Source organism: Podarcis bocagei, assembly GCF_964188305.1.
Source record: "Podarcis bocagei genome assembly, chromosome: 14".
In the NCBI taxonomy this organism is placed as follows: domain Eukaryota; kingdom Metazoa; phylum Chordata; class Lepidosauria; order Squamata; family Lacertidae; genus Podarcis; species Podarcis bocagei.
In genome coordinates this window covers 25,386,525-25,530,703 of record NC_138139.1, presented here as the reverse complement: position 1 = coordinate 25,530,703, position 144,179 = coordinate 25,386,525, and the positions used below count along the sequence as shown (strand labels likewise).

Below are 144,179 nucleotides of genomic sequence, written 5' to 3'. Positions count from 1 at the left end.
AAATAAGTTTCCTGCTTGTATATGTTGACAATATAATTTTGGTTACTGAGAGCAAACTAGATTGTTCAAAAATCCTTGATTTTCCAAATAACAAAGTTTTGAGAATTTACAAGGTAGATTAAAACTGATGAATTAAAATTAGGCACATTGAGAAGGGGATTGTAATAATAATAATAATAATAATTTATTATTTATACCCCGCCCATCTGGCTGGGCCTCCCCAGCCACTCTGGGCGGCTTCCATAAAAACCAAAAATACAGTAAAATGTCACACGTTAAAAACTTCCCTGAACAGGGCTGCCTTAAGATGTCTCCTGAATGTCAGATAGTTGTTTATCGCTTTGACATCTGCTGGAAGGGCGTTCCACAGGGCGGGCGCCACTACCGAGAAGGCCCTCTGCCTGGTTCCCTGTAGCTTTGCTTCTCGCAGTGAGGGAACCGCCAGAAGGCCCTCGGCGCTGGACCTCAGCGTCCGGGCAGACTGATGGGGGTGGAGACGCTCCTTCAGGTATACTGGACCGAGGCCGTTTAGGGCTTTAAAGGTCAGCACCAACACTTTGAATTGTGCTCGGAAACGTACTGGGAGCCAATGCAGGTCTTTCAAGACCGGTGTTATATGGTCTCGGCGGCCGCTCCCAGTCACCAGTCTAGCTGCCGCATTCTGGATTAGTTGTAGTTTCCGCGTCACCTTCAAAGGTAGCCCCACGTAGAGCGCATTGCAGTAGTCCAAGCGGGAGATAACCAGAGCATGCACCACTCTGGCGAGACAGTCCGCAGGCAGATAGGGTCTCAGCCTACGTACCAGATGGAGCTGGTAAACAGCTGCCCTGGACACAGATTTGACCTGTGCCTCCATGGACAGCTGTGAGTCCAAAATGACTCCCAGGCTGCGCACCTGGTCCTTCAGGGGCACAGTTACCCCATTCAGGACCAGGGAATCCTCCACACCTGCCCGCCTCCTGTCCCCCAAAAACAGTACTTCTGTCTTGTCAGGATTCAACCTCAATCTGTTAGCCGCCATCCATCCTCCAACCGCCTCCAGACACTCACACAGGACCTTCACCGCCTTCACTGGTTCTGATTTAAAAGAGAGGTAGAGCTGGGTGTCATCCGCATACTGATGAACACCCAGCCCAAACCTCCTGATGATCTCTCCCAGCGGCTTCATATAGATGTTAAAAAGCATGGGGGAGAGGACAGAACCCTGAGGCACCCCACAAGTGAGGGCCCAAGGGTCTGAACACTCATCCCCCACCACCACTTTCTGAACACGGCCCAGGAGGAAGGAGCGGAACCACTGTATAACAGTGCCCCCAGCTCCCAGCCCCTCAAGACGGTCCAGAAGGATGCTATGGTCGATGGTATCAAACGCCGCTGAGAGATCCAGCAGAACTAGGAAACAGCTCTCACCTTTGTCCCTAGCCCGCCGGAGATCATCAACCAGTGCGACCAAGGCAGTTTCAGTCCCATGATGAGGCCTGAATCCCGACTGGAAGGGATCCAAATGGTCCGCTTCTTCCAGGCGTGCCTGGAGTTGTTCAGCAACCACTCGCTCAATCACCTTGCCCAGGAATGGAAGATTTGAGACTGGGCGATAGTTGGCCATCGTGGCCGCATCTAAAGATGGTTTTTTAAGAAGCGGTTTAATAACCGCCTCTTTCAGCGGGTCTGGGAAGACTCCCTCACGGAGGGAAGCATTCACCACCCCACGAAGCCCATCGCCCAGTCCTTCCCGGCTAGCTTTTATAAGCCAGGATGGGCAAGGATCCAGGAGACAGGTGGTTGGTTTCACTCGTCCAAGCAGCCTGTCCACATCCTCGGAGGTAACAGATTGAAATTGATCCCACTCAACTTGACTAGACAGAACTCTAGCACTCTCCCGCCCCGGCCCTGCTCCCACGGTGGAGTCTACTTCTTCCCGAATCTGGGCGATTTTATCTGCAAAAAACTTTGCAAAATCATTGCAGGAGAACATGTGGCCCGTACTGGGCCCCGATGTTGCAGGTGGTTCCGCTAAATTGTGAACCACCTGAAAAAGTCTCCTGCTGCTGTTTTCTGCAGATGCAATAGAGGCGGTGAAGAAATTCTTCTTCGCCGTCGCTATCGCCACTTGGTAGGCTCGACGTTGAGCTCTAACCTGTGTCCGGTCAGATTCGGAATGAGTTATCCGCCACCGGCGCTCTAGCCGTCTCAACGATTGTTTCATTGCCCTCAGATCCGTGGAAAACCACGGGGCTGTCCGGGCTCCATGCAATCGGAGAGGGCGCTTCGGAGCCAAACAGTCAATAGCCCTGGTTAACTCCACATTCCAGCGGGCCACCAGGGAATCGGCTGAAAGGCCATCAACATGGGATAAAGCATCCCCTACCACTCTCTGGAAACCATTTGGATCCATTAAGTGGCGGGGGCGGACCATCCGAATTGGTCCCACCTCCCTGCAGAGGGGATGGGTCGCAGAGAAGTCCAGTTGCACCAGGAAGTGATCTGACCATGGCACTTCTTTCATTTCGCTTTTACTTAGTGTCAGATCACCAACATCCATAGAGGTAAACACCAGGTCCAAGGCATGTCCACGGCTATGGGTTGGGCCAGACTTATTCAGGGACAGCCCCATGGAGGCCATGCTTTCCACGAAGTCCCGAGCGGCCCCTTGTAAGGTCGTGTCGGCATGGATGTTAAAATCCCCTAGGACGACCAGGCTAGGTGTCTCCAGGAGAACATCCGCCACGACCTGAAGCAGCTCGGGCAGGGAATCCTTGGTGCAGCGGGGAGGTCGGTACACCAAAAGGAATCCTGTACTGCCCCTATTGCCCAACTTCCAGAACATGCACTCAGAAAACTGGGTCTTCCCAATAGGACGCCCGGTGCAAACTAATGACTTCCTAAAAATCACTGCAACCCCCCCTCCCCGCCCACGTGACCTGGGTTGCTGTGCGTAAGAGAAACCTGGTGGACAAGCAGCGGCAAGGACAGGCCCATCTGCTTCATCCAACCAAGTCTCTGTTACACATGCCAGGTCAAATCCTCCATCCATGATGGGGCCTAATTTGAATAGTAGAGTGCTTGGTATCTGGTGGGTTGTGTGCCCCTCCCTTCAGTGTGTGCTGAGTTAAGAATGCTAGTTAAGAGGGAACCAATGCTCTTATTTTTTTTCTTGTCTCAGGCCTGCCTCATATTGCTGTATTTAGTTTCTCTTGTTATGTCCTTTTGTTCAAGTGCAACCTGTGTTCATCTGTGGTATAAGAGGCTTGGACACAGAAACAGAATCTGTGGTATAAGAGGCTTGGACACAGGATTATAGCAGACCTGCCAAAGAAAGGTTTTCTGAGAGGAATGGAAATGAAACCTTGTAAAGTTGACCTGAATAATGTAATAGCCAGGTGGGGTTCGCTAGCTTGGGGAGTAGGTGTGTGATGCCTCAACTGGAGTAGGCTCAGGTGAGCGTGAGATGCCTCACAAAGCCTCATAAAGCCCAGAGTATATAACAGGAAACCGCGTTTCCGTGCGCTGCTCTGGTTTGCCAGAAGCGGCTTAGTCATGCTAGCCACATGACCTGGAAGTTGTCTGCAGACAAATGCTGGCTTCCTCGGCCTATAGAGCGAGATGAGCGTGCAAAACCAGAGTCGTACGCGACTGGACCTAACAGTCAGGGGTACCTTTACCTTTACCTTATATAACAGGAAGACCTGCATCCTGGCCAGGCCTGTGTCAAAACATGGGTTTTGCACCGCCAATTGTTACAGGGGAAAATTGGGAGGTGTTTGGCACAGTTTTGGAGTGAATCGGACGTCGGGTTTTTGGCGAAACAGTGACCCTGAGGGTTAGGGCACAATGGTCCACTACTCAGCAGTAGAGCACTTGTTTGGTGTCTCTCAAAGTTGGGTGCCTACCAGGGTAGACAAAACTGAGCTAGATTGCTTCAGTGTAAGCCAATTTCTTAAGTTCTCTCTGCATAGAGTAGAGGTGAAGATTTATTTATTTATTTTCAATTTGAGGGCCACATTGCTTTTTGGGTGACCACATTCTGGGGGCCACATGCCAGTGGTGAGAGGGGCCAGAGGCAAAAGTAGGTGGAGCAATGGATGAGAAGTCTACCCTTTGTCCAGTTTCTACTCACAACTGGAGGCACTAATGCTTCTGAATGCAATTTGCTGGAAACCACAGAAAGGATGAGTGCTCAGGTCCTGATTAAGGGTCTCCCACAAACATCTGGGTAGCCGCTGTGAAAAGGACTATATTGGCCATTGACCTGCTGTGACCACCCCCCAAGTGATCTTTGGAGAGAGGGTGGTATACAAATGTAAATAATGATGGTGATGATAAAATTAACCTGATCCCACAGGCTAGTCTTATGATCTTACGTTATGTAATGCATCCTTCTAACCTCCATCCATCCATCCATCCATCCATCCATCCATCCAAGCAAGCAAGCAAGCGGCCTTATCATATGTCAAGGACTCATTCCAGTCAGGCAAAATCACTCAAGGAGGGTGGGAAGCAAAAATGGTTAACCAGTAACTCCTGGAGAGGTGTGTGGCTTTGGAAGACTCCCAAGGGCCAGACAGAGAGACATGGAGGGCCACATGGTGATCCAGATCTCTGGCCCAGAAGAACTTGTAACTAGACATTCTTAACATTATGCCTACTGAAAAAAGCAACCTATGATCTGCTATTTAACTGAGCGGAGTGTTCAACTTGGCACTATGTGCTGTAGGAGATCTCAAGCCACCTTTTCTCCACAATGGCCTTTTCATAATGCTCACACCCATAGTCTCTCTGCAGAATTATATTTCTTAAGAGAAAGCAAGAGACCATCTTTTCACAAAGCAATGCTGCCATCTCCTGGGCAAACTTCAGATGACTACTTGAAACATATTCAAGGGAACTATTATAGGCCTCTTCACAGCAGATCCATTGAAATTAATGGACATTATTAATGTAGGTCTATTACTTCCAGTGGGTCTGCCCTTGAGCAGAGCTTAGTTGGTGAAATCTCTCTCTCTCTCTCTCTCTCTCTCTCTCTCTCTCTCTCTCTCTCTCTCTCTTAAAACAGAATTAGATAATAAATGTTGAGGGTGTGTTGATTTGGCACTTAAAACAGCCATGAGACTTCAATAGGGCCATCCCACCATGGTTGTATTCCCTATTTATGACTTTCCAGAGCTGCCCTCCATAACCTGTTGCTCTCCAGATGTTGGTGGACACCAGCTTCAATCAGCCCTGGCCAGCATCTGGAGGGCCAAAGGTTGGGGAAGGATGCTCTAGAGCTCAAAGACAGAGGGCACGTAGCAGCACCCGTAGAAGTGACGAATGAGGAAATAGGAGAGACAGGTGGGGTGGGGTGGGGTGGAGATTCACTTGGGACAATGCCATCATCCAAGAGGCTGAGTTCTATAGCCCCTCTCTGTAAAGTTTGAAATAAAAAAGGACGGTAAGAAACTTTTCCTTGTCTTTATACTTTCATGGGAAACTAGCCGGGAGCCGCTGACAGCATCCTGACAGGCAGGGGGATGTACAGGAATAGGAAGTTAGACTTGTTCAAATAAGACAGAGAAAGGGAAGCAAGAAAGTTTGAAGCCCTTGTGATAAGTTACAGCTTCACCTACTGTCAAAGCCAACTAATGACTCCTTCAGTAGGCAAAACATAGATCTAACTATATGCATGTTGACACCCCTCTATAATAATAATAATAATAATAATAATAATAATAATAATAATAATAATAATAATAATAATTTATACCCCGCCTATCTGGCTGAGCTTCCCCAGCCACTCTGGGCAGCTCCCAATCGAGTGTTAAAAACAATACAGCATTAAATATTAAAAAACTTCCCTGAACATGGCTGCCTTCAGATGTCTTTTAAAGATAAGATAGCTACTTATTTCCTTCACATCTGAAGGGAGGGCGTTCCACAGGGCGGGCGCCACTACTGAGAAGGCCCTCTGTCTGGTTCCCTGTAACCTCACCTCTCACAATGAGGGAACCACCAGAAGGCCCTCGGTGCTGGATCTCAGTGTCCGGGCTGAACAACCCCTAAAAATCCCTTTGTTGCACCCTCAGAAATACCACAACTCTACACTAACCCGCAGACTGGCATAGCTGTTTCCTTCTCACCCACCCCTTTTCCTACAGTTATTCATTCTGGTCCTTGTGGGTTTGCGAGAGGTGATGGATTGTGACTGAAGCAGATTTATCTCTGCATTGTTGACAACTGGGAGGATAAGGACCCTGACACCAATTTTCAGCTTTTCATTTCCCCTGCCTTCCCAGGCTTTTGCCACAGAAGAAAAATAGCATCAGCTAAGATGGATTTTTAACTTCTCCTTTGTTAAATCACTCTGCTCAGGAGGATGAGGATCTCGCTGCAGCAGACTACTTCTTGTCAAGATTAATTCTTGTATAAGTCCAAGGCTGGACTCAAAATGAAGAGTCCCTGCATCCTAATCTATACAATCATCCTTCTTTGCGGCTCAAAGCAGGAGTCTTACTCCAGTAATGTAGCTGAGAGGCTATGAAAGATGGACTTTACATTAACTGGAGATGTTTGTCAGGGTCAGTTTCAGAGGAACTTGGCGTCTGACTGGGTTATTGGTGAAGCAATATGTGGATCACTGGCAGAAGAATTTCATCCCCCTTGCCAAGTAGAAATATTAGACATATTATCTACTAGCAGGGAGTGCCTGGATCTGCCTGGGAATTCAAAGAAACAACATCAAAATAAATATTATTTTAAAGAAGATGTAATAATAATAATAATAATAATAATAATAATAATAATAATAATAATAATTTATTATTTGTACCCCGCCCATCTGGTTGGGTTTCCCCAGCCACTCTGGGCGGCTTCCACAGAAACCAAAGAACACTAAAATATCATACATTAAAAGCTTCCCTGAATAGGGCCGCCTTAAGATGTCTTCTGAATGTCAGGTAGTTGTCCATCACCTTGACATCCAATGGGAGGGCATTCCACAGGGCGGGCGCCACCACCGAAAAGGCCCTCTGCCTGGTTCCCTGTAGCTTCGCTTCTCGTAATGAGGGAACCGCCAGAAGGCCCTCGGCGCTGGACCTCAGTGTCCGGGCAGAACGATGGGGGTGGAGACGCTCCTTCAGGTATACTGGGCCGAAGCCGTTTAGGGCTTTAAAGGTCAACACCAGCACTTTGAATTGTGCTCGGAAACGTACTGGGAGCCAATGTAGGTCTTTCAAGACCGGTGTTATGTGGTCTCGGCAGCCGCCCCCAGTCACCAGTCTAGCTGCCGCATTCTGGATTAGCTGTAGTTTCCGAGTCACCTTCAAAGGTAGCCCCACGTAGAGCGCATTGCAGTAGTCCAAGCGGGAGATAACTAGAGCATGCACCACTCTGGCCAGACAGTCCGCGGGCAGGTAGGGTCTCAGCCTGCGTACCAGGTGGAGTTGGTAGACAGCTGCCCTGGATACAGAATTGACCTGCACCTCCATGGACAGCTGTGAGTCCAAAATGACTCCCAGGCTACGCACCTGGTCCTTCAGGGGCACAGTTACCCTATTCAGGACCAGGGAGTCCTCCACACCAGCCCGCCCCCTGTCCCCCAAAAACAGTACTTCTGTCTTGTCAGGATTCAACCTCAATCCATTAGCCGCCATCCATCCTCCAACCGCCTCCAGGCACTCACACAGGACCTTCACCGCCTTCACTGGTTCTGATTTGAAAGAAAGGTAGAGCTGGGTATCATCTGCATATTGATGGACACCCAGTCCAAACCCCCTGATGATCTCTCCCAGCGGCTTCATATAGATGTTAAAAAGCATGGGGGAGAGGACGGAACCCTGAGGCACCCCACAAGTGAGGGCCCAAGGGTCTGAACACTCATCCCCCACCACCACTTTCTGAACACGGCCCAGGAGGAAGGAGCGAAACCACTGTATAACAGTGCCCCCAGCTCCCAACCCCTCTAGACGGTCCAGAAGGATGTTATGGTCGATTGTATCAAAGGCCGCTGAGAGATCCAGCAGAACTAGGAAACAACTCTCACCTTTGTCCCTAGCTCGCCGGAGATCATCAACCAGTGCGACCAAGGCAGTTTCAGTCCCATGATGAGGCCTGAACCCTGGTTGGAAGGGATCCAAATGGTCCGCATCCTCCAGGCGTGCCTGGAGTTGTTCAGCAACCACACGCTCAATCACCTTGCCCAAGAATGGAAGATTTGAGACTGGGCGATAGTTGGCCATACTGGCCGGGTCTAAAGATGGTTTTTTAAGAAGCGGTTTAATGACCGCCTCTTTCAGCGGATCTGGGAATGTTCCCTCACAGAGGGAAGCATTCACCACCCCGCAGAGCACATCGCCCAGCCCTTCCCGGCTTGCTTTTATTAGCCAGGATGGGCAAGGATCAAGGAGACAGGTGGTTGGTTTCACGCGTCCAAGCATGTCTGCGCGCGCGCACACACACACACACACACACAAACAAACACTAACCCAGGACTCTGTCACAATCTGGGGAACACCTACTCTGGTCCTAGTGGGGAGAAGAGACATATTTAATTAGAGTTAATTTGTTCTACAACCTTTTTTCAAAATGGCACCTGGCATCCAAACATAGACAAAGATCTTCACCTTAGGAACCCTTGTACCAACTTTGGTGTCAATTTGGTCCCACCAAATTGGGTAACAATATCTTCAGAGCAATCCAGATGGGTACAGGTTGGGCCCATTATTCTAAAAAAATAGGCAAAATGATGGTAAAGTCACATTATGGTCTGCTATCTTGATTCAAAATGGTGCTTGGTCCAAATATTAATGAAAATTGCGACTTCCACCTTGGGAACCGCTGTGCAAAGTTTGGCAACAATACTGTGAACAGTGACCAAACCTATGCCAAAAAAGGGATGAAGTAATACCAAAGTGATGTTTCAGTCCCCCATCTTGATTCAAAATGGCTCCTGGCATCCAAAAGTCAATGAAGTCCACTTCCGCCACCTTCAGAACCCTCATGCTGAGTTTGAAATCTGGCAAAGTCATCCCAAAGTCATGGGAGATGGTATCTCAGCATCAACAAAAACTGCCATCCTCCTCAAGAATCCTTGTGCTAAGTTTGGTTATGATATCTTGAGAGGCATCCAAGCACATATAGAACCAACAGATGAAGTCCTTACTAAAATACATAACAGGGAACCTGTATTCATGGGTAAATCTGTCCATTTTCGTTGCCCTCATTTTTCTAATCTTAAGTTCACTTCTCCAAATTTCCACATCGGTCTGCCATATTGAGCATGGCATGGACACTAGCCAATCAGTGCTGTCTACAGATTGTTTTTTTTAAAAGAACACACCCAAAAGGAGAGATGTTTCTGCATTGTATACACTATACACTGTACCATTCTCATTGCATCCCACCACTGCTCCACACCTAACAACAACAACAACAACAACAACAACAACAACAATTTATTATTTCTACCCTGCCCATCTGTCTGGGTTTCCATAATTCATTCCTTTTCACAGTTACTCATTTCTATGGTTTTCCTGCAGAGAGGAGACCAGCCTTTTCATCTACATCTTGCAATAAATAGGTAGATAGATTAGATAAAGTACCCACAGAGTCAATTAGTTCACAAAGTAGGGCACTGAGTAATGCCACCCATGGCACTTCTTAACTGAATGGAATGAATTATCTTTCCTAAAAAGAAAATAAATTGGTATTTTCTGTTGGGGTGGAAAGACTGCGTTTTGTGTGTGTGTAAATCTCTTCTTTTGGGGACTTTTCATCAAACTTTGCCATGTGCCAGGTTGATATGTGATGCGCCTTCCACCTCCTTTTGATATTGCATGAATCGCAAGGGAGTGATGAACTCCAGATAAAGAACAAGACTGTGGGGCTAAAAATGACTCATGGAGGGATCCATCTTAGTCAAAACATGACAGTCCCAGCATACATCCGAACACAATGTTCTCTGCCGAGTTATTTTCTTGCTCCATGGATGCTTCCAAAGATATCCCTGGTCCCGTAAGAAGCAGATGTAGGTATACAGGATGTCCCCTTTTAATGGATGGATTTATTTATTTTTGCCAAAATTCCTTCTCAGTTGCAAAAAGTTGTCAGTGGCTCTGACTATAGTTAGCATCACAAACTGTATTTGAGAAGTGCGCTTTTTACATAGAACATCAAAGTGTAAAATGAAGAATAAAAGCATGTTGCCTTTTTAATGAAAGTTATTGATTATTAAAAGTGATGGAGGCATTTCTCTGTTTTTAAATCCACAATGATTGCCTTTTGGGTGGCTATTGCAGACATTCCTTGTTTTTAATTATTTTTACAGTTGTACCTTGGGTTAAGTACTTAATTTGTTCCGGAGGTCCGTTCTTAACTTGAAACTGTTCATTAGCTGAAGCACCACTTTAGCTAATGGGGCCTCCTGCTGCTGCTGCGCTGCTGGAGCATGATTTCTGTTCTCATCCTGAAGCAAAGTTCTTAACCTGAAGCACTATTTCTGGGTTAGCAGAGTCTGTAACCTGAAGCATATGTAACCTGAAGCGTATGTAACCTGAAGCGTATGTAACCTGAGGTACCACTGTATAGATGGAATTGGTTGGTTGGTTTGTTTGTACATATATGGAATTGTGTGTATTGTTGATGTTTTCATGGTTATTTATTCTGTGCCATTTTAGACACCACATGATTGTAAAAAGCAAACAAACCTATAAGTGGGTTTTAAAAAGGAAACAATAAAATGACCAACAACAATAATTTAAGACTTTCAAAAAATTAAAATCAGAATAGGCTAAGAACAGATTTAAACTTGCATCAATTTTCTAAAACATCTGGGTAGGCTTGCCTAAACAAAAAATGGCTTTAGAAGGTGCTGAAAAGAAGAAGAGAAGAAGAGTTTGGATTTGATATCCCGCTTTATCACTACCCTAAGGAGTCTCAAAGCGGCTAACATTCTCCTTTCCCTTCCTCCCCCACAACAAACACTCTGTGAGGTGAGTGGGGCTGAGAGACTTCAGAGAAGTGTGACTAGCTCAAGGTCACCCAGTAGCTGCATGTGGAGGAGCGGGGAAGCGAACCCAGTTCCCCAGATTACGAGACTACTGCTCTTAACCACTACACCACACTGGTTCTCCAGTGTGAAGAGTACTGTGAAGGTGCCTGCTTGATATCATGAGGCAGGGAATTCCAAAGTGTAGCTGCTACAGCAGTAAATGATCGGGTTCTTACAAATACGGAATGGGTATTATGCAGTGCCAGTTTTGCTTTGAGGTATTCAATGGGGAATGATTCAGAGATGGAATCAAATAAATACATGCTAGCATCTCACATGCTAAAACCAAATTTTAACAAGGCAAAAATGGGAGCAGTGATTTACAAGGGACCAAGAAAAGGGGACTGTCCATAATGTACAACATTTGAAACCTGAAGTGTACAGCTACAGAAACCCAGTTGAGGGGTTCAGCAAAGGTAGCAAATGCCAGCTGATTATGCCAGACCCCACCTCTGCCCGATACTAGTTCGTGACAGGTTTTGCCCTTTTTTCAACCTTCTGTGACAGGTGGGGCCTTAGTGACTTCCAGCCCTCTCAAGCTGGGGATAAAAGGTCTGAGAGCCCTTGATCTACAGCTGGAACAACCTTTCTCTGTAAGCAGGGGGTGGTGATAATTTAAAATTTGTCACGTAAAATTTATAATATATATATATATTTTAAAAAATTGATAAAGAAAAAGAAAACAATATCCATAGCAAATATCAATAGTGTTTGTGGGATCAGTTTCTAATCTGGACATGAGACAAATGAGGAAACACTAGCAATTTCCACACTTGTTTCTGTTTTCATCAGAAGTTCTCCTGCATCCCTCCTCAAGACAAATTCCCTTAAACTTATTCTGAGAAAGGAGACTCATTATTCTGTGGAAAGTCTACATAGTGGGAACCACCCCCCTCAGAAAAGAAGAGATTGGCTCACTCCTAAGGATGCGATCTAATTTGGGGCTAACATACTACTACTGGACACTGTATGGCTTCTGAGGAATTGTGTCCTGTTAGGTGCAGGCCTGATCTGAAGCTTGAATGCATCAACTGGCTTCCTGCTGTGACCACAAAAAGAATCATTTCCCACAAACTGTTGTGTTTTGCAACCGGCAGGCCACCTTGCAAAGTCCTTGCAGGCAGGACGTAAGGTCTGGGTGGCTCACTGGTTTGATCCGGTCTAGAAAACCCAGAGCCTTAAAAATAACTGTTTATGTTACTGTTTCCTTGTCAACTCGGAATTTCCTGGACTGTTTAGATTTTTTTTTTTTAAAAAAAAGATTTACATGGACGGCAGATTAGTTTGAAATTGTACTACAAAAGGCATATCAGAGAACAATGAGAATGGAGTGCGAAAAGAAAGCCTTTGATCTTCACTCAGACGTACACATGTTTGCATGAAAACTACCAAGTGACACTTGTTTTCTTCTGGAACAGACAGGCAGGCTGGAGGGAAATGACACTGGCTTGTTTATAAATGACTGGGAGATTCCTGTTACCCTCCCTGAGCTACAATTTTCAGTATTTCCTGGGAAGAGAAATTGACTGTTAAATAACTCTGATGAAAGCTTCCCCTCAGTATAAGACAGTTTCCTACAATGCCTATACAGTGGTACCTCGGGTTGCATACGCTTCAGGTTACATACGCTTCAGGTTACAGACTCCGCTAACCCAGAAATAGTGCTTCAGGTTAAGAACTTTGCTTCAGGATGAGAACAGAAATCGTGCTCCAGCGGCGCAGCGGAAGCAGGAGGCCCCATTAGCTAAAGTGGTGCTTCAGGTTAAGTACAGTTTCAGGCTAAGTACGGACCTCCGGAACGAATTAAGTACTTAACCTGAGGTACCACTGTAGGTGCATGCCTGTAACACACCTACCAAACATTCTTATGTTAGTTTTGTTTTAAGAAAGCCCTTACGAAACATCTTTCTTCAGAACAGTTCAGGACCTCGCAGAAGAAATTAATACAGTACGCAGGACGGAAAATGAGCGAGGTCCCAACAAAAAAAGAATGGCACCTTAAGTTGACAGAATATGCGCAATTTGCAGACTTAACATATAGAAGAAGAGAAGAAGAAGAACATATGTTTAAAGAAGACTGGAAAACGTTTATTGAATATATGGAAAATAATTGTGTTCGGCTGAAAACGCTGGCAGCATTAAGATAAATTCAACAGTGTAAATAAGTTTTGATGGATGCAATAATGGAAAACTTATTGGTATTGTTTTTGTAAAATATGCAGGGATTTAAGATATGTAAAATGAACCATGGAAAGAGAAGAAGGGAAGTCATTGATATCTTAAGGGTGTAAAATGAGTACAGTGGTACCTTGGGTTAAGTACTTAATTCGTTCTGGAGGTCCGTTCTTAACCTGAAACTGTTCTTAACCTGAAGCACCACTTTAGCTAATGGGGCCGTGCTGCCGGAACACGATTTCTGTTCTCATCCTGAAGCAAAGTTCTTAACCTGAAGCACTATTTCTGGGTTAGCGGAATCTGTAACCTGAAACGTATGTAACCTGAAGCGTATGTAACCCGAGGTACCACTGTATCTGAAATTGTAAAAGAGAAATTTTAATTTATTTTTTTTAAAAAAACACACACACCAAAAAAGAATATAGTGTGCAGGGGGTAGGGAGCTAGCAGCTGGTTATCTCCCGCTTGGACTACTGCAATGCGCTGTATTTGGGGCTACCTTTGAAGGTGACGCGGAAACTGCAACTAATCCAGAATGTGGCAGCTATACTGGCGACTAGGAGTGGCTGCTGGGACCATATAACACCAGTCCTAAAGGATCTACACTGGCTCCTAGTGCGCTTATTTGTTTCTGGGAAAGGCAGTAGCTGAGTCGTAGGGTATCTGTAGATGATTCCAGTTCAGTTTGCAGTATCTCTAGGCAGCTCTGGCAGAAATATTGGGAAGCTGCTGCCAGTCAGTGCAGGCGATACTGAGCTAGAGGGGGCAGTGGTTTGACTTGGAATATACCAGAAGTGTCTGGCAAAAGGCCACAGCTCAGTGGTAGATCATCTGCTTTGTATGCAGAAGGTGCCAGCTTCAATCCCCAGCATCGTCAGATAGATCTGAAACTCTAGACAGCCTCTGGCAGTCAGTGTGGGAAATACTGTACTAGATAGGCCAGTGGTTTAGTGGCAGGGCACCTGCTTGGGATGCAGAAGGAAGAGTGCTATTATGCTCAGACACTGCTTGTGGTATTCCAAAGAGGCATCTCTTCCGAGTTTTGAAATGAGAGCAGACAATGAGGAACTCCCTAACAAGGAGGTAGTTTGTGGTTGCAATGATTATTTACACTTCCTTATTAACTATCAGGATTATTTACTCCAGAACTTCCATTATTCACGTGTAAGAGAATTTAGCATAGAGGAAAATTTTGCTTAGCCGATTTTCAGAGCTCTGCTGTATTGCCATCATTTCAGTGGTGTAGGACAGCCTTTGCCAACTTGGTGCCCTTTTTTGGAATATAGCTGTCATTGGCACCAGCCAGCACTATTGAAACTGAAGTGCTGGGATTTGTTTCCTGCCCCCCCTTTCCAGTAGGGCTGTCATATATCCAGATTTCCCCTGGATTTCAAAGAAAGGTGGCACTTTGTCCTGGATCTTAGGCAAGTTAATTTTGGCTTCTTTGGTTTAAAAAATGCTCCGCAATAATGGCGTTTTTGTGGGGGGGGGGGAGCTCAAAAACCTTCGGGGTGTCCTGGTTTTTACTTTCCATCTCAGCTCTGACATTTCTAAGCCATTCTTAGAATGGGGGTGAAAATGCTTTAAAAAACAAATACTGTAAAGACTGAATGGCATGCCATGAGGACTTCCCAGCTGCCCCTGAAAAGGCCATGGCCAGGGACCAGAAAACATCAACTGCCTGTGGTCAAAACAGGACAGTTGAGATGGATGGGCTTCCTGCTGCAGAACTGCCCAGGACTGGGACTCAGTGCTAGAGCACCTGCTTTGCATGCAGAAGGTCCAAGGTTCAGCCCTCAGCATCAGGTAGGGCTGAAGATGTTCCTTGCCGGAAACCCTGGAGAACATAAGAGCCCTGCTGGCAGGGATGTCCAACCCATGAGGCAAGGTGAGGCTACTGTCTCAGGTGGCAGGATCCACAGGGCAGTAGGTCCCAATGTGGATCTTTATTTGGGGCCGGCCCACCCATGAGGCAAGGTGAGGCAACTGCCACAGGTGGTAGGATCCACAGGGGCAGCAGATGCTGATGTCAATCTTTCTCTCCCTGCCCCCTTGTATCTGATGTAGATCTTCCCTTACCCCTTCTTCACCAGTGGGGAGGGTGGTGCCATTTGGGGACCTGCTTCAGATGCCTAAATGTTTTAGGCTGGCCCTGTTTGATCTGCTGGTGGCTGATCTAGTCCAGCATTCTGTACTCATCTTGGCTGAGCAGATGCCCCAATGAGAAGCCCACAAGCCCAACATACTCCCACCCCCTGCTGTAGTTTCCACTGACTGGGATTCAGAAGCAACTGGCAGAACTGCTGGCAGACAATGTAGCCAATATTGAGCTGTATGGATCAAGGCTGCTTCTTATGAAGGAGATTTGTTGCAGGTAGTTCTCCTGAATCAGGCAGGTGATTCTCTCCCTTGGCTAATGTTTCATGTCAGAACTGCCAAACTTTGTGTTGTAATCTAATCTAGCTGGAGACTTGATCAACAGGAGTTATGAGAAGCGGTCACGTGCATCCTGCAATATCCTTTTGGAGAAGCTGCCTTTGGCAAACAGGAGAACACAAACACTTTTACGGGGCACAGAAAAGAAAGAAAAGAAAAGAAAAGGAAAGGAAAGGAAAGGAAAGAAAAGGCCTGTGGTCTCAGCTGCCTTTCTTCAGCAGGTGCAGAAATTTTCCCTATTTGTGCACTGCTGTCATCCGATTGCATTTCCAACCAGGCATAAATGGTGTCTCTTTCCTGTTTGAATTGTTCCAGAAGCACACACTGTACATTGTCAGGACTGATGAGCAGCACAAACCAGCGAGCTGTGTGCAGAAGCCATCACTTTGGGAATCAATGGTGTGCAAGTAACTGCAGCTGGTGGTGACACAAGATCAACAGAATCGGCCTGCCAGGGCAGAGACTAGATTGGCTTGGCTTGTGTCCAGCACAACCTTAACCCTGCACATGCACCATCAGGGCTGTGTGCAAGGACCAGGATGGAACGTGACTCTGTGTGCAGAAAACGAACCCCAAGGGTACTGGGTTCAGAATCAGCATCCTGGGCATCTCTGCTCCCATTTATTGTAAAATAAGTTTCTAGTCCTTATTAAGATATACTTGGAAGTGGGGAGTAAGGGGAGAATTTCAATTCAGTGCATGTTTAAAGACGAACCTATCACACTTTTGGAAATGATATGCATACTGAAAACATGGCCATCCTTCAAAAATATTTTCTCTGAATTTTGCAGTGCACTTTTCCACCCAAGTAAATGCATAGACTAAGCTAAAGGGCAGCTGGTTTGCAACCAGTGCTTTGGGTCGTTCCTGCACCTTAATCCAAATGTGTGTTGATTTTGGCTGTATTCTGAAACAACAACAACAACTATGATGATGATGATGATGATTATTATACCTCGCCTATCTGGATGGTTTCCATCAAAATATAAAAACATAATAAAATATCAAACATTAAAAACTTCCCTTTACAGTTAGGAGTCCAGGTTCCTGGCTTGATAACACATTAAGCGTACGTAATTTAAAAGAAGGATTTATTGCGAAAAACAAGCAATAATCTTGGACGGCTCTAGCAAGCCTCCGGCCCCATCACTCAGTTGACCCTTCTGAGGAGTTCTTCCTGTGTCAACAGAAGAGACTGAACCTTCAACCTTTACGTTTCTTATTTTGCTTCCTGTCTAGCAGCCTTCCTATACGCTTATGCCTCGGACTTATTTGGTCAGCTGCAGTCCCTTCCTGTTCCGAAAAGCTGTCTCTGTGGTTTTCCGCACCTGTTTGGGCTTCCCGGGAGCTTTGGCTGTGCTCCAGCCTGCTCTCCATTCTTCCCTTATCAGCCGGCTGTCCAAGGTTAGGGGGAATTGACCCTGGCAGCTGTGGGCTCTCCTGTGCCGGTGTGAAAGCCCAGCCTCCCTGTTCCTGACTGCATTCGGCAGCCGGCTGCGAGATTACACTTTGAGCTGGTGTGTTCATGACATATACAGGGCAGCCTTCAGATGTCTTCTAAAAATTGTGTAGTTCTTTATCTCCTTGACATCTGAAGGGAGGATGTTCCATAGGGAGGGTGCTACCACTAAGAAAACCCTCTGCCTGGTACTCTGTAATTTCACTTCTCTCAGTGAGCGAACAGCAAAAGACCCTTGGAGGTGGACCTCAGTGTGTGGGCTAAGCAATGGGGGTGGAGATGTTCCTTCAAGCCTAGGCCATTCAAGGCTTTAAAGGTCATCACCAACACTTTGAATTGTGCTCGGAAACACACTGGGAGCCAATGTAGGTCTTTGAGGACCAGTGTTATATGGTCTCGGCGGCCACTCCCAGTCACCAGTCTAGCTGCCACATTCTGGATTAATTGTGGTTTCCGGGCCACCTTCAAAGGTACCCCCATATAGAGTGCATTACAGTAGTCCAAGCAGGAGATAAGCAGAGCATATACCACTCTGGTGAGACAGTATGCGGGCAGGAAGAGTCTCGGTTAGCATGTCAGATGGAGCTGGTAGACAGCTGGCCTGGACACAGGGCCTTGAGAGTCAGCTCTCTGCTGTGCCTCTGTGTGCACCTGTGTCACTTAATTTGATCCTTTACAGTGTCAAGCACTCCCGTCCCAGATTGCTGTTTTAAATTTCTATGTGCTGCATGTGTAAGTTCAAAAAATAAAGAAGCAAAAAAGCAAAAAAAGAGAGCTAAAGTGTGCATAAAAATGCACATATTCATGAAAGTGATGCATAAAAATGCATTCTATCAGGGAAATATGCTTTGCAAAAATACAGAAATACAGATTTTTTTCCACAAAAACTCAAGATTGGTAAAAATGAGAAACTAAGAGAATTCTGCATGGACAGATTTATTTTCACTATTGTTATTTTTATTAGTGATAATATTTATTAGTTGCCTTACTCATAAAAATGACTCAAAGCAACTAAGAGCCATCCATCTCTACTTGTAAGTGTGTGGGAGCGGGCACAATGCTCTCTGAAATCTCCCAAGCCAGAAATTGCTGTATCAAAATTCCCAGTTGTATAAAAGGCCATTCCTATTTTGCTGCTTGTCATGGCTGATGATTAGCAAAACTTCAATTATGCAAAAGAATAGGAGGAATCCTGCCAGTCTCCGTCATTTGCATAACTTTACGAGGTTGCAGGATTCCATTTTTTCCTGGTGCAGCACTGGAGTTTTATCTTTTTAAAAAGCTACAAAACAGGGAGCCCTAGATACAGCAGGTGGAATAATAATAATAATAATAATAATAATAATAATAATAATAATAATAACAACAACAACAACAACAACAACAACAACAACAACAACAACAGGAGATTAAAATGGGATACAAGGAATTATGAGTCAACTGTGTTACTTTACACAGTTGGCATTTGTTGCCCATGAATGGGACAATGCCCAGAACAAACCCAGGGGAATGGGAAGAGGCTTGAGAGAGGCACACTGTTTCTCTTGCTCGTTTCCTGACCCCGACAAGAAACAGTCTGCAGAGCAATTTGCAGAGGAGGGTCATGCAATGGCACACATTTCCTGCAAAACTTTTATGTGTTCTTCTTTTGTAGTAGTTAAACAAAATCTCCATGTTTCAAAGCAACCCACCCTGCTTGTACTGTACTGGGAAATCAGCTAACATTGCAATCTTGCATGTTTAGACAAGAGATTAAAATCTAGGGTGGACTCTTTGAAATGGGTGTGGCCAGGATTTTTGTTAGAGGGGCAGGTCTTTTGTTAGGGGGGGGCAGAACCTCAGTCTGCTATGCATTTTTATTGATTTTGGGGGCAGGTGCCCCTCCCTGCCCCCCGGCACGCCATAATAATAATAATAATAATAATAATAATAATAATAATAATAATAAATTTATTATTTATACCCCACCTATCTGGCTGGGCTTCCCCAGCCACTCTGGGCAGCTTCCAACAAAATATTAAAATACAGTAATACATCAAACATTAAAAGCTTCCTTGATTACTTAGGTTCATTAACTTAAATGGATCTACTCTGCATAGAACTTAGTTGGATCATGCAATGTAATCAGGTCAATGGGCCTTACTCCCAGATAAGTATGGATAGGAGGCCAGCTAGAGAGCCCAAGGAAGCCTCCTTTGAAGCCCTAGGCCCAGAGTTCCCCACCCCTGGTATATGTAATTAAATCTGCCTTCTAGGCAAATATTTAATCTCATTCTTCCAATCCATACAACACTGAGCTGAGGGTTATATTACCAAGACAAAACGTGAGCCCAAAGTCCGGCAGACACAAAGTTTTATAACTTCAGCGATGTTTGCATTGGGTAGGAGGTTTATTTGGCTACCCAGAAAATAGGATGTATTATAGAAAAGCAAGCAAAGGTAGCAGGAATTTATTGTGTGCTGTTGGCAGGAGGAGGAAAAGGAAGTGACGTCTTTGTGATGTACTCATAGCTGAAAGGAAAAGTGGGGCTTCATTAACTTTGGGCTGCCATACATCTGGATTGGCCGGGATGCCAGCCTGGCTTTCCTTTTCTGTCTTGCATATTCACTGCAGCATCTGGGCTTGCTGAGGCATGCGACCCATCCTGAACCTACTCCAGCTGAGGAATCACACACCTCCTCCCCGAGCTAGCGAGCCCCACCTGGGCTGTGGGTCCTTGCTTGTCTTAGCCTCCTAGAGTGCACCTCCGGCAATCCCACAATCAGAATAATTCAACCAAAATAACCAAACCCAGTGAGGTCCATGCCGTGAAGTGAATTGATTGGGGGGGGGGATTTCAACTCTCCTTTCTAATCCACTGAGCATCTTGGGCTTGCTGGTCAGAAGGTCGGCGGTTCAAATCCCCGCAGGGGGTGAGCTCCCGTTGCTCGGTCCCTGCTCCTGCCAACCTAGCAGTTCGAAAGCCCGTCAAAGTGCAATAAATAGGTACCGCTGCTCTGTGCGCTGCTCTGGTTTCGGTGTTCCATTGCGCCAGAAGCGGCTTAGTCATGCTGGCCACATGACCCAGAAAAACTGTCTGCAGACAAACGCCAGCTCCCTCGGCCTGTAAAGCGAGATGAGCGCCGCAACGCAGAGTCGTCCATGACTGGACTTAACTGTCAGGGGTCCTTTTCCCCCCATTTCCTGTGCCAGCTGCCAGCCACATGCTGTGTTCATGCCACAAGCTAGGTTTGCCATATTTTGAAGAGCACAAAAAAGAGGAAACATTTGCCATTTTTCCAATCCTAAACTCAGCGTGCTCTTCCTCCTCCCCTCCCCACCTCATTCTGTTCTTCTTTATCCACCCAAAAAGAAGCATTTTCCTTCTCTTTTCTTCAAAACCATTGCTTATGTCATTGGCTTTCCCATAGTTTTTTGTTATGATGCAGCAACAATCCCAGAACTCTGGCTGTCACCACCTTTCCTTTCCTTTGAAAAGCTTCTCAAGTTCTTTTCCCGCTTGCTGTTGTTTTTCGGAGCGGTGGCCGATATGGCCTTGCAATAAATAAAGCAAAATATTAGCTAGAAACACTTTCTGTAATGCTGTGGCCATGGAAGAGAGGGGATTCATGGAAGAGAGGGGATTTCAGTTCTGGCGATGTCATGGGCACTGTGCAATAGGTGCTTGTTCTATTTGTACAGCCACTGTTTGTCCACACATAACTCACCACCGCATGAAAAGTTGCAGGAAATGAGCTGAAAGGCAGATTTAATTTCCCCAGTGACACAGATTAGTGTTTTGAGTAGAGGGGTGAATTATATTTCCCTACAAAAGCAGTGCTTGCTGAAGGTAGGGCATCTGGGTTTATAGCACAGTCAGCGCTCGCAAAGACTGATTGCTTCGATAAGCCCCAAAAGGCACAAGGCTACATCCTCCAGCCATTGTATACCATCTGCATGCTCATTCATTTGCCCATTCTTTAACACAGACTTCAATTTCCTGGTGGATTGTGCCATGGCCAAAGAGGGACTGCCAAATTTCAGTGGCTTTACTCTGAGTAAAACTAAGTTGAATGCCAACCTCTAATTTTGGGAGGACAATTCGGGGCACCCCTCCACCCTCCCCCACCTGCTCGCCCCCTCCCCCCACCTACCTTTGAGCAGTCTTCCTCCTCCTTGGGAGTGTTGGGAGATGCGACTGACGCTGGTGAAAAACCCTGCAAAACTTTTGCCAAAGTTTGGCACCAGTTTGGAATGAATTGGATAATGTTGGGTTTTTGGTTCCCCTTTGACTCCTGGGTTTGAGTGGCTGTTCCTCCATTTGTTGGGTGCTGAAAAATGTGGGGGTTATTGATGCAAAGTGCGGCAAAACCTTTGCCAAAATTTGGAGTGAATAGGACCACGTTGAGTTGGGGGCACCAACTATGAACCTATGTTTGCTGCATTCATTTCTTTATTTGTGGGGCACTGCAAAACATGGGGTTTTTGCTGCAAAACGCTGCAAAACTTTGGCACCAGTTTTGAGAGGATCCCAGATCTTAATGAAGCCAAAAAGTGTGTCTACTGGGTAAAGAGTTCCTGGAGCTAGCAGTGCAGAGGGACTCAGGTGGACGTGGAACCTGACCCTGCACCTGCATATGGAGATGAAATTCTCATTCAACAAGAGGGCTTCCAGACAGGAACATAATGCAGCAAGGTGTAGTGATTAGATATCGCCTTGCCCATACATGTCCACTCAAGTGCTTTGATCTGCAGAACTGGCACAACCAGCGATCTAACTGCAGCTCTTTGAGCCAGTTGAAGTTTCTCGGCATTTTTCAAAGGCAGCCCCACATACATTACATACATTACATTACAGTAAACCAAATGGGATGTAACTAAGGTGTGTATTGCATAGCCAAATCAGCCATCTCAAGGAACAGGTGCTGTTGGTGCACTAACTCTGCAATTGCACTCCTGGCCATTTCAGAGCCCTGGGCATCCAGACACAGGGATGAGTCCAGAAACACACCCAAACTGTCAACCTGTGTCTTCAAGGGGAGTGTTACCCCCATCTAGCACAGGCTGAATCCCTATTCCCTGTTCTGCCTTCTGACTGACCAAGAATACCCCTGTCTTGTCTGGATTAAGTTTCAATTTGTTCACCTGCATCCAGTCCATTACTGATGACAGACACCAGTTTAGAACCCAGACAGCTTCCTTGGATTTAGTTGGAAAGCAGAAATAGAGCTGGTTGTCATAATCATATTGCTAACAGCACCACAAAACCTGGAAACTTGCTTATATGGAATTGTATTCCCCCCCCCCTTTACAAATGGAATTGTTTTAGACTGCTTCTATTGCTCATGCTTTTAATGTGAAACTCAGTGATTCACAAAGGGGATCCAGTAAACAAATGGAAGAGCACAGTGTTGGCTGCCGCTGGCCTAGGGCCAGGCTGCAGTTGCAGCGTGGGGTGGGGGAAAAGAAGAGAGACCAGCGCTCTGCACATGCTCGCCTTCCCTTGATTTATGGTTTCTATTTACAGTACTTAAAGAAAGAAAGGGCGTGGCCAAGGAGAAGGGGCGTGGTTAAACAGGAGTAGTGGCTTGCGGTGGGTGGGTCGGGATTCCAAGCCCAATTCCAGTTGCATAAGAGTTTCTCCCCCCCCCCTTTTTTAAAAAAAGCCTTGACATTTAACTCATTCATTGCCAACTAATTTACCGGCAAGGCGCAACTTATCCAGGACGGATGCCCATCTCTCCCAGTCCAGGGAGGGAAGGAAGGCGAGAGAGAGCGCGAGTCGGGGACAGGAGGAGGCTCCCGATTGCGCCCTCTTCTTCCCTTTCCCTTGCTTGGGGTTGCGCTCCGGCGCTGGTAGAGCCGTCTTGGCCCGGCTCCTCCCCTCGGAGTGTCAGAGGTGGCGGCGAACCGCTGGAGGGAGGGTGCAGCAGCCGGAGGAGGAAGCAGCTGCGTCGGCGAAGGCGGAGGCGATTTTCCCCTCGGAGGAGCCGCGCGCTGGACTGCAGGTAAGGTTGGAGAGGCGCGCCGCGCGTCAGGAGTCTCTGTGCGTTTTCGGGGACGGAGAGGAAGGTACCGGAGGGGTTGGTGGATGGTGCAGTTCCCCTCGCTGGAAGGGAAGAACCAGCTGGGGACAAAGACTTTTGGAGAGGAGATTTTGGGGGGATTTTTTTAAAGCGGGGTGGGTGGAAGGGAGCTTGGAGTTGAAAGTCGCCGTCCGCAATTTGGGCGCTTGGGAAAGTAGAGGATAGGCGCCTCTGGAGAAGCGAAGAGGCGCATGTGGCCGTCGAGATGTTGTGGGGCACAGGCGGATGCACTCACCTTTCCTGCCCCTTTTCAACTTGCTGAGGAGGTTGACCGTGAGGAGAAAGAAAAACACTCCTTATATGATAATCGCTCACCACGCTGCCAAAATCTCCACTTCCTGGGAGGTAGATTCTTTCTCTCAGGGTTGTGGGTTCGAGCCCCAGGTCGGGCAAAGATTCCTGCATTGCAGGGGTTGGACTAAATGACCCTCGTGGTCCTTTCCAGCCGTGCAATGGTATGATTCTAAGTCAGTCACTCTACTGTTGCATCCCTACAGCGGGACTTGGTTGGGCTGCCATCCTCCTTACCCCACTCACCTGAGAGTCAGCTCTACTCTAAAACTGGTTGGGGTTTAACTTCTGAGTAGGCATGATTTCGGATTGGACTGTTAGGATTGCTGGGGAAATGGTCTCGCCTCCTCTAAGCCCGGTGCCCTCCAGATGTTGCTCCAGCCCCAACTAACATGGCCTATTTTCAGGGGTGGTGGTGGTGAAGTCCAAAGAAATCTGGAGGGGGAGGCTTTTCTAAGCAAATGAGATACATTGAGAGAGAGAGAATGAACATGCAGTCTACTTAAATACAGAGAGTTCTTTGGGATTTACATCCAGGTAAGGGGGTACAGGAAATGCCCTCCACATCAAGGTACAAAATACTTAAGGCCTGTCAAATACCACAAGTGCCTCCCTCCAGTACAAGTAACAAATAAATTAAACAACTCTCAAATTGCTGTCATTTTGTGATGCCCAAAATCAGCTGCCCAGTGGCAGAGTTGGCAGTCCCAGAACTGAGTAAACTTTTGAACCGGACTCCCCGCTCCACTCCCCGCCACCCTTTTTTAAAGCACAGCTCAATAAGCAGATAAATGCTTATCTCCATTATGTTTTGACTGTGTGTTTATTTCTGTAGATCTGTTTTAATCATGTCTGTCAAAGATTGTGCCAGGCTGTTCTGGTCCAATGGTAACTCTAACGATTTGCATAGCTGCTGACTGCCATAGTCTAATCAATGCAGGGAAGGGAATGAGACAATGAGACCCCCAAACCCCACCCTGACTCCCCAGAACCTTAGTCAAAATTGTGGATCCTTATGGAAACACACATGCATTGCCACAATAGTTAAGAGATGAAGGTGGAAGCCTATCCGTCCCCCTCTATCATTTGAGCACTGGCTTGGTGGTGGGTGGGGAGCAGCTTCTCCAAAACCTGTGGCCTGTTTCTGCTGGAGAGAACCGTACATCTCAAGGACTTCTCCCTTCTCCTTAAGTTGGTGCACCAGAGATAGGTGTGACATGGAGAAGCTGCCTCTAGCTTCCCCCTCTTTAAACAACCGGCTAGCTGGGCTGATGGATTTATTGATGCAGGAACACGTAAGCAGAAAGCTGGAGGCTAATTTCTGGGATCACAGCCTCTGCCGTTTTCTGAGAGCACACATTTATTAGATGGTCCAGCGCTGCAGATAGGCTTAGAACAGTATTTAATTTAATTTAATTAAAAAAGACTCACAAGTGGAGACTCACAAGGATAGCTCAAAATAAGTTAACAATGAAAGAACAGATCTTTAAAACAAACTGAGTCGGATAAAACAAAGATCATATCTAATTTAATCAAAGATTTGGCAAAATAGAATAAAAAAGCCTTTAATTAAAAGCCACTAATGCTGAGATGGAGAAACTCAGGCCTGCTGACCAGATTTGGCCCTCCATTCCTTTCTATCTGGCCCTGGAACTTTCTCCAGGCCATACACCTCATTGGCCTTGCTTCTCACCCTGAGAATTTCTTCCTGATTGGACAGTGCCTTTGAAATCTTAAATGCTTCTTGCTTGCCTTGATAAAGGGGGGGGGCATGTGAGTATGTGTAGAAACTAGCCTCTTGTTCAAAAACAAAATTTACATTGGTTGTTCTGCCCACTTTTATCTCTGATTATGCACATCCCCGGCATGTGGCCCTGGAAGGTTGCCCAGAAGAGAATGTGGCCCTCTGGTCAAAAACGTTTCCCTATCCCTATCAGGAAGGGAGCTGAATGAACCTCTCTGGGGAAGTAGTTTCACAGCTTGGGTGCTGCAACTGAAAAGGCCCTGTGCCACTTCCCAGACAGCCACACCTCTGATGGGAGTGAGATCGAAAGCAAGGGCTCTTTACAGTGAAAATGGTGGCTGGGCTGGTTGATGAAGGCGAAGACAGCTCTTCCAATATGTTGGTCCCAAACCGGTAGACAAATAGGGTTGCCATCATTTACCAGCTTGACTCCTGTGCTTATAATAGTAACCCAAGACATAGAAATTCAGCAGGTGGAACTTTCTCCACCAGTTATCTCTGTGCCAGAAAATGCTTCACTTTCTGAATGTTTTCTTGTTGAAGGTAAAGGGACCCCTGACCATTAGGTCCAGTCGTGACCGACTCTGGGGTTGCAGCGCTCATCTCGCTTTATTGGCCGAGGGAGCCGGCGTACAGCTTCCGGGTCATGTGGCCAGCATGACTAAGCTGCTTCTGGTGAATCAGAGCAGCGCACATAAACGCCATTTACCTTCCCGCCGGAGCGGTACTTATTTATCTACTTGCACTTTTATGTGCTTTTGAACTGCTAGGTTGGCAGGAGCAGGGACCAAGCAACGGGAGCTCACCCTGTCGCGGGGATTCGAACCACCGACTTTCTGATCGGCAAGTCCTAGGCTCTGTGGTTTAACCCACAGCGCCACCCGCGTCCCTTGTTTTCTTGTTAGGCAGCAGTTAAAGGCAGGTCTTTTTATTATCTTTTGTAGGGTTGCCAATCAACAAATTCCACCCTCCTAGCATGTTCTCAAGTTTTTTCTAAAAAAAAATAACAGCATGATCGGCAGAAACTATAAGATGAAATGATGCAAGGGCATGAAAACCTTACCACCTTAGCTGCAAGTTTAACTACTGTCTGAAGGCTGTTGAACATTTGGCAACCCCGCTGGGTAGCTGTGACACTTGGTTTCTGCTCTCCCCACGCCCCTTGCCTGCTAATATTAAACTTTCTGAAGTGTTGGTGCTAACACCTCATTCAGGCTGAAACCTCATTCAGAGGAGCATTGACTCATATTGAATTTAACGTGTGACTTAAGGTGGGGATAGATATGGTGTGGTTTCTGTGGTTCTTTCAATGATCATGGAAGATGACTTGTGCTGAAGGACAAAAGTAGTGTTTTCAACCACTCTGTTTCAGTTGTTTAATGCTCCAAGTAACTTGCAGCACCGTGGCCAGAGGTGTGTCACTGTAGCCAGAGGTTTTTGTGAGCAATTTATTCTTCTGGATAAATTAAGCCTCCTCCCCACATACACAGAATTTAAATGACATATTAATTATGTGATTTGAGTTATATGGTCAGGCTGTGCCTCTAGTGTGACCATGGAATTGTTTGAGAATCTGTATGAATGTGTGTGTTGGGGGCGTTGCTTCCTGAGTTTTTCCTCCCAAGCCTACCTATACCCAGAAAGCTTTTTGTGGAAGGGGGGTGAGGCAGGAATGGGGAACCTCTGGTCCTCCAGCTGTTGCTACACTCCAGCTCCCATCAGCCCCAGCCAGCATGGTCAATGGTCAAGGATGATGGGAGTTGAAGTCCAACAGGGATATGGAAGGCTACAGAGCCCCCACTGCTGGGTACAGCCATTGCAAGGTGATGCAGAACTTTGGAAGAAAAGTGAACTACAGTGGTACCTTGGGTTAAGTACTTAATTCGTTCCGGAGGTCTGTTCTTAACCTGAAACTGTTCTTAACCTGAAGCACCACTTTAGCTAATGGGGCCTCCCGCTGCTGCCCTGCTGCCGGAGCACGATTTCTGTTCTCATCCTGAAGCAAAGTTCTTAACCCGAAGTACTATTTCTGGGTTAGCGGAGTCTGTAACCTGAAGCGTATGTAACCTGAAGCATATGTAACCTGAGGTACCACTGTACTGTAGTACATTCAGGAAAGGAAAGTTTTTAGGATGTGCCAAATGCTTCCTTCAGTCACCCAGTGTCTTTGCCCTCATTGGGTACAAAACAGTGAAAGTTAATATACTTGCTGAAAAATAAGGCAGAAAAAGTTGAATGTGGGATGGAAAATTCCTGTGCATCTTTGACTTCCGCCAACTCAGGGTTTCAGCCAGCCAATGAACCACCGAGCCCTTTCCTTCAACATTTCATTCCACCATCACCTCGTCGTGCAATTTTGTGCTTTTCTTATTCAACTGACACTCAGTACCTCATAAAGGTAAAGGGATCCCTGACCGTTAAGTCCAGTCGTGGATGACTCTGGTGTTGCGGTGCTCATCTTGCTTTACTGTCCGAGGGAGCCGGCATTTGTCCGCAGACAGCTTCCGGGTCATGTGGCCAGCATGAATAAACTGCTTCTAGTGAACCAGAGCAGCGCACGGAAATGCCGTTTACCTTCCCAGTGGAGCGGTACCTATTTATTTACTTGCACTTTGATGTGCTTTCAAACTGCTAGGTTGGCAGGAGCTGGGACCGAGCAATGGGAGCTCATCTCATCATGGGGATTCGAACCACCAACCTTCTGACTGGCAAGCCCTAGGCTCTGTGGTTTAGACCATCGCACCACCTGCGTCCTGGCAGCAACTCATAGTTACTCAGTATTGGCCTGTGTGTTTGAGTATTGAGTATAAGATGGCTACCATCTTCTGGGAGTCTCCTTTTATCTAGACTCCTCTCAGTCTCGTTTTATCTAGGCTAAACATACCCACTCCCTCAACTGTTCCTCATAAGGCTTGGTTTTCAGATCCTTGAACATCTTGGTCGCCTTCCTTTGGACACATTCCAACTTGTCAACATCCTTCTTAGATTGTGGTGCCCAGAACTGGACACAGCGTTCAAGGTATGGTCTGACCAAGGCAGAATAGAGTGGTACTATTACTTCCCTTGATCTGGACACTATACTTCTGTTGATGCAACTTAGAAGAACATTAGCTTTTTCTTTCTTTCTTTCTTTCTTTCTTTTGCTGCTGCATCACACTGTTGACTCATGTTAAACTTGCAGTCTACTAAGACCCCAAATCCTTTTCACATGTACTACTGGCAAGCCAGGTGTCCCCCATCTTATATTTGTATAGCGGGTTATTCCTGCTTAAGTGCAGAATCTTACATTTGTTCCTATTGAAATTCATGTTGTTAGTTTAGTTTTGACTCAGTTCTCCAAACTGTTAAGGTCATTTTGAATCCTGATTCTGTCTTCTGTGGCACTATCTAACCTTCCCATCTTGGTGTCATCTGCAAATTAGATGAGCATCTCCTTAATTTCTTCATCCAAGTCATTCATAAAGATGGTGAACAATGGGACCAGGACAGGACCTTGTGGCATGCCACTTTTCATTTTTTTGCCGGATGATGAGGAACTATTGATGAGCACTCTTCGGGTTTTGTCAGTCAACCAGCTACAATTTCATTTAACAGTTAGCTTGTCCAGCCCACATTTTACAGCTTCTGCACAAAAATTTCCTGGGGGACTTACTGAAATCAAGATAAGCTATGTCCACAACATTCCCCTGATCCATCAAGCTTGTAGCTTTATCAAAAAAAAAAAGGGGGAAAAAAGAAAAGAAAAAAGAAAAGAAAAGAAAAAAGAAAGAATAAGAAAAGAAAAAAGAAACGAGATTCATCTGGCATGACTGGTTTTTGAGAAATTTGTGCTGGGTCTTAGTAATTATAGCATTCTTTTCTAAGTGCTTACAGACCAACTTTTGAATTATCTGTTATAGGACCTTTCCTGTTATTTCCTGGTATCATTGGTCGGTACTTTCCTGGGTCTTCTTTTTCCCCCTTTTGAAGATGGGGACAACATTCGCCCATCTCCAGCCTGCAGGAACCTTACCTGTTCTCCAAGATTATAGACAGAGGCTCTGATATTACACCTGCAAGTTACTTTAGTACCTTTGGGTACAGCTTATCAGGCCCTGGAGATTTGAATTCATTTAAAGCAGCTAGGTGTTTCCTTGCTGCCTCTTTCCCCATCTTGGGCTACAGCTCCCTCCTTGCATCGTTTATTCTGTTATCACCAGCTTGGGCACTGCTTTCCTTTGGGGTGAAGACAGAGCCAAAATAGGTGTTGAGCAGTTCTGCCTTCTCTCCGTCACCCGATAGCATTTCTCTGTCTTCTCCATGCAGAACTTGCTTGTTCTTTCTCTTGCTTCAAACATAGCCCAATAAATCTTTTTATTGTTTTTAACCTCTCTTGCAAGCCTGAACTCCTGAGCTTTGGTCCACCTGACCGTCTCCTTGCAAGTATGGGCTATTCATTTATACTTTTCCTTTGTGATTTCCCCTTTCTTCTGTTTCTTATACATGCCCTTCTTAAATGGCAGTTCACCTGTAAGTTCCTTATGCAGCCACATTCATTTCTTTAGATGCCTCCTACTTTTCTTTCCTGTTGGAATTGTCTGCATTTGTGCCTTTGATATTTCACCTTTACAAAACTCCCATCCATCTTCGACTCCCTTCTCTTTGGGTATTTCTGACCCAGTAGTTCCTTAAGCTTTTTGAAATTGGCCATAAAGTCCTGAGTGCATGTCTGACTGCACTCAGCTTTCTCTTGCCTTTGTATAATGAATCTGAAGAGGATATGATCACTTCCTCCCAAGGTTTCCAGTACTTTCACTTCATTGGTCAGTTCCTCCTTAATGGTGAGGACCAGGTCCAAGATAGATGATCCTCTTGTTGCTTCTTCCACCTTCTGGGAAATGAAATTGTCAATGAGGCAATTGAGAAATTTGTTGGAGCTTAACATGGCTAGCAGAGTTTGAGTTCCAGCAGATATCTGGGTAGGTGCAGTTTCACATGACTACAACATCTCTCCTTTTTGGTAATCTGCTCTAGGATGGCATCATTCAAGTCTTCAGTTTGAGACTTGGGGGTCTACAGTTTATAACTTCAGTGGTTTTTATAGAACCTACAGGATTTTTTCTGTTTGAGGAGCAGGGCTATATGGAGAGAATATCTCCTTAGCCTGTTTGACATACTAAATGTCTTAGATGTGATGGTGAGGGAGCTTAGTCAAACCATAGCAGGCTGGTGTGGAATTGTGCAGTGTTAGAACTGAGGGTTCTCCTGTTTTTCTAAACTAGCTCAGTCTATGTGCACATTACCCTTAACTCTGACTCTAGTGCTCTCCCATTGCTGGTGTTCAAAGATGTGTACACATGACTCACACCACAATCCAGAACTATCCTGTAGTTTCTTGAGAAATCCTGCTGTTTGATACCTCAAACCAGCTTCGATCCACATAGAAAACTTCAGCCACATTGACTTTGCAGTTAAGCTAAAATGTGCACATTTGAGACAGCTGTTGCCCATGCTCAAATGGTAGCACATGCTTAGAATACAGCTTCTATGATTCATAAACAGGAATTTGGGGTATGTGTGTGCAGCAGCAGGATAACCAAGTAGGCAATGTACATCAAGTGAAATCCCTACCGTGCTTCAATATGTACAGCAGATGCAACTTGAAATGACCTCTCTGTGTTTTAAACCACCATTGTGTACACCATTTGTGCATGTGTCCCCTTCCAGCTCATCCTACTGTTAGGATATTTCCGTTCCAACTTAAAGGGAGCAGGCTTTGGGGAGTCACAGAGTCTGCGCATGTCCTAATCACAGGATGTTTATGGTCTGATATTCCTTTCGGTTTTGGTCAGTCGGCTCAGAGACGCTGACAGAATGGACGTGTTTTCTTTTGTTCTGTTCATGTTCTAATAAAGTCTGTAAATTATGCTCTTCTGCTCTTCTGTGATGCAAGCTTTTGACTGTGCTTTCTGCTGAAAGAGGGTGCACCAAGCCTAGGAATGTGGCTAGGAATTTCCAAAGGCTTTGTGCCCCTAACTGTTGGATCTGCGTGACTACGGGAGGCCGATGGATGTCCAGAACTCCGGCTTGGGGGCTCAGATGGACGTTATCTCCCTGGCAGTTTCCCAACAACAAGGTTATGGGCCCAGATTCACGGCACCTACAGGAGAGTAAAGCTGCAACAGACTGCGTTTGAGGTATGAAGTGGGGAAAGCGAAAGGAAGGGACGTTTTCCTGTTTTACCTCGGCAAGGAGTCTTTGAACTCCGGCAAGGCTTAATTGGCCTGGGAGCTGAGCCAAAGACTTCGTGATTAATAGCTGCCAAGATAAGGAGTCTTTGAAGGCATAGGGCTCACGGCTCAAGTAAAAAGCTGAGATGGATCTCTTACAGACCTCAGAAACTGCTCCGTGTCCTAAGTTGGATGGGCAGAATTATGAACCCTGGGCAAAATGGTGTGAATCTTTGCTGCGTCAGTTTGGGGTCTGGCATGTTGTTTCTGAAGCCCCCCCAGTTCCTCTGACAGAGAGATGGAAATCGCATGATTCGAAAGCGATGGACATAATAGTCCTATCCGTATCTCTTGAGGAAATAAAGACGCTGGCTGGCAACACCACTGCACGTGGAATGTGGTCTGCTTTGAAAAAAGCTCATTTGCCAATAATCCCAGCCCAGAGTTTGACTGCATCGGAGGTCCTAGCTGTTTCCCAGAATGCGGGTGATTGCAGGGATGCTGAGGGCACCGGTTGCAAGCTGCAGGGGGAGCTGACCGTCACGTCATCCCAGGCAGCATTCCAGCCTCCAGGGGGAGCCAAGGAGTCGGCAGCTGAGAGCTCTGTTTCTCATGGGAACCAAGGCCATCGCCTTTGCAGAGGCCGGAAAGGCAAAGGTAAACAGAGCCACAGGCAGACACCTGCAGATGGCCAGGAGCAGAGGGAGGGTGAAGAGCCCGCGCCAAACAAAGCGATGTTTGCTGGCACTGCTTCACCAAAGGCTAAAGGCACGTCTGCTGACCAGAAGCAGGGGGGCAAGCTGCAAAAGCCCACGCCAGTGGAAAGCAAGGTTTTGCTTGCTGGCACAGCTTCACCAAAGGCTAAAGGCAAGTCTGCTGGCCAGGAGCAGCAGGGGGGCAAGCTGCAAAACAAGGGTTTGCTTGCTGTAAAGACTGCTCCAACAGCCAAAGGCAGATTTATTGTGGATTCAGGTGCCACCCGCCACGTTTCCAAGGACAGGCATCTCTTTATCTCCTTCAAGCCTCAGGAAGGTGAGATCCACCTGGCTGATGGAAGGACATTGAAAATTGCAGGAGAAGGGACTGTGAAACTTGCAAGTTTGCACACAACCATCAGCGGTGTACTGTTTGTTCCAGGAGCAGCGAGCAACTTGTTGAGTGTCCCACAGCTTACTGGACGTGGTTTTCAGATTTCCTTCAAGAGGAGTGTCTGTGTCATCAGTAAAGGCAAAGAGGACTATTTGCATGCAAAGTTTATGGATGGTTTGTTCCATATAACTTATGATGACACTGCTGTTGTGAATAATGCTGATTCTTGTTGTGTTGCACAAACTAACAAAGTTCTTCATGCAGGTTGCATTCATGATGCGCATCGAAGATTTGGTCACCTCTCTTGGAAGGCACTGGCCAAGATGCCAGAGGTGGTTGAGGGTTTGAACATCAAACCCTGTAAATTTCACATGAAATGTGTATCTTGTGCGGAGAACAAGGTGAAGGTTGCTCCAAAAGGCAAGGAGTCTAGCAGGCAGGCTTCCAAACCCTACCAGCTAGTGCATGCGGACCTGGTTGGTCCACTTGCGCCCTCTATAGGAGGAGCAAGGTACTTCATGATTCTGATTGATTCTTTTTCGAGGTACATTCATGTGTATTTGCTCGAACAGAAATCGCAAGCGTTTCCAAAGTTTAAGGAATTCTGTGCTTGGTTGGAGAATGCGCACGGTAAACGTATTTCTTGCTTGTTTACTGATCGGGGCGGGGAGTTCACTTCTCAGCAGTTTGAAGCTTTCCTGACTGAGAAGGGAATCCAGCATGACATGTCAACGCCCAGATCGCCATGGATGAATGGACTTGCGGAGAAAGCAAATCAAACATTGCTGCAAGGAATCAAAACCTTGTTGCATGATGCCAATCTCCCTGATAAGTTTTGGGGGGAGGCTCTGGGGAATTTGGTTTACACCGTTAATCGCAGATTGTCATCACCAATTGGTTGTACCCCCTATGAGAAGATGTTTGGCAAGAAACCCAACACCAAACACATGAGAATCTTTGGTTCGGACATGTGGGTACGCACACAACAAACCAACAAGCTTGGGAAGCGTGGGGCACATGGTTTGTTCATGGGGTACGAAAAAGGTGCATACAGGGTATGGATGACTGACTCTGAATCCATTAAGTTCACAAGGAGTGTTGAGTACAATCCTAAGTGGGGGGAAAATGTGGGAATTTTCCAGAGTTACCCAGAGGAGGATGAAGGTGATGTCAAGCAAGCAGCTAAAGCTGAGGAAGCTGCTGCTGATGATGAGGATGAGGATGATGATGATGAGGATGATGATGATGATGATGATCAGAGTTCGGATTCCAGTTCAGTGGGCGGCGCTGCTGCTGCTGGTGTCAGTGACAGTGATGACACAGCAGACTACAAGAGCGCACAGGCCTCAGTCAGACCATCTGATGCGTCTGACAATGAACTGGAGGAACCACTGTTCACCATTGGTCATTTTTCTCCTAAGAAAGAGGAGATGAGTCCAGAAGACTTGCGTCTAGTACGCAGATCTGAAAGGGCGACCAAGGGCAGACCTCCAAAGAGGTATGCTGATGAGTTTGCTAAGACAGCAACTGCTGTTCTTAGTAGCTCAGAGAAGGTATGGGAACCTTCAAGCTTCAAAGAGGTTCAGGAGTTGACCTCTAAAGATGCTGAGCCTTGGCTTAATGCCATGAAGGCTGAAGTTGATTCCTTGAACAGGAACCAAACTTGGGAATTGGTACCGGTAGTCCCAGGAATGAGACTGGTTGGCAGCAAATGGGTCTTCAAGGCCAAGACAGACCAGAATGGCAAGGTAGTCAGACACAAAGCCAGATTGGTTGCCAGAGGTTTTTCACAGGTACCAGGACAGGATTACCACGAGACCTACTCTCCCACAGTCAAATATGAGAGCATTCGGCTGATGCTCAAGATCGCTGCGGAGGAGAAACTGCATGTTACCCACCATGACATTAATACAGCTTTTTTGTACGGGATTTTGGGGGAGGAGCTGTTCATGCTTCCACCTGATGGGATGCAGATACAAAAGGGAATGGTCTGTAAACTGCGGAAATCCTTATATGGTCTTAAGCAGAGTGCCAGGTGTTGGAACACAAAACTCACTGAGACATTGCTTTCTCTAGGTTTTCACCAGGGCAAAGCTGATCCATGTGTGTTTGTCAAGGAGGAGGGGCAAAACAAACTGTATTGTTTATGTTTTGTTGATGATCTTCTGATGTTTTGGAAGAATCAGGCTTTTTATCAAAGCACCCTAGCTCAGCTGAAGGAGCACTTTGACATGAAGGATCTTGGTGAGGTATCCAACTATCTTTCTCTGCAGGTGGAGAAGGACCAAGCAGGTAATTTTCTGGTACACCAAACACAGAAAATTGCTGATGTGTTAACCAGGTTGAATTTGGTTGATGCAAACCCAGCAGACACACCGATGGTGACAGGTTACCAGGTAGACAGTACTGCTGAAGCGTTTTCTGACACAACGCTGTACAGATGCATTCTAGGCAAGATGAATTTCATTGCCAGATGTTCAAGACCTGACATAGCTGTAAGCTGTAATCTGCTTAGCAGACATGCCAACAATCCTACGGTTCAGGATTGGAAAGCTCTGAAGCGCATAGCCCGCTATTTGAAAGGGACTATGCACTACAGGCTGAGGTTCACCAGTCAGAAGACTGGAGGTCTTGAAATCTTTGCAGATGCAAGTTTTGGAAGTGACACCACGGATGGCACAAGCACTTCTGGAGTATGCTACATGTACAACCACTGCCTGTTTGACTGGTTGTGCAAGAAGCAAACAACAGTGAGCCTAAGTTCCTGTGAAGCAGAACTCAATGCTCTGTCATTTTCACTCATGGATTGTGAATGGTTGATGCAACTGTTTAAGGACATCAGGGTGTCTGTGAAATGTCCTATACAAGTGTATCAAGACAATAGATCTTGTTTGGCTTTGCTGAACTCCGAGAGTTGCAAGCAGAGAACCAAGTACTTGCAGATTAAGCTACATCGTGCAAGAGAGTGTATTCAGAAAGGACTTATTCGGGTGTCCTACATGGCAGGAAATGAAATTCCTGCTGATCTGTTGTCTAAGGTTGTTAACAAAGAACAACTTAAGGTTTATGTACAAAGGTTGCAATTGGGTGAACCACAGGTACAACAGGTTACACGGAAAGGGGGAGGATGTTAGGATATTTCCGTTCCACCTTAAAGGGAGCAGGCTTTGGGGAGTCACAGAGTCTGCGCATGTCCTAATCACAGGATGTTTATGGTCTGATATTCCTTTCGGTTTTGGTCAGTCGGCTCAGAGACGCTGACAGAATGGACGTGTTTTCTTTTGTTCTGTTCATGTTCTAATAAAGTCTGTAAATTATGCTCTTCTGCTCTTCTGTGATGCAAGCTTTTGACTGTGCTTTCTGCTGAAAGAGGGTGCACCAAGCCTAGGAATGTGGCTAGGAATTTCCAAAGGCTTTGTGCCCCTAACTGTTGGATCTGCGTGACTACGGGAGGCCGATGGATGTCCAGAACTCCGGCTTGGGGGCTCAGATGGACGTTATCTCCCTGGCAGTTTCCCAACACCTACAAGTGTATTATCAGGAGCATATGAAGTTGCCTTCTACTGAATCAGACCTTTGGTCCATCTAGCAGAGTATTGTCTACTCTTGAATGGCAGTAGCTCTCCATGGTTTCTGATAAGGTTCTCTCACAGCCCTACCTGGAGTTGCCAGGGATTGAACCTGGGACTTTCTGCCTGTAAGCCATGTGCTCTACCACTGAGCTGTCTCTCTTCCCTTTCAAGTGCTGGCAGAACTCATGATTTGCTTGAAGTCAGCCTGCTTGAGCAAGGTTATGCCATTATGGTGCAATCATCTTCTTCCAAGGAAATTCTCCTTAACAAGTATAGAGCGGCACCACTTCTGTCCTCAGGGCACAGTAGGCGGTTGTTTGTCGGTGAGAAAATTTGCATTGCTTCAGAAAACTAATTTGGGAGCTTAGGTTTCACTGTGCACTGGTGTTAGCAAACCCACTCTGATAGATCTGATGCCTTCCTACCCTGTAAGTTGAGTACTTTTCTGAGAAGCATGAACTTTTAAAAAAAAAGTAAGAGAAAAACATAAACATGGTGACTAGTAGGTTTAGGAAAAACACACATAGGTGATCTACCTGTGATCTATCTTTGGCATACAGGAATTTGAAATGTTTAGTCCCAAGTGTGGGAATGAGTGATTGAGAGAGAGGGAATGTCACATGGACAACACAAAACTTTGCAATGAATAAGTTCTTAGTATTAAACCTGTTTTCATCCACAAGTTGATTATTGTACTTAGATGATGTACTTAGAAGTGAGACCAACTGAATTCAGCGGGGCTTACTCCAAGTAAGTGCGGTTAGGATTGCAGCCCTTGTTATATCTCCAAGCTACCGTACATTTTCGTCTATAAGACGCCCCCATGTATAAGACGCTCCCTATTTTTGTGGATTCAAATTTAAGAAAATAGGGGGGAAATGGCTCAGAGTTGTTGAGCTTCTTTTGTGGAGGATTGCCCAGGATTGCCCAGAGTTTTACAGCTTTTTTGGGGGGGAGGGAGAATTGCCGAAAATCGCTCACCTGCAGCACCGACGATGAACGCCCACTTGACACAGTGACAGCAAATTGCCAACAGACCCTTCCCCAGCAGAAAATCTCTAACCCACCTGAGAAAAGTTGTCCACTGACAATCACAATTGCATGTGTCCCAAAACAGCAGCCACCAATCACAGCAGCGGAAGCCAATAAACAGCAGTGTTTGCTGCATAAACCAATCACCAACCTAATTAGAGTAGCAGCAGCCAATCCAAAGCAGCCCTTCTAGCAGCCAACAACTGTCACTGACAAGCTCCTGCTCATGGCTGCAGACAATCACCTGTCCACCCCATTCACTATCCATGTATAAGACGAGGCATGTTTTTTAATATTATTTTAGAGTAAAAAACCCCCTTGTCTTATACACTTAAAAATACAGTATTTGGACTAATTAATTGTCCTGTATAGCAGAAACTGGGTCTCTGTTCACATGTATGTATCAGTGTTCTTCTGCCATGGGTTCCCAGATATTTTGGGGCTACAACTCCTGTAATCCCTTATCATTGACTAAACCAGCAGGGAACTGATGGAAGTTGCAGTCCGACAACATTTGGGGGTCCAAAGTTGAAGATCATGATTGCATGACTGTTTGCTTGGACATCTGGCTCTTTAAATCAATGTATAGTCTTCTGGTCCAAGTATCAGTGGTGGTGTCTGTTTGGAAGTCTATCATCAGCAAACAGGGTTTCTTGTTGATGATTTTGGTTTCCTTCTCTTACAAAGAGCACTGCCTCCAGATAGACCCATTTAAAAAATAATAATTGTGCATTGTTTGATGACAAATACTACAATTTATTCAAGGGTATGTGTGTGCAGCAGCAGGGTAACCTAGTAGGCAATGTACATCGAGTGAAATCCCTGCCCCATCCCAATCTAGCTCAAAAATGCTATAAAGTTTTCGCAGTGATTTTTTTTTTTTAAATCACAAGTTGCCCCAGAAATGTGAAGAACTGAATTTAAGATTGGAAAAATGAGAAAGAACAGAAATGGACAAATTTATCCTTCCAGACCCACCTCCCTATCTTTTATTTCTCTTTTCAGAATGACCAGTAGCAAAGGATGACTGGCCTCCTGTATCTTCAGTGCAGATGTGAGAGAATATTGGAAGGTTCAGCTTACTCCAAAGAGGAGAGAAGCTGCACCCTCTGATATTCCCCATATGGAACAGAATCACAGATCATGTTGTCCAACCCTCTGCAATGCAGGAATATTTCACCCCATGTGGGGCTCAAACTCACAACCCTGAGATTCAGAGTCTCATGCTCTACTGACTGAGCTATGCTCAAGATGGAAGTAAAGTTGATCCGTGCTTGTGATCTGTTTCTTTCACCATCTTTGAAAATGCAAACCTTAAACAAAACTCCGATAGAAACGGGTGGGTGGTGGCGGCTGCAGGAGGAACACTTTAGCTTGGAAGTGACTCGCCCACTGAAGATCCGCGCTCCGAATGCTGCCAAATAGTTAAAGCAACTCAATATTGACGTCTCTAAATGTTAAGTGGGATGTTGTTTGCATTTCAAGGACAAGCTGGGAAGTTCCACCTTAAACAAATGGTTGTTTGTTTTGGCCAGGGAAGTTGATTTCATAGCCTACCTGATTTAAGCCTCCTCTTGATCATCTGGAGGTAATAATCAGTCTGTGGGTGTGTTTTGCTTTGCTTTGATTGCACGGCTTGGTTATAATGCTCCCTCATCCCCTAGCCACATTGAGAGGATCGACAGTGCCCTACAGACTAGTTGCATTGCTCTATTTCACAGTTCAACCTGCACATGTAGATTTCCCTACTCTGTGCTTGTTTTGGTTTGTTTTCAGAGCTAATTACAGCGCAGTGCTGCCAATGCACAGGTGTATCTGTCAGCCATGGCTTGCTTCAAACAACACTTTGCAAATGACACATTTAACTATTGTGGCTTGGAGCGAACCGAGACTGGCAAAAACGTGCAGGTGCAATGACACACCATGAATTAGTTGCAGAAACAAAAGTGAAGGGTGAACATTTGCATGAAAAGTAGGAGGGGACAGGTTAGTGTCAGCGTCCTAATGAATGCGGCCCACTTGCTGCTGCCCACTTTTAACGCAAGTTATTTATTTATTTCACAAAATTTATATACCGCTTGATTGTTAAAAACCTCAAAGCAGTTTACAAAAAGATAAAACAATAAAACGGAGAGAGAAAAAATCACAACCATATTTTAAAACATTCAGAAGTTGAAATAGTAAAGCAAATTATAATTACTTCAACTTTCTAAGCAGCTGGGTAGGCTTGCCTAACCAGGAATATTTTGGGTTCAGTTCTGGCATACATAAATAATAATTATTTTTTGTCTTTTGGTATCTCACTACCTACTATCCCTAAAAGAAAAGCTTCTTTTTTTGTTGAAAGCTATCTTAAACATTTTCTTCAATTCGTTGTGTGGCAAGGGTTTCTGGTTCAGGAATGGCTGCAGGTGTCGAACCAATTGCAATTGGTGAAAGACATTTCTAGCCCCTGAGATTAGCTGAACCTCCAGTGACAGAACTGTATCCAGAAGCACCCTCAAACTGGGAAGCTTCAGGGGGAGTGCAGCCCCATCCATCCAGGGTAGGCAACTGACCACTTTCTTGGACACAGGAGCTACTAATCCACAGTGCCTCCATCTTGGCAGGATTCAAACTCATCAGGGCAACCAAGGCTGACTCAGTTCTGTGGCCAGGCCTGAACCCAGGTTGGAATGGATCTAAATAATGAACACATTTACTTCCGGGTTTTCAGCGTTTGGGTTCTGAAACATTTGTCAATGGAGACGTTTGAGAACCGAGGTACCACTGTACTATGATTCATAAAAGCTTTTCAGAGTGGTTTACAGTAGTTATACATAAGACTGTATTTAAAAAATTAAAATCTGAAATAGGCCAGCTGTTGTCTTCTCTCCCTGTTCTTTTTCTTAACTTTATTTTTAAGTTTCTGAAAATACATATAGCAAGCCATCCGCATATACCCTCCAAGAAACATTCCATGCATATGCAGTGTAAATACTGCAGTCAAAAACTAGGTTTGTGAACAGTTTACATCAGTTAGGTGTCTTCTACTTTACCCAGTGGTCTGTTTGCAGCTGTAGCTGGACATTCTGGAGATTGAACCTAGGACCTTCTGTGTTCTACCACAGAGCCACAGTCCTTCCTCCTGCTCATAACTTGTGAATTAGACTCCCTAACTGATGAGTTAAAGTGAAGTTTAGTAGACCAAATAAGGCCATTGCCCTTTAATTGTGCCTCAATTTCTGCTCCCTTTGTCCAAGAAAGCTGACTCCCTCTGCCTTCGGGCCATGGGTTTCTCAGCTAGACCAGTCCTGGAGATCTTGGCAGGCAACGTGAGGCAGGATTGGTTGCATAAGCCTGCTTGCTCTGGAAATGCTTTGAATTGCCACAACAATTAAGAATCAGCAAGAGGAAGCAGGATTTCCCCACCCCATCTTAATCGTTGGCAAAAGGAGAAGGTTGAATTGTGCTTAAAAACACCTCTGAGCATGTGGCGGCCTGCTGTTGTCCCTTTCAGAATTGGGAGAGTTGATGGGTGCAGCCAAGGGTTGCAAGCAGAAGTAATTGAGCAACTGATTCCTTCAGACAAGGAACCAGGCTGCAAAGAGTGGGATTCCCTGGATGGGCATGCCATTGCTTTTCAGACATTTTTGGTGTAGTACTCTGCTGGCTTAGGGACATAGGAACTGAGGAACATAGGAAGCCGCCTTATCAGGACACTGACCTGTCTAGCTCAGTGTTGTGCACACTTACTGCCAGCAGCTCCTCCAGGGTTTCAGATGGGAATCTCTCTCAGCCGTACCTGAAGATGCCACATATTGAAGCTGGGACCTTCTGCATTTCAGAACAGATGCTCTACCACGGAACTGTGTCCCTTCCTTGATAATAACACTGAGCTCACTGGCAAACGCAGAAGTAGAGGGTCCTTTCATTGATAGTCACAGCCAGACCCCCTCACAGCCACAGTCCTTCTAAGGCAATACAAACTTTTGAGATGATATTATATTATAATTCCACAATCATAATAATTGGGGATGCATTGCGGCAATTGATGCAGCCCTCCATGGCCTGCCTTTCAGCTAGCTCTATTTTCTGTGCACATACATGCGATTTGGAGTGCCCCAGTGTCTTATTGTGGAGTGACTGAAGTTGTGCTTTCCTTGAAGTTCCATTGCAAGTAACAGAACTTTCACACCATTCTCTTGAAACTGAAACATCTTGGGTCGTGCCCCCCCCAGTGTATTTAAATGATTAGCTTTGGAGCATACAGATAACTCCTCAGAGTGACCCTAGGCCCTAGAAGCCAATCCTCAGTGGCTGACTCACCTTTCATTCTGACTCCAATCAGCACAAAGGGTGAGAAGACATCTTTTCTGTGGCTAAAAATCTCCCCTTCCATGTTGATCGAGTTGCTCTAGGATGCTGGAGACAGCGACCTTGCTGTGACCCTGCTTCAGAAATACCGTATTTTTCACTCTATAAGACGCACCAGACCATAAGGTGCACCTAGATTTTGGAGGAGGAAAACAAGAAAAAATATATTCTGAATCCCAGAAGCCAGAACAGCAAGAGGGATTTGGCTTCTGGGATAGCCGCACCAAGCCTCTTCAGGGCAGCGGGATGAAGGCTCCCCCTGCCTGAAGAGGCTGCACGCGGCTAAGGCAGAAGCCAGGAGAGGCACTTCGCTGAAGGGGCACTGCGTAGCTTTCCCTCTCTGTGCAGCGCCCCTTAAGTGAAGCGGGAGGAGGCACAGAAGGAGCCCCTTCTGTTTCTCCTCTGTCTTCACAGGACAGGCGCGTCGCTGAAGGGGCCCTTCACAGTTCTCCCTCTCTGCGCAGTGCCCTTCACTCCATAAGATGCACTCACATTTCCCCTTACTTTTTAGGAGGAAAAAGGTATGTCTTATGGAGCCAAAAATACGGTAGTAATGAGCCTTTAACCCCTTGCAACCTTGGACCCCTTTCCCTCTGATACGGAATCAGATCTTTGGTCCACCTAACACAGTGCTGTCTGCGCTGACTGGCAGTGAAATTCTAGCAGTTAATACCCACACAGAGATGCCAAGGATTGAACATCTGACCTTTTGGTGTGCAAAGCATCTACTCTGTGACTTAGGGATCATCCAGACTTTCTTTTGTGTTGCATTTCTGGGTACAGGTCCCAGCTTTAAAGCTCCAGTGTCTGAGCAATTATTATTTTTTGCCCCAGCACTTTCCCAGGGAAAACCCATGTTTAATGTTGAATTAGAGCAAATTGCAATGGTTTTCTTCGGATTGCTGTTTGCTCTGATTCAGCAGTAAGATGTGGGTTTTCCCAAGAGAAAGTGCAGTACCGAAAGAAAGAAAGAAAGAAAGAAAGAAAGAAAGACACTCATACAGTGTTAGAAACTCAGATATATAAAGGTAAAGGACCCCTGACAGTTAAGTCCAGTCACTTTACTGGCCAAGGGAGCCGACATTTGTCCGCAGTTTTTATGGGTCATGTGGCCAGCATGATTAAGCCACTTCTGGCAAAATCAGAGCAGCGCACGGAAACACCGTTTACCTTCCCGCCAGAGCAGTACCTATTTATCTACTTGCACTTTGATGTGCTTTTGAACTGCTAGGTTGGCAGGAGCTGGGACTGAGCAATGGGAGCTCACCCCGCCGTGGGGATTCGAACCGCCAATAAATAGATAAATAGGTACTGCTCTGGCAGGAAGGTAAATGGCGTTTCCGTGCGCTGCTCTGATTCGCCAGAAGCGGCTTAGTCATGCTGGCCATATGACCCGGAAAAACTGTCTGCAGACAAACGTCAGCTCCCTCAGCCAATAAAGTGAGATGAGCGCCGCAACCCCAGAGTCGTTTGTGACTCGACTTAACGGTCAGGGATCCTTTACCTTTACTTTTACATTTACCCCCAAACATGTCATTTCATATTTAATATTAAAATAGCACACAATTAGCCAGAAATAGTTTTTCCTTTCCTTTTCATGAAATAACACTTTTTTGTAGAGAGGAAAGTGTTAATATACTTTAATTCTTAAGCTTACAGAAGCATCTCAGGATCCCACCCCCCTGCAGGATGCGGTAAATGCCTCCGCCTTCCAGCTCATGGCTGAAGGCTAGCTAAACAGGAGGAGAGTAACTTGTTTTTCCACAGTGACTGGATCTTGAAAGGAAATGGCTTTCCTGTTTGAATTACTACTTAGAGAGCGAAAGCAAAGCCTCACAAATCATTTGTGGCCACGGTGTGAAGATCATTAGGAAGATGGAATGGAACTGTTGTGACGAACTTTGAAACATCTTCTGATAGTTGAGGGTTCCTTTCTTTCTGGGGGAAAAAAGGTAATGCATTCATATTCTCAAATGGTGAGGCTCTGTCTCTGTGGGAGAGCACACACTTTGCATGTAAAAGCTCCCATGTTCAAAATCTGGCATCTCCAGGTGTGGTCGGATGTTTCCAGACCCCTGTCTGAAAATCTAGAGGGCCACTTACTGGTCAGTGTATACAGTATTGAGCTAGAGATAGCTTGGCTTGGTATTAGATAGTTTCCTATATTGCTATTTTGCCCAGCTGAACTGGGGACAGACCATAGCTCAGTGGTTGAGCATCTGTCTTGGGTGCAAAAGGTTCCAGGTTCAAACCCCCAGGATCTCCAGGTAGGGCTGGAAATTCCTTCTGCATGATTGTTTGTAGATGGTTTGGGGTCACAGAAGCTTTCATTGAGTTAATAGATCCCATTGCATGGTTTGAGAATTTCTATCCAATTATGTGCCCCCCTCATCTGATGTATTTTATTTTATTTTATTTTAGCCTTCCCTTCCTTATAGTTTTTGCAGGTTGTTATAATGACATATATTTCTGTTGATGCTCTAGATGTCCCTTTAGCATGAGGGATTGGGCACTGTGGCCCTCCAAATGTTCCTGGGCTACAGCTCCCCACCAGCCCAGCCCTCATGGGCAGTCATCAGGGATTATGACATTTGTGTGCCAAGACCCCATGACTAGGGTTGCCATTTTTCAAAAGCTGTTGACCTTTTTTACGCAATTTTCACCCAGACACTGCTTCCGACTACAGTATTCTGTCTATGCCTGGGAATTTCTGGACATATGGCAACCCTACCCATGACCTCACAGTTCTCTAGGGGTAAATAACCAGACAGGACAACAACAGATGGTTTTCGGGGTTCAAATCAACCACACCTTTTATTGGTTACAGATGTGAGCATTTGGCATAGGCATTGGGTGAAGACAGATTTTATCAGATTATATCACTCCAGCCGGTCTGCTGGGAATTCATCTAAGTGTAAACCACCATTAGGGGGAGTCCTATGGCCTACATCAAATAGGTGTACCCCCCTGAGGGGTCCCCATTGGATGAGTGCTATGGCCCTAGGCATCAGACAGAAGCCACTCCCCCTGGATCCCTTTAACAGGATACCATTAACTAGGGCGGGGCAGGCAGAGGCTACTACCTTCCCTTCAGCCAATACATAGGCTTACCCAATGCCTAACCACCGGTCGAGCCAAAACCAACTCACCACCAAATTATTCACACCTGCAACCAACCCTTGACACACTCCATAATGTTATTTAACCAAATTTCATTGTCCAATTCAGACAGGTGTACCCCATCCTTGCGTTAGAAGTCCTCCTGGTGAAAGGTTGCCATTTAGGAGTTGCACCTTTGTGCAACTGAATGGTTGGCCTTCTTTCTTGCTCTATTGATACCTGCCAAGTGAGGGCTATCATGCCGATATCGCCTTTCCAACAGATGGGACCAAACAATGGTTATGTTTGGATGCAAGGCTAGGAGTCTTTCAAAATCCTCTTTATTGCTCCATGTGAGGTTGATGCCTTTCCTTAGACCCAGGTCACTTTCTAGAAGCTGGATGAAAGTAAGGCGATCCAATACTTCCAATACTGAGTTTGGGGACTGCACCAGTAAATGAGTCGTGGAACTTGTGGTAGTGTACATGACCTTTCACAGCTGGCCTTGCATTGAGGTTTTGACCAAATGCAGACCTGTGGAACATTTTCAGCCTATGCTCTTGGCTGTGTACTGCTGTGTATAATCACTATAAGGCTCACACCTCGGAGTTAATACTTCTTGGTGATTCATCAATAAACACCCAAAAAGAGTCTAGTTGCCTTTCCTACAGCACAATGCCTGGTAGCATCTTTTTTTATATATAGCATTTGAGAATTCCCATCATGTCAAATCTTGGAAATAATCAAAATAGCTCACCCCCTGGTTATTTTTATCCTCATGATAGATTTATGTAGGATTAAAAACTCTCTTTCCTTTATTTCCTTCCTGATTGCCTGTGAGATTATTTTGTTCCTACACTGGGAGGAATTAGTAATGCAACCTGTTTTGACTGAGAATCTGTTCAGGTCTGAGACATTCCAACCTACGATTCAAGTCTCTGTAATGCTACAGCTCACTTTATTTCTCCTTATGTTCTGTCCCTCTCCACATCACCCTTAGGAGTCAATGGAAAGGCCTTAAGACCTGGTGTGGAAAATCCAGCTTAATCATGGAACTGGATAAGTCTTCTGTCTGGGGATCATTCAAACAAAAAACAAGAAGGTTACAGAACTTCAGTATCAGAAGGACTAAGAAAAGCTCTTCTAAACTAGTGGAGACCAGGAAAAGGCATCCATTAGACCGGCGTCTTAGTTCCTCAGTACCGGACATGTTGGACGTGGAGACAGTTGTTGAAGAAGAAATGAATTGTTCACGTTCCAAGGCTCTGTCCACTTATTTCCCCAGTGGTTTTTCTGCAACGGAGATGTTCTTTCAGGAGAGCAGCAGCTCTTCCTCAAAACAGACTGGGGAGAAGTGGCAGTGGAACCAGCAGGAGACTGTACACTTGGAAATTGGAGTTGAGGAACCCATTGCTTGTGGCCCACAGTTGGACGTGAAGCGGAAATCCAGTGAAGATCTCTTTGAATTGTTGAAAAGAAGCAGTTTTAGCAGTGACCTTGCAGAAGATGTTCTTGAGGTAATGTGCCTGGGGGTTGACCAATGTCAGTGGGCTGGTTTAGACCTGATGCTAGAGGAAGGGGGGGAACCTTTTGCCCTTTGTGCCACATTCCCTCAAGGTTGTGGAGGGAAGGTCAGTTGGTGAGCCCCCAAAGGGGATCAAAACATTTATATGCTATATACACATCCGTGTTAATACTGTACAACAAGCATATCACTTAGGGGTGGGGGAGAAAGTCAGTTCGGTTTGCATTTAAAAATGAATTTATCTAATTCGCACTTTCTAAAACGGTATGCAAGCTGAAACACAGCACTCCTTTGAAATTTGTCCTTTTCCGAAATTTGCAAGGCAATTTGCCAACCAAGTAATGTGTACAAAAATGCAGATATCGGGATAATGTCTCCACAAAAATGCATGTGTTGATGAAAATAACATATAAAATGGCATTATTTTAGGGGAAATGGTATGCAAAAATGTATATGTTAAATATGCACAAAAACGCCGATGAATTTTCATGAGGACTCTCTCATCACAAACTGACACGGAAATGTGGAGAACTGATCTTAAAAATGGAAAGGTTAGAAAGCAAAACTGATATGGTCACTCATCCTTACACATTACACAGTCAACCAATCCCCATCCAATCCCCGACATTTCCCCTACAAATCCTCATATTGGTAGGGGAAATCTCGCCCTTCTTTGAACCTAGGATTTTGGGGACCCTTTAGTTGGAAAGAATGTGCCACCACAGCACTGGCCCAGATCTGACGCCAGCTGGCTGGTGATCCAGTTTGTGGGGTGGATTGTTTGGTTGCCCTTCCCCTTTACCTTGTGCACAGTGTGAAGTGTGAGCTAGTTCATAGGCCTGTATACGCAATTGCGTGGTTATCCATTCACCCTACAAACAGCAGCAACAACAATAAAACAGCAAATGCAGAAGGTCCCTGGAACCTCCAGGTAGGTCTGGGATTATCTCCTGTTTGAAACCCCCCAAAGTCGCTGCTAGTCAATGGTGGACAACAGATGAACCAATAGTCTAATAAGGCAGCCCTAATGTTCCTGTTTACTTCAACCCTTTATTCAGAATCGTGAGGACTGGAACCTTGGGAAAGTGCCGCAGCTTAGTGGTAGAGTATCTGGTTTGCACAGAGAAGGGTCTCAGGCTTAATCCTCAGTATCTCCAGGGAGGGGTTGGGAATGTCCTTCACCTGAAAACCTGCAGAGCTGCTGCTAATCAGTGTAGACCATACTGAGATATCTAGACCAAGTAATCTGGCTTGCATGATTGTGCGGTTTGGACCATAGTGTGTATGGGCTCAGAGCAGCAGGCTTGACACATTATGTATGCGAATGATGGGGGAAAGCATGTGACTTGGTCTGCTGTCCGGCGACATTCCTCACCTTGCTCAAAGATAAGCCCTTTTTTCCTTTTCGCACCTTCCTCTTTTCTTTCTTTTTTCTTTTTGCACTGAAATGGAACGTCGCCGCTGAAGGATTGAGCAACAGCAATACAATGCAAAGTCAATACAACCTCTGTTCTATTCTTTTCATAGCGTTCATATGGCGGAGGCTCCATCCTTGACTCCTCCAGCTCTTCTCAGCTGTTTGAGGAGCAGTCGGTGAGTGATACATTTTTTTAAAAAAAATGTATGCCAGGCTGTAAGCTGCAAATACCAGGTGCAGAGCCTCTGAAGCTTGTGTTAATCAAAATCACTTTTGTGGAATCTAGCAGTGGGCATAGCATAACAGCAAGGAATGTGGAAGAATTGTGGTGTGGTTAATAGTTCTCTAGGCAGGTGGAGGTGGGTTGGGTTCACCTCAACCTAATGGGAAAGGCTATGGCTCAGTGCCAGAGCATTTGACTTGCATGTAGAAGATCTGATTCAATAATGGCACCTCTAGGTAGGGCTAGAAAAGTCCCCTGTCTGAAATCTTGGAGAAGACAATATTGAGCTACATGGGCTTTGACTCAGTATGCTCCTTGGTTTCTTCCTTCCCTAAGACTGGATTCTTGTGTTACTCTCATGTTGCCTCCTGCAGAAGTAACCTTGTCTGCAGCACTAGTCCCCAATGGTGTGGTGACTAGCTCTGTAATTTCCTTTGGATGCACTGTGACCTAAGAGAAAGGTGAGGAACATTTTTCAGCCCAGGGGCTGCATGTCCTTCCAGAGGACACACATGGGCAGGTAAAAGTAGGTGGAGCAATAAACATGACTCTTACCTTAGTCGGTTATACAATCTTCCAGGTTAGGCTAAGACAGGCATCCCCAACCTTTTGCCCTCCAGATGTTTTGGACTACAATTCCCATCATCCCTGACCACTGGTCCTGTTAGCTAGGAATCATGGGAATTGTAGGCCAAAACATCTGGAGGGCCGCAGGTTGGGGATGTCTGGGCTAAGAGGTGGTGATTGGCCCAAAATCACCCTGTGAGCTTCATGGCTGAATGGAAATTGAACCTTGGTCTCCCAGGTCCTACTCTAGCTCTCTCTCATTATTATTATTATTATTATTATTATTATTTGACAAAGTAATAATCATACATAAATAAGAATAAAAATGTGCTCCACACCACTAAGACCACTTCATTGTAACTATCCAACCTCCCAAAATTTCAACACCTCTTGCAATGGTTTGACCCCTTTCCGTTTTAACAGTACAAATTCTACAAACACCCTCCATATCTCCTCAAAATCACTTCTCCTGAATATTCCCTGTCTTACCTTAATGGCACATGCTAATTTATCATTAATAGCTATGTCCCACACCTCTTTATACAATTCTTCCATTTTATATTCTGCTTGCCTCTTCCACTTCCTAGCTATCATAATTCATGCAGCTGTCAATAAATTTGTGAGCAAGTCCTTTGTGGCCTGTGAATCTTCCACCCCATCGTAAATTGATAATAATGCTGCCTCTAGACTTTTGGACAGCTTTAACCCAGTGATTTCTGTTATCTCCTTAAACACCCTTTGCCTGAAAAATAGTACATATTTACACCCCCACCACATGTGAATATCATTCCCAGTTTCCTGGCATCCCCTCAAACATAACACCGAATATTCCTTGTTTATTTGATTTAATCTGACTGGTGTTAAATACCATCTCCAAATTAATTTATATTAATTTTCTTTTATTCTTATAGACAACATTTCCAATGTACGATTCTCCCATATTTCCTCCCCAGCTTTGACTATCTATCTGCCCTGTCTATATACATATAGTTACTCTTGCTCTTTTAATGACTACACAACACTTGCTCCTCTCCCTATCCGTGTATTCATGTTACCTCTGCAAATGTAAATCCAGGGATCATTAAATCAATGGTCCAGATTAGATGTAATAGTCAAACTGGCCATTACAAAGGGCTTCACACTCATGTCTTCCAATTTACTCCTTCCCTTCTTGGGTTAAACTATGGTTTACCACAAGATCATGGGTGGCGCTGTGGTCTAAACCACTGAGCCTCTTGGGCTTGATGATCAGAAGCTTGGCGGTTCGAATCCCCGTGACTGGGTGAGCTCCTGCTGCTCGGTCCCAGCTCCTGCCAACCTAGCAGTTTGAAAGCACGTCAAAGTGCAAGTAGGTAAGGTAAACGGTGTTTCCGTGTGCTGCTCTGGTTCACCAGAAGCGGCTTAGTCATGCTGGTCACATCACCCGTAAAAACTGTCTGCGGATAAACATCAACTCCCTTGGCCTGTAAAGCGAGATGAGCACCGCAACCCCAGAGTTGTCTGCATCTGGACTTAACTGTCAGGGGTCCTTTACCTTTTACTTCCAGCTCAGAACTGAAAATCCAGTTCAAGCTATGGTTTCTGATTCTGATTTGGAGGGAAACTATGGTTTGTGTGAACCTGGAGAAGAAGTAATGAATTTGAGCACAAAGGGGGAAGCTTAGGATCTCAAAGCATCTCCCCAATGGCCAAGCCACAATTTGATTGTAGTGTCAGAATGAGACCAGTTTTACCCACTTTTAAAATGCCTAAACTACCCTTCATCCAAACAGATCCCAGAGTGGTATATACAACAACCACAAAATGAATTTAAAGTTGAGGATGGGGGGGAAATTGAGTTCAGTTTGCATTTGAAGGCAAACCTCCCAAATTCACACTTTTTGGAACAATACGCAGACGAAAAATAGCCATTCTTCAAAATCTGCACCTCCCTGAATTTTGCAGTGCTATTCTCCAGCCAAGTAATATGGATGAAAATGCGTATCCTAGAGTAAACATAACTACCATAAAGATGCATATGTTAGTAAAAGAAACCTGTAAAAATTCTTTCGATTGGGGAAAATTGCTTTGCAAGAGTGTGTGTGTGTCAGACAACATTGCATATATAAATGTCTATTTTAGGAAAAATTCACATTAAAATGCTGATGAAATTTCATGAGGATTTTTATTTATTTATTTTTGCTTTATTAGTTCCAACAAAAAACCCAAACAACCAACAAAAAAACCCCGCTTTAACACAATACATCTAAATACAATAATTTCCTAATACATGTCTTCCATAACGACTTTCCATCCCATGATACCTTATTACTTTTTAAATTGTCAGACTTATCTTTATCAATGCCAATACATCTTTATTCTCTTAAGGTTCTATATTTTCCTAATTTTCTACAGAAGGTAATCCAGGCCTGCCAATGAGTTAAAATTCTTGCAGTGCTTCCTGAGATACTTTCCTGAGATACTTTCTGTACAGGTCCCATTCCTTTATAAATGTTTATTCAGTCCGGTCTCTTAGTTTTTCCGTCATTTTAGCCAATTCTGCAAATTCTAACAGTTTTGATTACCACTCCAATTTCATCAGTATCACATCTCCATTCCAGTTTCTAGCTATTAGAATTCTTGCTGCCATGGTGGCATAAAGAAATATTTGGTATATCAGTGTCTTATGATGCCTAACAGGAAGGCTTCATTTTTTTTTTGCAAAGGTAATCTTCAATATCTTTTTGAGTTCATTGTAAACTGAATTTAAGGTTGGAAAAAAGAGAGAAACCGAGAAACCAAAATTGATAGACTTGCCCACCCCTCTTTAAGCTACAATTAAATGAAAGCATCATGAGCAATAGCGTTGTGAATAAGAAGATGATCCCAATGGAACCAGAAAAGGACAGAGTGATGGCAAATAAAATTGCCGGAGCACACAAATGATGGCAGTCAATGAAGGGCCTTGGATGATGACCTTAATGCCTAGGCAAGACACAACGTGTTGTCTCTACTTTTAGTGGTCTTTCATGTGGTCCTAGCTTTGAGATTCCTAGAATTGTGATAGGGTGGATCTGTGTTTAGTACATACTCTTTATGAGAAGTGAAACTGATGTATACATTTACTTTTGAAACTATTCCCACAGATGCTTGAGGAAGGAAGTGATGGTTTGAGCAAATTGCCGACCACATTTGCATATCTGTTAACAATACATCTGAAGGAAGGCAGAAACCTGGTCATCAGGGATCGCTGTGGTGAGTCATTCTCTTGCTATGAGTCATTCTCTTGCTAAGTACAATGCTGATTATTCTTCTTCCTCTTCTTCTTCAAAGATGTACAGATAATGGAGTGGTGCTTTAGCTGAGCTCTAGAGGGTAATAGCTCCAGGGGCCAATTTTGCAACTTCCTGTGCACCTGAGGGTTGGGTCTTATCCACATGTTATGATTTCTTGTACACATGATGGGATTTTGCATGGAAACTATTTCTTTGTATCAATTACAGTGGTGCCTCGCAAGACGAAAAGAATCCGTTCCGCGAGTCTCTTCGTCTTGCGGTTTTTTCGTCTTGTGAAGCAAGCCCATTAGCGCCTTAGCGGATTAGTGCTATTAGCGGCTTAGCGGGCTTAGCGAATCAGCTGATAAGCGGTTTAGCGGCTTAGCGGATCAGCTGATAAGCGGCTTAGCGGCTTAGCGGATCAGCTGTTAAGCAGCTTAGCGGATCAGCTGATAAGCGGCTTAGCGGCTTGGGAAAAAGGGGGGGGGAGGGAAAAAAACCCCGCAGGAACTCAAAAGACATTTTCGTCTTGCGAAGCAAGCCCATAGGAAATTCGTTTTGCGAAGCACCTCCAAAACGGAAAACCCTTTCGTCTAGCAGGTTTTCCATCTTGCGAGGCATTCGTCTTGCGGGGCACCACTGTACAGTGGTACCTCGGGTTAAGCACTTAATTCGTTCTGGAGGTCCGTTCTTAACCTGAAACTGTTCTTAACCTGAAGCACCACTTTATCTAATGGGGCCTCCTGCTGCTGCTGCACCGCCGGAGCATGATTTCTGTTCTCATCCTGAAGCAAAGTTCTTAACCTGAAGCACTATTTCTGGGTTAGTGGAGTATGTAACCTGAAGTGTATGTAACCTGAAGCGTATGTAACCCGAGTTACACTGTATTCAATCACTGGCCATGAATTACTTTTTCTGCTTTCTGACTTCATAGTTTCAAGCCTATCTTTGCGGCAACAAGAGCCACAAAATTGCTGCTTAAACAAAACAAAACAGAAGGGGAACAGTTCTCAAAATCTCGATGCTTCTTCCCAGTACTAAATTTTGCATTCATGGAGTAGTCACACGAAGTTGTCTTAGAGTGAGCTGGGATAATGGCTGAAAACTATCGAGGGAACCTGGGGTCCTCCAGCTGTGGTTGAGGCAGGATCTACTTTTGTGGGAAATACTAAGCTTTTGCTTTGCAAAATCTACTATACTTTTTATTTTACAGTATCCGCAGGACACTGGGACAAAATCTGTGTCTGCTTTGGTGGTGCCCTCTTGTGGATGTTCTTCCACGCTGCAGGAAAGACTTGTGATGCTTTAAACATTGCAAGACAGCAGTGAAAGACTGCTCACCTGCGCATCCATATGCACATATTTGCACATTTCTTGTGACAAAATTTCAGCTGTTTCATAAACTGGCAAAGTGTGCTCTGTATGCAGCAATTTCTGTCAGGAAAATGTATTTATATATTTATTTTAAAGCCTTTCTAAACCCCTTAATGTTTTTAAATTATGTACAGTATACAAACCAGTATCCAGTGTTGCCTAAAATCAACAAAACAGTATAAAGACATAAAAACAAATGAAACAGATCTAGGGAATTCATGCATATAAATCTGGGTTGAATCTTATGGTAAACAGGGAAAGCCTGGACAAAAAGGACAAGTCCTTGCAAGATGTATGACACAACTGATGGGGCAACAGCAGTAAATGTATGTTTTCTGATCACCACCCTGTGATATTCTGTAGAGTAGGGGTCAGCAACCTTTTTCAGCCATGGGCTGGTCTACTGTCCCTCAGACCATGTGGTGGGCCGGACTATGTTTTGGGAAAAAAATATATGAACGAATTCCTATGCCCCACAAATAACCCAGAGATGCATTTTAAATAAAAGGACACATTCTACTCATGTAGAAACACACTGATTCCCGGATTCCAGTAGTAGATAGGTAGCCGTGTTGGTCTGCCATAGTCAAAATAAAAAAATTCCTTCCAGTAGCACCTTAAAGACCAACTAAGTTAGTTCTTGGTATGAGCTTTCGTGTGCATGCACACTTCTTCAGATACGTATCTTCAGGTATCTGAAGAAGGGTGCATGCACACGAAAGCTCATACCAAGAACTAACTTAGTTGGTCTTTAAGGTGCTACTGGAAGGAATTTTTTTATTTTGACTGATTCCCGGAGTGTCTGTGGGCCGGATTGAGAAGGCGATTAGGTTGCCTACCCCTGATGTAGAGTGTCGCACCACAAGTAGAATTTCCCCAGATGATCTAAGTGATCTTGCAGGTCTATAGAGGGGCAGGCGGTCTTTTAGGTAACCTAGTCTCGATTTGCTCAGGGCTTTATAGTTATTATTATTATCATTATTATTATTATTATTATTACAGCTACTACTGTTTTTATATCCCACCGTTTTTCCCTAGGAGCTCAAAGTGGCACACACACTTCCTCCTCCTATTTTATCCTCAGAACAACCCTATGAGGTACTGTAGGTTAGGCTAAGACGTAGGGACACACCTAAAGTCACTCAGTGAACGTCATAGTTGCTTGGGGATTTGAACCCTGGTCTCCTAGGTCCAGCACTCTTAACCACTATACCACACTACAGCCATGGCTTTGTAGCTGATTGGCAGGCAGTGCCGTTCTCCCAGCATATCTATAATATCTGCATGTCCTGGTGCTCCACTCAACAACTTGGTTGCGGTGTTCTACACCAGCTACAGCTCCTGGACCAATCTCAAGGGAAGCCCTACACAGAGTGCATTACAGTAGTCCAATCCCTGTCCTGGAAAGGTGTGGTTGGTGTTTCAACCTAATCTAATAATAGCCCCTCCTCACCACAGAAGTCTCAGAAGCCTACAGTGACAAAAGTTGTACCTAGGAGCACCCACAACCTGTGCATCTGTTTCTTCAGAGACAGGTGAACTCCCAGATCTGGGAACCCCTTACCCAGAAAGATTCCATCTTACCATGATTTGGCCTCATTTTATTGGCCTTCAACCAGGCCCTGACCTCTTCTGATTCAGATGTAACCAGGAAAATATAGCATACAGATGCCCAAATCTCCTATGAGTGCTTCCAGTGGTTGAATGCAAAATGGCATCCAAAGGGGTAGGGGGAGGGTTAACTCCTCCTCTTCCACTGCTAATAGTCGTGACAGGATCATGGGCTCTCCTGCTAGTCATGTCTCATTGGACATCAAGATGAGTTGTTTTGCAGACACCTTTACAATTCAAGCACCCAGAAAAATAAACAGAAAGGCAGTTCCTTATTCTCAGGCTTTCAGTGATTGCCACAGTGGCAAGCAGGCAAGAATTTGCCCTGAGGACTAATTCACACATGATAGTTTTAGATGCATAGATAAGAATGAAAAAGCAAAGTCATGCACCGACAGGCTTGTCGATGAGTTTGTGCTTGCTGCTTTTGCTATGTGAAATGGCTCTTGATCCCATTGACTAGTGGTATATGCACAAACAAACCTTCGACCACTGCAGCAGTGTTAGACTTGGTTTGGGTCATCTGGTTCCCTGTGTACCTTTCTGCAGAGATCCAGACAGCCCATATCCCCAACATCATGGACACGTTTCCAAATTCGTGGAGGACAAGGCTATCCATGCTACTAGAAGAGTTTGGATTTGATATCCCGCCTTTCACTCCCTTTAAGGAGTCTCAAAGCGGCTAACATTCTCCTTTCCCTTCCTCCCCCACAACAAACACTCTGTGAGGTGAGTGGGGTTGAGAGACTTCAAAGAAGTGTGACTGGCCCAAGGTCACCCAGCAGCTGCATGTGGAGGAGCGGAGACGCGAACCCGGTTCCCCAGATTACGAGACTACCGCTCTTAACCACTACACCACACTGGCTCTCAACTAGCCACAATGGTTATTTTCTACTTGTACTGTCAGAGTCAATATGCCTCTCAGTGCCAGTTGCTGGATGGCCTAGATGCTGTGTTGCCCTTGTCCAGCTTTCAGGCTTCTCATAGATGTCTGGGCGGTCACTGTGAAATACCTCTTTTGCCCGGTATTTGAATCGATCGATCGATTGGATTTATATTCCACCCTTTTCTCCAAGGGGCTCAAGGTAGTGTATATGGTCCCCCTCTTCCTGCATTTAATCGCCACAACAATCTTGTGAGGTAGGTTAGGCTGAGAGGCAGGTCTTAATCCAGTACTCTAACCACAAATCAAACTGGCGCACGCTCTCTCTCTATATATTCCATTTTGTAATATGCAAATGTATTTTTGGAATTTTTGAAGAGGAATTAAAGAACCTTTTAATGAGGGTGAAAGAGGAGAGCGCAAAATATGGTCTGAAGCTCAACATCAAAAAAACGAAGATCATGGCCACTGGGCCCATCACCTCCTGGCAAATAGAAGGGGAAGAAATGGAGGCAGTGAGAGATTTTACTTTCTTGGGCTCCATGATCAGTGCAGATGGTGACAGCAGTCACGAAATAAAAAGACGCCTGCTCCTTGGGAGAAAGGCGATGGCAAACCTAGACAACATCTTAAAAAGCAGAGACATCACCTTGCCAACAAAGGTCCGTATAGTAAAAGCCATGGTTTTCCCAGTAGTGATGTATGGAAGTGAGAGCTGGACCATAAAGAAGGCTGATCGCCGAAGAATTGATGCTTTTGAATTATGGTGCTGGAGGAGACTCTTGAGAGTCCCATGGACTGCAAGAAGATCAAACCTCTCCATTCTGAAGGAAATCAGCCCTGAGCGCTCACTGGAAGGACAGATCGTAAAGACTGATGTTGGGAAAGATGGAGGGCACAAGGAGAAGGGGACGACAGAGAATGAGATGGTTGGATGGTGTTCTTGAAGCTACCAGCATGAGTTTGATCAAACTGCGGGAGGCAGTGGAGGACAGAAGTGCCTGGCGTGCTCTGGTCCATGGGGTCACGAAGAGTCGGACACGACTAAACGACTAAACAACAACAACAACAAAATATATTTTGAAAAAAAGGGAAGAAAACTAGTGTGTCCTGATTTCATTAACTTTTGCCTTTTTTATTTTCATTTCCCCCGTTGTGGTATTTCCACTGATTTCAGGACACACCTACACAGTGAGAAACTCTGGGAAAGTTCAGAGGCAGTTCTCCTTTTAACTGCTAGAGGGCAGTAGTAACCATTTAAAACACCATATCTGCCTCTAATATGAGAAACGTTAAATGCCAATTGGATAGTACAGGCAGTGCATTTGTGATGCTAGGAAGTTCTCACTGCAGAAGGAACTTTCCAACAATCTGCCCAAAATGCGTACAGAGAGAATGGAACAGGACTTGAGACTAGGGCTCAAAACCTTTCTCTCTTATAAGAATGGCAAAACTGTGCATGGATACAGTGGTGCCCCGCAAGACGAATGCCTCGCAAGACGAAAAACTCGCTAGACGAAAGGGTTTTGCGTTTTTTGAGCTGCTTCGCAAGACGAATTTCCCTATGGGCTTGCTTCGCAAGACGAAAACGTCTTGCAAGTTTGTTTCCTTTTTCTTAACACCGTTAATACAGTTGTGACTTGACTTCGAGGAGCAACTCATAGAATGCAGTGTGGTAGCCTTTTTTGAGGTTTTTGAAGACTTTGGTGATTTTTGAAGCTTTTCCAAAACTTTCCCGACACCATGCTTCGCAAGACGAAAAAAATCGCAAGACGACAAAACTCGCGGAACGAATTAATTTCGTCTTGCAAGGCACCACTGTATTTCAGATTAGTCTTGGGCCTAAACATGCCAATAACATATAATTTCACTGGAAACATAGGCAGAGGTCATGCTACTGGGGTATTGTTGCTACTACTATTTCTTAAATTTTTGATTTTTTGATAGCCTAGGTGACATACCAATTAGAACATTGGACTTCGACCTGACTGATAAATTAATTGTAATAATAATCATAATTTTAATATTCCTCTCACAGGACTATAATTTCCAGAGTGGCTTAACAACCAATCGTTCTCATAATTCACAATTCAGGTTTTAGAATTCATACTCTGTCCCGCCCCTTATATTAGATGCCATTCATCTGTGTTAAGTAAATTATACTGCCTAATATTTTTAGGTAATACACAAAACAAACAAATGTAGAAATTATTTACACTCAAGCTAGGAAGAAAGGCAGAGCTCCGGATAAATTTTCAATGTGCCCTATTTTTATTTTTAAATGAAACAGTAGCATTTAGTGGTAGTAACATTTGCCAGCATTTATGGGGGTTGTTTGAAGGGCAAAAAATGTATAGTTCATATTGTTTTCCTCTCAGCTTGTGCTTGCCTGCTTGAAGGGAAAACATAGCTATGCTGAAAGCATGTAGGTTAGAGAAAAAACACCCCCACAAAGTTTACAAGGGAAAAATATTTATTTATTTTATTTGTTTCCTAAAATGCACATACCTCTTGATTGTAAAACAACAAAGCCATTTCCGAGCCTCGGGAGGAGAGGGTGTTGCGGGCTGGCCCCTCCCACAAGCGCGGGGCTGGAGTTTAGCCCCGCGAGAGCCAGGGAATCCCCGGGGCGTGCCTCTCTGCCTTCCCCCTGCCCGCCAATCGGCGGGCCGGGGAGGCGTGGCCTGGGTTATTTAAGGCCAGGCACGCCCCGGGATCTCCCTCTTCACTCCTGGGCAGCGAGAAGGTTTGCAGCGAAATTTTTATTCCACCGTTTTTTTTTCCGGCACCGTTTTTCTTCGGCTGATCGCTTCAAGGATCCCAACAACAACCCCCCCCCCACTTGAAGCTGTTTGCAAAATGGAAAAAAAATGGAAATAGCAGTAAAAACAGTTAAAAACAACTATTTAAAATATTTTAAAAATAATATTTAAAATAACATTAGACTTAAAAAGAGATAGAAACACATCAGCATATCCGTACCTGGACAGGCTTGCCTAAACAAAAACGTTTTTAGCCAAAAAGGGTACAGCGAAGAGCCTGTCTGGTGGTCAGTTGGCAAGGAGTTCCAAAGGTTGATTGCTGCCAAACTAAAAGATTGATCGCTTACAATTGCGGAAATGGGTATTATGTGTTGCATGTAACAGTTCCAGGTATAGCATATACAGTCGTACCTTGGATCTCTAACACCTTGGTTGCCAAACAAATTGGCTCCTGAACAAGTGAAACCCAGAAGTGAGTGTTCCGGTTTTTGAACAATTTTCAAAATCCTGCAGCTAATCAGAAGCCGTGCTTTGGTTTCCGAACGTTTTGGAAGTCAAAGGGACTTCTGGAACAGATTCCATTTGACTTCCAAGATACGACTGTATATTTGTGGCTGGGGAAACCCAGCCAGATGGGCGGGGTATAAATAAATAATAATGATAATAATAATATTAATTAATTTATTTAAAAACAGATGTTCTTGGGCTACAAAGTATGGAGGGGAAGTGAACATATATTTGTTTAAAAAATTAAGTTCTTGGACTACTGTGTAGGATCTCGGCACAGATGGGAAACATAGCTGTGCCGGCAGCACGCAGGTTAGAGAAAATATCCGTGCAGAGTTCAGGAGGGAAGGCCAAATGGACATATTTTGAAACGGGGAGTCGCCTGGCTACCGGTTCGGATCTTGGCAGCCGGCTCTCTGCTTACGGAAATGCCTCTTAGGCCCGTTGTTTGCAAAGCTGCCGATTATTGGGGTTAAAGCCTGACTGTCGGCTGACGCGGACGGCCCATCACTTGTTCATCCTTGGCGTCGCCATCTCAAGCAACGGAGGCTCCTTCCTCCTTTCGCCCGTTGACTCCTTTCTCACCCCTCCTCTTGGCTGGCTTGCCTAGTAGAGACGTTACTTTCTTGACAGTGAGACAATTTCTTCTTCTTCTTCTTCTTCTTCTTCTTCTTCTTCTTCTTCTTCTTCTTCTTCTTCTCCTTCTCCGGGGTGGGCGTTGAGAGAGAGGCCCTCCCTCGCTTGCTGTGTTCAGTGCTTTTCTCTCGCCTCTCCTCTTTCTCCCCCCCCCCCCGGCGCCTCTCAATTATTTCCCCCCTCACAATTAACGTTCTCCTAACTTGACACTCCTACCCCCCCACCCCCCGTTTTGGTGCTGTCAAGCGCCGTCCCCCCTTTTTCTCCCTATTAATTCCAGACATTAATATTTTCTTTCACGCAAGTGCTGCCGTTCACCCGTGAAACAGTTTGAACATTATGTAGCTGTCAAGATACCTAGGGATTACCCGGCGTGCTTTGCCTCCGTAAGTGACACCGCCGAGGCCCTGCTTCTGAGATGTTTATTTTGAGAGTAAGCTGACAAGCATGAAGTCCTGATCCCAGGGAGGCAATCTCATTTAATTAAAAGGCTCTTTCATTATAGTTCGCCTCCCGCCGCCCACCCCCCTCAACCGCCCACCAACCCGTCCGTCCCCCCCGATGCACGCTTAAAAAAAAGAAAACTAACAGAAACAACAAAAACCCTTCGTTTTGCACGAACGGCATTGTTTTACAGTAAGGGAAGGCGGGGTAGCAGCCGTGGGGATGTTCCGGCAACCGTAAAACTTCCAACGTTGATGTGAAAAACGCAGAATATCCCCACAGAGAATGTTTTCCTCCCCTTCTCGAAGAGGAGAGGTTATTTGGGGATTGAATATTGCATTAGCCGAAAAAACATATTGTCTCTGTTCATTTCCTTTCTTCTTTTTAAGAACTGCTTTGTTGTGCGGTTCTTGTTCCATTTAAGAAATAGATAAGGAAATGCGTTTGGACCAACCTGCCTTCAATCTCCTTATTCATGTTTTCATTCTACCAGTTGCTTTCCTGGCCTCCTCCAGATATAGCCTTTTTAATGTAGTTAATAGTTGAGGGACTTCTTCTTTTTTTAATTATTATTAATATGCCGGCAGCCTCTGCTTATCAGGGAGATAAGGGCCGGCTCTTCTCTTGAGCCTTCTTGCCCCCCCTCCTTTATTTTATTTTTAAGAAAGGAGAGAAGGGACCGGAATATTTAAGAGAAATTAACAATAGAACGTAAGGCAAATCACCTCTGTTCATCTCATTTCTAAGCATTGAAACATCCTCTGGAAGGTTATTGGAAATGCTTAACGCTCAGCGGTATTATCTGTGGAGCTTTGCCCTTCTGTGAATGTGCAATGATAGTAGTTTCTCTTCCCCTGCATTAAATAAAGGGATATCCAGTTCTAAGTTGACTGATCCATGGAAGCTTATGGCCGCGTTCACACCACACATTTAAAGCACTATGATGCTGCTTTGGTTTCCCCTCAAAGAATTCTGGGGGCTGTAGTTTGTTAAGGGTGCTGAGTGTTGTTAGGAGGCAACTATTCCACTCACCGAGCTGCAATTCCCAGAGAGGGAACTCTGGGAATTATAGCTCTGTAAGGGGAATAGGCCATAAAGAAGGCTGATTGCCGAAGAATTGATGCTTTTGAATTATGGTGCTGGAGGAGACTCTTGAGAGTCCCATGGACTGCAAGAAGATCAAACCTCTCCATTCTTAAGGAAATCAGCCCTGAGTGCTCACTGGAAGGACAGATCGTGAAGCTGAGACTCCAATACTTTGGCCACCTCATGAAAATAGAAGAGTCCTTGGAAAAGACCCTGATGTTGGGAAAGATGGAGGGCACACGGAGAAGGGGACGACAGAGGACGAGATGGTTGGACAGTGTTCTTGAAGCTACCAGCATGAGTTTGACCAAACTGCGGGAGGCAGTGGAAGACAGGAGTGCCTGGCGTGCTCTGGTCCATGGGGTCACGAAGAGTCGGACATGACTAAACGACTAAACAACAACAAGGGGAATAGGGGTCTCCTAACAACAGTTAGCACCCTTAACTACAGCTCCCAGAATTCCTTAGGAGGAGCCATGACCGTTTAAAGTGGAATCATAGTGCTTTAAATATATGATGTGAATAGAACGTGGCATCTCTCTGTCTCTCTCTTTCTCTGGCTGAGGTGGGAATGGACGGAGCAGAGATGTTACAGGTGGCAATGTTACAGGTGGAACACAATACTCATTCCACACTTGCAAGAAATCAATCCATTTATAAACTTGGAAACCAATCACAGGTTTCCTTACAGTCAAGTGGTACTTAAATTTTGTTAAATAAACAGTGCTGAAAGCGTGGTTGTGCATTATGTATTAATTATTCCTTACTATATTCATATATCTTGACCGTAAAAGCAAAACAAACCTCAACATGTTTCGTGGTTTGAAACAACGTGTTTGAAAATGAAATTTTCAGCAAAAAAAAAAGCCCAGTTAAAACAAGAATTCAAAATCTCGAAAAATAATAAAAACCAGCAATAAGCTGAAAGCCAGATCAAAACACATTGTCAGCATTCTATATTTCTGGGTAGGCTTGCTTAAACAAAAAAGTTTATAGCAGGTGCTGAAAAGAGAACAGCGAAGGAGCTTGCCTGATTCCAATCGGCAGGGAGTTCCGAAGTGTGGGTGGTGCCAAATTAAAAGTTTTATTTCTCAGAAATGTGGAACGAGTAACAATGCCAGTTCCATGTCTAACAGCACCGATACCATCATAATCACAAATCACCACGAATGTACGATAAAAAGGACACCTGGAGAGGTCCCTTAATTAACTTAATCCTCTTCTCATTGTAGAGTGCCAAGATACACCCTTTGGGAATTACTGGTTTAACCTGATAGCCAGGATAACGCTTTTTAGATCAACTGAATTCTTTTCGTTCTTTCCTTGTTCAGGTACAAGTGACCCTTATGTGAAGTTTCAGCTGAATGGGAAAACGCTTTACAAAAGCAAAGTCATCTATAAGAACCTGAACCCTGTTTGGAATGAAACTGTCATGATTCCAATACAGGCCGTTGACCAAAGACTCTGCGTGAAGGTAAGCTGTTGATTGGAGCTGCCGCTGAATTTTGCCTAAAATGGCCTGGGGAGGGCTGGCTTTTGACCACATTAAGCTAGAACCTTAGGTATGAGAACCCCATCTGGATGCTGATAACTTTTCTTTGACGATCCATGCTCTGGCAACCCTCCTCTCTGGATTCCTGCGATGCATTGTATATGAGGTTGTCTTTGAATGTCCCCGTTATCATCAGAGAAATGTGGGAGGGTATGGGAAGGTGGTCTAGGAGCTTCACTTGGGCCCCATATTTAAAGCAGTGTGTGATGAATATGGGTTGCTCGTGCGTAAGTTACTGTCACTCCTGGCTAAGTTGGCTTGTTAAACCTTTCCTGTCTGGACAGCCCTTCACTTTGTGGCTGCCTCAGTCGCTAGCAGAATCCGTCAGTGGGCGTTTCTTAAACCTTTTCCAGCATAAAAGCTGTTTGACGCCACGTCTCCTCCTACTCTCCCTGCGTGGAAGTCTTCTGCGCAGGGAGGGTGTGGGTAGTGGAGGACCCGTGCTCTCCCCGCTGGTGTCCAGCGAAGAGTCCTGGAGCCCTCTCGCCGATTCCCCCATCTGCCCCCCTTTATCCCTGGTGTTGCGCTGATTTCCTTCCCCAGCTGAGCTGCCTCTCTGCCTGCTGGGTCCCTCTCCAGCATCACTTGAGAGCCTTCCCTCCGCCTCTGGCTCCGATGTCAGTTCCCTGACACAGTGTTATACCACTATGAACAGGCATGGCACCTCCCCCCAAAAATCCTGGGATCTGTGGTTTGTGAAGGTGCTGATGAGTTATATTTGGCGATCCCCGAATCCACTTACAGAGCTACAATTCTCAAAGTGGCTTGACATCTCAGTCCCCATCTCAGAGAAGAGTCTGGTTATAGATATGCTAGATTTTAGTGTGCATTTGAGATTCTCGTTTTAAATGGTCTTATTTATCATTTGTTCATCGCTCCGCAGACACATGTTACTGGTGGCTCGTAGATAGAATAAATACACAAATGAAACCTCTCACACCTGAGGAATTATCTTTGAGATGTGCTGTCTACAAGCAGATGGCATCTTGAAAATGCAGAACAGATGATGTTCTCGACTGACGTTGATTCGATTTGAGAATGGCCTCAGAACTTTGCAATTCCCCTCTGTGTTTCTTCTCTGGGTTAACATATTTGTAGACAGAGTGAGTTTTTACCCAGAGTGGCCATAGATAATCTATTCTAGCCCTTCACCCATAGGTAGAGTTTACTACATAGCAACCCCCAGTCCATTTCCTGCATATCTAGATAGGTTCTAATTCTCAGCGTAGTTCTTTTCCCGATGGAAAGAAGCAAGGCCAGACCAGCACTTTATCAGGAGTGCCACTCTTAATAGGAAGGAGCTAGATTTTTATAGTATTTCAAAAGCCTGCCTAACTACCAGTGGTGATAGGAGGAACCCCCCCCCCCATCTGTACATAATAGGCAAGGGTTGTATTCTTCTGTCAGCAATTTGCATGCAGAGAAGGCTTTGGGTTCATTCCATGAGTTGAATAGGATCTAAAATGCAGCAGTCTGATTGGTCCGCAAGAGCCACCCAATCCAACTCCAGGTAGAAATGAATCCGCAACCTGATTGGCCTACAGGAGAATCCCAGAAATAGCCAATCATGTGGGACCCATTGTGTAAATAATGTATATAAAGCAGACATTTCAGGGGAACTTCCATTCCTCACTACTATGAGCTGAATAAAGGGCATGAAATCCACACTCTACTCCGAATATATTTCAATAGCATTTCAACATTGGGTTAGGAAAGACATGTTTCTGAAACTCTGGAGAGCCCTTGCCAGTCTGTGAAGATAGTGCTGAGCTAAATGGATCAGAATCATAGAATTGTAGAGTTGGAAGGGACCCCAATGGTCATCTAGTCTAACCCCTGCAATGCAGAAATCTCAGCTAAAGGAACTTGACTTTGGTACAAAGGAGCTTATAGTCCTAACTTTCTGTTGAAAACTGTCTCTTATCCATAGAACAAGCCTTCGTAATAGCTGTTGTGAGCACTGCCTATAGATAAAAACACCTATTTCTGGGCATAATCTCAATGAATAGTTTTAACTATCGGTATGTTAGGAACCATCTGTCTGAGGGTGGCAAAGGCAAGCTTTATGCCTTAAAAAACACACACACAACACCAGCAACTTTGAAAGTTAACAGCTTGTCAGGTTTTCTTATTTCTTTTGAGTATTTCTTCAAAGAAAAAATGTGTTCATAGTTTTGTTTGAAACTTCCAAACTTCATTTAAAAAAATAATAATTACAAATTGGTTTTAGGGAAAATTTGAGTTGTTTTGTTGACAAAAGTGAACAAAATATATTGAGGGTTTTTTTTTTGGGGGGGGGAGAAGTGCTATGAATACACCTGAAAACTTCTCAGTGGCTTTATTTACACGTAACATGAAACCATGGTTTGCTCAACAAACATTGAGCCATCTCTCAGATGAGCAAACACAGGCTAATTTGCTTCTCCAAAGCTGGGTTTGTTTTCCAGTTATCTTGCCTATAGCCTGTTGAATATCTGAACTGTTAAGTTGTGGGTGAACATATCAGACAACACAGCGATTCTTCAAACACCTCTTGCTTATTCACAGGCCAGAACAGAACTGAACTGAAGGGTTCAGCCAGCCTGCTTATATAGAGCTCCACTAGAATGCAACAGTAACCATTTTCTGTAACTATCCAATCACTGAACATCACTTTCAATCCCTTATTTGCATATGTGGACCTGAGTGAAAACTATCTACAGTATCCCTCTGCTGGCCCAGGGTGAGAACTTCCGTACATAACATGAACTGGGATAGCCAAACAAAGCATGACTGAGCAGAATAGTTGGGCTCAAACCAATGCCAAAGTAGAGTTTAAAGCAAGCCATGGTTTGTAAACCAACAACCCTGGCTTTGCATTATTTCAAGACAACAAGCCAGGTTAGTCTGCTTGTCTTGGTTCAGGCATTCAAACAAGCCACATGCTAGCTAAACAAACCACAGCTTAGTGTTTTGAACCAGGCCAATAAACAATAATAAAAAATGCGATCAAAAATTGCTTTTCACATGAATTGCTGAGCCTGAAGTAGAACTAAATGAGAACAAATAGCTCTTTTATCTGAAATGCAGTAATTGTTTCCAGGTGTCCAGATACATATTTCTTTTTCCTCTTCTCCTGTTTCCATATGCATCAGGTGTATGATCGAGATTTAACCTCTTCAGACTTTATGGGTTCAGCGGTTGTCATGCTGAGTGAACTGGAACTGAACAGGTATGCTTAGAGCTTATTAAACATTAATTTGATTTACTTAGGGATGCTGGTTATCCATTCTGTGAGACTCGAAATGCTAAAACTTACAGAATTCTAATTTAGCTTGCTGAATCTTCTCTCTCTCTTTCTTTTAAAATTAAACCATGAAGAATGCATAAACTCTTCAAATTTACAGCTTGCATTTGAATTTCAAGGCGATATTATTTAGAAATTTGATATTACGTTTCCTCTAAGAGTCTTAAATGAAGAATTGGGAAATTTGGAAAACTAATAATAACCCCCCCAAACAAAAAACAAAAAACAAAAATAAATTAGGACATTGATAAGTGCTTAGTTACCTAAATTCATATACAGTGGAACTTTGGTTCTCAAACGTCTTGGTACGCAAACGTTTCAACTCCCGAATGCCAAAAACCTGGAAATAAGTGTTCTGGTTTCTGAACATTTTTCAGAAACCAAACATCCGATGCGGTTGTTGGCTATTGTTTCCAGGGCACCTGCGCAAATTGGAAGCCTTGGTTTTTGAACGTTTCAGAAGTCAAACGGTTCAGAAGTTTGAGAATCAAGGTACCACTGTATATTTAATATACTTATTTCAATACCTTGTATAGGTCTGTACAATTTTTTATTACTTGTGCCAATACCCTTTCTCAAGTTTATGAAAGAAATATTGCGAGCAAATTCAAATTAGAATTTTGTTAATAATGTTTGTCTCTAAATTCATATAAGCTCTATGGTACACAAAGTGTGGGTGCAACTCTAGGTCACTGTGATTCCACCCCCATCGTTCAGCCTGGGCACTGACGTCCAGCTCTGAGGGCCTTCTGGCGGTTCCCTCCCTGTGAGAAGTGAGGCTGCAGGGAACCATAACAGAGGGCCTTCTCGGTAGTGGCACCCGCCCTGTGGAACGCCCTCCCATCAGATGTCAAGGAAATAAACAACTATCTGACTTTTAGAAGACATCTGAATGCAGCCCTGTTTAGGGAAGTTTCTAATGTCTGATGTTTTATCACTTTATTATTATTATTATCATTAATTTTGTTGGGAGCCGCCCAGAGTGAGTGGGGAAACTCAGCCAAATGGGTGGGGTATAAATAAATTATTATTATTATTATTATTATTATTATTATTATTATTATTATTATTTATCATCTTGGCCTCAAAACTTTGTCCATTCTTTTTTCCATTCCCTTTGGTCTCTCATGCAGACACCTGCCTTTTTCTTCATAATGACTGTTCTAGAACAAGGCTGGCAAAACTGTTGTCCTCCAAATGTTGTTGGACTCCAATTCCCATCAGCCTCAGGCAGCATAGCCAATGGTCAGGATTGATGGGAGATGTAGTCCAGCAAGACCTGGAAGGCCAAAACTGCCCCACCTCTGCTCATTTAAATAATATGTAAATCATGCATATTAATAGTAACAGGCTATGGAGAACAGAAATAGCATCTTAGTGGCACCATATAATAGTTGGTGGCTGTCTGCTGTGATCTTAAAGGCAGTCTTTGGCTAAATAAACTCTTCTTTTCTGCTTTCAGGACTAGTGAGTTGACCCTAAAACTGGAAGATCCAAACAGCTTAGAGGATGACATGGGTGTGATATTGTTGGACGTGAGGCTTTCCGTGAAACAAGGAGATGTTAAAAGAAATGTAAGTGGTTCAAGAGATGGTTCTATTATCCTTCCCCAGGAAAAATAACTGGCACCAGGACTGGTGGGAAGATGGGCAAGGGTCCCTGGCAGGGCATGGAGGCAGGTTGGACAGGTGCACTGCATTCAGTGGGGCCTCACTCTATGCAGTGCCAGAGCGCAGTGCCAGAGCACATGATTTGCATGCAAATGATGGTTCCAGACACAATCCCTGACTGCTTATTTGGAAACGGCAACTTAACCACCTGCTTCTCCCTTTACTCCTTGCATAGCATCCCCCACCCCCTAGAACTCAACAAAGCCACCCCTCCCTCTCTTCTTGTTGTTGTATAGTCGTTTAGTCGTGTCCGACTCTTCGTGACCCCATGGACCAGAGCACGCCAGGCACTCCTGTCTTCCACTGCCTCCCACAGCTTGGTCAAACTCATGCTGGTAGCTTCGAGAACACTGTCCAACCATCTCATCCTCTGTCGTCCCCTTCTCCTTGTGCCCTCCATCTTTACCAACATCAGGGTCTTTTCCAGGGAGTCTTCTCTTCTCATGAGGTGGCCAAAGTATTGGAGCCTCAGCTTCAGGATCTGTCCTTCCAGTGAGCACTCAGGGCTGATTTTCATAAGAATGGAGAGGTTTGATCTTCTTTCAGTCCATGGGACTCTCAAGAGTCTCCTCCAGCACCATAATTCAAAAGCATCAATTCTTTGGCAATCAGCCTTCTTTATGGTCCAGCTCTCACTTTCTCCCTCTCACTTCCTTCCTCTCTTAGACTGTGCCAAAACTCCACAGCTCACCTGGGCTTCTTGCCTGAGCTGCCCACCCAACTGCCCATACCGCAATGGCTCAGCAGTACTGAGAGTCCAGTTTTCACTGCCACCTGTCTGTGGCCAAGCAGACTGCAGCATGATGGCATCATTAGATTTTCATTATATGTAATAATACAACATAGTAGCTTTAAAAATTGTATTGCTTTTAGTATGTCTATTTAGGTCTCCTTTGAGACATTTGGTTGAAAGGGAGGTTACAAACATTTAAAATGTTCTATCTATGCAGGGCCTTTCTGATAGCATTTGTAGAGCTTAAGAAACTGCAGGAGATACAATGGTACCACTGGTTACGAACTTAATTCGTTCTGGAGGTCCGTTCTTAAGCTGAAACTGTTCTTATACTGAGGCGCGCTTTTGCTAGTGGGGTCTGCCACTGTGTGTGCACGCCTCTGACGCGCGATTTCCGTTCACATCTTGGGGCAAAGTTCGCAACCAGAAGTAACTATGTACTTCTGGGTTAGTGGAGCTCGTAACCTGAAGCGTTCATAACCAAAAGCGTTCATAACCAGAGGTACCACTGTATGAGCTCTTCTCAAAGGCTAGGCTTAGTTGCTAACTATCTCCACCTTTTTGTCCCTTTCTGCTTCCGTCCTCCTCTGCCCCATGGATGCTCTGTTTGGGGACGTGACAAACAGAGATGGACGAACCGAAGAAAGTGTTCTACCCCCAAGGTAAGTTGCCTGCCAACTCCCCTCAATGTGCATCTGGAACTTGCAGTCTTGTTCTCCTGTCTTCTTCCCAAAGTTACTGATTTGGGTAACACTAGCGCACTGGGGGAATAACTGGAGAGGTGGATGAGTGGAAAGCACGTGTTCCTCTTTTCTCCATTATTAACAAAATTTGGCCATTCATTTATTCCTCAGTATCCAGATTATATTCTTCCCAAAGTGTTTCCCCATCCTTTCCCATTTTTTCTAAAAATTTATGATTTTCAGTTATATACATTTCAATAGTTTCCCAATCATTTTAACATTTCGAAACTCGACTTCCTTCCCCTTCTTCCTGCAATTCCTTAAATTTATTTTTTTATGTTTCCTGCATATTCTAAATTAACATACTCATTTATTCACGTACTTTAAATATTTACTCTTATAAAACTGCAGGTTATTGCAATAATCCTGCCGATGTTCTTATCTGTTTACAGTTAGTTTGTAAATATTCAATAAACCATTTTCATTCTTTTATAAAAAGTTTGTTATCTTGATTTCTTATTTTTCCAGTAAGTTTCACCATTTCTGAAAAGCTTCTTTTGTTTTGTTTTTTACAAATGTTATTTTAAACATCTTTTACAATTCATTATATATAATTTCCCAGTAAGCTTTAACCCTGCTACAAGACCACCACATATGATTAAAAGTACCTTCTTTCTCTTTGCATTTCCAACACTTTTTGATTTATACATTTTTGCCTATTTTCTCGGTGTTAGATACCATTGATAAAACATTTTCATATAGTTTTCTCTTAAACCATAGCATGCTGTGGATTTTATGTCCGTATTCCACAATCATTCCCATGTTTATTGCCCAATGTATCATTGAGGATTTCCCCCAACCTTTCTCAAAGGAGTTCAGGGTTGGCATCTTAACCCTATATTTGATCTCTGCAACAGCCCTATAAGGTAGTGCGCTGCTCTCTTCAACCGCCATTCAGTTTTGCTTTATTTCATTAGCCTTGGAGATCCCTCAAAAAGAATCCAGACTTCTAAGTTCTGGTCTTCACAGTCCATCTAGTTAAAAAAAAACCTCCATCTCTCTCGGGGGTTTTTGGTGGTAACTTTTCATGTGTTATTTCTAGATTTCTTTTTTTTAACAAAAAATAACTGAGACAAAACTTTTGATAGATTGCTTAGTTTGCAAGGTTCTGGGAAAAGTCTCAAGATTTCTCCCCCTCCTGCCATCGCACACAAATGAAATTTAACAGCTTCCAAAGAGGGTGAACCAAGTGAGTGTAGCAGAGGCAAAATTATTATTTTGCAAAAAGAAACAAGAGGAGAGAAAGCAGCAGAGGGGAACTCCAAACCTTTTGCCTTTTTCTGTTGCTGTCACTAGAGGGTGGAAGAATGTCAGTACTTCATACAGAAGGCAGAGTTTGGGATCTGGAGCGAGCTCTTAAGACAAAACAACAACTCCTGCGACCGTCTGAGAGGCAGTAAAGGATTTCCCAGAAAGACTACCTGGGCAACACTTGACAAAGCCATATTTCCTGGTTTATTGATTTTCTTGCCACACTAAAAAAAAAACTGGCTTTGTACATCAATAACTTTCTTTAGTTAGGAAATGCCAGCTTGTGGAAACATTACTGGCTCTTTCCCACCCCCATTTTTCTTCTTCTTTTTCATTTTTTTTTATGTGTGTGTGCACGCACATGGTGGAACATAAAGGCTACAAAAGGAAAATTGTGTGCTGGGGGAATTTGGGTATCTCAGGGAAGCACGGGAGGTTATGGAAGTATGGTCAGGAGGAGCCTGATGGGGCAGAAGAAATGAGGATGGACTGGATTAAGAGACCAGAAGGAAATAAAAACACAAACCCAAGCACTCTAATGGATCCATATACTTGACACTGGTGTATTCCCCTCCACCCCCACCCCCCACATCACCTCCACCGCTGCAACACTTCTGACATCTGACAATGTATTAGAAGGAGGAAGAACTCAGTATTATTTTCTTCATTTCTGAATGAGGCGACATGATATAAGTATTTAAAATTACGTATGGTATGGAGACAGCGGAGATATATTTTTTTTCCTCCCTCACTTTATCGTAACACAAGAACTTGGCGATGACCAGTGAAGCTGAAAGTTGGAAGATTCAGGACTGGAAAGAGAAAGTACTCGTTTACATGGTGCATACTGAATCGATGGAACGGGCCAGCATCTTTGATGGCTTTAAAAAAAGGATTAGACCATGGGTAGGCAAACTAAGGCCCGGCGGCCAGACCCAATCGCCTTCTAAATCTGGCCCACGGATGGTCTGGAAATCAGCATCTTTTTACATGAGTAGAATGTGTGCTTTTATTTTAAAAGCATCTCTGGGTTATTTGTGGGACATAGGAATTCATTCTTTTTTTTCTCCCCCCCCCCAAATATTGTCCGACCCCCCACAAGGTCTGAGGGACAGTGGACTGGCCCCCTGCTGGAAAGGTTTGCTGACCCCTGGATTAGACAAAATCATGGGGGATAAGATTATCAGTGGCTGGTAGCCATGATGCCTATGTTCTGTTTCCAAGATCAGAAGCAGTAATGCTTCTGAATACTAGTTGCTGGAAACCACAGAAAGGCAGGAGTGTTGTTTGACATAGGTCCTGCTTAAGGGTTCCCTGTAAGCATGTGGTTGGCCCCTGTGAGAACAGGATGCTCAACTAGATGGGGCCGCTGGCCTCATCCATTAGACTTTTGCATTCTTATTTTATTCTGTGAATCGTTTATTCTGTGAATTAAGTTATTATGTCCCTTTTAAGGACATGCTGTCTCATTTATAGACGATGCTTTCGTTTTTGAAGCTCTCTTGCACGATGCGGCTGAAAGGGGTGTCCTGTAGTGGTTAAAACATAAGGTCTGTAGTTTAGTGGTAGGACATTTGCGTGCAGAAAGTTGCAGCTTCAACTCTCAACATCTCCAGGTAGGACAGGGAGCGTGTCCTTGCCTAGAGATCTGTTGTAAATCATGGTAGACAATGCTGAGCTACATGGACCAAGGATTTGACTTGCTATAAGGCAGCTTCCTATGTTCTCATTCTAAACAATATCACAGAAGTGTCATCTAGCCCATGCAATGCAGGATCACAGCTAAAGAACCCCTAGCAGATGGCCACCCAACCTCTGCTGAAACATCTCCAGTTCAGGAGAGTCCACCACCTTCCGAGGGAGTCAGTTTCACTGTTGTACAGCTCTTAGTGTCAGAAGGTTCTTCCTCCTGTTTAGTTGGAATCTCCTTTATTGTAATTTGAATCCCCTGGTTTGGGTGCTCACCTCTGGAACAGGAGAAAGCAAGCTTGCTCCATCACCCATGTGACAGCCCTTTAGATATCTGAAGATAGCTATCATCTCACCTCTCCATATTTTTTTCTCCAAGCTAAACACACCCAACTCTCTGAACTGTTCCTAATCAGACTAGGTTTCCGACGCATTATAATTTGGGTCGGTGTTCTCTGCACCCGTTCCAGCTTGTCAATACTGTACTCTTAAACTGTGGTTCCCAGAACTAGACACAGTATTCCAGGTGGGGTCTGACCAAGGTAGACTAGAGCAATACTATGACATCCCTCGATCTGGACATTATACTTCTGTTGATGCATCCTAGAATAGCATTAGTTTTTTGTTTTTTTTTTTTGCTGCTGCATCACACTATTGACACATCAAGCTTGTGATTTACTAAGATCCTTTTCACATGTACTGCTATGAAGTCAGGTATCCCCACATCCCATAACTGTGTATCTGCCTAAGTGCAGAACCTTACATTTGTCCCTACTGAAATTCATTTTGTTAAGGTTATGTTGAAGCCTGATTCAACCTTCTGAGGTGTTAGCTACCCCTCCCAGTTTGGTGTCATCTGCAAAGTCTATTAGCATCCCCTCAATTCCGTAATCCAAATCATTTATAAAGATATTCAGCACCTCCAGGCCTAGAACAGAACTCCATGACACCCCACTTGTCATTTTTTTTGAGGGATGACAAGGAACTATTAGTGGGCAGTCTTTGAGTTGGGTCAGTCAACCAGCTACAAATGCACTCAACAGTAACATTGACCAGCCCACATTTTACCAGCCTTACTGCAAGAAAATCATGGGGGACTTTGTCAAAAATCCATACTAAAATCTGGATACGTTACATCCACAGCATTCCCCTGATCCACCAGACTTGTAAGATTAGTCTGGCTGCTGTACCTTCTCTTTCAGCAGGGCATCCACCTTACACTTGCTGCAGGTGTAGCTTCATGCATCAAGCAGGTAAATGAACAAGGCATAGGCGTTGTTCACTGCTGCTCCTGCTGCCTTGCTGTGCCTGTCTCTTGATCCTACATATGTGGAAACACAGCACTCTGGGCCTCAACCTTAAACTCTCCTGCTCAGTGCTCTCTCAAACACCCTTGTTTACTAGCCCTGTTTGCAACTTTTTGTTGTGAGCTCCCATAGACTTGAGAGCAGCTGTGTAGAACTGGTGGCCACTGACTTCTTGGGAATTATAGCTCCGTGAAGAGTAAGCTACAGTTCCCAGAATTCTTAGGAGGCAAAATTTCATTTAAATATGCTTTAGATTCATGTTCTGTACACAGCCTAAATGCAAGTATGCACAAATATGACTTTATATGTTTATATGTTAAAAGAGTGTGTTCAGGAGGGAGAGCAAGGTGAAAATGAAATTGCACTCAAAGAACTCCAGTGTTCCTCCAATATGATCTCCAAATCAGAGGTCATTTTTTTATTTTTTAAATGAAACCCCTTCTTCCCTCTTTTCCCTCACACCCCCCTGTTCTCTGAGTCTGGATTTCACTGACAAGGAAATTACTTCAAGAAATGACCCAACATTAGTGTGTGTGTGTGTGTGTTGTTTTGCCTCTCTGGGAGTGAGTTTCAGCTATCCTCTCCCATCCTAAGAAAAGTATAAAGAAAAAGGGGAAGAGAAAAAGGTGAGGGGAAAACAGGCTAGGTTTGGAGGGGAGGGGGGCCTCACTTTGGATTTTAAACACAGTGAGCTTCGCACATCAAACAGGGCTGTGCTTTGCGCTAAAATGTTCAAAGTACGGTGGAGAGAGATAAAGGGCTTTGATGGGATGTGGATATTTCCCAGGGACATTGCAAGCAATAATCCAGATGTTCTGCTGTAACGCAACGAGTGTCCACGGATAGAGCAGGAGGTCCCAGCCAAGTGCAGCCTGCTGGAGGGCCTTGGCCTCTCCTCTCTCATGCTGTTCTGCCATATGGAAGCAATCTCCCAGCCCCTTTTAATGGCCAGCCTCGGATTCCGTTTTCGCAGGCCTCACAGAACCTAAGTGGGCCTGTTTTTATGGACAAGTTAGAAAGAAGCCTTTCCAAGACAAACATCCAATTGCGAGGGGGGGAGCGGGGAAGAGCGGAATTAGGACATACCAAGCCGCAAAATTATTTTAGGGCATATTTCACGGAAGCGGGGCTGTTTTTCTTTGGCAATTGGCAGATTGTAGGCTTGCCCTTTGATCCTTTGGGGACATTTCCCCCATTTCCTTTTAACAAGGGGGAGTAGAAGGGTGCAGGGGGGGGAGGCTAGAGCAAAAGAAAACGGGATTTCAAATAGTTTGCTGCTTTTAGGGAGAAAACGATCAGTGGGGACTTTGAAGTATGTCCATGGGAACGGACAGGCTTTTGGTTTTTTTGTCCTGTGAGACAAAACCTTAAAAAGAAAAAGAAAAAACCCTCTGCAGCTGGATTTATGAAATCTCTCTCTCTCTTTTGTTAAAAAAGTGGGAGTTCTTAGCTTGGTACAAGGAAAGTCAAGATGTGTATTTCCAGTGGAATGTCGTGATTGTACAGAAATAAATGGATCTGTGTGTGGGATTGCAGAAGGCATGGATGCTTAGTTTACAAGAAAAAATTCAGCACGCTATGTGCTTGTGTCTGGGAGAGAGAGTGCACACACAATTCTCCTGATTAAGACATTTTGATAAAGGTTTGTCAAGCAACAATTGTTTAAAAAGGCCAGTCTCTTTTCTGAGCTTTTCTGCAGGTATCGTTTTATCTAGAGGTGGTCCACACATGCATAAACATTGCTTGATTTGTTCTATGCTTGATGACTGGGCAAGTTAATGTGGAAATTTTATGAGGCATTGCATTTGAGCCAATTAGAGAAGTTCTGTCTCTGATGGGAGCTGTTAGTGAGCCATCACAGATATGCAGGTCACCATGTGATGTTACCTGCAGTCATCAAGGGGTGACTGTGTATGAGAGAGTGGGAGAGAGAGAGAGAGATTTTCTGTAATGGCTCCGAACATCATCTTGACACCCTGGTCTATGCCCCTGGACCATGGCTGGCAGCAGTTAGGGCTAGGACATTCTATTTGGTGGTGACCAACTTGCTGAATGTTTTGCCAAGTGAGAAGTCAGACCCACTGCTATGTTGGAGAAAAGCAAATACATTTCCTTCTCTTGAGCCTCTAGTTAATGCATATGTTACTTTAAACTACATGATGACTCTGCTTGAGCCTCTGTGTGTCTCAGTTAAATCCACCTCAAAAAGCTGAGCCACTTTGTTGTTCTCTCCAGACAAGATATCTGCTGCTTTCGCTCTCTGATCTGTACTCACTCTGTAAATAGTTCCTGCATGAATAAAGCCTTTGAACTCCAGAAACAGTACAAGCTTATTCGAAAACTGGGACTTTGGGGACGCTTGGCAAACTTTACACCCCACATCTCAGGATTTTTCATGCTTTTCTAAAAGACCTAAAACACTTTAACATATCAATCTAATACTGGTACCAAAAGGTATAGTTTGACAGATATTGGCTTGATAACACTTTCTGGCCATGCCCCAGTGTCTATCAACAAAACAACAACAAATTTATTAGTCGCTTTTTCTTGCCAAAGGCAACTCAAAGTGACTTACATTTACCTCTGTATGCCTTCTCTCCTAGAACAGAACATTTGTACTTTGATCCAAGTTTGCTCTCCGATGCAATGTCCAAGGAGTGCCTATTTAAATCACTAGAACAATATTTCAAGGAGACTGATTTTCTAGACACTAGCGTTCCCATGCAGTGGGACACAGTGAAGGCCATCCAGAGAGGGCACTGCATTGGTGAGGCAATAAGGGGGAAAATAATGTATGATCAAGAAACTTGCTTAATCACCACAGAAATTAAAACACTTGAAGTGCTCTAATGTAGAACAGGCACTGCAAAATCTCTTAGATCTTTAGCCTGGTCTAAACTAAAATTACTTAATTCATCTAGCCCTTCTACTGAACCTGTGTGTGTGTGTGTAGATATAGATATATGCAGTGCTTTCCCCCCTAAAAACAATGTTTAGGGGTACTCTTGTTTCCGCCTGAGACTCAGGAAACACTGGGAAAGGAAAGGAAGCCGCCATCGGGGGTAGCAACGGAACTGACGATTCACCGTGCTAGAGAAGAAACTAAAATTTTTAAAAATTTAGTTTCTTCTCCCATTAGATTCACAAAATGTTTAGGGGTATGCGTACCCCCAGAAAAAAGCACTGGATATATGTTTGCATATGTATACTTATTTTTTTAGAAAACAACGTATGCCCAATGTATACATGGGGAATTTATGGAATTGTGCTTGTCTCACCTTTTTTCAGGCAAGTGTCATTCGATCCTTAAGGCTGACAGATTCCTGGCGGAAGAGCCAGCTGTGGAATGGGACGGTGACCATTGCCTTAATAGAAGGGAAGCACATCCCTGCAGGGGGCATGGCACAGATATTTGTTTTGTTGAAAATGGGAGAGCAAAAATACAAGAGCAAGGTAAACATGCAAATGGAAAGGGCTAACCACTGATGTTTGTTTCTCTTAAGCGTCTGGTGCTGGTGGCGGTCGTTGTGCGTGTGGCTTCTCCAATAACCTCATTCCACTAGATATTTAGCACACCTTGATTCTGAAATGTAAGCACACAGCAAAGGAAGCTAACTATGAAAGGGCCAAAGGAAGCCTTTTCTGGATAGCTAATCATGGATGTTCAACTGTATTTTTTTTTTAACTGAAATGCAGCTCAGTGTCTGTGTTCGTATTGTGGGCGCTGCCAGCTTCTTTAGAGAAGAGCGGGTGTTTAGCCCTTGCCACCCCATTATCAAGATTAAACACAAAATAACACAGCCTCAGGTTGGGGGGGGAGAAGTTTGACTCAGTTGGCATTTAATGACAAATCCACCTGTTTTGCACTTTGCAACACAATAGGCAAACTGAAACACCAAAGCCTTCCTTCAAAATTTGCACTTTTGTAGTGGAGTTCTCTAGTCACATGATGTGTAAGTGGTTTAAATCATGCTGGCCACATGACCCGGAAAGCTGTCTGTGGACAAACGCCAGCTCCCTTGGCCTGAAAGCGAGATGAGCGCCACAGCCCCATAGTCACCTTTGACTGGACTTAGCCGTCCAGGGGTCCTTTACCTTTACAAATATGTGTAGTAGAGCAAAGTCTGCATGCTAAGCAGATGCTCTACCACTGAGTTATGGCTCTTTTCCCTCAGGAGCCACACAACAGTTGATCGTACCTGCTTCAATATGGCTACCTCTCGGCGTGTTTTACATTTGCACACCTGTTCAATTTGTGTGTCAAAGATTTAAGTCCTCCGGGGTCGACCTTTTCCTGCTCCAATGTTTTATGCCCTAAATATTGATTGTTTTAGATTGTATTTGTGTTCTCTCCCCCCTCCCCCTTTTGTTTCGGCAGATTGAATCTTATTTATTTGTTTGTTTTAACGAAAGCAACAACCTTTTGAAAGAAAAGTAAACCTTGTAACTGCATGTTTTCTAGACACTTTGTAAGAGTGCAAATCCACAGTGGAGGGAACAATTTGATTTTCACTACTTCTCTGACAGGAAGGATGTGTTGGAGATTGAGATCTGGGGAAAGGGTAACAAAAAGCACGAAGAAGTTTTGGGAATGTAAGTTCCCCCCCCCTCTCTTTAAATATGTGTTTTGTGAAAGCCGTGAATATGAATGAAGTTGATGTGGGGAACAAAATGTGGAATAATCTCTCTTGCTCACTCGTTCACGCACTCTCAGTGTATTTATTTATTTGTTGTGTTTTTATCCCACCTTTTCCTCCAAGAAGCTCAAGGTGGCATATGTGGTTCCCCCCTTCCTCATTTAACCCCCCACAACAACCCTGTGAAGTAGGTTAGGCTGAGAGGCGTTGACTGGCCAAGGTCACCCAGTGAGCTTCATGGCTGAGAAAGGATTTGAACCCTAACCCTACCTGAAGATATCAGGGATTGAACCTGGGACCTTCTGCTTGTGAAACAAATGCTTTACTACTGGTCTGCAACCATGCAGTCCGCAAGGGATTACACTTATTTAGAGGCGTATATCTGTAGTGAGCCCAGCCATGGGGAATAAAGTCTGCTTCTGCATAGCCCTATTCTCCCTTTGTCTGCTTCTTTGTCACTCTAGAATGTGATTCTGTGAACTGTACCACTTGCATTTGCATATATGGAATTGTTTTTACATATGGAGTTGTATTTTTAGGCCATGTGTTTGCTGTGCAGTCACTTGGAGATATTTTATGGGACTCACACGTGAAATCAAATCAATAGTGAAATGAGCACAAATGTTTTTTATAAAGCATTTACAAGATTCTAGGCATCAGTAAGACAAGGGTATGGAATAAATTTATGTAAAGTCAAGTTAAAATAAAAACTCTAATTATCTGTATGTTTTAATATCTTACTCTCCCCCCTCCCTTTCTCTCATTTTAAAAATATCAGTGTTTAATTACTTTGAAATGATTGTTTTTTCTATGCTTTTAGCTGTTTCTATTTTATTTGTAAGCTTCCTTGAGTCCCTGTCTGGGAAAAAGGCAGGGTATTAATAAGTATAAATGTAATAGTAATAATAATAAACAACTAAATAGTTTAAGTGAAAGTTTAAACAAACAAGCGAGAGAGAGATGAAATGTCAGGTTTGGTGGCATCTGATATATTCCTGCTGATTGAAACCATCAGGTAAAGCAGGGTTAAATGCTGCTTTTCTCCAAGGCTGAAAGATTTTTGTACAGCCACTAACTATTCAAACCATCTGGGATCACTCAGACCACAGCCCAGACTTGATTGTACAGTTTTGCTAAGGAATTGCCAACAGAGTTCCCACCTGCACCGGGACAGCAGATCCCACTCGAAACACATTTGCACGCTTAAAAAATAAGTGATTAAACTTTATGCGATCCAGTGGTATGAAAAGACTCAGTTAAGAAATGCGAACGCATATTGAGTTTTAATGTGGCAATCCAGCTGTTTAATTGCTTGTGTGTCTAATTGTTTACACAGCAGTTTATCTCAGTGCAATGCTACAATCCGTTCGCATCTCCCCCTGCCACCGTGTGAGCATCAGATGGAATGCAAAGAACCCAGCAGTGATGGTTCCAAAATGGTCTCCCCCAAGGCGAGGGACTCGTAACTCTGCTGTAATGTCTACAACTGTTTACTGTATGAGTTGTTGTCCCCTATGTTACATCTCCTCAGACCTCCTCTAGTGGCATGTCAGCCATGCAGATCAGGGGGTGGGATGCCGGAGAAATCTGAAGCAGTTTGCCTTAAAAGACAAGGCTCCCCAATTTATACTTTTTGAAACCCAAATCTTTAATTTTATTTGCATTCATCTGAATTTTCAAATGTTGTTCTCCAGCAAAGTCATGTGTGCAAAAATGCAGATACCGGGGTAAATTGTGTATAAAAATAGATATACCAGCTTTTTAAAAGGTACAAAAATGCATTACATTAGAGGAAACGGCTTTGCAAATGTGCATATTGAGCAAAATTTCATAGAAAAAAATGTGCACGTTAGGAGAAATTTGCACTAAAATGCAGATGAATTTTTCACGAGGACTTCTTTTTAAAAAAATTGCAAATTGACGTGAAGATGTGGAAGCTGCATTTAGGATTTGGAAAATGAGAAACGGAGAGGAACTGAAATTGACAGATTTGCCTGTCTCTAGCATGGGCAAGATGACTTATAGAATTAAGAGGCAATCTGCATAATATGCAGTTCTAACAAAGAGGAAGGCGTGTCACTCTCACCTTGAAAAGCATTCATTGGGGAGGAAGTGTATTGATGAGATAATTGGCATCCTGGGAGGTTTGCCAGCCATTACTGATAAGCCTGCAGGGGTTTTCCAGGGGTGGGGAATCTCTGACCATCCATTCTAATGTCCATCAGCCCTGGCCATTGTGTACACTGGTTCAACCTGATGGAAGTTGGGGTCTATCAGCATCCAAAGGTCTACAAGTTCTCCACACCTGTTGTTTGTGATTGAAAGAAGTATTTAGTTGCCCAAGAAGACTTGGTTTCATGTCTCTGCTGACGAAACAAAACATAGGGAGCAGCCCAAGTCAGACCACCTAGTCTTCTCCAGCTGGCCAGGGCTCTCCAAGGTTTCAGACAGGGTTTGCTCCCAGTCCTACCTGAAAAGGTTGTGGATTGAAGCTGGGGGCCTTCTGCATGCTAAGCAGATGTTCTACCACTGAACTATGCACCTTCCCCAAGTATGCTCAAGTGCAGCCTTTTAAGAGCAAACTTTCAGTTTCTTGTGCAACTGGCAACCACTTCTGCAAAGACATAAGCCAGAGTCGCTTCATTCCCTTGGTTTAAGCACTTACCGAAAGCAAATGCTTCAAATGACTTGCAAGTGGATTGCTTAGCCTCTATTGTACGCCACCGTCTTTTCCACCTGGAATGATGTTAGCTTGAATGTTTTGGGGAGAAAGAGGGAGAGGTTTTGTGTGCCCACCTTTTCTCTCCAAAACTGGCTATTTAGAAGTAGACTCTGCAATTTAGAGCAGATGGCTGGCAGCCACTGTGGTTCTACAGCTGGAAAGGGATCAAACTGGAGTAATGTGTGCCCCATTTACCTAGAAGGAACCCAACTGGAGGGAACCTCTGAGGATTTTTTTTAAATGGCCATTAAGAAAACACCTAAACAAGTTTTTGTTTAAATGAAAACCTGTCGACAGGCCTTAAGCACCGAAAGGCTGTTCCAAAATCTTCCCATCTCTGCCTGTGTTTGGAAACTCAATCCCACTGCAACCCATGGCAGCAAAACTCTTCCTCTTTGAGTCCCTTTCAGTTGGAAGATGCAAATATTTGCTTAACGTCTTCCATAATAACTTTCATCTACAGAGCTTCTTGAAAAGTTTGCCCGATGTATTTCCAAGTAAAATGTATTTTAATGCTTTCACTCCATGATTTTTCACAGCTACAAGGATACAAGCCCCTTCTCAATTCTTGAAAAATACTTAAATGTTTTTGTTGCCCTCCACTTCTTTCAAAAAAGTGTAAGACACATATACATTAGGGGTAATGTAAGTTGATATTATCCGGCCTCACAAGGAATGTGCACATCATCTGCCCATAAAGAGGGAACTGGGCATATTTTCTGCTTAATATACATAATTCCAACAGGTCTTTGGGGACATGCATATGTTGACTGGAATATTACCCTAACATAAATCTTTAAAAATTGTTTGTGTGTGTAATGAAGAAGGTGTTGGAGACCCTTCTCTGGAACCCCCAACTATCTGAGCTTTTTTGATCTAACTCACTTTAAAGACAACTGTGCACATTGCAAGAAGTGTACAGTGGTACCTTGGGTTACATACGCTTCAGGTTACAGACTCCGCTAACCCAGAAATAGTACCTCGGGTTAAGAACTTTGCTTCAGGATGAGAACAGGAATTGTGTTCCGGCGGCACGGCAACAGGAGGAGGCCCCATTAGCTAAAGTGGTGCTTCAGGTTAAGAACAGTTTCAGGTTAAGAACGGCGCTCCAGAATGAATTAAGTACTTAATCTGAGGTACCACTGTATAATGGGTGCGGTGTATAGTAATCTATAGTACTGTGCTGATGTTTTATCCTGTGATTTCCCTGACTATTCTTGCAGCAATTGACAAGAAAGAAATTGCATTCAGGAATTATCAAAGGGGAGAGAAAATGTTGGTGAAATTCTCACATGTGGAGTGCAAGGTTTCCCTCCCCAATTCGCCTTCCTTTTGTGGTTGCCAAGGTGCCTGGCCCATGCATTGCAGGGCAGATCCAAGATGGCAGCCAGCTGAAGGCTGATGAAGGAGCTTGAATATATCTGCCAGTAAGGATTGAAGAACAGCCAAATGAATGAATCTAACCTTGGCAAGCACAAAAGGAAGTATCCATTCAGTTCCCCCAATATTATGTTTAGATCAATCACCCTAACATTGAATGCAGTGGCCAGGGGGTGTTTGAGAGTGTCTGTTCTTTCATTCTGCAAAGTCGTCTCACCAATGATTTTCATCCTGCAGTCTCCCTGGGTGCTTGTGCTTCAGATGTACAGCTTAGGGTGGTGCTATTGTGAAATAACTCCTCCCATAGTGCTTCCCAGATCAGGAAGCATGGGCCACTGGGGAGGCTGGAGAAATGTTTACTGGTACGTAAACTCTTCTGCAGATGAAGGAAACTTGTGTGTGTGAAATTGGAGGACGGATTTCAGCACAGCACTAGTAAGACAGTCTGCATGTTTTCTGAAACGGCTGCTGCACATTAATTCCAACCCCTTTTGATTCTATTGTTTTTAGGTGTAAAGTTGATGTTAGTGCGCTCCCTGGAAAACAAGCCAACCATTTGGAATTGCCCTTGGAGAAACAGCCTGGGTCCCTGTTGATGGTGATCTCTGTCATTCCCTGCTCAGGAGTTTCTATCTCTGATTTGTGCGTTTGCCCTCTGGGAGACCCCAGTGAGAGGAAACAACTTTTCCAGCGCTATGTGAGTTCGAAGGCCTCCATTTCTCCTTAAGGAAAAATCATGTGTGTGTGTGTGTGTGTGTGTGTGTGTGTGTAGAAGGGAATTGTACCAAAAAATGACGTCAAAGCCCAGATCCTAATCACATGTCTGTTAATGGGGGAATGAAATGTATCTCACACTAAATATTATGGCTGGTGTGATTTAATCAGTTGTCTGTACAGTTAGCCCCAAGCCATATGGGTGGTTTGCATTTGATAGTTCTCAAAACAGTAATTTCCTTTACTATTACAGAGCAGGAGAGAGAGAGAGACAGATCTTTCTCCATCTTCCCCAAATTTGTTTCAGCTCTGTTTTGCACTTCCGATGTGACAATTGGCTATCAGATCAAGTTTATTTGATTACAGAATGAGAATGGGGAAACTTTCCCATCCAAATGTTATTCGACTCCAGTTCCCATCAGCCGAAGCCAGCAGGGCCAATGGTATGGGATAATAATGGGAGTTGCAGTCTGACAATATCTGAAGCGCCACATGACGCTCATTGTCACACTAGAGCACTGAACAGGAGCAGCCTGTGCCTCTTAAGTAGGGTAGGTCACTAGATTTAAATACATCCTCCTTGTGGGGAAAAGAGGGGCAGAAATGTAGAAAGCATAGCCTTCTCATTGACATGCTTGCTTTCTATATGCAGGGAGTTTTCCTTTCCTTTTTTTTCTTCCAATGTTAAGTTGTGTGTGAACATATCAGACGACACAGCGATTCTTCAAACAGCTCTTGTTTATTCACAGGCCAGAACTGAAGGGTTCAGTCAGCCTGCTTATATAGAGCTCCAGTACAACGTAACTTTAACAATTTTCTAAAACTATCCAATCAGTGAACGTCACTTTCGATCCCTTATTTGCATAACTATCTACAGTATCCCTCTGCTGGCCCAGGGTGAGAACTTCAGTATATAACATCCAACTAGGGGAAACATTCAAATATGAAATACTCCCAACCATCCCCTGCATTGCTGCAATCCAGGAAAATACCCTGGATTGTAAGAGTGAACACAGCTGGTTCTTGAAATTGGATTGACTCCCTATGCCATCCTGGGACAGAGCATATTTATGGATTCATTTAGATTCCATTCTTCAACATCTCAAGCAAGCATGGGACAGCCGTGCATTTTTCTGTGCACTTGTATGTGGTGCTGTGGAAAATGCTAGAAACATTTAGAGTTCTGTGAAATATAGGGTACAAAACAATCCAGAAATTTCCTTTCCAATAGAAGGAGGAGTTCAAAATGGCAGCTTTCTTTTTAAAAACGTTCCGTGCTATTGTGCTTTTCAGGCATTTATTTTTATGCAAATAGAAGGAATGCAATTTTAAAACAGCTATAGATATTCAACTGCAATGTTGTCATCACCAGAAAATAAATTAGTCATGAGTTTATTGTTCAGGGAATTTGGGAGGGCAAGGAAGAGCCTTGAGCAGATCATAATTAAATGATTTCTTATAGTTTACTTACAGAGCTGTTGTCTAAATCACTATTTGGCCTTGCATAGAATTTGTTCTTTAAGAAAGGCATAATACAAATGTGTAAATAAAATAAATGTTTAAAAATATTTTAACTTCTTCTGACAATGTTTTCATTGCAGTGCATAAGGAACTCTTTCCATAACATAAAGGATATTGGATTTTTACAAGTCAAAGTATTAAAAGCTGCTGATCTGTTGGCTGCTGATTTTTCTGGTATGAAATATTGCTGATCTAGACTTTAGATTATATCCCCCAACATGTTATAGTAGAAGTTCCCAGTGCTGACCCCTTTTTTATCTTATGAAAAATAGAAAATACCAAAGAGAATACATATATGATAGTGGCATTTTTAAAAAGTGTATGAGTCTTTCATATTTATTTATACAGCATGATCACATCTTACATGTGTTTAACTTGTGTGATTTCAAAGATACATGGTTGAAGGCAGGCTGGCTGAAATCATGCAAGTTAAATCCAAAAATCTCTTTTTGCTCTGGGTTCCTTTGGGGGTTACCTGGCATGCAGGAGTGCCAACTTGGCCCCACGACTGTGGGTACCTGGGGCTGTCAATGCCATGCATTATGCATGGCACTGGCACCAAAATTTGTGGGTGCCTGGCTCCTTCATGGGGAATTTTGTAGGAGTTCTGGCACCAAGGACCCCAGGGAGTTGGCACCTATGCTAGCATGGAAATAGATTTTAAGCTCTCCACCTTGCTTGCTGGGCAAGAAGAAGAAGAGTTTGGATTTGATATCCCGGTTTATTACTACCCTAAGGAGTCTCAACGCGGCTAACAATCTCCTTTCCCTTCCTCCCCCTCAACAAACACTCTGTGAGGTGAGTGAGGCCGAGAGACTTCGGAGAAGTGTGACTGGCCCAAGGTCACACTTCTGCATGTGGAGGAGCGGGGACACGAACCCGGTTCACCAGATTACGAGTCTACCGCTCTTAACCACTACACCACACTGGCTCTCAAGGTTTCCTTGGTGCATTGGCTGTAAAACTACTAAGGATTCTCTCTCTCTTCCCCTCACCTGCTAGCCATTGGGTTGCTCCAAGGTTTGGGTACATGTGATTTTCATGCATATGCAGAACTCTTGGAACCAAACCCTCTTGTAAGATGTGATCATGCTTCAAACTTTTCTAAACTGCTTAACATTTTTCAAATCTCTAATTTGATTATTGTAACTCACTCTAAGTGGGGCTGCCCTTGAAGCTGATCCAGAAACTCCAGCGGGTGCAGAATGCTGCAGGGAGGCTCCTTACAGGGTCCTTTCCACAGGATCACATTCATCCAGTGCTTTACCAACTGCACTGGCTCCCGGTGGAGTACAGAGTCAGATTTAAGGTGCTGGTTTTGACCTTTAAAGCCCTATGCGGCCTAGGACCCACGTACCTACGGGACTGCCTCTCCTGGTATGCCCCGCGAAGGACTTTAAGGTCCACAAATGACAACACTTTGGAGGTCCCAAGTCGCAAGGTGGTTAGATTGGTCTCAACTAGGGCCAGGGCCTTTTCAGTACTGGCCCCAGCTTGGTGGAACACTGTGTCACAAGAGACTAGGGCCCTGCGGGACTTGACATCTTTCCACAGGGCCTGCAAGACAGAGCTGTTCCGCCTGGCCTTTGGTTTGGACTCGGTCTGACCCTTATGTTTCTCCCCCCTTATGGTTTTGATCTATGTGCTACTATTAAATGAGGCTGCATTTTAAATAGTATTTTAACCTGTATTTAAAATTGTTTCTTTTCCTATTCCTATTATGTTTTTATTGTAATTTTACTGGCGTTAGCCGCCCTGAGCCCAGCTCTGGCCGGGGAGGGCGGGGTATAAATAAAAAATTATTATTATTTATTTATTATTTATTATTAAGCCTTGCAAACAGTGTACAATGTAAAAACAAGAGAAGAAATGTGATGGTGCGCCTGCATCAACACAACTGGACACCTTCACCTGCCTCAACTGCAGCAAAACATGTCTTTCCCATATCGGCCTCTACAGCCACAGCAGGCACTGCAACCTTCCATCAGGTTGACTTCACCCACAAAGGCACACTCCTCCATGGTCTCCTGAGACAGGTGCATGCTAACAAGTCATCTAAACAACAAATATGGGTTTCAATCAATAGAACAGTATGAAAACATAAAAACAAATAAAGCTGATTTAGGGGGTCCCCATACAGTAAACCAGGGCCCAGTCTTACGGGTCAGGGAAAGCCTGGCTTTAGTATGTGTAGTAAGATTCATATACACATTAACACAGAGCGAAAGCTAGCAAACATATTGTTGTGCTGAATTTTGTCCTCCAGTTTCTCTGCAGAAGAGATTTTCATTTTTATATAGTATGTTCAGGTCACAGTAGAATGCAATCTACAGTTGTACCTTGGATCCCGAACGCCCTGGAACTCGGACATTTTGGCTCCCAAATGCCGCAAACCCGGAAGTGAGTGTTCTGGTTTTCAGACATTCTTTTGGAAGCTGAGCGTCCGACAGGGCTTCTGTGGCTTCTGATTGGCTGCAGGGACTTCCTGCAGCCAATCAGAAGCTGTGATTTGGTTTTCTAATGTTTTAGAAGTCGAACAGACTTTTGGAATGGATTCCGTTTGACTTCCAAGCTACGAGTGTACTATACAAAGTAGAGTCGCACCTGTTACTCCACCCATATTTGCCTCTGGCTCCACCCACCACTGGTATGCACCCCCTAAGGCTGATAAAGATTCCCCACTCATAACCTACAGCCATAGTGCTCTAAAAATTAGACCTGGGTGTGAGTTCCCAAGACTTATTTTAGCTGCTGCTACTGGTTTGCACAACTTCTAAGCTGCCTTTCATCTAACATAGATCCCCACTCGGTTTATAGAAACAGTCACACACAATTTAAACATGATAAACCCTGTTTTAAAATTATATAGTTGCAAAACATTTTTCAGCAACGACAATGCCCCACATTTCAATAAGTACAGAAATAATTCACATAGCGACAGCACAACCTTGAGCAGACTGTTGTAAGGAAAATGCTGCGTCTTTAACGTGCTGGGGCGGTAAATGAGCGAGTTTTGCAAGGAAAGGATACCATTTGCGCAGCGCTGTTTGCCTTGTTTTGCAATAACTTATTTCCCTGCAGCAGAGTCATTTTCCAGTTGCCCTCACATAGCCCTCTGCTAGCTGAGTAGAACTTTTCAATAGTTGAAAGGTTTTCTAATATGCGATTCCTGCAACTCAAGCAAAAAAATGCATTACTGAAAAGGCTATATTGGAAGCTCTGAAATGAGGAAAAGTGTCGTCAAGCAGTTTACCAAGATAACTGGCAAGTTTTTCTTCAGTGGTCAAATAATGCACTAACAAATTATATATCTGGCTTTCCTTCCCAGGAAAAAGTGACCCCTTTTGTGTGTTGGAGCTGGGGAATGGCAGACTTAAGAGTTACACTGTTTACAAAAACCTTAATCCAGAATGGAACCAGGTCTTCACATTGTAAGTGGATTTGCATATGAAACTTTATTTTAAGGTAGTTATTTGCTAGCCTTCATTGAAAGATTCCATAGAGCAGGGCTAAAACTAGTTCACAGAACTTATCAAGACTATTTAAGATCAGCATTGATTCAAGAGTCATTGACGCTTGCCTATTTCTGTATTGCAGAGGAGTTCTGCATAATTTTTTCCTAGAATTTACAGCAGCACAATATATTATTAGAATTAATTATCTGAGGCCATGCAAAGAATGATGCTATTTAGCTTAGATGCCACTGATGTCAAAATGTTTAAGTCGAAATGCATTTTTTCAAAATACGTCTTTTGCAACCCTCCTTCATCTATTATCCACCTTTAACCAGCAGGGCTTGGGGTGTGCTACAGTAATTCAAAACTCAGAATATCAAACAAATTAAGACAAATTACCATTACAGAAATACAGTGGTTCCTGAAAAGATACACCTCTTAAGTTTTAGAAATTATTTATGTGACATAACACACTGTATTTGCATTGCAATGTTGTAAAGCACATAAGGTATTTTGGTCATTATTGTATGTCCTATTGGCCTCTTGCCATAGACTTCTTTTTTGTGAACTTTTAAATTATTACACAGACATACATTACGTTCGTTTAGATCTTGACTTTTGTCATTCCTTTGTATCTGTGAATCTCACCAGCCCCGTTAAAGACATCCACGATGTTCTAGAAGTGACGGTGTTTGATGAAGATGGAGATAAGCCTCCAGATTTCCTGGGCAAAGTTGCGATCCCTTTACTGTCTGTAAGTTTTTCTCTTCGGCTCTGCGTTATCGCTCCTGCCTTGATGGTTTCAGTGGGATATGGCTACCTAAGCCTGTTGCATGTAGGAACTGTGCTGAAAAGAACAAAATTCTTTGTGATTCGTAAGCTTCAGTCAGTATTTATGATGGTCCTTTATGTTGCAAGTGGGGTAGCCTTTCAGTCAAATTCTGTGATTAATTGAGAGAAAGAGAACGGAGATAACATTGGCTCATCAGCTTGATTTCCCTTCGGAATATAATATTATGCTATCTCTTCTTTCTTCCCTTTCTTTTTTTGTACTCCAGGTGAGTTAGTACCAAATGAGTTGCTACATATTTTTTTCTCCAGGTGGTTTCAGAACTCTCTTAGGTGCCTGTTGTTGCCAATTTATGAGTGAAAATGGACATAATATTTAAAGAGAAGTCATGAGTGTTCTTCCCTTTCATTCTTAGGGTACCCAGTGGTGGAACATGTTCTCATGGTGCCCAGGGCAGGTGGGCACAGCTGTGCTGGGGGAGAGGGGAAGCAGGGTATGGAGGGCAATATGAGTAGGACACAGCAGGACAGGCAGGCATTTCCCAATCATTCTGGATTCGACTGATTGGAAGGGTGCGTGTCTGTTGTGTCCTCCTGATGCCCTCCCAGCTCCATGCTGCTTTGCGAACCTGGGGTGTGCAATCAGACTCGCAAAGCAGTGTGGGGTTGGTGGGGGCAGTGTGGGGAGCAAAATGCGCCCTTGAAGAAACTGTGCCTGGGGCAATGTCCCCTCCCTCACCCCGCCCACGCTATGCCTCTGAAGGCACCTTCCCTTTCCTGGCATTTTGCATGACAGATGTGCATTCAGTTCCACAAATTGGGTCCTCCCTTAAAGAGGGCATGTATTGCGGTGAGACCTGGAAAACCAACACCATGTGTTGTGGGTAGGTACGATTGGTCAGCCACAACACCTGATTGGTAGGTCCCTCGAAGCTGGGTGCAATCTGGCCAATGGGATGCAGTCCAAACGGTTTGAGGGACCTATTTATGCCCATGCACATGACCCAGAGCTTCCTCTTTTGGCTCATGCATTGGAACACCCGCCCACCTCTCCCTACTTTTAGGGCTTGCGCTTGACCTTGCTATGCTGTCGGGTGTTGTCTGTCGTTGGGACAGGGGCACATCAGCAATTTCCCCCGCTTGGCTGATTGGCTGTTGCCATTTGGGTTTCGCCTGCTGTGTAGCAAATCGTCACAACTTGTAAGTTTGCGGATAGGCTGTGGTTCAGGTGATAGGGATGGGAGAATGCTCTTACCATCCCTATGTGAAGGGTATTCCGTTAAAGGAATCCAGGGACTTGATGGTTTGGTCAACCCCTGAGAGGGGGTTGTGCCCATGCCGAGTCCAGGGGGACATTTGGGTGGCAGAGTTAGTCCATTCCCGGCTTTGTGCTTATCCAGGTGTTCACCCTTGGCTGACCTATGCTGGAACCCTGGATCAGCGCTACCTGCATGGCAGGGAGCTAGTCGAAGCAGAGCCTATGCAACCAGTCATTTTCTGTAATCAAAAAAGTTGTGGCCTAAATTCTGCCAAAAACCAAACCAAAAATTTGAGTCAAGTTTGAATTTATTTAGGGGGGAGGTTTCTGTGTCTGAACACACAAAGGCTAGGTCAGCAGTTAGCCTTGCCTATCTTTGATGGTGCTTATGGTGGGATGCCAAGGGGTATTCTTGGGGTGGGGTGGGCATTTGGCATTACCAGAGTGCTTTAACAGTAAATCCATCTTCCCAGGGAACTCTGGGAATTGTAGCTCTATTGGGGGAATAGGAGTCTCTTAACAATATTCTGCACTCTCATCAAACTACAGTTTCCAAGATTCTTTGGGTGGAAACCACGACTGTTTAAAGTGTTATGATACTGCCTTATAATGTTATAGGTTTGAGAGGGTCCATCTCGATGATACCCATGAGTCCCTTTGAAATCTGTGATCCTCTGTATATGAGGTGAGAATCTATAAGTGGAAACATGCTGAACTGGTCAGACTAGTTGCTTTGAAAGATAATGGCCTTAGCTGGCCAGTTAAGTACTATCACCTGCATATCTGAAGAGGTTGTCCTGTTGCCATAGAGACACACAGATGGACTTTCCCCTACCTTACCTGGCTGGAGGCCGCATCATCCTAGAATGGAGAACAATACACTAACGGGGGTCTGTGTGAGGGAGTTTTGACTGATGCTCTGTGTTGGACCCAAAGCTGTGACTTAAGGCTTCACCCCAGTGGGAAAGCAAAATCTGCCGGGGTGTAAATGCTGAGGGGCCCTCCCATCCTATGCTTGGATTGCATATATGTGTAAATAAAACCATATGTCCTATAGATACAGTCTCTGTTGACCTTCATTCCAGGAAAACTGAACCCTGGATAAGCACAGGTACCCTTGAAGTCTCTTGCTGTATGGAGATTGGGGGTTTCCTCAACAATACGTATAGTACCTTGGTTGGATGCAAGCCTTAATTTTTTAGATTAGAACGGTAGTTTTATCACTTCCAAGCTTCATATTTCTCTTTCGACCTTGAACACAGCACCATCACCCCCTCTTTCACAATGTCCTTGACTTTGGGACTGCATTAAGCCTGTTCTGTAAAGGCTATAGCTGCTCAATGCTTGCTCAGACTTTTTTTTTTTTTTTTGAACGGCCTGCATCATGTGACGGGCCGTTTGATGTTTACAGGGAAGGAACAACTCCTTAACATCTTTTATTCAATTTTTGATGACTCTGTTAATTTCTCCCTGAGTCCTCGTATCCCTGATGTTACTGGACAGGAGCGGTGTGAGCAGCTGGTCTCCTGGAGAGCAGGCGCCTGCCAAATGGTCTATGCGAGAGGCAGCCGGCTGTGTGAGATGACAGTGAGAAGATGTTAGATTCTGATTCCACCCCCCTCCTTGATTTTATAGACATTTGTCAAGTGTCCCTCAGGATTTGCATAACAAGGCAGGCAAGAGGAGGCAGCGGGAGGGGAGGAGAAGTCTCTCTCTGTGTGTCTGCGATGTGAGAAAATTCCAAACTGTTTTGTCTAGTTTCTTTGGCCACATTCACACCATACATTTAAAGGGCTATGATACCCTTCTCACCACTGAATGCCTCCTTCGTTCTTTTAGAATGGCAATGGCGCCCACCTGAGAGGTTGAGGTGAGTTCCGGGTGGGGAAAAAAGGCCTACCTGCACCCCTCAGAGAGCTACAATTTCCAGAGTAGCTGAACTATCAATCCCTCTTCACGGGGAACTTTGGGAATTGTAGCTCTGTGAGGGAATAGAAGCCTCCTAACAAGACTCACTGTTTCTTTCCTGGCAACGAAAGATATGTAACGTAGGCACCAAGTGAGCCTCCCTTGGGAAATCTGGCATATAGTTGGCTGATATTTGATATCTTCTAGGACCATAGGCCATGGCATTCAATGGAGCTTGGAAGTCTCAACACAGTGTATACTTTCCAAGTTCTGTGGGGAGAAAATAAGACATCCTGTTTCTTCGTATGAGATCTCGGCGGCCATTTTGTCCATCACAATCTCACGCTCTCTCTCGCACCTTGTTTTCATCCCGAAAAAGGGGCTGCGATCATGCATAGCACCCAGAACTGCATGTTTCTGGACACCACATAATATCTGGCTCCCCAAAAGTGCTTTTGGGGGGCCAGAGCAAGGTGCACAAGCCTGGGAGTGCGTCCTGGAAGACACATTTTCTGGTTTTGTATCAGAAACAGTTGGAAGGTATTGTACAGTGGTCTTCAGCATTTTAAATATTCCACATGCTTCACATTCCGTATCTACAGCAATCTTGCAAGGATGGTTTCAGTATTGCAGAGACGGAGGAGGTAGGGTGTTCGGAGACTGAGAGATAGTGGCTTTCCTAAATTCATCATTGAATTTATGGGTTTTTTGGTAGTAACTTTGCTTCATCAGTTGTCCGGCCAAACAGCCTATTGCTATTTGGAAGGAAAATAACTATTTAAAATTGTAAATAACTGGAGCGAATGATTCCCTACTGGCTGATGGAGTTTTGGAGTGTGTTTTGCTTGTTACGTTTTAGACTTGCTTCAGTAAAGAATAATACCCCTAATGTGAAGCTGGACCCTGATATTTTAAATCTCTGCTTTTGTTTTCTTAGCCAATTACGCTCTTTTAGGGCATGATCTCTCCAGTTTAAGAGAAATTCAAGCAGAGTACTCTTTAGCCGTTGAACTGATGCCTGTAGCAGAATGAGGTGCAGAAGCCCCAAAGCTGGCATTTAATCTGTTTATTAAATAGGAATTGGACTTGCCCTCTTCTCTCAGCCAGCATTCACCCCATTGTGGTGATGAGCAGCACTCAGAGGCTTATGAGTTGGATGCAGGCATAGCACCTTAGGATGAAGGATGCTCATGCAGGATGCTCTATGGGAATCTCTTTGCCTCTGCTCATGCTCCGCTTGCGTATAAAACAAAAGCACTGTCTCTCCAGCGTGGACCCTGTAGCATTGCTGTGAAAACTGAAGCGCACTCAGTGATATTCAGTTGAGATTCTTATCTTTTTCTCATTATTATTTTTTTATTTCTTTCAATTTGCAGATTAGAAATGGTGAGCAAATTTGCTACACACTGAAGAACAAAGACCTGGAACTTCCCTCAAAAGGTGTCATCTATTTGGAGCTGGATGTTCTGTTTAATCCTGTAAGTCGAATGGCTTCAGAGAATCGCCCTTTTCCTAGGAACATAGGGAGCTGCCTTACAGAGCAGATACTCTGCCAATGAGCCGGCCTACCTCGCAGGCTTGTTGTCTGGATAAAATGGTTAGGGGAGTTTGGTGCTAGGAGATCTATTAATCTTCACAAGTCTGGATGGGTTAAAAGAGTTGGTTGCTGAAGTACCAAACCAAGATGGAGCATCTGAACATAAACACCAAAGTCATGCAATTATTTATATTCTTTCAAAGGTAAAAGCCAGTATCAGAACCTTTTTTCCACGCGAAAGGCGGTTTCTGGAAGACAACCGCAAGTTTTCAAAGAAGGTATGTTTGTCTCTCAGCTGGGATTGTCTTTGTCTTTTTTGTTGTGGTTTTAACTAAATTTTGTACATAAGGAACAATAGTTTGTGGCCACAGAACATGAAGGTTTTGTTTTAAACATAAGGAGAGTTCCAAATTGGAACTCTTTAGTTTGTTTCAGATATACAGTGTTACCTCTGGTTACGAACTTAATTCGTTCTGGAGGTCCATTCTTAACCTGAAACCGTTCTTAACCTGAGGTACCAATTTAGCTAATGGGGCCTCCCGCTGCCGCCATGCTGCCACGGCGTGATTTCTGTTCTCATCCTGAAGCAAAGTTCTTAACCCGAGGTACTGCTTCCGGGTTAGCGGAGTCTGTAACCTGAAGTGTTTGTAACTTGAGGTCTGTAACCTGAAGTGTTTGTAGCCCGAGGTACCACTGTACAAAGACTGCTTTTGGTCTAAGGGCTCCCAGACAGTTGCACAGCCTATTGATACGAAAGAGAGCTGCAATAAATGCACTAAAACAATCAAAACAATATAAAATAGCAAAATCATCAAAAACTCACCAGTTGTCCTGAATCTGCATTCAGGCTCTTACTTACAGATGTGGCTCCCCAGCAATCCACCTCTCACTTGCAAATTGGGTTAACTCACTTACATGCATTGCATGCTCCAGTCTCTGACCTAGGAGCAAGTCAACAGCCAGTTGCCACGGGGAGTTCCCTCAGCCTCATCGCATGCCAAAGGCGAGACCCAAAACTGTGACCTCCTCTCTCGAACAGCTCATTTGGTGTTAACTCACCACCCACAATCGCTTCCAAATAAATACCATGCCCTCTGCCCCTGAAATCAGCTACAGCTGTGGCAAAGTTTTTACTCTTCACAAGTCAGGCTAGGTGGCCACACTGGCGGAGGATGGGGGTTACAGGGGGTGCGGCCCGCTCTGGGTGTCATCCCGGGAGGGGCGACATTGGCGCACCCCCATGCTTGCCACACCCCCTGGACACTCGCCATGGGCAGTGGGAGGCTAGCGCCCCCCAGTGCTTGCCACGGAGGTGGCGGGCAGCTAGGGATGCTCATGGGCTGGCTAGCCCCACCCCCGCGCCACTCCGGGTGCCGGAGCAGGTAGCTCTGCCTCTGGGTAGCCAAAACTTGCCTCTACACCAGGCTGCTGTTCTAATGGTGCAGTGGCAAAGGGCTGGGGAGGCTAACGTTGGTACCTACCTCCCAGCCAGTGATCGTCCTGCTGTGGCTACCTGCCTCCCTTCAATAGTTGTCTCCTATCATTTTGTCCTTTAGCGTTGGTGGAATAGTCAGGGAGGAGTAAAGAGATTTGTTGACACATTCCAAGCACACAGACTTAACTGGAGAGGGCATTTCCACATGCAGAAAGGTTAGATAGATATGCAAGAGCTTGCTTTATTTATTTATTTGAATTTTTTTATGATGCCCCTGTTCCTTTTTGTTTTGTTTTTAAAGTCCTCCTTGTTTTGAATCTTCTTTTCCCTCCCACCTCATGCTCACCAGATCTTGTCGAGAAACGTTGACCGTGTGAAAAGAATCACTATGGCAATATGGAACATGATACAGTTTCTCCAAAGCTGCTTTCTGTGGGAATCTCCCGTAAGGAGTGTGATAGCATTTGTGGTAAGTGGCTAAGCCTTCTCACAGAATTAAATGTGTTCTCATAAATGACTTTTCTCAGTAGATGACTGTGAAATGCTCCTTGTTATGATGGGTTGTGTATGTGTCTGGAGGAATGGGTTATTTATATTTCAGAGAGCCATGTGGAGTTGAATTGCACCTCTATTTGGAGGTCTAAGTCTAATTTGGAGATAAAGAACCATAGGGAGGAAGAGCTTGGGCTTAGAATTTGTCCCCCACCCTCACTTAACAGCATTTGGAAAGCAGACTGAGGGAGCAAACAGGTCTCATGGTCACATTCTGTGGCAAAATCTCTGTTCAAATTACAGAAATTGGGTTGCATCCAATGACATTTTACTTAGAGTAAACCTATTGAAATCAAGGGGCCTAAATTAGATATACTCATTAATTTTAATTGGTCTACTGTGAGTTGAACTCAGTTGGATAAAAACCATTCTCCCTACATTGGGATATGTACATATAAACTAGCATGTGCAAATTATTTGCAAATCTGTCCCCTTTCTTGACAATGGAAGAGTAGTCACCATTAACTCTAGGGTAAAGTTTACATTACATTTCCAGGCAAGCATATAAATCCTGCTACAAAATCTAGTATTAGGTGCAGAATCAAATGTCCTGATAACATATATTCAAAACCACAAGTTCCAAATGGATATTTGCAGCCGTAAGAACTAGAAATTGTGTGGGCAGTGTCTGGTAGATTGTCAATATTTGGGGATGGGTCTACCAACATCCATATAGCAACTGGCCTTTCCCAAGTTGTGCAGAACAATCGGGAAAAGGTAAATCCGCTTATTTATTTGTATGCAAGCAACAAAATTGCATTTTGATGCAGAATCTGGTGTGTGGCGTTACATAATATATGTACACTGAAATCTTTGCACATAGTCACACGTCATAGTCACACGTCATGCTCTGTCACAAGAGACTAGGGCCCTGCGGGACCTGACATCTTTCCGCAGGGCCTGCAAGACAGAGTTGTTCCGCCAGGCCTTTGGTCAGGGCGCAGCTTGACTCCCTCCTCTGGCAACCTGCACAGAATTTTGTTTAATCGGTTGCCATCAATTTGATTTTAACTAATTTTTACAATGAAATATTTTTAGAATGCGTTATTATTTGATTGTTTATTTGATTGTTGTTAGCCGCCCTGAGCCCGGCTTAGCTGGGGAGGGCGGGATATAAATAAAATTTATTATTATTATTATTATTATTATTATTATTATTATTATTATAGACAAATATCTTGCCTACACTTGGCCCTAATGTGATAGCTTTGCCTATGAGCCCCTTCAGCAGCCATTGACCAAGTCAGTGAGAGCTAGTCTTCTGTTTGCTCTTAACAAGGTCGTCATGTCACCAAATCTGATTAGCTTCACTGTGCTGTGACACCAATACCATGTTATGGAAGCAGTGATGGGACCCTTTTCAGCCTGAAGGTCACATTCCCTTGTGGGTAACCTTCTGAGGCAGTGGGTATGTTTCAGTGATGGACGTTGCCTAATACGAGCAACAGATTTGATATATATGCCTTTGTATAGTATAAAGTACTAAGGCAGCAGTGGGGAGCACTTTCCATTCCAAGGGATGCATTTCCTCATGGGGACCACATACCAGTGCTTGGTGTGGGAAAAGAGAGTATGACCAGGCACAGACATCTCTGTCCATCCCTCACCCAGGCAAACAAGAGGTGTTACCACACTTGGACACATTCCAGCCAGGTAAAATGACAGAAGGAAGTCTAAGAGCTGGGTCAGAGAGGGTTTGTGAGCCTGGGGAGTCCCAATCAGGGGTTTAGCAGTCTGCGGTTGCGCGGGGGGAGCGGGGACACTGTCAGGCTCTTCCTCCCTCATGGCTGGCAGCCAGCAGTGGGAAAACAAGAAGTTCTTACCATGTTATTTTATTCAAAATTCACAGAGAGAGACGGACTCTCAGATAATGGTGTAGCTCCAAGTAAAGTCCCACCCCTCTGTCTCTCCTATTCTACTACATCCCTGCGCTGGCAGACATGTGCTTTCTGCCTCTGAGCTTTCTGTTCTACTACTCTCAATGCACGCAGGGTCTGGGGGGGGGGAAGAGCAGTTCATTAATGCTTTCCAAAGACACTGAGTCTGTCAGCTGTCTCTCCCCTGGTGCTTTTTCTTCCTGCTGCTCTCCCAATATTTCCTAGCTCTTCCTCTCTGCAGCTTCTCTATGAACTTCTGCAAACACTATTCTAAATCAACACTGTCCTCCTGTTCTTGGGAAGGTTCAGGAAGGGGTGGGTGGTCTTCACCATTCCTTCTCAGTCCAGGCCCTGGCAGTCACAGACCAATTACTATTTCTGCAGCAAGCCCCCTTTCTGCAGTGTCCTGGAGCCCCCCAGTCAGCCTGAAAGGGGCACTTTTTAGCCATGGAGAAGAAGACTTCTCACCCTCTGTGCTGAATGGGGTTCCTCACCCCTGCAGTAGAACAAGAGAGAATTCAGCAGTGTCCTTTTTTATATAATTATTATTCATATTACTTAACTGTATATGGTTGACCATTGATAAAATTATCTTGGTGTGTTATTGAAATAAATTCTCAGTCTTGATTTAGAGTCACTTGCTCATTTTGCAGAAGTTTGTGTTCTGGTTCTAAATTGTGACCTGCCCTTAGTGGGTGGATATGATTCTGGGCTGATTTGTCAGGATATGTTGATAGACCTTTTCCGTTCCATCTCTGAGTTTCTGCAAAGCCTCGTTTTCTTTAAATTAACGGTTTGGTTACACCCTAGCAGCTCTTGGGTGTGCCACTTGTCAGAATTATGCAGGAAATAATTCTGCCCTGATTCTCATCATCTTTGGTCATTCTCTCACTCTTTAGCTTATATTGGTTGAAAATAAAAATAGGAAAGAGTCTCATCAGCAAGTCCCAGCAGCCAAAATCCCACTGTTGTTTTTTTCAATTGTGACTTCAAATCCACATCCTCCGCTTTCATCCACACACACACACACACACAAGCACACAAATTCATATATTTAATTTATATGATTTCATTTAGGAGTCTCACCCCACAAAATATATTGAAGCAATCTCGCAGTTAAGAGCCTCAATGACAAAAAAATTAACAACAATTCCATATATGTTTTCATGATCTCTTTGTTTTAATCGATCATATATTAATGTTTAGTTGTTTTTATAAGGATGTTTTCTGTCTTCTGATGGAAACAGCTGGCTAGTATGGTGGTGGGCAGGTACATGACCAGGATCTAGGGATGGCTGAACCTGTAAATTTTCAGTTTCTCTCGATTTCTCATTTTCCCCAATCATGAGCTCATTTTCATTTCACTTTCAATTTGTATGCCGCCTTTCTGTGTTACTATACCCAAGACAGTTTACAAGCTGAAGAAACAACTAAATAGACAGCAAAGATCACATATGTAATAACAATCTGATCCAATGCAAAAAGTTCAGTCTGTTGCATTCCTGTATGAGTTTGGAAACTTTTCTTTTAAAAACCCCAAAAGTGCATGAAAAGTTATACACATTTTTGTGTGCGCTTCTCCTAATGAATGCAAAAGTGAAACATATTCCAAGATTCCTCCTTTTAATAGTGTTTGGGAAGTTGCTTTGAATTGCCTTCTAAATCTCTGCTGAAAAGCTCCCTCTGCAGATTTTTGGTCCTGAAAGTTACGCCTGCCACATGGAGCTAATTGCTACCACTGGGTAATACATATTTTAAAAATATTTTAAAGGTAAATTTTAAGCGTTGAATTGCTGTTGTGAGGAATTATGCATCGTTGCACATTCTGCTTATAATTTTTTCTCCGGAATAATTACCCCTTCTATTGACAGTTTGCCAAGTATTAATGGTAATTATGCCATTTAATGAAATTACAGTTTTCTTAATGCAATTACTGTAATATGAGGGAAATTAAAAGGACGTTGTATTCGACTGTCTCTCCTCCACCCTTACTCCAGCCCTTCAAAAGTCTGTACAGACAAGTTTGTATGCAAGCTGGGGCTTTTTCTTATGAAATATGCCTTTCGTGAATGAAGGCTTAAGCAGCCTCACCAGCCTTGATGACACAGGAGGGTAAATAGAGAGAACCAATGTGAGTTTTCTACAGTGATAGCTCTACCATTAGGCAGAGTAAGGCAGCCACCTCAGACAGCAGATATTGAGGGTGGGGCCCTCAGATGGAGGACATATTCCCATCACCAGTTTTGAACTAAGTCAAAGGTTTTTTTTTACCAGTCCAGCTGAATTCTAAACGTGAAATCAGAGGGCACCATCTGGTAGCAGACTTCTTGATTTCCTACTCTCACAAAACAAAATAAAAATCATGTTCATCAGCTAAAATAGACTTGGTCTCCTCACCTCGAAAAAAAACCCCTGTAGAATTGGAAAAGTTTAGAAAAGAGCAATGTTCAAGGGGATGGAGTAACTCTGTTATGTGGAAAAGTTGCGGCATTTGGGACTTTTTAGTTTAGGGAAAGAGGGACGCGGGTGGCGCTGTGGGTTAAACCACAGAGCCTAGGACTTGCTGATCAGAAGGTCGGAGGTTCGAATCCCTGCAACGGGGTGAGCTCCCGTTGCTCGGTCCCTGCTCCTGCCAACCTAGCAGTTCGAAAGCACGTCAAAGTGCAAGTAGATTAATAGGTACCGCTCCGGCGGGAAGGTAAACGGCGTTTCCGTGTTCTGCTCTGGTTTGCCAGAAGTGGCTTAGTCATGCTGGCCACATGACCCAGAAGCTGTACACCGGCTCCCTCGGCCAGTAAAGTGAGATGAGCGCCACAACCCCAGAGTTGGCCACGACTGGACCTAATGGTCAGGTGTCCCTTTACCTTTAGTTTAGGGAAAAGGCCATCACTATTGACCACATATAAAACCTCTCAGTTCAGAGGCAACATGCCACTGACTACCAACTGCAGTGGGGTCACCTATGGCAGAACACTATTTATTTATAGCATTTATGTCCCACATTTTTCTCCAAGGGGCACAAGATATGGCACACATGGTTCTTTCCCTCATTTAACTCCCACAATAACCCTGTGAGCTCAATTGAGAGGCAGTGACTGGCCCGAGCTCACCCAGTGAGCTTCATGGCAGAGTGAGGATTTGAACCCTCGTCTCTCAGGTCCTAGTCCAGCACTCTAACTGTCAAGGAGCCATCAACGAGCCAGGTCAACCACAGGGCAGGCACACACATGGGAGGCACAGAATCCAATTAGCTCTTTATTAACAGAAAATAACAATGCAGCAGAGTCCTCCGGCCTGTATTAATCCAGCTGAGATGTTACTGAAGCTGACCACTAGCTGCACCCTCTCCTTCTAGCCTTTCAGTCTGGATCCTTCCCAAGCAGACAAAACATGCATTGATGGGGTGAGCTCCTCCGCTGGGTCTGCCTGATATGTTGCTCAGCAAATGTGCAAGACTCTCCTCGAACAGGGTGTCAAAGGGGGAGGAGAGTCAGCAGGACTGGGATGGTCTGTGCTCATGCTGTGACTCTCAGCCTCTAACTGTGTCCTGGAAGGGCCTCCTTCTCTTGGCCCCCCTTTGATCACTCAACCCAGCTCCCAGCTTGTCTCTTCTGCAGATTTCTCTTCAGTCTCCCACCACCAGAATCTGGTATCTAAGTCTTTGGAGCCCACCCAACTCCCACCAATCAATCTTCCTCATTTAGCCAGTCTCTGACACTAACCAGTACCCCACCATACAACTGCTATCACCTTGTGGGCTTCCCATAGGCATCTGTTTGTGGGATTCCCATAGGCATTTAGTTGGCCATTGTGGGAAACCACAGCATTGTGGGATGCTGGACCCTTAGCAGGGCTCTTCATAGGTCAACCACATAGGTATCATATGAAAAAGCTTTATATGTCTGTCATGGTCAATAGCCTCTGATGTACATCTCTTTCTATTCGATAAATTATAGCCCTTCTCCCCATTACAAACATATAGACTAGTGGTCATCCCCCATTATTTTGCATGCTGTCACGAGTGTCTCAGCCTCTTTGGGTAAAACCCAGGAGGGCAGATTCTGGTGGAAGGTGAAGAGGAATGGGAGAGGGAGGCTACAACACAGGAGCAGAGTAGGAAGGTGGTGGTCCCACCATTTCCAAACTTGGCAGGCTTTTATGGTGAAGCTGAAGTGCTGGCTCCTCCCTCCCTCTGATGGGGAAAGAGCATCACCAAAGTCTGGGGAGGTAGATGATCTCCAGGTGCTGCTTTGACTGACTGGCTGGACAGGATTTGGAGGGGGAGGCAGGTCTAGTTCTGTCTCTCACGACAATTGGTGATGCCTCCAATGAACATATTTATATCTTCTGTGCATGCAGAGTTGTAGCTTGGGTGGGCCAAGTGGTACAGACCCTATATATGTCATATTTTTCCTGCTCTGAACATTGCAACTTACCCATAAGAACATAAGGAGAGCCTGCTGGATCAAGCTTTTCATATTTATCTAGTGTTCCACACTGGCCACCTATGATCTTCCAAGTGTGCTGAGCCACAAATGGTGGATACTTTTATTTTTGTGCATTGATGCTGTGGTGCACGGGAAGAGAGAGCAATAAGGTGCCTTTAGAAACATGGAGGGGGCTTTTGATCCAACTACCTCAGTATTGTCTACAGCAGGGGTCAGCAAACTTTTTCAACAGGGGGCTGCTCCGCTGTCCCTCAGACCTTGTGGGGGGCCAGACTATATTTTGGAAGAAGAATGAATTCATATGCCCCACAAATAACCCAGAGGTGCATTTTAAATAAAAGCATACATTCTACTCATGTAAAACACTCTGATTCCCGGACCGTCCATGGACCGGATTTAGAAGGTGATTGGGCCAGATCCGGCCCCCAGGCCTTAGTTTGCCTACCCATGGTCTACACTGACCAGCAGTGGCTTTCCAAGGTTTCATGCAAAGAACATGGAGATGTCAGAGACTGAACCTTCTTCATGCAAAGCAGATGATCTACCACTGAGATACAGCCTTTCTGAAGCTAACCTTTGTTCCATTTTGAATACTTTTCGTGGCTTGCTAGTCATGCCTTTCATTTTGTTTTGCTGATTTGGTCCACCCTCCTGGCCCTTAATAACTTGTGCAAGCATTTTACGGCAGGAAGGAAGAACTAAAAAACCCAAACCCAGCAGAAAGGAAACAAGGAGACAATTCAAACTGCTTGCATTGCCCTGAACTGTCAGAGAACTGAGCTCAGTACTTACATTGCCAGCTAGCTAGCTTGTGTGTGTGTGTGTGCTGGTTGGTTTCCGAAGCTTCAGAGCTTTATCACTTTTGTTTCTAAGCTGTCATTTTTATTAGTCTCCCTGGCTGTTCTCTTTTTTGGACTCAGTTAGATGGTGCGTCTTCTCCATTGTGCGCCTGGGCTTGGCAAGCAGTGGGCCCTTTTTACTGCCATATGAGGTGGGCGTGCTGGCGGCAGTAACCTGTAATTATACCCACCACAGGTGACAGTTACAAGAGAACGGCGGCAATAATTTTAGCTGCCTGATCCGATGTTTTCTGGAGAGAGAAACCCCCCATCGTGGTCCCTTCACCCACCTCTGTTGCTCAGTGCTGTCTGTGGGCTGTTTTTCACTCGCCTTGAATTGTGTGTTTGTTTGTTTTTTACTCACGATAGTTGCCAGAATTTATTTTTATGTACTGCATCTCTTTATTTTAATACCCATAAAATGCCTATTGATGTTTGTGGTGGCGGTGGGGAGAGCTTCTATATTACAAGAATGGATGTGGAATACTAGCCATGATGGCTATGTTTTACCTCCACCATTGGCAGCTGTAGGCCCCTGAGTATTACTTTCTGAGAATAACAGGCATGGAGAGGACTCAGGTCTTGCTTGCAGGCATCCCAGAGGCATCTGGTTGGCCACTGTGAGAACAGGATGTTGCACTAATTGGGCCTGGTCCAGCATTGCTCTTCCTGTGTTCTTATGGACTATTGCATCTCCCATGGGAGAGGCTGATTTAGGACATGGGAAACAGCTGTGTGCCAAGTCAGACCATCTATCTCAGGACTGCCTCTGAATCCCACTTGCCAGGAATCATGAGTGGAGAAAGTGCTGCTGCACTTAGGTCCTGCTTGCAGGCTCCCCACAGGCATCTGGTTGGCTGCTGTGAGGCCAAGGATGCTGGACTAGATGGGGCACTAGCCTGATCCAGGAGGCTGTGGATATGTTCTTATGATCTGCCAGGGTTATGATCTTCCTGTGCTTTGCATCAGGAGATGCATTTTGGTTCCCTCCCTGTCATTGGGTCCAGGCCACCAGATGTTAGGGCTGACAACCCATTTTCCTCCAACACAACATTATGTGGTGGTTCATTTTCCATCATGGGAAATCATTCCATTTGTTTCTTGATAATCACTTGGGGTGAAACATTGGGCTCACCCATTTTCATCATATTTGGGGCTGCAGTGTGGGAGTGGTTGTGAGGAAATCTTTGTGGGTGCATGAAAGTCCCAGCACTCTTAGGTGAGGGTTTTTAATATTTGACGAGGTAGCCAGGGTCTCCCTCTTTCTTTCCCTCTCTCTTTATTAAAACCTTAAAGCTAAGGCAGAACTTCCAAGTGGTGATGTGGCTGCATTAGGCAAGCAAACTGTCGAGAGCTTTGAAAATAAGGGTCAGAATGCCCTATGGGAGGGGGGGGGAATAGAGTGCTCTATGACAGGTGTGCACAATCATTGTCCCTCCAGGTATTGTTGAACTACAACTTCCATCAGCCCTTACAAGCCTAGCCAATGAGAATGGCTGCTATCATAGGAGGAGGAATGTTTCTGATACTGATATTCCAGTATTTTGTTACCAGTACCAAATATTTTGTTGGCTTCTCTATAGAAACTATCAGCATGTCCCTCATTATGCTGTGTACAGTTCTGGTTGCCACATATCAAAAAGAATACAGTAGAGTTGGAAAGGGTTCAGAAAAGGGCAACCAAAATGATAAAGGGGATGGAGGGGCCACCCTATGAGGAAAGGTTGCAGCATTTGGGACCTTCTAGTTTAGAGAGAGCAATGACAAACATAGACAGCATCTTAAAAAGCAGAGACATCACCTTGCCGACAAAGCTTCGTATAGTTAAAGCTATGGTTTTCCTAGTAGTGATGCATGGAAGTGAGAGCTGGACCATAAAGAAGGCTGATTGCCGAAGAATTGATGCTTTTGAATTATGGTGCTGGAGGAGACTCTTGAGAGTCCCATGGACTGCAAGAAGATCAAACCTATCCATTCTTAAGGAAATCAGCCCTGAGTGCTCACTGGAAGGACAGATCCTGAAGCCGAGGCTCCAATACTTTGGCCACCTCATGAGAAGAGAAGACTCCCTGGAAAAGACCCTGATGTTGGGAAAGATGGAGGGCACAAGGAGAAGGGGACGCCAGAGGACAAGATGGTTGGACAGTGTTCTTGAAGCTACCAGCATGAGTTTGACCAAACAGCGGGAGGCAGTAGAAGACAGGAGTGCCTGGCGTGCTCTGGTCCATGGGGTCACGAAGAGTCGGACACAACTAAACGACTAAACAACAAGTTTAGAGAGAAGCTGAGTTAGAGGTGACTTGATAGAAGTTTATATAAGTATGCATGGCATCGAGAAAATGGATAGAAAAAGGTTTTTCTTCCTCGTAACACTTGTCCTCATGGACATCCAATGATGCTGAATGTTGGAAGATGAAACCATGGGATTCATTCCCACAGGAGGCAGAAATGGTCATCATCTTGGATGGCTTTAAAAGAGGATTAGGCAGATTCATGGAGGAGAACCCTATCAGCGGCTACTAGCTGCAACAGAGGCATTATGCCTTTGAATGCCAGTGGCTAGGAATTGCAGGTGAGCAGAGTGCTGCTGTTGTGCTCAGGTCTAGCTTGCAGGGGGTGAGAGTGCTGTTGTGCTTGGCTCCTGCTTATGGGTTTCCCACAGACCATGGTGAGAACAGAATGTTGGACTAGATGGGCCACTGATCCAGGAGGCTGTTGTTATGTTCTTATAAGTGGTATGTGTGCATGCACATGGAAACTTACAGAGAGTAAGAGGGAGACTTGGAGGAGTGTAGCCCATTATGGATACCCTGCGAGTAAGGGTTAGCCCACCACCTGCTCACACAGGCCAGATTCTGTTTCTTTGTCAACATAGTGTCCTCTAGAGTAGGCCGGGCACAGAGCTGAGCGAGGCACGGCTTCAGTGGCCCGCTTCTCCAGATCTCTCATCCTCCTCCAGACAACGTGATGTCATGTATGTGCCCCCTCAGTCTTGGGGGCAACTTGACACCTCTGACAGGGCTGATGGGAGTCTGCAGTTCCAAAAAGGTGAGGGACACCAACTTGGCAAAGTCAAGAATGCTGAGAACTATCCATTCTGGCTTCTGCAAGAAAGTAATGTCCATAATAATTTCTGTACACTTTAACGGGACTATGGCCTATATTTCTTAATTCTACAGAACTGATGGAAAAGTTCCATGTAGCTCAGTTAACTACATATTGCTATGTTGATGACAGAAAAAAAATGTATTTTTTTCCAGTGCAAGTCACTTGGAAACCTTTTGGGTGATAAGAGACTAATAAATTTAATTCATTTTTAAAAAATGTTTTAATTTTTTTATTTAATGAAGTTAAATAAACATCTTGCACCCCACCCCCACATAATTTGCTACCGCAATTTGGGGCTAGTTGTGAGCACATTTTTGAGGGTATTCACATGAAAGGCTCTGAACACTTGAAATGAATCTTAAGTCAATGCTAAGAAGTGTTCATTTATTACAACTGGCCTAGTCAAAATGCTTCATTCTATGTCTGGTGGGAAATCCTGGCCCTTACACACACACACACACACACACACACACACACACGCACACACTTCCAATTGAGTTCCCTGTTAAATAACTTTGTGAAATAGTCTAGAAGCATCAGCCAGAATCTTTATACAGTTTCCAAGGAGGGGAGAGGTGGGAAATTCCTGTAGGTGGCGATATACAATCACAAATGGGGGGAAAGTCCAAAATATTATATCCCTTACACCCTTTGTTGTTATTGCTTCTGGTTCATTCTGGCAGAATTGCTCTCTCCCCCACCCCCAAGTTATTTTCTAGCCCCGTTGGCTTATCTGTTGCTTCAGCCTTGATCTGCAGTACAACTTGTACAAAATCTTGATAACTGGATGCACGTTTCGTCTTCAGCTGTGAGGCTATTTGAGCTGTGTTAACACACAACTACTGAAATTCTGATAGACGGGGGGCTGCGTGGGTTTGCCAACCGATCAGCAAAGCATCAAAACAAACAAAAAGCCAGCAGGCTTGACAGGGGTTTTGTCAGGGACCAGGAGTTCTCTTCATCAGGTAAAGGAGGAGAGTGTAGAGAATAAATAATACATATAACCCGAAGGAGAAGAGTACACAGAAACCCTACTATCAGATGAGCCCTGGGAGCCAGGATGTGGCCCTAACTTCCCTGGAGGACTCAACTGCAAAAGATCCAGAAAGATAAGAGGCCACTCCGCTCTTTCGCAATAGGCAAAGAAGTTGGACCCTTTTAAGTCAAGTCAAGTTGTTGTTGTTGTTTAGTTGTTTAGTCGTGTCCGACTCTTCGTGACCCCATGGACCAGAGCACGCCAGGCACTCCTGTCTTCCACCAAGTTAAGTAGTGTAGTGGTAAATTCAGAAATTGTCACAGCTGAGTGCTCTCATAGCCACACCATTATACAACCTTTTAAGATTATACAAGAATCTTATCATTACACAATAATCGTACTTATGGGTGCATTGCAACAACCATTGCAGCTCTCCACAGGTTGACTTTCAGCTAGATCTACTATTTTCTGGGCAAATGATTTGGAGTGCTCAGATATCTTCTTTTGAAGCGACGTCAGTTGCTTTTGTTTTGAAGTTCCATTGTACTTGATATAACTTGCCACACTATTCTCTGGAAACCGAAGGACCTTGTTTTTGCCTGTGTTCCTAAATGCTTAGCTTTGGATCATACGGGATAACTTATTTCCTGGTTGCCTTCTCCAGATTGACCCAAGGAGCCAATCCTCACTGGCTGACTCACCTCTTTTCATTGTGTTTGGTTCCAACCAGCACAAAAGGTGAGAAGGCTTCTTCTCAGTGGCTAAAAGGCTCCACCTTTCATGCTGATTGGCCAACCCTAGGATGCTGAAGACAGGAACCCTTTTGCAGAAATAGGAACAAGTCTTTAACCCTTGGCCGCTGCACCTCTGGTTAAGCAAGACCTTATCCGGAAGGACTGTGCGTACTTCTTCAGACTGATATTATGCCGAGAGCTCAGCCTGTAAGTGGGATTGTGGGGTGGGGAATTTTGGTTCCGCTCACATTTATATTGTGACTCTACCTAATTCGCACTTCCTGAAACAATACGTGAACTGCCATGCAGCCATCCTTCAAAATCCTCACTTCCCTGAATTTTGCAATGCAATTCTCCAACCAGGCAATACGCTCCAAAATCATCTAATACAGATAAATGTACACAGGAATGCTTATAATAATAATTTTAAAATATGTACACTGGGCAAAATTGCATGCCTCTCTCTGTGTGTGTGTGTTGTGTGTGTGTATGAATGAAATAATCTGCACTAAAATGCTGACAAACTTTTGAGAACCTGCCAAGACAGTTTACAATTGAATGCAGAAAACAAAACCCAATATAAATATGATTTGAATAGTAAAATTAAGCAACAAATGATAAAATAGCAGTGTGCAACATAAAAGAGAAAAAACCCCATCAAACTCATAGAAACAGCAGCAAAATCCTCAATATTAATAAATAAAATTATAGGCAAAAAACAAAAACAAAAAGCAACCAAAAACCCTTAATGGAGCCTAAAAGTTAACAAAGTTGGTTCCAGACAAGTATTACTGAGGAGATGATTCCGTAGCTGGGGTAGCTTTGTACATTTAGACCCAACCCTCTAAAATGCCATAGTGGACAAGAGGGTGCTCATCAGCCCCAGCCGTCATGGCCGATGCTCTGGGAGTTGTCATCTAGCAACATATGAAGGGTCACAGGTTCTCCATTCCTGGATTAAACTATATGATAACAAGTTTGCCCAGGCAGGCCTGGAAGTGGTGAGTTGGATGCCCTGAGTTCCTTGGAAGATGTGTCAAATGGTATAAACACAATTAATTAAAGGAGGTGTGGGCAATCTGTAGCCCTCCAGAGATGGTTGGAGTCAAACTTCCATCAGACCCACCCAGTATGGTCAATGGTCAGAGATGGTAGGAGCTGTAGTCCAACCATAACTGTTGGGTTGCCCATCATTGGCCATTGGATCCAAGCTACATCTAGTGAGTGAATTGTGAAATTCCTTGGTTTTAGTTCATTATTTGTGGACCAGTAGCCAGTGGTCTTTCTCAGTATGAGACAGCTTCATATGTTCTGATGCCAGTCAATGATGTCTTCTTCCCAGTGTTATCCCTTTAATGTGCACAGATCCACCTGTACAATGCAGAACTGTTGTCAAGTGTCCTTGAGTCTTGGAAACAGAGCAGTGGTGTCTGTGTGTGTGTACAAAAATGGGCCAGTTTCTTTTTAATCATTCATATATACAGTGGTACCCCGCAAGACGAATGCCTCGCGAGACGAAAAACTCGCAAAACGAAAGGTTTTTTCGTTTTTGAGTTGCCTCGCAAGACGAATTTCCCTATGGGCTTGCTTCGCAAAACAAAGCTTGCCCCGGGGACAGCGGGTCTTCTCTTTTGAAGCAAGGGGCGGCCGGGAGATCGCTTCTCCCCACCGCCCCTTGCTTCAAAAGAGGTCCGGGGGCAGCGGGAAGCGCTCCCGCTGCCCCCGAACCTCTTTTGAAGCAAGCGGCTGCGCTTCTCCCCACAGCCGCTTGCTTCAAAAGAGGTCCCGGACCTCTTTTGAAGCAAGCAGCTGCGGGGAGATCGCTTATCCCCACCGCCCCTTGCTTCAAAAGAGGTCCGGGGGCAGCGGGAAGCGCTCCCGCTGCCCCTGGACCTCTTTTGAAGCAAGCGGCTGCGGGGAGATCCGAAGAACGCTGCTCCGAAGTGGGGTGGGGGCCGGGAGCACCTGCCCCAGCCGCCGGGCTTCGTAGCGCTGCTGCGAAGCCGGGCGGGGGGTGGGAACACCTGCCCCAGCCACCCCGCTTCGGAACGCTGCTCCGAAGCGGGGTGGGGGGGGCGGGAGCACCTGCCCCAGCCGCCGGGCTTCGTAGCGCTGCTGCGAAGCCGGGCGGGGGGTGGGAACACCTGCCCCAGCCACCCCGCTTCGGAACGCTGCTCCGAAGCGGGGTGGGGGGGCGGGAGCACCTGCCCCAGCCGCCGGGCTTCGTAGCGCTGCTGCGAAGCCGGGCGGGGGGGTGGGAACACCTTCTGAAGGCGGGCGGGGGGCGAAAGTCTTTGTCCCCCCCTGCCTGCCTTCCCAGGGGCTTTTAAATCGCCCCGGACAGCGGAGAAGTCCTCCGCTGTCCGGGGCGATTTTAAAATGCCGCCCGCCAGCATTTTAAGATCACCCGGACAGCGGAGAAGTCCTCCGCTGTCCCAGGGTTTTTTAAAATGCTGGGGGTGAGAAGAAAAGCCCTTGTCCCCCCCCCCCAGCCTTCAGAAGAGGTCCGGGGACAAACTGTCCCCAGACCTGGTCTGAAGGCGGTTTCCCTAGGAACGCATTAATTGATTTTTAATGCATTCCTATGGGAAACCGTTCATCGCAAGACGAAAAAACCGCAAGACGAAGAGACTTGCGGAACGAATTAATTTCGTCTTGCGAGGCACCACTGTAGATCCCTCCAAAACTGTGAGACTCCTTCTACTACGATAAGCATTTCATTAAATGGAGCAAGCATTAGGATAGATGCTGCATAGTGCTAATTGTCATTATATCTGAAGGATCAAAACAGTGCCAAAGTGTTTCATTATCACATTGGTCACCTGCATAATTTAAAAAAGGGGAGAGATGCCGTTGAGGAAAAAAATAATAATGTGACAAGCAAAGCAAAGGATTGTGGAAGTGTATACAATCAGAATACTAAGTAGTGTTTCAGTCTTGGTTAACTTTGGTTCAGACTAGACAATAAGCAAGGATGAATGTGAGCTGCCTTTCTCCATGGCTTCTTTTAAATGAAAAGGAGCATCAGATACAGCAGCGGGGAGTGGAATAGCAGTAGGAGAAGGGCTGCTCAACCCTTTCCTTTCCAGTTTTTTCCTGCTCAAAATTGCTTTTCATAAGCTGCTTTCCTACCTGGGGAAGGAAATGGTACAGGGTCCCTCTATCTATGAGAAAAGCTGCTGTTGATGACGACTTTGAGCAGACAAACAGCAGGGAGGTAAATTCATTACATTTCATTTATTATATTTCTAGTCCGCTTTTCACTCCCCGAGTCACAAACAATAAATAACAAGTCCATAATAGAACATCACAATTACAACATAAACCATGTATAACAATGAACAAATTATCTGTAAAACAACCACCTTCAATAAAACACCATTAACAAAACAATTAAAAAATTAAGTTAAACAACACAACCACAACAAAAGTCATATTTTGAGATTCACAAAGCACTGCAGCACTCATAATCCACAAAGTAATATTAACAGCATTAACAATTAACAAACTAGCAAACTAAGCACTGTGGAAATTCACATGCACCCACACTCCCCATCTCCATGATTCATAATATTCCACTCAGTTTATCAAAAGACACATACACATAATGCCCATGGCAGCAAGCTCTATTCTGAAGGCTCCTAGGGCTGGGGGTGGGGCAAAGCAGGTGGAAAAAGCCATTGCCTGATGGTCAGCACAAAGTCTCAAGTGTTAAGCAGTCCCCTAGACTGCTTCCCAAAGGTGGAGACATATTGGGTGTCTCTCATATATCACCTTCATTGTCCTGCAGAAATAGAGGGAGAATATTCTCCTAAGTACCCTTGAAACTCAGGGTCAACCAACCTAATGTCCTCCAGATGTTGGACTCCACTTCCCATCAGCTCCATAAGACACACAGTGTGGAACCTTTTTCAGCCTGAGGGCCGCATATCCTTCTGGGCAACCTTCCAGGGGCCACATGCCAGAGGTGGGTGAGTCCAGAGGCAGAGCAACAAATATGCCTTTCCCCTTTTCCAGAACAGGATAGTTTCTACACACTGGCTGGTGATGGATACAGATACGGCTTGGGGAAAGGTTTTGTAGCGGTAGAAGGGAGTTGCCTATGGAGAGTCACAAGGGCCAATGTTCTGGTATTAGGAAGGAGAAAAAACTCCTATCTTTCTTTGAATCCCACCCCCTATGACTTTTTCTAATCCCTTTTTTTGAAGGCCATCCCAAATTTTATAGTTTAACAATGTTCTGTGTGCAGGACTTCCTTTTGAATGTCCTGAATCTTCCAGTATCCTGAATCTTCATTGGATATCCCCGAGTTCCAGTGTTATTAGAGAGAAAAAGCTGTTCTTTATCCACCTTCTCTACATCATACCTAATTCTATATACATCCATCATGCTTTTTTAATATTTTTGTGTCACCTCAGGACATATAGGGAAGCTGATAAATCAGTAATCATATGGCAACCAAGGTCAGGTTGTGGGCAACTTAAAACATATGCATAAGAATTATACATACAAATAAAAACTTGACCGATACAGTAAATAAAACATACAAAAACCCCCAAATCTTAAATCTCAAAGGAAGCCACATCACCTTATCTAGAGCCACGTTTGCACCATAATTTCAGAAAACTGTGATAACACATTAAGCAGACATGGCTTCCCCCAAAGAATTCTGGGAAGTGTAGTTTGTTAAGGGTTCTGAGAGTTGTTAGGAGACCCCTATTCCCATCACAGAGCTATAAATCCCTCTTCACAGGGAACTCTGGGACCTATAGCTTTGGGAGGAGCTCTCCCCAAAACTCTCAGCACCCTTAACTAACTACAGATCCCAAAATTATTTGGGGGGGGGGGAGCTATGAATGTTTAAAGTGTTATCATAGTGGTTCAAATATGCAGTGTGCATGTGGGCAAAGCTGGACAGCCTTCACTGGGAATTTAGCTGTATTAAACATGATGATGATAAAAATATGCGGGGTAACTTGGTGTTTTATTGTGTATAAGTAAATTGGTTTTATTGATAGGTTTGTGGCTTTTATTTTTAGCTTTGTTAAACACTCCTAGCTTCCCTTGGAACAGGGAAGCCAAGGAATGAAAATGACAACAAATGAAGTTTAGAGACTCTGGAGCTTAAGCGCTGGGCTTGCTGTTGTTCAACGTGTTGGCTAGAGCTTCAAAGGCAGGTTTTCCACCAAACCAGAGTGGTTGAGGCAACGCGGTGGGTCCAACAAATAGCAGAAGAATCCTTGTTGTTTGTCCCGTGGGGTCAGCCTGATTTAAAATAAAAAATAAAAAAAATTGGCAGGCAGCATTCTGTTCTTTTCTTCCTGGACTGTTCAGCCTAAAAAGCTGTCAATATCTCTTTCATGGAGACTTTGAACAGATGCCTAAAACAGTTGCTCAAAGGAGAGAAGGATGCATTTTTTTAAAAAAAAATTCTTTGTCTCAAAATAGTGAAATCTAGACACATAATCATCGAAGGATGCTCAGCTCATCCTCACATTGACTGTTTCCTCTTCTTCCTCTACTGCATGGTGCGTTACCTCACACAGTTGCTTCATCCCGCCCAGTGTTTCATCTGTATATAAAAATTAAAAATTCAAACAAAAATCTGTCCTGCATGAAAAACAGGCCCCTTTTGGGCATATGGTTCATTATGCACTTTTCTTTAATTACTAAAACACCCGGGATGACTCTCTGGCCTGCCCTTCCTTTCAACTTGCAAGTTGGATCTGTTCTCCAGCTCAGAAATTTTGGAACAGCCGCGTGGGGATTTCAGCTTCGTTCCTCATAAAATTGTAGGTGCGACGTTTCTTTCTTTCTTTCTTTCTTTCTTTCTTTCTTTCTTTCTTTCTTTCTTTCTTTCTTTCTTTCTCTCTCTCTCTCTCTCTCTCTCTCTCTTCTTTTCTTTTTTGCTGAAAATTCAAATGGGAAACATGCATATTAGTTTTATTTATTTCTTTGTTTCAAAGCAGTGCTATACTGCTCTTAAATCGCATTCCCAAAACGAATTAAGCAATTAAAATAAAACTGCAAAAGCAAAAAATGATAAAAGCTGCATGAGAGAATCAACAGGATTAAAACTGGTGCATGTGAAAGAGAACTCAGCAAATCTATACATGCACCCAAATCAGAAGTTTCCTTCCTAAATGCAAAACTACGTGTAAAATATAGTTCCGAGAATTTGTCCTCCTGCCATCAGGCACTCTAGGTTTATCCTGTTCTAGTTCTAGTCAGAGACACCCACTGAAATTAATGAACTTAAGTCAGTTCTGTGCATTATAGTTGGCATTGCATACAACTCTCTTACCAGGCAAAGCAGCTGGTTTCAGACAGAGCAGAGGGAGCAACTGTCTAATGCGTTCTCCCCTGGCTATTTGACTGCTCAGAACTGTACCTGCCAATCTGGTTTAATCCCTGAAAGATAACAACTATAGGAGCCTTTATTTTTATCTTGAAAAGCAGCGGTGGGCTGAAATGTATGGAGAGGAACAGGTTAAGGCAGGCATAGGCAAACTCGGCTCTCCAGATGTTTTGGGACTACAACTCCCATCATCCCTGACCACTGGTCCTGTCAGCTAGGGATGATGGGAGTTGTAGTCCCAAAACATCTGGAGGGCTGAATTTGCCTATGCCTGGGTTAAGGTGAGTGCCTTTGTGAGTTGGAATAATAATAATGATAATGATGATAATAATAATAATAATAATAATAATAATAATAATAATAATAACAACAACAACAACAACAACAACAACAACAACAACAACAACAACAACAACAACAACAACATTAAAAGCTTTCCTAAACAGGGCTGCCTTCAGATGTCATCTAAAAGTTTGGTAGTTGTTGTTCTCTTTGACATCTGGTGGGAGGGCATTCCACAGGGTGGGTGCCACTACCAAGAAGGCCCTCTCTTAACTCTTAATCTCAGGGTTGTGGGTTTGAGCTGCACACATTGGGCAAATTCCTGCATGATGACTAGATGACCCTTGTGGTCCCTTCCAACTCTATGATTCATGTGTAGAAACACTTCCCCTCCCCCAGTCTTCTGCTTTGTCTATAGCCACCTCTAGGTGCTTCAGCTGACTTCCCATTGCCTGCATTGATGCTGCTGCTGACTGGGAGGAGGGGCCAAGTGGTGGCAAAGGCAGCTGATGTCAACAGATTTCTTCCCCCTTTTCTTATTATGCTCTATCTCCCACCTTCTGCTATACATAGATACTATTCGTTTCTTGTGTTAAGACCTAGAAGATGAAAACAACTGCCTACAACATGCACCTCTGTACCCAGGTAGATAATTTGAAGTTCCCTCTGTGGTGCCATTTCAACTGCATTTAGGGGAGGCATCTTTCAGTGGGAAGGAGGGTTTTTTAAAAAAAATTAATGCATTTGCCTTTCTAAAGCTTTCTAAAGCAAATCCTACATCATTTTTTCCCTCTTGGAAAAAGACATGGCAATAATTCAACCCCTTCCTGCCATTGTAAGGATTTCAAGATTTGCCCAATGTACCCCTTCAGATTGGGTGAATCCCCAAACAGGGAGACGTTTACACCAGCCCTTGTGCCAACACAAAACCTTATTACTCCAGTCAATGTGTGGTACCCTCAAGACATACCCACTGCCATCCCTGATCACTGCAGTGGTGGACTTGGGGCTCTCAAACTTCAGTGACACCCTTTGTGTGGTGCTAAAATTCAGTGTCCCTGCCTCTCACACTCCGTTTTACAGCACTGTTGTGGCAAAACTGGTTGCGCTACCCTATAACCACTTCTGATGGGAACTGGAGTCCAGTAACAGCTGAAGGACACCGTGTTGGCCATCCCTTCTCTAGATCCTGATCTCTTCCCTTGTGTATCTTATTTTCCTTTCATTCCTTTTGCCAGAGAAAAACTTGCGCTTTCCCCTCCCTTGCAAAGAAAACCCCCCACAATAAAACTCACAACCAAACAACTATCCTTGGCTTCATTAGATAAGTTTGGAGGGCATGCTTTTCACCAGTGTTACAGGTCCTGATTTGAATTGGGATCTGCCACGGCTGCTTTATGCAAAAAAAATTAAAAGAGATGGGCAATCAGGTAATGTGGGGGTTAGGGCGAGAACCATTTTCAGCCAGAGAGCCCCATTTCTTCCAGGGCAACCATTTGGAGGCCATATGCCATGGGGTGCTTGGGTCCAGAGGCAGAAGTGGAAAGAACACTGAAAGTGATTGTTATCTTTTGTACAATTTCTACAGAAACTCATTCCCTCCCAACAAGAAGTACTCTTGGAGTTCAAGGACAAATTGCACACAGGCGAAAGCACCAGAGGAGGGTGGTCTGGTGAGGGGTGTGACTCAGGAAGGAGTACATCTTGTGGGGGAGTCCCAAGGGCCAGATAGGTGTGACTAGCTCCACGTGGCCCCCAGACCTGAGGTTCCCCATACTGGCTCTCCAATACTGGCTACTTTGGGAACTGGAGATGGATCTCCAATACTGGCTATTTGGGGAAGCAGAATGAACATGACTATGGAACTCACGCTCACCAGCTTGGATGGCTTTGAAAGAGAATGGGACAAACTCATGGCTATCAATCGCTCCTAACCATGATAGAGGCCAGTAATGCTTCTGAATACAAGTTGCTAGAAACCACAGAGGGGAAGAGGGCTCTTGTGGGCTTCCCATGGGCATCACTGTGAGAACAGGATGCTAGAGTAGATGTGGCATGGGCCTGATCCAAGCAGGTTCTTTTTATGCTCTTGGCCCTGAACGAGTAATGCAGAGAGATCTGCATTGGCTCCCAGTACATTTCCGAGCACAATTCAAAGTGTTGGTGCTGACCTTTAAAGCCCTAAACAGCCTCGGTCCTGTATACCTGAAGGAGCGTCTCCACCCCCATCATTCAGCCTGGACACTGAGATCCAGTGCCGAGGGCCTTCTGACAGTTCCCTCGTTGCGAGAAGTGAGGTTACAGGGAACCAGGCAGAGGGCCTTCTTGGTAGTGGCGCCCGCCCTGCAGAATGCCCTCCCATCAGATGTCAAGGAAATAAACAACTATCTGACTTTTAGAAGACATCTGAAGGCAGCCCTGCTTAGGGAAGTTTTTTGTATTTAATGCTGTATTGTTTTTAACACTTGATTGGGAGCTGCCCAGAGTGGCTGGGGAAACTCAGCCAGATGGGTGGGGTATAAATAATAAATTATTATTATTATAACAGCATGGCTCATGTCTAACGAAAGCAACCAGATAGGAGACATCCTTTGTCATGAACACTTCTCCCCAAGGTATAAGAGCTCAAGAGGAGTCAGGAAGCAGCCAACAAGAGAGAGGCTCGCATTCTTCCCAGACAGCTGTGAACGGTAGTTTATCAACTCCCCTCACTTTGAGAATGACAGGAATGCAGAGAGTGTGCTAGAGAGCAACCAGCTCTCTCAAGTGACACAGGCAATGTCAGAAGGCGAGGGGGAAAGCAGTTCCACACCGTAAGGGGAGTTAATTCATCCAAGGAGCAGACATATGGGAAAGGTCTTAGAAAACAAAGCTGGAAACAGAAAGGGCATAGGGTCCGGATATTCTGCCATAACCGGAATCACTCCCCAGAAGGGTCAACCGATTCATAAGTCATGGACATACAGATAGGTGTCCGAGGCTGAGTGTTTGTATTGCAATAAATCTTTAAGCTAATTACAACTTGAGTGCTGTGTTATCAAGATGGCAGCCTGGCTCCTGACATTCTTTTTTTACTGTGGTTCTGCAGGTGACAGGCATTTCTTCTATCCAGTTTCAATGAGTGTTCCATTCCCCCCTTCTTGTTCTTTTTCTCTCTGGTTTTTTTCAACTTTCATCAAGGTCTCTCTTTTCTTGTTTGTTTACATAATTGTACATCCCTACAATGAGAATAAAATCAAAAGTAGAAGGTAACGCTAACAATTCTAATGGATGACATGGTGCACTTGGAACATGGAAACATCCAAGGTGATTATCTTCCCATGAATGCAAAAGTGGGAGAGATAAGAGGTTAGCGGAGCTTCAAGGATGCACATAGGAATGAAGAATCAGAAGCTTTGTTCTTCACACCTCCCTTTTCTTCCTTCCCCTCTTTTCTTTTCATCAAATGATGTAAATAGCCCCTTCTGTCTTCCTTTGTTTCATTCAGGTATTCGTTGTCACGGTTTGGCATTTTGATTTGTACATGGTGCCCTTGGCTTTACTGCTCCTTTTTGCTTACAACTTCTCCCTCATCTCTCCAGAGAAAGTGTCCAGCGCACAAGACCCCCAGGTAAGTTAAGTTGTGCTTAATATTTCAGGTTCTGGTTGTAATTTAGTATGGAACAGTGGTGTGTTGTTATATAGGTGAATCCAGGGATGGGGAGTTTGTGACCCTCCAGATGTTGATAGACTACAACTCCCATGATCCTTGACCACTGGTCATGAGAGCTGGGGCTGATTTGAGTTGTACTTCCTTGGGTCCCCTGGTGTCGATGGACTACAGTTCCTATCATCCCTGAAACCATCAGCTTGCTAGGGCTGATGTGTGTTGGGATTCCAACAGCATCTGGAAGACGAAAGAGTCCTCACTTCTAGTTTACCTTGATTAAGGCTTAACCCCTTGGTCTTTACTAGGGATGGAGGAGGAATTTGATTCAGTACACATTTAAAGCCAAATCTTTCAAATGTGCACTACGCACACCCAAACACAACTATCCTTCAAAATTCACACTTAGTTGAATTTTGCAGTGCAGTTTTCCAGCCAACAATGTCTACAAAAACACACATGTTAGAGGAAAGGTGCATGAAAATGAAGATATCAGTGAAGATAGCACTAAGAAATGCATTATTAGTCATACCTCTTGTTACATTTGCTTCAGGTTGAATCTTTTCAGGTTGCATCCCGAAAGTAACGGAATGGGTTACTTCCGGGTTTCACTGCTCATGCATGTGCAGACACTCAGAATGACATCACACGCATGCGCAGATGCAGTGACCCACGACCCGTGCATGTGCAGACGTGGGTTGCGTTCTGCTCATGATGCGAATGGGGCTCTGGAACGGATCCCGTTCACATCCAGAGGTAGCACTGTATTATATTGCAGAAAAAACCAACTTGCTGTAAAATGTGAAGAGGGGAATTTAGGATTAGAAAAATCAGAAACCCAGGAAAACTAAAATTAATAGGGCCTTCCACCCCTAGCATTCACACACATAGCTTGAATCAAAACCAAAGTTTCTCTGACTTTATTTCCCTGCCTTCATTGCTTAGGGTGCCATATTTCAAAAAGTAAAAAAACTGAATCAAAAATAAATAGGGGTGTTAAAAAGTAAAAGGGGTGTCGCGCCACAATAATGGTCTCTGTTTAGATCCCTGTGTCTCCCTTACAGTTTACTGCTATATTGTCCAAGGTCTTTTTTCTTAGCTTTTTGGCTGCCAAAGCAAAAAGAGGGACTTTAAAGTTGTTGAGTGTTTTTTACACAAATGCCCCAAAAGCGCTTTTTCTATTGATCCAGGACAAAACACCAGACGTATGGCAGCCCTATCATTGCTTGTTGTGCCAAGTTTCTTTATAACAGCCCTATGGGTTATTTTCAGCTAGGTCGGTTAGAAATGTGTGGACCTAACTTAGCCATGTCCTCTAATTTCAGTACATCTCCTATGAGTAGGACTATTGTTGAATACGGCCCTATATGTGTTTCCTTAAAAGCAAACCCCACAGGCAGCACATAGCTTGTTTGGACAAGTCTTCAGTACAAATTCAATCTATCAATTTAGGATAGTTGCTGGAGGTGTTACGAGACAGGCCTATGTTGAGCACACTCTGCCCCATAATGCATCCGTTCACTGCCTTTATTTCATTTATATATTTCATTTAAAAGTGTTTCTAAACCACTTATTTATTTATTTTTGAAATCTCTAAGTCGTGGACACTATATACAATAGCAAAACAATATCCATTAAAACCAAAATGCAACCTGAAACGATAAAACAACAACAAAATAAGTCAAAACAAGAGATATGGGGGATTTGCAGATTTTTTTTTGCAGTGCAGCAGTATCCCACCTGGAACCTGTCAGATGTATTGGACTTACAACTTCCATGGGTTAGATAAGACTGGGAAGGACTCAACTGGGGCTGATAAAGAGTTACAGTCCAAAATAGATCTGGAGGGCGCCAGGAAGGTTGGAAAAGGTGGCATAATGCCTCACAAGCCTGCCAGTCCCATTTGACCCAATATGACTGTGAGATAAGAGAGATGGATATGGTAAACCACAGAAAATCTATCATAGTAACTTCATCCATCTTGAACACAATTGCTTGTGTCCAGCTGGTTCCATTAACATCACTATAGTCATTTTATATAAAACCACAACAGATATTCTTAAAATGAGTTTGAATAAAATGAAGATTAATTCGGGCCAGCTTTTAAACTTTGCTTGAGGGTTTTGCCTTCTCTTCTTCCACCTTCAGTTGAAGTAACTTTGCTTGGTACTCTTGCCCTTTAGAAGTAGCCCAAATCTTTTTCCATGAGAGCCCTAAGGTGGCGAAATGAGGCGAGGGGGCTCTGAAGAGGAATTCTTTCCTGTGCATTAAAAAAAACAAAAGTTCAGAAAGTCTGTGGAGTTAGAAAGGAACAGGATGCTTCTTCGTAACGTGCAGGGCTCTGTTTTAAAACCTGTCTGTCAAAATGCAACTCTCTGTGATTCACCTTGTGAAACTTCAAAGAGAGCAAATCTTATGAGCAACTTTATGTTACTTTTAATCTGGATAGGACCTTGGGGGAAGCAATAATCAGTTTGGTGTATTGGTTAGTTGGACTGTGAGACCCAGGCCACAAATCCTCACTCATCCATAAATCCATACTGATCCTTGGGCTAGTGACTGTCACTCAGCCTAACCCACCTCACAGGGTTGCTGTGTGGGTAAAATGAGGAGGAGGTAGACCATGTATGCCATGTTGAGAACAATAGCAGCAACAATTATAATAGCACTGTGGTTATAATTAAGTTGTATTCAAGCATCTTCCTGCCATTTTATTTTTATTTACTTTTACTTTTCTGGTTCTGTTCAGAGTCTGCTCTCCGCCCCACCGCCACCGCCACTTGAGAGAAAAGAGTTGCAGATTGGGGCAAATGGTATTTTCAGTTAGCTGGCCATTTCAGGCACATCAAATACGAAGACAAATGGTTAGAGGCCAAGTAATCAGAGTGAAGTCCTAATCCCTACAGATGGAGCCGTAAAAACATTTAACATGGCTTTTATTACATCTGGAAAATTGAAGTTTTACTCTCTAGGTGGAATTTGGGACAAACAAGTCATTATCGAATGCAAAAGGGATAGGTTTGTATTGGGTTTTTATGGGGGATAAAATGGTATAGTGAAATCCAGCAAACCTGATGATGGCTGAGGACACAGAGTTAAAAACAACCCCTCTCCATCACTCATTCTCTGACGACACATTGCTGTCCCACTGAAATCCCAAGGATTCTGTCGACTGATGCTAAGCGGGTGATGGATGTTGCGATTTGCCATTCGTCTTGTTGAGCACACTATTTTTCTTTACAGCCTCCCGTTCCCCATCACATACTATTTTCAAAAGTTCATTTTAGGAGGGTTCATAGGAACCTTCTTACGCCATTGAAAGCATGAGTGAGGGGCTGGAGTGGGGGTTCACACTGGTTAGCCATGCCCACTTTCAGGGACTGTGTGAAAGGGACCTACATGAGGGGAAATCCCAATTAGCCTAGGCTGATTCCCTCTCACATACGGGAGACCTTGCGCATGTAAGCATGCCATTTACACTGTGTAAATGGTCTCGTCACCTCACTTCAAAAAGGATATTGTGGAGCTGGAAAAGGGTTGGAAAAGGGCAAATGATCCAGGGAAAGGAGCAACTTCCCTGTGAAGAAATGCTATGACATTTGGGGCTTTCTAGTTTAGAGAAGTAGCAAGTAAGAAGTGACACGATAGTAGTGTGCAAAATTACGTACGGTGTGGTAAAAGTGGATAGAGAAAAGTTTTCTCCCTCTCTTATAACAATAGAATTCATGGACATCCAATGAAACCGAACTTTGAGGGATTCAAGACAGACACACACAAAAAGTATTTCTTTGCACAGGGCATAGTTAAATTATGGAATTTGCTTCCACAAGGGCCGGTGATGGCTTTAAAAGAGGATTTGACAAATTCATGGAAGATGGGATTCATGGATAGGGAAAGGTATTTCTCCCTTGTGATACTTGAATTCAAGGCCACCCAATGAGCTGCATTTTGGAAGATTCAGAACAGACAAAAGAAAGTGCATTGTTAAACTATGGAATTTGCTCCCACAATAGGCAGCCTTGGCCACCAGCCTAAATGTATTTTACGGGAAATTAGACAGATTTATGGGAGATAAAGCTATCAATAGCTACTAGCCAAGATGGCTATGTTCTACCTCCACTTTCAGTATGATTATGAGTGCCACTTGCTGGGGAGCACAACTGTGGAGAGTCCTGTTGTACTCAAATTCTGCTTTCAAGGCTTCCCATGGGCATCTGGTTGGCCACTGTGAGAAGAGGATGCTGGACTTGATGGGCCATTGGCCTGTTCCAGGAGGGGTATTCCTGTGTACACTTGTATGCACCTAGGGGCATTTCATACTCCCTCCAAACCTGCAGGCAGCTGGGTGCATTGTCAGTGCACTGATACATCCATAACACGACCCCATGACTTCCTTTTGATTCCAGATGTCACCATTCCCAACCCTTCACCAGCTTCTCCACAAGAATATCTTGAGGGGCTTTGTCCAAAGCCTTGCTTAAATCAAGATACATTGCATCCGCAGCATTCCCCTGATCCACCAAGCTTTTTAACTCTATCAAAATTTTTTAAAAGAGTGATCTGGAATGACTTGCTTTTCAGAAACCCGTGCAGGCTCTTAGTAATCATGACATCCCTTTTTAACTGATCCCACACAACTCTTTAATTTTCTGTTTCTGGACCTTTCCTGCTATTAGCATCAAGCTGACCAGCTGGAAGTTGCCTGTGTCCTCTTTCTCCCACTTTTTGAAGATGGGGACAACATTTGCCCACCTCCACTCCATAGAATTCCCTAAGAATTCTCTTAAGATTATAGACAGAAGCTCTACAATTGCATTTGCAAGTTCCTTTAGTACCCTTGGTTGCAGTTCATCAGGCACTGGATATTTGAATCCATTCAAAGTAGCCAGCTGTTCTTTTACCACCTCTTTTTTCTGTTTTGGGCTCCCTCTCTGCATCATTTATTTTATTATCACCCGGTTGGGCACTATTTTTTCTTTTGGAAGAAGGCAGAGAGAAAGTAGGTATTGAGCACTTTCATTTGCTTTCCATCACCCAATATTCTCCATCTTCTCCACACAAAGAACACAATATTTTTGTTCTTTCTCTTGCTTCGAACATAGCCAAGAAAAAACATTTATTATTATTTTTAACCTCTCTTGTAAGTCTGAGCTCATTCTGAGCTTGAGCCTACCAGACCTTCTCCCTGCTTGTTTATACTCTTCCTTCATGAGACACCTCTTCTTCCATTTCTTATACATGCCCTTCTTAACTCTAAGCTCATCTGTAAGCTCATTTTGCAACCACACCAGTTTCTTTAGATGCATCCCACTTTTCTTTCTTGTTGGAATTGTTTGAGATTGTGCCTTCAGTATCTCACCTTTAAGAAACCCCCATCTACCATGGACTCCCTTCTCTTTGAGTATTTCTGACTGTGGAATCTAACCCAGCTTTTTGATGTCCGCTTTCTAGAAGTCCAAAGTGGATGTCCGACTACACTTGGCTTTCCTTTTCCTCTGTATAGGAGGACGTGTATAGGAGGACGTCCCAAAGGGACGTGGTCGCTTCTTCTCAAGGTCCTCACTACTTCCACCTTATTGACCAGTTCTTCCCTGTTGGTGAGGATCAGGTCCAAGATCATCAATCTCATTGTTGCTTCTTCCACCTTCTGGAAAATGGAACGCAAGTTGAATCTTTTCAAAAGCTTAGTCCTGTGCCCCAAAAATGGATTTTATTTTATTTTATTTACCAACTCAACTTTTAATTCTGCACTTCAACATTTCCTCCAATCCACTGATTGTATTTAAAAATAAATAAATAAATCTGCCTATTCAAAAGAAATGTTCCTTCTGACCTGGAGAATCTTTTTTTTATGTGTTGCTAGCAAAGAACCTGTGTTGAAATGCCTGTTACCCCTACACTTCAATCATAACCTTTCCCCCACCGCCCCTCCCATTTTTCTTAGCAAGTGGAGTGATAATGCTGTATAGAATTTTGTATCTGATTCTTAAGATTGATTATGTGTGTGCTAATGTATTTTCTGCCCCCTAATGTTTCGGTAATGGCCCTAAAGGGAGCGAACAGCCATTGAAACAAGCAATGAGAATAGAATAAACTGAGTGTAGAAGAATTCTCAGCCTTGACATTCCAACTGGTTCATTTGTCAGAGGAAGAACAAAGCTGCTTACCGAGAGTAGAACTTGGCAATGGATTAAAATAGCATTAAAAAAAGAAAAAAAACAAGAATTGAACCTTCTTGCCTTTAGAATGGTTCGGCTTGCATCTGCTGCTGATAGCTTTGTTCCAACATAAAAGTGTGTCATGGTTGAGAGTTATTTCTGTTACCGTTTTCTGAACATGGACCAAAGGATGGGACGAGTCCTTGAGGATTAAACAGCAATTGTTTTAAAATGTCATAATCCAAGGTCTTAATTATTAATTTTTTAAAAGCAAGTTGCGACTCTGGAATTACACTATGTTGTGTGGAGAAAGAAATCAAATGAATTGATGATTACCAACCATTTTTGATTAGCCATTATTGATGGACCATTATAAAGACATTGAGCTTTATCTAAGCGGGGTTTACTCAGAGCAGAGCTACTGAAAGTAATAAACCCAAGTTAATTGATTTCAAGGGTCAACTTGGAGCAGGACTGACATTGGATACAACACTTCACACTAATAGCAAGCCTAGTTGAGCGAATGCCGACAGCAGTGTTAGGGAGCCTGTGATCCTCCAAATGTGTTGGACTCTCCAACTTCCATCAGCCCCAGCCAGGCTGGCCAGTAATCATGGAGGATGGGAATTGTAACTAAGCAACATCTAGAGGGCTACTTGTTACCTAGTCTGGACCTATAGCACTAGAGTCAAAATGCAACTGGTGATGATCATGGCTACTAACCATGATGGCTCTGCTCTGCTTCTATGGTTGGCAACAGTAATGCTTCTGAATGCCATTTGCTGGAAACCACATGGTGCTCTGGCCCTGCTTGTGGGTTTCCCACAGGCCTCTGGGTGGCCACTGTGAGAACAGGATGCTGGATTAGATGAGCTTTTGGCCTGATCCAGTGGGCTCTTCTCATGTTCTCAGTTGCCAGGGAGCAAAAAGCAGGAAAGGGCTAGTTGCCTTTATATATTGTTTATGGGATCCCATAGACATCCAGTTTGACCACAGTGGAATGATAGACTTGATTCACCTTTGGGCTGATCCAGCAGGGTTCCCCTTAAATGTTTAAATAAATAGAATGATATTAATTATGCTAAGCACTTTGGAATTTGGATTAATTTTCTGTTTTGTTTTTTTAAGGACTGCATTGATGTAGAGGAGGATGAAGATGACGATGACAAGGTAAGATGCAATATAGAGCAGATTGGATAAAAGCAAGTGCCACGTCTTCATTGCTGAATCCATTCAGGGCACTTCTAAGTTGTCATTGTTTTCAGTTGAGATTCGTTCACAACATGGCAAAGGAAAGTAGCAGGGAAAAGCACAAAAAAGTGTGGGATGATGCTTGATGCAACATCATTTCATTTCCCCACACACAAACCACAATGAATGCTCACTAAACAGCCTGTGTTGTCTAATCTCTCCACTGACAAATTGGGAAGAATACTCATAAAACAGGTCATCTGGAAGTGACCTCAGTCCCATTTCTGTAGCCATCAACTTTTTTAAAAAAAGCCCAAAATTAATATTATAGGGTTATAGCCAACTGTATTTTACTCGAAGTAGACTCACCAAAATTATTGGACCTAAGTTAGGAATGTCTGTTAACTTCAATGGGTGGTATTCAATGCTTGTCCTGCTCAGAGTAGACCCATTGAAGCTAGTAGACAGGACTAACGTTCATTTATTTTAATGGGTCTGTTCTGAGTAGGACTTGAATATTACTTATTGTGTTTCACCCCACAAAATACACACTTTTGTTCACATTTTATCCTAAAATGTACACTTTAGCCTCATAGACTTTTTTTTTGGAGCCAAGAACTGTCTCGTAAATTTCAGAGAATTGCGAAACTGCAAGACAATTGTGTTCCATCCAGGAAGCACAAATCAGGTTGTTCCATTTAAAAACAAAGACCAAACTACGTCTTCAAGTATCTCTAACACACATACAGAGAGTGGCAGCCATGTTGGTCTATTGGGACAGCGGGGAATCTGTAAAGAGATGGTGAATCAATATTTTGATTCCTGGGTTGGGGAACTGGATCAGACCAGCCGGCCAGATCCCAACATCCCCTAACCTCCACAAACCACTTTGACAGGGGGGCAGGCCCTACCCTACCTTCTTAAAGTAGCATTCACACCATTGCTAGATGTATGAATGGCATCATTTCAGCCCTGGAATCTTTGCTAGCCATTTAGATTTTCAAGGACAGTGCTTTAGAAGAGTACTGGTGAGGTCCAAGCATACTGCTTGTTGCACAGAAACATTGGGATAATTATTACATTTTAGTATTGTGTCACCGAAACACACAAAAGCAAACTTTCTAAAATACATCCCACCCCGCAATGAAATGACTCCTAAAACTTGGAAAAGCTGTTGGCTGGGATCTGACACAGAAGGTCATGGTTTCTATCAAACGTGTGCGTGTTTTATCAAAAGTATACAGAGAAAAGAGGGGGAGAGGGAGCTTTCTTGGATTCTGTTGCATGTCAGACATAACAGACCTCGCTTCTGGGAATTGTAACACACCCTCGGAGACTAACTGTTTACGACTTAGAAACACATAGACACTTAGTTCAAAAACAGAAGAGCAGATTAACTCCCTTCCATCTGAATGATCAATCTTTAAAAATGGAAGGGCTGAGCTTCCAGCTCTCCCTTTTCCAACAGAGGAGACAGCAGCAGAAGATAACAGTGGTTCATTCCCAGGGCACTTTTCCTTTCTTGAATGCTCGCTCCATAGCATTGCCATTTTAAATGTATATTTCAACTTCTTACATAAAATTGTAAGAGCTCTGAAACTCTGCTTCTACAACAAGGACTGCATACACACAGAGGGTCTTTTTTTAAAAAAAGATAATTTATATATATAACATGGATGGCTCTTATGGATCTATACACATTATCCAAATTTCCAGCTGTAATGTCCTGGGGACAGTACAAAAATGTTTTTTATTTGACACAGACAGTTGTTGCCAAGGAAGAATGTTGTTCAAGCTGTACTGTTCAGGATAGTAAAGGTAAAGGGGCCCCTGACCATTAGGTCCAGTCATGGCCAACTCTGGGGTTGCGGTGCTCATCTCACTTTATTGGCTGAGGGAGCCGATGTACAGCTTCCGAGTCATGTGGCCAGCATGACTAAGCCGCTTCTGGCGAACCAGAGCAGCACATGGAAACGCTGTTTACCTTCCCACCGGAGTATTCATCTACTTGCACTTTGAGGGGCTTTCGAACTGCTAGGTTGGCAGGAGCAGGGACTGAGGAACGGGAGCTCACCCTGTTGCGGGGATTCGAACCGCCGACCTTCTGATCGGCAAGTCCTAGGCTCTGTGGTTTAACCCACAGTGCCACCCACATTCAGGATAGACGTATCTGCAAAGATACTTTGGAGAGTGTATCCTCAAGACCAGTTTCGTAACAAACAGCTACCATATTGCATAAAATTTATCTGGCTTTTCTGTTCCTTTTTTCACTTTTGAGTTGTGAATTATTTTCTCAGCCATGGCTGAACACCAAATATTTTTACACTGTAACTCCAAGGGTAGTCCTTGTAAGGCCTTCCAGGTATGAGCCATAGCTTGTTGAGTGACCATACAGTCTTAACATGTCCCTGTATCATTCAATATCCTTGTAGGAGCCAAGTGTTCATGAGCTCTAGTGCTTTGTGTTTGCTCTGTGTTTGTTCAGTGAGAGAGAATGTTTGATTTTTCAGCTTTTTCATGTGAGTTCTGGACTCCGGTCTTGAGTCAGACACAGCTGCCTGCCAAGGAAGCTTTAAAAAAGGCTCGAGGGAACTGAGCTGGTCCTGAGGTATCGACTCACATAGCATAGCTCAAAGAAGGCCTTGATCCTTGGGTCTGGAAGAGCACCTCTGAGTTTATCTGACTAAGCACCAGCTCCTGCAGCAACATATAATCTCTGTAAACTGAAGATGAGGCAGAATATATTTTGGGTAACCCTCCCCATTTGGCCCAGAGCATTTGGCCACATCCACATCATACATTTAAAGCACTATGCTACTGCTGTAAAAAATCATGGGCTTCTCCCCAAAGAATCCTGGGAAGTATAGTTTCTTGAGGGTGTTGGAAGTTGTTAGGAGACCCAAATTCCCCTCTTGGAACTACAGTTTGCCAAGCTCCCTGGGAAGAGGGACTGATGGTTAAACCACTCTGGAAATTATCACTCTAGAAGGGGAAAGGCACAGCCCCCAACTCACAGCCCCCAACCCACTTCAACCTTTGTTTCTACCTACCATTGGTGTGAGGCTCTTGGAAAACATTCTGGGGGGGGGGGGAGGAGGTAACCCTTGGTTCCCAACCCCTGCACTAGACCATCTGTATCAGGGTGCCACCAATGCTTTGAGGCCTGTGGGCGTATTTGGAATTTTGAGAGTGCTATAGCACACCATCCCCTCTTGTAAGGTGAAATTTACACCCATTGATATGCCCATTTTTGCCTGCACCCACCACTGGTTTGTGCTCCCCCACCAAAAGTTGCCCAGAAGAGAATGTGACCCTCAGGCTGAAAGAAGCACCTCCCAGCCCTTTGCTAATTAATATTTTGTCCCCTGCCAACCAATGGCAGTCTGACCTATGGCCTGTTTTAGACATTTCCATAGAAAAAGTTTTTCATCCATCCCTATGTGTGGGGGATATTTAGTATCTTGTAGTAAAGCTGAGGGATATGGGTGGCACTGTGGGTTAAACCACAGAGCCTAGGACTTGCCAATCAGAAGGTCGGCAGTTCGAATCCCCGCGACAGGGTGATCTCCCGTTGCTTGGTTCCTGCTCTTGCCCACCTAGCAGTTCAAAAGCACGTCAAAGTGCAAGTAGATAAATAGGTGGGAAAGTAAACAGCGTTTCCGTGCGCTGCTCTGGTTCGCCAGAAGCGGCTTAGTCATGCTGGCCACAAGACCCAGAAGCTGTACGCCGGTTCCCTCGGCCAATAAAGCGAAATGAGCACCACAACCCCAGAGTTGGTCATGACTGGACCTAATGGTCAGGGGTCCCTTTACCTTTTCTAAAGCTGAACAATAGGAATCCTAGGGCAACTTACAGTGAAAATGTTAGAAAACTATAAAGCAAATATATTACATACCAGATACCAATTAAACAACCTAAACATTTTCATGTTGGCCGGGGAAGTTTATTTAAGCATACATTAAAAAGCTGATTGCATTGATCAGTTTTCAACCTGTCATCTAATTTGCTTGAGCTTCATCCAAACTTCCTGGGGATATGGGCAAGGGAACGCCAACCCACAGTCCAGCTTCACTTACAAAACCAGAATAACTTCTTAGCTTTGACTTCCCAAAAGGGGATAGGAGTGCCCCTCAGCTGGAGGACAGTGCTGAGTTTTCGTCCATCCTATATAAAGCAGCAAATTGGATTTTAGTGTCATTTCTCATTTTCCCGATCTTAAATTTGCCTTTCTTCAGGAGACTTGAGCACAAAACCACCTGATACTGTAAAATCAGCTCCAGAAGCTTTTGGATCTAAATTCAAAAGGCCACTGATATTGAAGGACATAACTCACTTAGCCCACTAATTTCATTGGGTCTATTCTGAGTAAAATTTAGCTGGATACAACCTATACTTTTCTTGGTGGGTGTGGCCAACTTAGCCTTTCATTGCTGATGGTTGTCTTGAACTTTCATCTACATCAAGCGGAATCAAGTGGAATTTTCTTTAATTGAGACTTGAGAAACTGTGTTTATGATGTCACCGAGATACACCCTGTATTGAATGATCCCTGGCTGTAGCATAACTTTTTCTTTACCAAAACAACAACTACCAAATATTGAAATCTGTTAAAACTACCATTGTGCCTTACACTCCAACTTGAGTTGTTTGGAAGCTACTCTCAGTATGGCTGTCCAGCCATAGGCCCAATTAACCCTCTCACCAAAGTCTTTGATCCATCCTGTTTTCCTGGTGGAGCCTGTACAGATAACCCCAATTTTCTCTGCTTCCTGTTCTCCAGGGGGCTAGCTCTGCAGAGGCTCATTTTATTTATTAAATATATTTTTAGACAGCTTTGCAGGCAATGTGCATAACCCTGTCTCTAGGGTCAGAGGTGCTGAAAGTGGGACACACTGTTGCACAATGTCACAAAACCTTGGCCTCTTGGAGTGAACACCCAGCGTGTTCATTGTAAGCGATTGGGTGATGGGTGCTTGACAAACGTTAGATGTTGAACATTTTGGCCTCCCTTGGGCAAGAGCTACACATCTTATTCATTTTCCAAGTTCAAGCTGAGGTGAATTACTCAGACACAAAAGCCTTTAAATTCCGACTCTGTTCAACTTTCCTCCACCCCTCCCTTAGTTCTTTTTCTCTGACATGCTTAATCTTCACCAAGACCCTCTTTTGTAGTTTTGCTTAAGCAATTAATGGAGAAGCAAGGTCTTTTCTTAGCTCAGAATATGCAGGGAAGATTTTAAGCAACACACTGATCATGTAATTAATTCTCAGTTGTAAATTCATTTTGATGGTTTTAATGCTTTCCCAGAGGAAGAGGGCTGCCTTTATTCTACACCGAGTAGCACAGCCGGGTGAGAAACAGTTGAAGTAAGAAAGGGGCTGTGAAGAAAAAGGGGTCTCCCTCTGCTTAGTTCAGGATGAGAAGGAAAGGTTGAGAGGACAGATTTGTCATACAGGCAGGGAATTTTCGCCTTAATTTTAAACAAAGGCTTCTGAGCGCAGAGTATCAAGTCACTGATGCCCATCTGTGTGTGTTTCTTCAGTGAGCCAGTTAGAAATTAGCTTAAGAGGACCACGTTGCCAAAGAAGTTGCAATCAAAATAATAATATTCACCAAAAGAAGTGGAATGCAGAACAACTGGAGTGAAATGGATTGTTCAATACAATGCAGCCTCGGGACTCTTACCAAAATGTACGTTGTGTGAAGCTGCCCTGGTATCTAGTCCAGAAGCTTCAACTAGTGCAGAACGCAGTAGACAGACTGCTCAAAGGGGCAGGTTACTGACAATGGGCTACTCCACTGTTGACACAGCTGCACTGTTTGCCGATTTGCTATTGGGTCTGGTTCAAGGTTCTTGTGTTAATTCACAAAGCTCTAAACAAGTTGGACCCAAAGTATCTTAAGGAACGCATAATTCCTTATGCTCCACTTCAACCACTGATTTCCTCTGATGAGGCACTTCTTGTGGTTTCCTACACCCCTAAGGTTCAGTCAACCTTTGTTAGGAGCCAAGTGTGGCAGGCCCTGCCCTGTAGAAGTCCCTACCCATAGCCACTGGAGAGGATTCATCTGTGTCTTCTTTTAGAACTTCTCTGAAAACTATAGTTTTGACATGCCTTTGCAATATTCTTTTTCTTTTTAAGAACGGTATAATTTATGTTGTATACTGCCTTGTTATACTTGCATGAAAGTGCAAATTATAAATGCTTAGGTAAATAAGTAAAATGCAGTGTAATCCAAGAAAAGACAGGCAAGCCCATAGGCTTAAACTTTCCCCTGCCTAATCATGTACAAATATGAGGCTTGTGTCCAATTTTAAAAGTGTATGGGAGACAGATCTTCAGTCTTGCAGCTTATTTCTAGCCCCTAGACCAGAGCTTTCCAAACTTTTCATGTTGGAGACACACTTTTTAGACATGCATCATTTCTTGACACAATAATTATGTTTATTAGCAAACCAGAGGTTAAACTAACCCCTTTCCAGCCCCAGGAGAAGCACGGAGAGCATTCACGCGACACACCTACATACTGCAGCCGACACACTAATGTGTTACAGCACACAGTTTGGAAATCTCCACCCTAGGCCTCTACTAGGAGAGCAGAGTGGTCATATAAGAATACAGTAGTTTCCCACCACTTTATAGTTTAGGCCAGAAGCTAACCCAGATTAACCAGCAGTCTACTCATTTGTTCACTGGATTTCTTAGCCCTTGTTATGTTATATACAGATTGATAGAGACAGATGTAGATTCATATGGCTATTAATATAGATACGGACCCCCATATGACTCTTAGGATGTCCTTCAGCATAAATCAGTAACTTCATTTTAACTTGATCTCTGAGTTGCAGGCAGTCCAGATAGTCTGCAACAAGAAGATTTAATGTTGTGTTTGCTAAAGTGTGTCATCACCACATTTTTGTAGCACAATCTAAGATGTGTAAACAAAGTCAGCAGGATGCATATCCAGCTGCCAGATGATATTCTTCACAGTTCCAGGTTGCAAGATCAGGCTTGCCCTGGAATATCTTGGTATTTTGTGTGTGTGTTTTAAATTCTGTTGCCATGAAGAATTGGCCAGAAGTTAGAGAGAGCCAGACAAAGCACTGGGTGACCCTGCTAGATTTTTAAGCATAGGCCTCACTATGTGCTGTGTGCTGTGACCTGTGCCAAGACAGGAGAAGGCTACATGGAGCTACATGCTGGCAAACACATGTGCCCAAAACTGTGTGTACAGAGATAACATCTGGGGAGGGAAGCATTTGTAGGGAACAAACAATGGTTGGGAGGGTTAAGCATCCCCATCCATCTGCTAGGATGGTCTTAAGGGGAAAACACATGGATGAGCAGCCTGTGTTTGCCTTGTAGTGTATAGTTTGAGGTAGCCAGTGTTGTGTCCTGGGTATCCTGGGTGACAATTCCCATCGTCCCTGACTAGCTGGAGCTGATGGGAATTGTGGCCTGCCATATGTAGAGGACACCATATTGCCAATCCTTGGTTTATTTCCATCCTCAGTGATATGGCTGTGTGGACTGTTGCTGATGGAAGTTGTAGTTCAAAACATCTAGAGGGGCCCCAGATTGGGGGAGCCTGTTTCAAAGGATCAGTGGCGTAGCATGGGGGGTGCAGGGGGGGGGCGGCCGCACCGGGCACAACATCTGGGGGTTAGGGTTAGGGGGCACAAATCCACGGGTTAGGGGGCACAAATCCACGGGTTAGGGGGTGCAAATTACTTGCCTTGCCCCGGGTGCTGACAACCCACGCTACGCCACTGCAAAGGATATGAATTTCTGAAAACGTCTCTTTCTCTGCTATATTTTGCCTCTCTTATAAGCAGCTTTGCAGTTCCAAGAACTTTCAAGTGACCTGAAGGAACCTTCCACCAAAGTGCTAAAAGCAGAAGTGTAGGTTTCTGTTGTTTTAAGTCTTGAAATAGAATATTCATAATGAATACCATAGGTTTCCAGGTTACCTCTCCAGACGGTTTGAGCGCCTGAATTTCAAACTTTGCTGTGCTGAAAGATATTACCAAACATCTTACAATAATCTTCCTACAACCCACATTGTCTGGGACAATTTTAGGACATACAAACCTTATGCATTTGTGTTTTTCTTTTCTCCCCCACCCCCTTGCCTTTCTTTTCCTTAATCCTCCCAGGAATCTGATAAAAAAGGCTTGATAGAAAGAATCCACATGGTTCAAGACATTGTTATAACAGTCCAAACACTTTTGGAGGAAATCGCATCTTTTGCAGAGAGGATAAAGAAGTAAGTGAAAGTGTTGCTCCCATGCTCTGAAATGTTTCTGAATGCCATGACTGAAAACAAAAGATTGAACTGGGAAGTGCTGGAAGCAAATCTCAAATGGCAGAAAGCTCATTTATTACACTGTGTTTTCAGTTCACTGGTGACGACACCCATCGTTGTAACAATTCATTCATTTCTCTTTCGGTCTCTTTCATGCAAATTATGCATGGAAGCTTCTGAAAAAGCATGCTTTGGTTTATCTCTGGACATTGTTTCCAGCCTCTCTGGAAATTGTTTTGAGACCTGTGCTCATGGATTTTCCAAAACTACCTGTCTCTCCCTTCCCTTCAGCAGAGGAGCACAAAATGATATAGCAGTAAGCTCCAACATTGCCTTCCTTGCCGCATCATTATCAATAGGGGCAGCTGATCTGTGTAAGTATGTTGTGTGTGTTCACTGGCACTACCTTAGCTCTGCAAATCTCATCCTCTGTAAAAAAATACCCTGTTCCAGAAGCAACTAAAGGCTTTATTTGGGAAACTAAGACAAGGCGGAGTCCCTTAGACTGATTTCAGGATAGTTCAGATGAACTGAGACCAAATTATTGTCTTGCACTTCTGAAATGCTATCTCATGCCTGCACAGGCCTGGTTCCTAACAGTGACATCCCTCTGACCTTCCCTTGTGTTTCTGTGTTACTATTAAACTACTGAGCCCTACTGGAAATGGGAAACAGAAGAAGAGTCTTGCTGACTCGAGCCAAACGCCCAGCCTATCAAGTCCAGCATTCTGTTTGCATAGTGACAAACCATATGTCTCTGGGAAACCCACAAGCGGGACTTAAGTGCAACAGCATGCTCTCTCCACTTGTGATTTCCAACCAGCAACTTGTAATCAGAGGCATGCTTCCTCCAACAGCAGAGGCAGATCATAGCAATCATGCCTGGTAGCTATGCATAGCCTTATCCTCCATGAATTTGTCTTATCTTCTTTTAAAGCCCTCTAAGTTGGTGACCATCAAGTTGGGAGGAAGAGTGAAAAGCAAGCGACTTTGGTTGCGTTTTAGTTACACCTACTAATTTGCTTTAATCCAGGGATGAGGAACCTGGGGTCTTCAGATGTTGCTGGACTACAGCTCCCATCATCCCTGACTTACTCGATGGGGCTGATGGGAGTTAGACTCCAACCATATTTGGAGGGCTACAGGTTGTCCACCCCTGTTTTAATTCTTTACATATATACCATCCCACATTTTTTCCAAGGATCTCAGAACATCTTACGTATGGTTCCCACTCAGTCTGTCATCCTTCCAATTTACAGCTTCCAGTCCTGCTTAGCTTCAGTGGCAAAACTGTGTAATATACACTGGGCCACTCTCTGGCATGTCTTATCCCCCAAGAAGCAAAGAGTGATTACATCTTCTCTCTCTCTCATGCACTGGCACAACTGTGTGACCTTCCTCTTTGAAACACACAAATTGAGGCTTGTCAACAGTTCCGCTCTTTAAAAGAACAGCCGTGTGGGGTCTAAAAATGCAACAGATCCATGTGTGTTGTTATTCTGCAACATCTGTCCCAGCTGTGCGGGAAATGGCCATGGGATGGCCTTGCCTGTGAACAGAGGGCTGTGTTCTCCTTGCAGCTGGATGGCAGGAAGGCTTGGGACGCCGGGTGACCCATATTCATTTTGATTACAATGATCCCTAAGAACTCACTGGGGCATTAATATGGCTGCCATCTCTAATCCTCCAGGAATCCCATTGTAACTCAATATTAAAGTTGCTAGGGACTGAGAGGGAAGGGGGAGAAGTCCACCAGTGTGGTTTTAGCGAGTGTCATGACGGTTTGGATAAGCGCTTCCATCTGCATAACCCTTCCTATCAAAGGGATCTTTAAATAGCTCTGTTCTGTTGGGGTTGGCAGACTTAAAAATATTTTCCATGTGTTTGTGGGCAAGTACGCTTTACCCCCTGCTTTAATTCAAATTGTAAGGCCTTCATTGAAGCTGAGAGAGGCATTATTTCCTCCCAGGCCCCCACCATACTTCCTTAAACAAAAAAAAGAAATCAATAAAGACAAAGTGTTCTTCATGACTCAATTGGTGCTCCTCCATTTCAGCACATCTGATTGCACCAACATCAAGCTTTGAAGATGTTTACATTGCATCCCTGTCTGGCTCTTGGGACTCTCCCTAGGAGATTCCCCCTTCCCAAGATACACCTCTCACCAGGCTCTCCCTACACCAGGAGCAGGGAACCTTTGACCCTCCAGCTGTTGCTGAATTACAGCTCCCATCATCACTGACAATTGGCCATACTGGCTGGGGCTAAGGGGAGCCCAACTGTATCTGGAGGGCTACTGGGTCAGGCCAATAACCCATATAGTCCAGCATCCTGTTCTCACATTGGCCTACCAGATGCCCCAGTGGGAAGCTCACAAACAGAACCTGAGCAGAAGAGCTCCCCTCTTGCAATTCCCAGCCACTGGTATTCAGAGGCAGCCCCGTCCCATGACACTAAAGCTAGCATATTCCTATCATGGCTCCATAAATTTATCTGTCCCCCCCTTATAAAGCCTTGATTGTGCTTGTACCCCCAGACCAAGTGCCACACATCAAAGCAACTCTCATGGAAACTGATAGAAGCAGGGTCTCCTTCAATTTCCAGCAGGGCTTTTTGCTTAGCTGCTATTGTGGGGTGGAAACAAAGGGTCACTTCCTCTAAGAAAATTCATTGTAAGGGATGGGTTTGCCCTCCTAGCAGCAGTTTTCACTACCGGTAGTAGATTGGTCCCTGCAGAAATGGACCAATGGAGAAGTCATCTCCATCAGAGTTGTGTGAATACAAAAGTGCTCATTCTTTGATGAGTACACAATTAGACTGCTTGGGGTGGGGGAGAGATAACATTGGAGGTGCACATGAAGATGCCACTTTTCCTAGGAAAGTGAAGGTGTTACTTCATGCTTGTTTACTAGGCCATACCTGGAGATGGTAGGGACTTGCCTTAGCGGCAGCTATAACAACTAGATTTAACCCAAATGTGTGAACTGGCCTTGTGTTTGAGTCTGCATGTGGTGCTGTTATCTGTGGTGGCCTTTTCACATCTGCACGTCATTGAGCAAAGCTCTAACATGTGCGATTCAGCTGTATATCTCATTGGTTTCCAAGGAAATGAAAGTCAGAACATGTAGCCTTCACTTTTGCATTCCAGTGGCATTCTCTTGTTGAATGGAATACCATTTGAGTCATGGTTGCATTTGCAAAATGTGAAATATCTGTGAACACTAAACAACAAACTTCTCTCTTCTTGATTTTTCCTGTTTTTCCACAGTACATTCAACTGGACAGTTCCTTTCCTCTCTAGCCTGGCCTGTTTAGTCCTTGCAGTAGTCATGATCACCCTGTATTACATACCACTAAGGTACATCGTTTTAATCTGGGGTAAGTTGGTCATCATACATTTAAAGCACTATGGTACGGAAGGAAGTCAAAGCTCATTTTGAGCAAATAATATAAGTTGTGAATATATGTATTGAACTGAAATGAAATATGGAAAACTCAATAAAAATTATGATAAAAAAATAAAGCACTATGGTACCACTCTGAAGAATGATAGCCTCCCCCTTCAGCTCTGGGAGCTGTAGTTTGTAAGGGCGCTGTGAGTTGGTAGGAGGCCCTTATTCCCCTCACAGACCTACTCTTCCCAGAGTTCCATGGAAAGAGGGACTGCTTGTTAAACCACTCTGGAAATTGTAGCTCTGTATGTTGTCACTGAAATATGCAGTTTTGTGCAGTTTCTCCTTGAATATATGTGGTTTTGTATACCTTATTTGGGCTAGAAAACCCCATCACAAATTCAGAGATGTGTGAATATTGAAGGATAATTGTATTTCAATTCGTATATGGCTTTGGACATTGCAAATTAGGTAGGTCTGCATTAAAAATGTGAATCAAACTGAATTCCTGCCCCCATCCCTAGCCTTGTCAATTACGAATGGCCCATGAATTTAAATTGCTACTCTCCCTAATGAGAATGCACAGAATGGAAGGGGACACTCACAACTTGGTATATTTTGCAATGGGTCATCCCCTCCCCAAGGCCAAAATGTAGCCAGAAATGCCACCCTTAAGTTCTGAGTGATGGCTGTTCTTGCTTCTCTGCTCCCCCCCCTTTTTTTTTTGAACAATGGGACTTTTCATTGCCGAGGCAAGCCGGCTTGCTTTGTAATAAACCTCCCACCACTTCCTTTAAGGAAAGATGTTTGTGAATGATTCCACATGACAGCAACACGTGTCTGGCTTGTCTGTATTTTCGCACTAATTTTTTCTTGTTAAACTCCTCCTCCCTTTCCTGCCTGAGCAAGTAAGGCCTTTTATATAGTGTGATGTGTCTGTTTTATCACTGCCTTTTTTAAAAAAGCAAAAACAAAACCATGTTTTATGTTGGTGTTTTCATTCGCAGGCATAAATAAATTTACTAAGAAGCTTAGAAACCCTTATGCCATTGACAATAATGAGTTGCTCGACTTCCTCTCCAGGGTGCCATCTGATGTTCAAAGGGTAAGTAATAAATGGCTGCGTCCAACAGAGACACCAGCCCAAAGAGCCACCCGGTGCAGCACTGGAGGAACACACGGAAGGGGCATTTGGGCTAGAGGAGATAAGGCATCTGAAGAAACCATAAACCAGGGTGGGAAGGGAAAGGAGGAGGCGGACACAGGAAAAGGGAGGGATGAAAACCTGAATGGAAAGGAATTGTATCCCCCAAAGCGCTCTCTTTCTAAAACGCTCACAGACCCACTTCTCCCAGCCACCTTCGCTCTGATTTTAACATTATTTCGTTTGGGCTTCCCACACTCGAAGCGCCTGCCTCACTCTGTGTCATGGGCAGGGCAGCCCTGAACTGGTGTCTGAATGGTTCAGCAAGACTTTACAACAGTATTGACCCTTAGACACTGTTTAAGTTCTGCTTTAAGCAGCAAAACATCTCTGGCTCCCGGTTTGTTTTAAAAGGCATGTGAACTTGACATCCTTTTATGCCATTTGACGAACAGCTCTTGACCAGAAGCATCAAGGTCCAACAGGCTAGTCATTAGAGGAAACCCTCTGGGCAGACAGAATCCCAGTTTATCTTTGTTTGCTTCTGTCCAGTCTACAAAGTCATTAAGCTTAAGTGTATTTTCTGCTCTCGCTGTCTGCACCAATTCTTTCTTGTAGAAGATGCAGGATTTGTACTGGCGGCATGCATTAATATTTATATACAGAAATAAGTTGCTTTCCTGTTTAGGTTGCATTTCAGGTTTTGCATTTATGAATTTTCCTTGAGTGGTTTCTCTTATCCTTGGTGGCCTTTGAGCAGGGGCAGTGAACCTCAGACCTGGGGGACAAATGTGGCCCTCCAGGCCCTTTTATCTACCCATTTTCCCCAAAGCTTGGACTTCTTGCAATTAGGATGGGGAAATTCACTGGCAAGTGTGTGATAGCTTTTGCCCTGATGCAGCAACATCTAAACTCCCTACCAACCAATCAAAATGAATATTCAATAAACAGGTCATCTGGAAGCACCCTAACAGAGGCAGACAGTTTACCATTGCCTACCTTTTAGAAGACATCTGAAGGCAGCCCTGTTTAGGAAAGTTTTTAATGTTTGAGTCTTAATCGTGTTTTTAATACGCTGTTGGGAGCCACCCAGAGTGGCTGGAGAAAACCAGCCAGATGAGTGACATATTATTATTGTTGTTGTTGTTACCTAGAATTGTTGCATACATTTCCTAATCCTTCCACAAAGACAACATTTTGGGGTGGTTCTTTGTTGCATACATTTCCTAATCCTTCCACAAACACAACATTCGGTGGTGGTTCTGTTTTCGATTTGTTGTTTTTTAAAAAGTGTGGAGCTGGAGAGAGGAAGATGTCATTATTGTGTTTTGACCTGGATAAATTCTAGATGAGTAGCTGTGTAAGTCTGTAGCTGAAGACAGAGAGTCTCGTGACACTTTAATTTAAATGCCAATAAGCTTATTTTTGGAGGAGGTTTTGTACACAGAGGACCACTTCATGAAATTCATGAAGCTAAATATGCATAGACTCAGGTCCAACTGGGTTTGGGAACAACTGTTTTGCAAGGTGAGACCTCCAGGTATATGGCGGTATATTAATTAATTTGCTTAATTAAATATGAAATTTAAAGAGAGTGGTTGTATGCTTTGAAAGAGAGATTCTGTACACAAGTCAATCTGTCAGAGTGAACAAAGTCCAGTCACAAAGGGTCAACAGGACCAGGAACATCCACGTTTAGATACAGTTTGGCTTTACTGTGTCAAACCAAAACTAACTTGTATTAGTGACCTTGTGGCTTGCATTTAATGAAATAAGGTTTTGTTCAGACATCTTGCTTTGGGTTTCCTTTATTGTTATTGTTGAGTATGTTATTGTTGAATATGCTTGAGAGTGATATTCAACCAAATCATTGTGCGGGTGCAAAGATTATCACTAGCACTAATGTATCCCACTTTGCACCCCCACATGTCTGCCCTGCACCACCCCCAAATCTGCTCTGGGGGTTGGGGGAACCCCAGAACAGATTTAGGGGGCCTACAGGGGAAGGGGAAGGGAAGAAAGTTCCATTGCACAGCAATAATTCCTTGTGCTGATGGAACACTTCCCTTAGCACTGCTCTGAATACAGCTGTTTCTCCATAATGGATGGAAGCAAATAAGAAATGATAATTGTAGACACTATGTTGAGTATTGTAAACAAATGTAGACACTATGTGCTCCAAATTCTGAAAGAACTACACACTTACCACATGACATGGTGGGAGGGGGTCCCATTCCTTTATCAAACTCCATGAAAGAGAACTAAAAATAAAATGGAATGAGGCCTTTTCTGCCAAATGCCAAAGTCAGGTGGAAGACCCCTCTCCCCGCCTCCCGCTCAGTTGCATCTCATTAGGAAAAAAAATCTGGTTTTAATATTTTGGTTTTCAAGAAATGATGCATGACTTCTCAAATCCTTCCTGCAATTAATCCCCCATGTTACTGTGTTTAGAAAATGATTCATTACTTTTGAACCTTCCTTAGTTTTTCCCTCGGCTTTTCCTTGGGGAGCCATTAATGCACAGTGTAGTGAGCTTGGGTTACCTTGTTGCAAACGTGACGTCTGTTTGTTTTTACAGGTGCAACGTGCTGAATTGAAACCATACAGTGGCTCTAGTCCCATTAGGAAGAAACGGAGCGCTCTGTAGGATATGAAGCTTGGAATGCGTTGTGCGCATGCACACACACATAGACACACTCCGTTGCAAATGTACACGCAGGATCTCCCCTGCCCTCTCCTGATCAGTCCAGTGCTGTGGTCCCTGTCTTGTGTCCAAGATGTTTCATCTGCAAGACATGCATCAACATATATAGATATAGCTTGTGTATCTGACGCTTTCCCCAAGCACATTGATATGCCCCTGTAAGAACCAAATGAAAACTGGAGAAGCTGGAATGGCTTTCAGTGTGGATTTTGGAGTCGAAACCATACAAGGGACTTCCTCTGATTTTTGTATCATAGAAAAACAATCTCTCTCTTTTTGCTTCGCACAGCAGATCAACAAAGCTGATATGAAATGTTCTGGGTTACTTTACTTTTTAAAACATATCCAGCAGATTGGCATCGAGACAGAAGAAAAGAGTCATTGTTAGGCCAAATGACAGTGTGTAGATGATATTCAACTCTCAATTAGTGAGTCTTTGATGCCCAACTTCGGCTTTAAGCAATGTACAGTTTGAAAAATTGTTCTATCATAATGACGAGAAATTGCTTAGTGCTGTAGCAGTCTCAATTTTTTCTCACCAAGCAGTTGCTGCTGATGTTTATTCATTATAAACTGTTTGTACCTGCTGCTGTTCTTGGGAGGAGTCTTTTGCTGGCAACAGACTTCCTTCAATCAGCCACTCAACAGGAATACCAGAACCAAATCTTCTCTGGACCCTATGGATTTCTGATTTTACCTTCTAAAATTCCATCTTATCGAACACTTTGTCCCTTCCCGCCACACCTTAATCTAAAGACTTGCCAACACTACATATGCAAAGTATTTTTTATAACCTTATATGCATTGATTTGCATCATGCCAAAGGAAATGCTATAAAAAAATGCCTGTGATTTTTTTATTTTTTTTAAATGAGCTATTTTAAAAATGTGCAATCTGGATGGTGGTTGTGTTGCATTATACATTGCTAGTTGCATTTAGAGGACTGAAGTGACTTTTGAGTTCTAGTCTGTCTTGCAAACAGGGGAAATTATGCCTGAAAAGAAGAAGAGAAGAGAACATGGTTGTGGAATCCAGAGTTGTGTGTGCTCATCAAATCCCCTGAACGTATTTTAGTTATTCCTTTGATGCCACGCATTGGTCAAGAGTGGAGATGGTGAAACTTTTCCAGCTAGTGGGCTGGATTCTCAGGTCACTCGACACCCACAGATCATTTTGACAGGTGGGCATGGCTGCAGAACCTGCCAATCACCATGATGTTGGGTGAAGTGCTTCCATTGTCAAGCTGCATGGGCAAAGGCACTGATGACCAGCTGATTGGCAGAGCTCTGTAAGGACCACTGATTAGACTGCAAACTCTACTTCTTTTGCCCATGCAGTTTGTCTTCAAATCATGTGGGTAAAGGCACAGGACTTTGCAACCACTGGCAGTCAGTGGATCAGCCCTTTTTTTTGGTAGGGAGCAAAATCTTTACCTGACCAAAACCTGATCATAAGACAGATGACCATAGTTGAGAAAAAAGCATTGTGGGTGAATTAGGACGCCCTGCTGGGCTTAATTAGGCTCATAGGCTGAAGGTTCCCAATTGCTGGTTCCCAAGAGCAGCCTTTTCCACTCTAGGATGGGTCCCAGGTGTTGTTAGACTACAACCCCTGCTAGAGTTGCCCAGGGACAATGGGAGTTGTAGTTCAGTAATTGAGGACTGTGGTTGAGGAAGGCAAATCTAGAGGCATAGTTCTTGTGTTGTATATGAAAAGGCTATAATGATTCAGTTCCCAGGCAAGCCTTATCCTTCAAGAGGAAAGGCAAGAGGGAACATAACTTTTTAAAAAGTTATTTTTAAAAAACAAAGAACTCTGGTGGGGATGGGGGGAAATGGATTCTGTTTGCCATTAAAGGTGAACCTACCTAATGTGCACTTTCTAAAACAATATGCATACTGAAACACAGGCAGCTTTCAGAATTTGCATTTCTCTGAATACAAAAATGCATATATTAGGGGAAGGTGGGCACATGAGTGCATATATTAATGAAAATAATATACAAAAATGCCTTATACTGGGGAAAATTGTTTGGGAACATGTGTATATTTGTCAAAGCTGCATAGAAAAATGTGTATGTGTATCTATTAGGAGAAACACTGGTGAATAAGGTTTTTTTTTTAAAATTGCAAATTGCTGCTGAAAGTTGGAATCAGAATATAAGATGGTTAAAGCAAGAAAACCAGGATTGACAGATTTACGCATTCCTACATGAGATGGCGGGATGCGGGTGACACTGTGGGTTAAACCACTGAGCCTAGGGCTTGCCGATCAGAAGGTTGGCGGTTCGAATCCCCATGACAGGGTGAGCTCCCGTTGCTCGGTCCCTGCTCCTGCCAACCTAGCAGTTCAAAAGCATGAAGTGCAAGTAGATAAATAGGTACTGCTCTGGCGGGAAGGTAAATGGCATTTCCGTGCGTTGCTCTGGTTTGCCAGAAGCGGTTTAGTCATGCTGGCCACATGACCCAGAAGCTGTACGCCAGCTCCCTCGGCCAGTAAAGCGAGATGAGCACCGCAACCCCAGAGTCATCCTCGACTGGACCTAACGGTCAGGGGTCCCTTTACCTTTACATGAGATGGCAAGTGTGGAATGTAATATCCTTTATGCCCAATATGTGAGATTCCAATGTGGGTTTCTCCTTGACTAGCTTTGGAATACTGGTCTAAATGGGTCTTTCTCTGATCCTGCAAGCCAATTATTCCATCCTTAAGTTCCTGTGAAGCATCGGAGTGAAGCAGGTGAAGGAACATGGCACTGGGATGAGGACAACTCTGGAAAGTTTCTTAGCAGAGGATGATTGAATTCCTTCAGTTGATCCAAGACTGGTTCACTGAAAGCTGGGGGGGGGGGCGTGTTACAAAGACAGCAGGTCTCCAAATCCATATCTGAGAACATTTTTGCCTTGGATAGAAATATCCTGGGTCTTGATATCCATTTGTTATTCCTAGACCCACATGCATAATGCATGCCATGAAAATTCATACCAGATCACCTGATGTTGGATCCACTTGCTTTCCATCAGATGTATCGAGTTACTCTGAGCAGCTTTCTTGGGTTTGGTTTATGGAGATTCCCTTTTTTTATATACAGAAAACATTTTGATGGCACAATAAATATCAACGTGGAATATATTTTATTTCAAAGTAAAGGGTCATCTTCTTCTTTTTGCATGAGTTAAGGGTTTTATTTCATCCAAATCCAGCCAAGATGTGTGTATTTGTGTGTTTGCCTCTATATTTGTGTTCATTTGCAATCTGATCCAGTAGTGCCTTATGGGGGAGAAGCAGAATATGTATGGCTTACTCACTGACTTCAGTAGAGGACCGTTCTCCATTTGTATTCGACTGAAGTGAATGGAGAAGGCTACTGAAATGTAATGTGATGGTAAAACAAATGTAATAATCCTCAGAGAGAATATGCATGGGGAAATATGGGCTTTGTCAGACTGGGGGCATAAATTGAAGGGCAGTGTTTATTTGTTTTTCAAGAAAAGAAAATTCATTTTGAAAAATCCCAAAGCAGCATGAGGTTGAGGGAGTTGCAAACGGGATGTAACTTAAGACATGTCAGTCTAAACATCAAGGAGAGAGAAGTAATCTGGTGAGTTAAATGGACGGGGATAGTACAAGAATGTGGAGGTCCCTAACTCTTATCAGTCTTAAATCATGCATACCCATCTTATAAAAGATGAGTTGCACAGAAACATCCAACAAGGGAAGACCCAGCCATGGTGATAATTCTTCACGTATTTGAAAGAATTGCCATTGGCATTTTTTGTGGATTTCTACTGCAGTTCAGTACTTCTGAATCCTGCTCAAAAACTGTGGCATCCATATTCAAAGTCTGCCAATTTTTTGGGACAAATCTGTGGAGTGTTCCACCTGCAACACAATGGTTTTTTCTTCTTCTTTTTGTGACGATCATACATTCTTGCGATATCTGTGTCCTTGCAAAGCTTTGATGTGAAAATGTTGGTATTTTGGCATCTCTTCAAATTCCATAATGTTGTGCAGAGATAAATACTGCAAGCGCCA

At 44.1% G+C, this 144,179-nt stretch overlaps 1 protein-coding gene across 7 annotated transcripts; it reads left to right on the top strand.

Moving 5' to 3' along the window:
* Nucleotides 1-22,938: 22,938 nt before the first annotated feature.
* On the top strand, nucleotides 22,939-143,315 carry MCTP2 (multiple C2 and transmembrane domain containing 2). 7 transcript variants are annotated; one of them, XM_081171090.1, is made up of 24 exons: nucleotides 23,022-23,081; nucleotides 40,924-41,054; nucleotides 45,552-46,068; nucleotides 47,604-47,669; nucleotides 51,409-51,517; nucleotides 62,172-62,314; nucleotides 65,527-65,603; nucleotides 67,141-67,252; nucleotides 68,708-68,743; nucleotides 76,360-76,524; nucleotides 77,534-77,664; nucleotides 82,321-82,507; nucleotides 84,126-84,219; nucleotides 87,374-87,476; nucleotides 88,152-88,254; nucleotides 92,832-92,933; nucleotides 93,196-93,270; nucleotides 94,777-94,896; nucleotides 117,089-117,211; nucleotides 124,534-124,575; nucleotides 132,756-132,865; nucleotides 136,173-136,282; nucleotides 137,304-137,401; nucleotides 140,019-143,315. In XM_081171090.1, the coding sequence occupies exons 3-24, from the start codon at nucleotides 45,601-45,603 to the stop codon at nucleotides 140,085-140,087; spliced, it is 2,643 nt and encodes an 880-aa protein (XP_081027216.1). In that variant the 5' UTR covers nucleotides 23,022-23,081; nucleotides 40,924-41,054; nucleotides 45,552-45,600; the 3' UTR covers nucleotides 140,088-143,315. The 7 variants fall into 7 exon arrangements, with proteins under 7 accessions (XP_081027214.1, XP_081027215.1, XP_081027216.1 ...); XM_081171091.1 differs by lacking the exon at nucleotides 23,022-23,081 and adding an exon at nucleotides 23,112-23,145; XM_081171088.1 differs by lacking the exon at nucleotides 40,924-41,054 and having other exon boundaries at nucleotides 22,939-23,081.
* Nucleotides 143,316-144,179: the final 864 nt, after the last annotated feature.

Bases quoted from the DNA above. Each gene is read 5' to 3' on its own strand.
- MCTP2 (XM_081171088.1), top strand. From the start codon at position 45,601: ATGGAACTGGATAAGTCTTCTGTCTGGGGATCATTCAAACAAAAAACA. The intron at 62,315-65,526 runs GTAAGCTGTTGA...CATATGCATCAG, and splicing joins ACCAAAGACTCTGCGTGAAG to GTGTATGATCGAGATTTAAC. The intron at 136,283-137,303 runs GTAAGTTGGTCA...TTTCATTCGCAG, and splicing joins GTACATCGTTTTAATCTGGG to GCATAAATAAATTTACTAAG.